Below are 144,179 nucleotides of genomic sequence, written 5' to 3' on the forward strand. Positions count from 1 at the left end.
TCATATCCAGTAGGTGGCAGCATTTTCTTCTACATAAAACCTCACTGGGATAATTTCAATAAGCAAGTCTAATGTAAATAAATGATAACATAAATGTATAGTCACAAATTACATTTGCTTGTATTTCCCTCCCGTGCAACCTAATCTAATAAAGCCTACCAAAGGATATCAGCCAAGGCTGGAACAAGGGGTAGGCAAGCTAGGCACCCGCCTAGGGTACTGTAACTATTAATAGGAGAAGGGGTGCTGGCACAATTTCCTACAACCTCATGCCCTCGGAGACAATTTTTTCTAATAAAAGCTGTAACTATATTGCATAGAGAGCACTTCCCTGTATATCTCCTTCCTAACTCCCACTATGGATATAGTTGTATTCAGGGGCAGACATAGACAATTTAGGGACCCTGTGAAAATAACAGAATGGGGGCTCCTTTCTGCCAGCATACCCGCATCTTCTCATATTTAAAATAAATAATGACTTTATAAAATATTTGTTGCTGTTATCTTTCTAGAAAACGGACAGATTTATTGAAGTGACTGGGAGAAGGCTGAAATACTGTGAGCTGCCACTACAAGTGCGTGGACGATTCACGGTATGAGCAGTAAAGGAAATGATAGAGAAGCAGCGTTCGGCCCCTTCAAAATAGCCCATCGGCAGGGGTGCCGAGAATTAGACCCTGACCGATCACATGTTAGTATAGGCCATCATTTTTATGGGACTGGAAAACCCCTTTAAATAGGAAGGGCACAGGGCAATAGTATTCCACCCACAGAACACTAGACGGAAAGCCCCAACCAAGATGGCAGCGCAACAGAAGCAACTATAGAAAGTACCAGAATAAAACGTTGTAGCATAGATTAAAAAAAAAAGCCAACCGATCACATATTGATGGCCTATACTGAGGATAGGCCATCAATTTTATGGGACTGGAAAACCCCTTTAATGATATATTTAAAAAAAATGATATGAATAATAATAAGCTAGACAGTAGGTGGAGTAATCCTTGGGGATTTGCAGGGGGAGCAGGAGCTTCATGTCAATCTTTGATTGAATACATTGAGTCGATTCCTCATCAAAATGAGTTCTGCATTAGTTGAGGCGTGTTGTGCCAGCCATAGTGGTTCCATATAATGCCAACCGCATTCTCCAAACATTGCCAGTTACAGTGTGCCCCTCATATAGTGGTCTTAAAGCAGTAGTCTATGTTTCTACAGTTCCCTTATAGTGAACTGTCCACATTGGACTGGAAGGGAAAGTAATGGCGGTCATGAAAGTATTCATGGTGTTGCTATTTAGATGCAGAGCCTGCATATAATTTTGCTTAAAACATCTATAAATTGCTCAAGAAAAGTTTAGTTAGTGGGTGCTAAGAGTGCCCACTATACAGTCCCACATAGAGGTATTTGGTAGGCTGTATACTGTACCCCCATCTAGCTGAAAAAAATGAGTATGCAGGACATGGTAAGCCCTGTCTGATTGTTGCTCTTAGCCAATCAGCACTGGCACATTGGGGGCTTTAGATTGGGCGCTGCAAGTGCCCACTACTAGTTTAGAAGACTTCTCCATTAAGACTTCTCCATTATTTACTAAACATAACAAAAATAACAGAGCACTAGGATCTCTAGTTAATCATGTTATTAAGAAGGGTGGGGCTAAGATTTACAAAAAAAATTACAGATGTAGCAGAGTTGAGCTTGTAACCCCTTGTTTTCATGATGCACAAAAGAAGCAGGTGAATGACAAATTCAGCACTGCTATGTATGTAGCCAGTAGTATAATACATTTACATTATAACTGCCTGATAAAAAATGTAACTCATTTGCACAGATAAAGAATATAGCAATAAATAATAACCTAAAGTAACAAAATGGAAAATGGGCCTGAAAAAACACACATTTATTAATGATATCCCTCAATTCCACTAGCCATGAGATAGACATCTAGCCCCTTTTTTTAAATGCTGACATAGTATCTGCCATCACTACCTTTTGGGGAAGGGCATTCCATAGCCTACCACTCTAACTGTAAAGAACCCTTTTCTATATTTATGTCTGAAACGTCTTTCTTCCACACGCAATGGGTGTCCCCCGGTCCTTTGTAGAGTCCTTGGATCGAACAGATCATGTGCTACTTCTCTGTATTGACCACACATATACTTATAAATATTAATAAGATCACCTCTAAGGCCTCATGCACACAAACTTATTTTTTTCCTCCCGTAAATACTGGCCTAAATACGGGTCCTTTGTCACGCGTATTCAACCCGTATTCCACCAGTATTTACAGACCCGTGCCCATAAATTACGGGGGTTTTTACGTTCGTGTGCATGAGGCCTAAGGAGTCTTTTTTCCAAACTGAACAAACCCATTTTTCTGGCCTTTTATTGTAAGAGAGGCTTCCCACCCCATTTAATAATCTAGTCGCCCATCTTTTAACCCTCTCCAGCTCTCCAGCTCACCTATATCATTTTTATAATGTTGAGCCAAAAACGGAATCTTATATTCGAGATGCGAACTTACAATGGATTTATAAAGGGGTAATATTACATTGTTATCATGAGTTTTTATATTTTTATACACCATAAAATCCTATTTGCTTTTGCAGCTGCTGCTTGACATTGAGTGCTGCTGCTGCTTAGCTTATTTGTTACCAGAATACCAAGGTCTCTTGTTCTGTTATCCCCAGTTTTATTCCATTTAATGTATATTCAGTAATACTATTACTGCAGCCTAGATGCATTACTTTATCAACATTAAATTTAATCTGCCACCTTCTTGCCCATGCTGCCAGCTTATCTAGGTCTTTCTGTAATGTTTTACAATCAGGCTGAGTTTTTAATATCCTACAAAGTTTTGTATTATCAGCAAAAACTGACACTTTACTCTCAAAGCCATCCACAAGGTTATTAATAAAAAAGAATACAAAAATGCCAGTTAACAGGTAAACATAGCAATGTGCCAACTAACCTTTGCCCAGCAAATGCAGGTTGGTAAATGATGCGTCATGGTACATGACTAATAGCTAAAAAAAAAAAAAAAAGGGATTTATATGTTTAAAAGCGATTCTCTAGTTTTATGTAAATAATGCTCAATTATTGTATAATCAAACGGTTCTGAAACTTCCTAATATAATTAAAATTTTAACACCTCACCATTTTTAAGATCTCTGCTTGCTTTCAGTGAATGTGACATCTTTGTTTACATCTAGAGACTGATGTCCCATGGGCATCTGATGAGAGTTTCCAGTTTATACAATCCTCTGTGAGATATATACATAAGCAACACAAATCCGTCTCCTACCCTCATAGTTTGTATCATTTTAGGAAAAATCTATCAGCCTGATCACTACTGATCTTCTGAGTTTTTGAGGAGTTATATTGCTCAAACTTGGAATAAGTGTTACAGGAGGAAATAGTAGGAAGGACCTTAAAGGTGTCCCATGCATGGACACAATGACAATGCACCTGAGGGTGGCTAAGTAAGTACACCAGGGGTTAAGCTCTCAGGTTAGGGCAGGGTGCCCTGTCATTGGTGGAGTACTGTAGCTGGCAGCAGCGTCTGCTCACCCTCCCTGCAATGCAGCGACATCCTCACTGCAGCTCATAGATCCTACTGGAAAGCTACAGGGAATTACAAGCTGGGAAGACCCCTTGACATCACTATGGGGGGAGCACTGTCCCAAAGAAAGAAGGCTCAGCCTGAGACGCCGCAGCAACCCAAGCCCTGCAGTGGGTAAGTAACAGCCTATATTCTCCTATATTCTTCTACATCATGAACTTCACCGGCGGCACACAGCTATATGCAGAGTCATGGACTTCTGTACAAGTGCGTATAATCAGGATATGAAGTATCTCTACACAGTCATATTACAATACTTTTGTTATATTTCAGAATATATATATTTGTAGTCCTTTACGGGGAGCTTATTGACATTGGTTACTGCAGCAACCCCATAACCCCAGCACCGAGACAATTAGGGTTAATCTCATGGTACACCAAGTATATCAATAGAACTATACTTATAGCTTGCGGGAAGAAGTTGGAGTACAAGTTCGGTGTAGTTGACACCGTGGTGGGAGTCACTTGAATATATTGGACAGTAATGTTTTAAGGAAGTATTCCACCCAAAAACATCAACTTCTCATAAAAGTGTGATCGGTGGATAATCTTCAATGATCACGCACAGAATATTTATCATTGAACTGATAGTGTGGTCCATATGGTGCTAAGGATAGGGTTACCGGTAATTCTATGGATAACGTGATAAAACATTGGATTATCACTGCACCAATGACTAACTCAGCTCTGCTGCTTTTGTATCCGCGTTGTTTTGAAATGCTTATAAACATAAGAATTACAGGTTGGACCTTCCATGGCATTATCATTGTTGGAGGGGATGTAAATATTGGTTATGTGAACGCCACTCTCCGCATGAGTATTTTTCACTTGCTTTTCCATGTTTTATTTACAATATGAAGATGGAGTCACTTCTCGGAGGGTAAAGGAGTATGGCAGGAATTTGACACAATGAGCTGAAGTGGCTACTTTCAGTCATACGTTATATATAAGCGTTATTTTGGGATCTGTGTAACTGTAGCTGCCTTTGAGGTCGTACAATGATACATTATAATCTGCAGTGAGGAACTACCACAGTAAACTAACAAAATATACAATCCCGTCTCTGATAAGTCAGGTGCCCCTAGGGGGTTTCTCCAGTCATGGCACCATCACAGGACTCCAGGACTCCAGCCTTTGAAATCGTTACATCTGGTATAAGGGAAGTTGCATTAGTTTTATCAGTTTCCTTTTTGGATTTTAATAATATATGAGATAACGTCATGGCGGTTTTCTGGACGTTTTATCCACAGACTTAAAGGGTAACTAAACTTTCAACAAACTTTTGACATGTCATAGTGACATGTCAGAAGTTTTAATCGGTGGGGGTCCAAGCACTGAGACCCCCACCAATCGCTAAAACGAAGCGCCAGAAGCGCTCGTTTGACCCCTGAGGCGCTTGGTTTCTGATCGGCTTCTCTCAGAAAGCCGATGTAACAGTGTACAGACTCAATAGAAAGTCTATGTATGACCTGTACGCTATTACATCGGCTTTCCAAAAAAAGCCGATCAGAAACGAAGCGGCTCAGCACTCACCTGAGCGCTTCTGCCGCTTCATTTTAGCGATTGGTGGGGGTCTCAGTGCTCGGACCCCCACTGATCAAAACTTCTGACATGTCACTATGACGTCACAAGTTTGTTGAAAGTTTAGTTACACTTTAAAGGGGTATTCCAACCTACAGCATTTTCACCTATCCACTGGATAGGTGTTTAATGCTAGATCGGTGGGAGTCTGACCGCTGGACTTCAGTCCCCCGTTCCTGCCAACCCAAGATGGCTAGGAGGAGTTTGAATGGAGCGGAGGCAGGGCATGTGCGGTGTATCTCCAAGTCTATTGGATTCCAGGAAGCATCCGAGCGCAGCGTTCGGACCCCCACCAATCTAGCATTTATCCCCTATCCACTGGATAGGTAAAAAATGCTGCAGGCCGGAATACTCCTTGAGAGGTTTTCTCTGTTTTGGACAAACTCTACTTGTTTTAAGGCTCCCGTGACAATAAGCAGATCACAACGTAAAGAAATGCAAGTGGTGGATCCAGCGTGATGACAAGTATAGTGGTTAAAAAGGAAGCTCCGTTCCAAATTTTATTCCATAAATGTATTAAAATAAAAAAGATATATTCCAGGTACAAAAGGTGGTTGTAGATATAGGCGGTGCCTACGCGTTTAGGACGACTGCAGCATCCTTACTCATGGCTTGTTTTTGATCACAACGTGTCCCCCTGCTGGGACCCCAGCAAACAGATGTAATCTGTTGAGAAACCTGGCAGTAAGTGTTCAATTTCCCTGCAGCGCCACCAAAGGGAAAATTAAGCATTACACAATGTGCATTCAAGTCAAGTGAGTTGTTTGGGTAATACAGGACAGGGCAGGTCCTCCAGGGAGAGAGACGCTCTTTGTAACTGCTCTCCACTCTGGTCAACAAAAGTTTAGGATCCGGAACAAAGGTCAGGGGGACTATTACTATTACAATAGACAGGGGGGCTATAGAGGGGGCTATTACTTCAAATCTCCCTAATAGGGTATATGAAAATGGGTTTTCTAACTGGACATTCCCTTTAATTAGCAACTGAGTTAAAGAGGAAACGCAGCACTAGATAATCTTTTGATATTGACACATCAGAAAATACCCGTAGGGTCGATTAGCCCGGACCCTGGGCAAATCCCTAATTGAAGGTGCTGAATCACTCTGTCACACCCGCACACAATATTCATGTCTGATTTCAGTAGCATGAGAATTTTGTCAAAATTTCAAGTCACGGAAACCCAGCAAACACTGTAGGCGAACATTCTGGTTTACATCCAGCGGCTGAATGCCTGTTCTTATCATGTTTAACTGACACAGATGCAGGGCTCGTAACTGTGTATTAGGGCACTCTATATTCACATGGGCCGATACGGTGCAACAAAGAGCTTTACCATTACCACGGCTGAACAGAAACGAATCCACGTCTTAATAAATGTGGTTTTGAAGTGGTACATGATTGGTGGAGCTCTCTGCAGCAACATACTGCCTCATAGAGTTGTAGAAGGGCGCCTTTCTTATTTCGGGGCAAAGATTCAATTCAACGTCCTAGCCCTGCATCTTTATTTTGGGGGTGATGAACCTTCTTCATTTTGGGGTATGATCACAACACCTCTTAGAATCTCGCTGATGCCACTGCTAAAAAGTAGGCAAGCATGTGCCCAGTGTGACTATACCCTCAGATATCTCTGTTGTAAGAAGCCATGCACCGAAGTCAGTTGCACATGAATAGAACAGGTTATCATCCTCTTGATCCAAACACTGAATGTTTCCATTCAATGACAGCAAGAAGAAATCTTGAAAATGCAGAGAAATTGAAACACAAAGTATATTAGAAAGATTCAGAAAATGTTGCCAATCCATTGCTGGGTCATGACTTTGACCTTTCTCCTCCTGGCAGAGGAAATATTGCCTGTATGAATCGAATGGCCTTCTACTAAATGTGAGTGACACTGCTGGATATCTACAAGAGCGTGGAGATTCTGGTTGTCACCCACTGCCCGCATCTCCTGTTACTTAGCAACATCCTGAACATATTCAGGGGCCTCTGTGTATCAACCAGCACTGCTAAAATATTATTAATGAACAGAATCTGAAGATATTCTCAGGACAGTTACAATTATTACAATAGGCAACACTGGACCCCCCCCCCCCTTAAACCCTACTTATAATGAAGTGGGGGTCATTTGAGGGGATCTTTTATGACAGATTAATTCTTAGTGCTGCATAAATTCTTAAATAATAAGATATTCAGGTCATACCACATGACTGATTTCAATCGGAACTATTAGGGTATGTTCACACGCTAAAGTAAAAACGGCTGTAACGGCCCCTGATTTTCAGCCGTTTATAAAGCATCAAACGTTTTTTGATGCGGTTTTTTTAGCCGTTTTGGGAGCTGTTTTCTATTGACACAATGAGAAACAGCTCCAAAAACGTCTCAAAAGGTGACACGCACTTCTTTTTAAGGGACTCACACTGAGTTTTTTGACAAGTTTTTTTTTATGCGGAAACCGCGCCAAAAAGCTCGTCAAAAATGGCCCGAAAATGCCTCCCGTTGATTTCAATGGGAGGCGGGGGCGGTTTTCTCCCGCGAGCGGTAAAACCGGCTCGCGGGAGAAAGAAGCGACATGCCCTATCTTCGGGCGTTTCTGCCTCTGACCTCCCATTGACTTCAATGGGAGGCAGAGAAAGAGTATTTTGCGGCGTTTTATGCCCGCAGCGCCCAATGGCTGCGGGCGAAAAACGCAGCAAAAATCGGCGTGTAGGGAGAGGAAAATCTGCCTCAAACTTCCAAACTGAATTTTGAGGCAGAAATTCTGCCTGCAAAATACTCTGTGTGAACATAGCCTAAAAGTCCCGTCTCAACGAAACGCTATTTTTCCCATTGAAATCATTAGGCAGATGTTTGGATGCGTTCAGCTTCCGTTTTTTTCAGGCATTTTTCGAGGCGTTTGAAAAACGTATGAAAACACAGAGTGTGAACATAGCTTTAAGGGCGGATTCAGACGAACGTGAGCGTTTAGCGCGCGCACAAAACGTCCTGTGTCCTGTTCATATGGATGCGCGGCTGCGTGCTTTTCGCGCAGCCGCCATCATTATGACACTCCGTTTGGATGTTTGTAAACAGAACAGCACGTGGTGCTTTTCTGTTTACATTCATTCTTTTACTGCTGTAGCGCGAATAACGCTTGTCCAACGGAAGTCCTTCTTCTGGGGCATGCGTGATTTTCACGCACCCGTTGACTTCAATGGGTGCGTGATGCGCGAAAAACGCCTAAATATAGAACATGTCGTGCATTTTACGCAGCGGACTCACGCTGCGCAAAACTCACGGACTGTCTGCACTGCCCCATAGACTTGTTTAAGTCCGTGCGACCCGCGTGAATACCACGTGGGCTGCACGGACGAAAATCACGTTCGTCTGAATCCGCCCTAAGGCCAATGATCTAATAAAATCCCTGAGAATGTACAATGACCTTCACTTGTTCCATGTCAAATAATTTCCTCCCTCCGCTGTGCGCGGACAATTATTTGCCCTATTACATGACACTTCTTTTCCTATATGCGAGGACTGAAGCTGCTGGAGTCCAACAAAAGATGCAAAGCATTCCTATTCATACAGGTCGGGGCTGTGGTTTAACCCTTTATTACCCATTGATTGAGACAAACGTTCTCCGGGGGAAAAAAATCCTGAACCGTTCTCCTAGGTCAAGTTCTTACAAATTCTATTCAGACATTTCTTAAATTTATCAACTTATGGAAAAGCTGGGTGACCATGAATGTCGTTGTCATCACAGCTGCCACCAGGGTAGTCACACAGCTTTCTGAGACTGCTCGACATCAACTGGCCAAGTTATTCACTGCTACAATAGCAGGGAATATATCACTTCATTACTAGACAGATTTTCCTATCAGAAGTCTGGGAAAGAAATGTGACAACCAATATGTTTACCATTCCAACTATATCCAGGTAGACCACCCAGCTTCTCCAGGCTCCTGAACAGCAACTAGACGTACATATATTAAGTAATAGAAGATCTTGGGATGTATCGCTGCACATCTAAGTAGATTTGCCATTCAGGACTCTGAAAAAGCTGGACAACAACCCCTGTGGGATCTGTAATGGTGGCTGTATTAGTTGTCACCCAGTTGAATAGAGTTTATAACTCAAGCAGTCAATATACAATATGGGTGTCTTCTTATGTGGCACAAGGACCCCTGGGCCCCCTCAGGCACCAGATCCTGGATGCAACTGCTACCTCTGCAACCTGTATAGCAAAACACCGGTGCGTAGCAAGACTAGCTAAAAAAAACAAACCCGTAGGCTATAAAGTAAAAATTTACAAAACGTCATACCCTCTCCAGTAGAAAACAAAATATATTTCCAAGGGGGTAAACCTAATAGTCTACTCTCTAGAATTATTGATAATAAAAACAGGAAATCCCGTATTGATATTATCATGCAGCGTAAGGATAGGTTTGTCCGGGAACAAAAATCCATTAGAGAGGTTTTCAAAAATGACTTTTCACAATTTTATAGTAATAAGGGAGGTGAATATATTGAGGTTTGCCGATTATAATTTATCCCCACCAAAAATTATTAGAGAAGCAAGGGATGTACTAGATGCCCCACTAACGTTGGATGAAATTAAACTGGCAATTAAGCTGCTGCCGAGCCATAAAGTTCCCAGAACTGACGGTATTCCGCAAGAGGTCTATCTAAGATACCAAGAATCCCTACTTCCATTCATGCTACAGGTTTTTAATGATTCACAGAAACTGAGTATTCTCGCTAAATCCCAGAATGAAGCTATTATAAGTTTAATCTCGAAACAGGAAAAGGATCCGTCGTTAGTTGAGTCTTATAGGCCTACGTATCTCTTTACTAAATGCCGATTGTAAAATTCTGGCGAATATTCTAGCTATAAGACTTGAGAGATTTCTAAGAGAAATAGTGGCAGCGGATCAAATGGGATCTATGCCACAGGGTTCGACTATCAATAATCAAAATAATTCCTTTACTGACATCCAGATTGGCCTAATGGATAAGAAGGGAAAAGCCCTTGTGGCCTTAGACGCTACAAAGGCTTTTGACTGCACAAACTGGTCATTCCTGTGGTTGGAGATGAAGGCCTTTGGTTTTGGGGATACTTTTATAGAAAGGATTAAACTATAATACTCCAAGCCAAACGCCCAAGTCCTGGTGAATAACCACGCTACGGACAATTTTGGTGTTGAGCGGGGTATGAGACAGGGGTGCCCTTTATCACCGCTACTTTTTGCTATGTTTATCGAGGCTCTGGCTATTGCAGTGAGAGGTGATGATAGAATAACTGGATTTGGTCCGGGTGGTAGCAAGAATAAAATATCCTCGTATGCGGATGACATTATACTTTTTCTGCATAATGTATCTACGTCTTACCCAGTTATCATGGAGATAATAAACAAATTTGGTGGGTTCTCTGATTTGACAATAAATTGGCGCAAGTCTTATCTGCTGTCACTAGATAACACAATCCATGAGGTTGGTAGTGGGTATTACCCATTCTAATTCTTTTAAATATCTTGGTATTGTTATTTCTGGTAGGGTTGAAGAATTTTTGGAACTTAACCTCTCCCCTACCCTTTTATGGCTACGGACTAGGTTGAGGAATGGTTTTTCCCTGTAGAATCGGACTGCATTAATTAAAATGATTATTTTGCCTAAAATCCTTTATTGTCTTATTAACCCCTTAAGGCGGAATTCACACGACAGGGATTCCCGGCCGGGTGCCGGCCGTTCATAAATCGGCCGGCACCCGGCTGCATTAGGAATAATAGACCCCTAATGGGGCTATTCACACGACCGATTTTTTGATGGCCGGGAAAACCGCCCGTCAAAAAATAGGACATGCTCTATTTTCAGCCGGGTGCCCGGCCGCCCGGCTCCCATAGAAGTCTATGAGGCCGGGTAATACACGGCCATCACCGGAATGTGTCCCGAGTGATGGCCGGGTCTACCGTCGCTCGCGCTCTATCTCCTCCTCACAGCGCAGAGTGCATGTGAGGAGGAGGATCTTTTATTGCTCGCTGTAGGAGTCGGAATCCCCAATCCCCGGCTGGGGATTGGGGATTCCGCTACAGGAGAAGTGCGTGACTGCACTGTCCATATATGGACACAGCGAAGTCACGCACTTCTGCAGCGGAATCCCCGACTCTATGGCCGGGGATGCCGCTACAGGAGAAGTGAGTGACTACACTGTCCATATATGGACACAGCGAAGTCACGCACTTCTGCAGCGGAATCCCCGACTCTATGGCCGGGGATGCCGCTACAGGAGAAGTGAGTGACTACACTGTCCATATATGGACACAGCGAAGTCACGCACTTCTGCAGCGGATTCCCCGACTCTATGGCCGGGGATGCCGCTACAGGAGAAGTGAGTGACTACACTGTCCATATATGGACACAGCGAAGTCACGCACTTCTGCAGCGGAATCCCCGACTCTATGGCCGGGAATGCCGCTACAGGAGAAGTGAGTGACTACACTGTCCATATATGGACACAGCGAAGTCACGCACTTCTGCAGCGGAATCCCTGACTCTATGGCCGGGGATGCCGCTACAGTAGAAGTGAGTGACTACACTGTCCATATATGGACACAGCGAAGTCACGCACTTCTGCAGCGGAATCCCCGACTCTATGGCCGGGGATGCCGCTACAGGAGAAGTGAGTGACTACACTGTCCATATATGGACACAGCGAAGTGACTCACTTCTGCAGCGAAATCCCCGACTCTATGGCCGGGGATTCAGCTACAGGAGAAGTGAGTGACTACACTGTCCATATATGGACACAGTGACGTCACTCACTTCTAAAGCGGAATTCCCGACCTGTGGCAGGGAATTCCTCTTCAGGAGAAGTCAGTGACTACACTGTCCATATATGGACATTGAAGTCAGTGACTTCTCCTGGAAAGGGGGGGGGGGATGGGTGCAACCTACAGGGGACTGTGTGGCATCACCTACAGGGGGCAGGGTGGGTGGCATCACCTACAGGGGGCAGGGTGGGTGGCATCACCTACAGGGAGCTGGGTGGCATCACCTACAGGGGGCAGGGTGGCATCACCTACAGGGGGCAGGGTGGCATCACCTACAGGGGGCAGGGTGGGTGGCATTACCTACAGGGGGCAGGGTGGCATCGCCTACAGGGGGCAGGGTGGCATCGCCTACAGGGGGCTGTGTGGCATCACCTATAGGGGGCTGTGTGGTATCACCTACAGGGGGCTGTGTGGCATCGCCTACAGGTGGCTGTGTGGCATCTCCTACAGGGGGCTTGGTGGCATCACCTACAGGGGGCTTGGTGGCATCACCTACAGGGGGCTTGGTGGCATTACCTACAGGGGGCTTGGTGGCATTACCTACAGGGGACTTGGTGGCATTACCTACAGGGGGCTGGGTAGCATTACCTACAGGGAGCTGGGTGGCATCGCCTGCAGGGGGCTGTGTGGCATCGCCTGCAGGGGGCTGTGTGGCATCGCCTGCAGAGGGCTGTGTGGCATCGCCTGCAGGGGGATGTGTGGCATCGCCTACAGGGGGCTGTGTGGCATCACCTACAGGGGGCTGTGTGGCATCACCTACAGGGGGCTGTGTGGCATCACCTACAGGGGGCTGTGTGGCATTACCTACAGGGGGCTGGGTGGCATTACCTACCAGGGGGGCTGTGGCATTATCTACAAAGGGCTGTGTGTGGCAACAAATTTTAAATGAAATTCATCCGATTTTAAAACGGACAGGGAAAAAAACCGATTCAAATCGGGTCCAAATCGGCCGGTAAAAACGGCAACTCGGCCCGGAACAGAATCGGAACGGATGCAAAACGGATGCAAACCGGCCGGGAAAATCGGCCAAAAACGGCCGATTTTCCCGGCCGACACTCGGACCCTGTCGTGTGAATGAGGCCTAAGGACGCAGCCTTGTTTTGGCATTAAGGCTCAGAGCCCATTTTTGAAATCTGATATATTTCACTTTATGTGGTAATAACGTCAGAATGCTTAAACCTATCCAAGCGATTCTGAAATTGTTTTCTCGTGACACATTGGGCTTTATGTTAGTGGTAAAATTTGTTCGATATATTCAGTGTATATTTGTGAAAAAATGCAAAATTTTGAGAAAATTTTGAAAAAATAGCATTTTTCTGAATTTAAATCCATCTGCTTGGAAAACAGATGGTTATAACCCCAAAATAGTTACTAGTTCACATTTCCCATATGTCTACTTTAGATTGGCATCGTTTTTTTATTTGTTTTTTTATTTTTCTTGGTTGTTACAAGACTTAGAACATAAACAGCAATTTCTCATATTTTTAAGAAAATTTCAAAAGCCTTTTTTTCAAGGTACCAGTTCCGAAGTGGCTTTGAGGGGCCTATGTATTAGAAATCCCCATAAAACACCCCATTTTAAAACTAGACCCCTCAAAGTATTCAAAACAGCATTTAGAAAGTTTTTTTTAACCCTTTAGGCATTTCACAGGTATTAAAGCAACGTGGAGGGGAAATTTGTAAATTTCATTTTTCTTGCTGAATTTTAATTTTATTCCATTTTTTTTCTGTAACACAGAAGGTTTTACCAGAGAAACACTACTAAATATGTATTGTCCAGATTCTGCAGTTTTTAGAAATGTCCCACATGTGGCTCTAGTGTGCTCGTGGACTAAAACACAAGCCCCAGAAGCAAAGAAGCACCTAGTGCATTTTGGGGCCTCTTTTTTATTAGAATATATTTAGGCAGCATGCCAGGTTTGAAGAGGTGTTGAGGTGCCAAAACAGTAGGAATCCCCCAAAAGTGACCCCATTTTGGAAACTACACCCCTCAAGGAATTCATGTATGGATGTTGTTACCATTTTGACCCCACAGTTTTTTCACAGCACGTATTTGAATTGGGCTGTGAAATTTAGAAAATTAAATTTTTTCCAATAAGATGTCATTTTTTATAAAATTTCTTATTTTCACAAGAAATAAAATATCCCATTTTATTGCCCAATTTGTCCTCAATGCAGCAATACCCCACTTGTGGTGATAAACTGCCGTTTGGGCTCATGGGAGGGCTCAGAAGGAAAGGAGCGCTATGTGTTTGTTGGAGTCAAGATTTTGCTGGATTGGTTTTCGGGTGCCATGTCGCATTTGCAGAGCCCCAGAGGTATAAAAGCAATGGAAACCCACCAGAAGTGACCCCATTTTGGAAACAACACCCCTCAATGAATTGATTTATGGTTGTTGTTACCATTTTGACTGCACAATTTTTTCACAGCACGTATTTGAATTGGCCTGTGAAATTAAAAATTTTTATTTTTTTCCAATAAGATGTAATTTTTGAGCAAAATTTCTTACTTTCACAGGGAACAAAATACCCCATTTTGTTGCCTAATTTGTCCTGAGTGCGGCAATACCCCATTTGTGGTGATAAACTGCTGTTTGGGCCCATGGAAGGGCTCAGAAGGAAAGGAGCGCTATGTGTTTGTTGGAGTCCAGATTTTGCTGGATTGGTTTTCGGGTGCCATGTCGCATTTGCAGAGCCCCAGAGGTATCAAAGCAATAGAAACCAACCACAAGTGACCCCATTTTGGAAACTACACCTCTCAAGGAATTGATTTATGGTTGTTGTTGTTGTTGTTGTTACCATTTTGACCGCACAGTTTTTTCACAGCACGTATTTGAATTGGGCTGTGAAATTTAAAAAAAATATTTTTTTCCAATATGGTATCATTTTTTATCAAAATTTCTTATTTTCACAAGGAATAAAATACCCCATTTTGTTGCCCGATTTGTCCTAAGTGCGGCAGTACCCCATTTGTGGTGATAAACTGCAGTTTGGGCCCATGGGAGGGCTCAGAAGGAAAGGACCACCATTTGGCCTACTGGAGCTTTTCTGGTGCTAAGTCATGTATGCAGAAGCCCCATTTTAAAAAGTACACCCCTTAAGACATTAATCTAGAGGTGTAGTTAGCATTTTGACCCCGCAGCTATTGTGTAAAAAGTAATGCGCTGCAGATGGTGCAGTGTGAGATTTGTAATTTTCTATATATCTATGCCATTTCAGTTTCCAATGTGCCCAGAATGCGCCACCGGAGATATACACCCCATAAACTGTAATGTGGGTTCTCCTGGGTACGGCAATACCCTACATGTGGCTGTTATCAGCTGCCTGGGCACACAGCAGGGCTCAGAAGAGAAAGATGAGGGGGATAAGCTGCGCGGAGTGCGTCAGGGTAGTGTTGCCCTGGTACGATGCGTGTGGCCTCGCTTCCAGAAGTACTGGGTGCCCCCCTTCCTGGTCCCTAAAGATTGGGTTCTTGATAATGATGTGCACGGCCAGCTTCTTATACCAAACCGCATGGTTCTGTAGGGCTTCAGGGCTTGATCTGACAAGTCCACCCTTCCCATGTACCTATTCTAGTCCAGGATGCAGTCTGGTTTGGGGGTCTCTGTTACTGGTACCTCGTACAGGTACATGGGTACTGGTGTAGGCATGTATTATTGTCAATACAAGGACTTCTCCAGGTAACCCTGGTCTAGCAGTGGGTGCACCAAATCCCACACAATTTTTGCATTAACTCCCAGTAAGGGGGGAATTCTGGGGGCTGAATACTGGTGTCCTTCCCTTCATATATCCTAAATTTGTAAGTATACCCTGATGCATTCTCGCACAGCTTATACATCTTCACACCATACCTTGCCCTCTTACTCGGCAGGTACTGGCGGAATTGAAGCTTCCCTTTAAAATGTACCAGGGACTCACCAACAGAAATACACTTCTCAGGGGTGTATGCTTGGGAAAACCGGGCACTGAAAATGTCTAATAGGGGTCTCCGTTTATACAAACGGTCAAAACTGGGGTCATCTCGGGGTGGGCACGACTCATTATCAGTATAATGTAAGAAGCGAAGTATTGCCTAATTTTTTTTTTTTAAGGTTTCAGTTCAGTTCTGAAGTTGCTTTAGGGGGCCTATATATTAAACACCCCCATCAAACACCCCATTTTAGAAACTAGACCCCTCAAAGTATTCACAACAGCATTTCGAAAGTTTATTAACCCTTTAGGTGTTTCACAGGAATTTAGAGCAAGGTAGAGGTGAAATTGACATATGTCTTTTTTTTTTTGTCAGAAAATCCTTTTTACTCCATTTTTTCCTGTAAAACAGAAGGTTTTACCAGAGAAACGCAACTTAGAACTTATTGCCCAGATTCTGGAGTTTTGAGAAATATCCCACATGTGGCCCTAGTGCGGTAATGGACTGAAGCAGCGGCCTCAGAAGCAAAGGAGCACCTAGAGGATTTTGAGGCCTCCTTTTTATTAGGCACCATGTCCGGTTTGAAGAGGTCTTGTGGTGCCAAAACAGTGGAAACCCCCCAAAATTGACCCTATTTTGGAAACTAGACCCCTTGGGGAATTCATTGTAGTTTTCTTGGGGTGCATGCGGCTTGTTTGATCAGTTTTTATTCTATTTTTAGGTGGCGTGGTGACTAAAAAACAGCAATTCTACTATTGTTTTTTTATTCTATTTTTTTTACAGCGTTCACCGTGCGCTATAAATGACATATTCACTTTATTCTGCGGGGCGATACGATTACGGCGATACCGGATGTTTATATTTTTTTTTATGTCTTATGGCGTTTGCACAATAAAATAATTATTGTAAACAATCATTTACTTTTTGTGTTACCTTATTCTAAGAGGCAGAACTTTTTTATTTTTCAATCAATAAAGCCGTGCGAGGACTTATTTTTTGCGTAACGAACTGTAGTTTCGATCATTACCATTTTTCGGTACATGCGACTTTTTGATCTCTTTTTATTTCATTTTTTGGGAGGTGAAGTGACAAAAAAAATTGTAATTCTGGTATGGTTTATTGTTATTTTCTTATATGGCGTTCACGGCGCAGGATAAATAACAAAATAATTTTGTAGTTCAGGCCGTTACGGACGCGGCGATACCAATTATGTATAGTTTATTTGTTTATGTATCTATTTTTATTAATAATAAAGGACTGATAAGGGAAAAAGGGGGATTTTTACTTTTATTACTTTTAAATCTTTTATTTTCTTATTTTTACACAACTTTTTTAACTTTTTTTTTTTTTACTTTATTACTTTGTCCCACTAGGGGACATGAGGGCAGGAGGCCCTGATCGCTATTCTAATACACTGCACTACATGCGTAGTGCAGTGTATTAGAGCTGTCAGCTACTCACTGACAGCAAGCATAGTGGGTCCTGACTTTGTCAGGACCCACTAGGCTTCCGTCGATGGCATAGCCGGACGCCATTGTTAGGTGTCTGGTTGCCATAGTCACCATCGCCTACCGCTATCGTGTAGCGGGCTGTCGGAGGTGGTTTAACCCCTAAAAAGCCGCGATCGCTATTGAACGTGGCTTTTAAGGGGTTAATCAGCGGGGGCACAGTGATCGGTCTCCGCTGTAGGAGCTGCGGCAGCTGCTGTACGAGACAGCAGCTGTCACAGCTCCTGTATGTGTCGGGAAGACGGCCGAAATGGCCGTTACTCCCGTGACGTACTATTAGGTCATGGAGCCCGAACTATACAGCTGCCATGACCTAATAGTACGTCTAGGAGCGGGAAGGGGTTAACTATCCTGTAATGATCCCAAACGCATGGTTTGAGTTACTTAATTCCATGATATCGGTTTTCTTTTGGGATGGTTAAAGACCCAGAATTAACTGCTGGACTTTACAGTTACCTCGGGAATGGGGAAGAATGGAAACACCTCATTTTATTTTATATTTTCTCTATTCTCAAATCTAATATTTGGTTGTCTGGAGAAATATCACTTTCAATGTATATTTGGTTGGCCAAAGGGGGGATATGCCGATATTTATGAACTGCTTGACTCTGGATCATTGCAGGTTTGTGAGTTCTCAAGTGGAAGAATGTTGCACAGGGTTTGGGTAACGCTTAAGAAGAAGTATAAGGTGAAATGTACAACTTTTTCTCCTCTACGGCACAATAAGTATCTTAACCTCTTAAGGACGCAGCCTAGTTTTGGCCTTAAGGCTCAGAGCCCATTTTTCAAATCTGACATATTTCACTTTATGTGGTAATAACGTCGGAATGCTTAAACCTACCCAAGCGATTCTGAGATTGTTTTCTCGTGACACATTGGGCTTCATGTTCGTGGTAAAATTTGGTCGATATATTCAGTGTTTATTGGTGAAAAATTGCAAAATTTTGAGAAAATGTTGAAAAAATTGCATTTTTCAGAATTGAAATCACTGGCGTAGCTATAGGGGTCGCAGCGGTCGCAATTGCGACCGGGCCCCGAAGCCAGGGGGGCCCACGGCCCCCCCGCACCACATCAATAAAAAGTTACTATAGTAACTCGGGCCGCGGGCCCCTGTTACTATAGTAACATACTTTACTTACCTTCCTGGTTCCGGATCGCAGCGGAGGTCCTGACGTCAAGCGCTGTGCGCAGCGCATGACGTCACAGCGCTATGCCGCCGCGCACAGCATCGAGACTACAGAACTCCCGCCGCGGCCGAAGAGGAAGGTAAGCTTAGCCCTGACTGGCGGGGTCTGACTCCGGGACCCGCCAATCAGCTGTTTTGAAGGGGCCGCAGCACTCGTACGAGAGCTGCTCCCCTTCATTCCTGTCACTTCATTCCGGTCACACTGTGAATCGGTGTCGGCGATTCACAGTGTGAGCGAGTAGTGAAATGAAGGGGAAGCAGCTCTCGTACGAGTGCTGCGGCCCCTTCAAAACAGCTGATTTGCGGGTCCCGGGCGACACATCAGCTATTGATGGCCTATCCTGTGGATAGGCCATCAATGTTTAGGGACTGCACAACCCCTAAGCCTACGATGTAGCAGGCTTAGGGGGCCCATGAGACAGGATCACAGATTGTGTGATCCTGTCTGCTGGGCCCTGTATCTAAGCCAATCACATGGTAGGCTTAGATACATGGCCCATACGTGATCCTGTCTGCTGGGCCCTGTATCTAAGCCTACCACACTGTAGGTTTAGATACAGGGCCCCAGCACACAGTAATCTTATACTGTATAAGATTACGGTCTGCTGGACCCTGTATCTAAGCCTACCTTGTGGTAGGCTTAGATACAGGGTCCCACAGACAGTATCACACATGGGCCCTGTATCTAAGCCTTAGGGTATGTGCACACACACTAATTACGTCCGTAATTGACGGACGTATTTCGGCCGCAAGTACCGGACCGAACACAGTGCAGGGAGCCGGGCTCCTAGGATCATAGTTATGTACGATGCTAGGAGTCCCTGGCTCGCTGCAGGACAACTGTCCCGTAGTGTAATCATGTTTTCAGTACGGGACAGTTGTCCGGCAGCGAGGCAGGGACTCCTAGCATCGTACATAACTATGATGCTAGGAGCCCGGCTCCCTGTACTGTGTTCGGTCCGGGACTTGCGGCCGAAATACGTCGTCAATTACGGATGTAATTAGTGTGTGTGCACATACCCTAACACATGTGTTACTAATCATTTTTTGTGTGTTTTCTTACAGGTTCGGTCGTTGGACTACGGCGGATTCCAGGACTACTTCGATGACAGCTTTTTTTTTATTAATAAAATGGTTAATGAGGGTTGTGTGGGTTTTTTTTTTATTTCAATAAAATATTTTTTCTTTGTCTTTGTGTTTTTTTTTTTAAACTATATTACTACCGCCTTAGTAATGGCCGCCGGCTCATTGACAGCATCCATTGCTAAGACGGGGCTTAGTGTTAGCGGATGCAGAGGCTAACACTAACCCCCTTTATTACCCCGGTACCCACCGCCACCAGGGGTGCTGGGAAGAGCCGGGTACGATCCAGTACCTGACCATCTGTAGTGATGGTCGGCTACAGGGGTGGTGGCAGGCTGGTATTATCAGGAGGGGAAAGGCCAAAAACAGTGGTCCTTCCCATCCTGGTAATGCTGCCTGCTGCTGCTTTATTGTATCTGGCTGGTTATGAAAATGGGGGGGACCCCACGTCATTTAAAAAAAAAAATAATAATTGGAAAGAACGATGTCGGGTCCCCCCCAATTTTCATAACCAGCCAGATACAACACAGCAGCAGCAGGCAGCATTACAAGGGTGGGAAGGGCCACTGTTTTTGGCCTTCCCCAGCCTAATACTACCAGCCTGCGGCCACCCCGGTGCCTGCCCGTCACTACAGATGGTCGGGTACTGGTTTGTACCCGGCTCTTCCCAGTACCCCTGGTGGCGGTGGGTACCGGGGTAATAATTGGGGTTAGTGTTTGCCTCTGCACCGGCTAACATTAAGCCCCGCCTTAGTAATGGAGGTTGTTAATGAGCCAGCGGCCATTATTAAGGCGGTGATAATAAAGTTTAAAAAGATACAAGCACATAGAAAAAATATTTTATTGAAATAAAAAAACACAACCCTCATTAACCATTTTATTGAGAATAAAAAAAACGCCGTCATTGAAGTCCTCGTATCCGAAGTCCAACAACCGAACCTGTAAAAAAAACACAAACACACAAAAATAATCAGTAACACATAAAGAAGCAAAATTATTATTCTTACCTATCCTGGGTCCAGCGCTGGATCCGCAATGTCAGCGAGCTGGGCCCTGTATCTAATCCTATCATGTGTGATACAGTCTGCTGAGCTGTGTATCTAATCCAATCATGTATGATACTGTCTGCTGGGCCCTATATCTAATCCGATCATGTGTGATACTGTCTGCTGAGCCACTGTATCTAATCCTATCATGTGTGATACTGTCTTCTGAGCCACTGTATCTAATCCTATCATGTGTGGTACTGTCTGCTGAGCCACTGTATCTAATCCTATCATGTGTGGTACTGTCTGCTGAGCCACTGTATCTAATCCTATCATGTGTGATACTGTCTGCTGAGCCACTGTATCTAATCCTATCATGTGGTACTGTCTGCTGAGCCACTGTATCTAATCCTATCATGTGTGATACTGTCTGCTGAGCTGTGTATCTAATCCTATCATGTGTGATACTGCCTTCTGAGCCACTGTATCTAATCCTATCATGTGTGATACTGTCTGCTGAGCCACTGTATCTAATCCTATCATGTGTGATACTGTCTGCTGAGCCACTGTATCTAATCCTATCATGTGTGGTACTGTCTGCTGAGCCACTGTATCTAATCCTATCATGTGTGATACTGTCTGCTGAGCCACTGTATCTAATCCTATCATGTGTGGTACTGTCTGCTGAGCCACTGTATCTAATCCTATCATGTGTGGTACTGTCTGCTGAGCCACTGTATCTAATCCTATCATGTGTGATACTGTCTGCTGGGCCACTGTATCTAATCCCATCATGTGTGATACTGTCTGCTGAGCTGTGTATCTAATCCTATCATGTGTGATACTGCCTTCTGAGCCACTGTATCTAAGCCTATCATGTGTGATACTGTCTGCTCAGCCACTGTATCTAATCCTATCCATAGTTTATAGGGTCGTAGTGCTATAGATATGCTATGCTGTCTCATATACACACTTTTTTTTGGGGCGGACACATATGTATTGGGGCTATTTCTCCTGACATTTTAAGCCCTGAGGGTATGTTCACACGGCAGCGTCTGTTACGGCTGAAATTACTGTGCTGTTTTCAGGAGAAAACAGCACCGTAATTTCAGCCGTAATGGCATGTGCAGGCGTCTTTTGCTGCGTCCATTACGGAAGTAATTGAAGCTGGTTTTCCATGGAGTCCATGGAAAACGGCTCCATTTACGTCTGAAGAAGTGACAGGCACTTTTTTACGCGCCGCCTTTTGACAGCGGCGCGTAAAAAAAAATGACCGTCGGCACAGAACATCGTTAGACCCATTCAAATGAATGGGCAGATGTTTGCCGACGCTTTTGAGCCGCATTTTCGGACGTAATTCAATGCTAAAACGCCCGAATTACGTCCATAAATAGTGTGTGTGAACCCAGCCTTAGTGACGCCCCGGCTGCTAGTGCTGCATTGTTGGGTCACTTAGGCCATGAGAAGTTTGCGGGGGGGGGGGGGCCCAGTAAGAATTTTTGCATCGGGGCCCATGAGCCTCTAGCTACGCCCCTGATTGAAATGCATCTGCTTGTAAAACAGACGGTTATACCACCCAAAATAGTTACTAGTTCACATTTCCCATATGTCTACTTTAGATTGGCATCGTTTTTTGAACATTCTTTTATTTTTCTTGGACGTTACAAGGCTTAGAACATAAATAGCAATTTCTCATATTTTTAAGAAAATTTCAAAAGCCTTTTTATAAGGTACCTCTTGAGTTCTGAAGTGGCTTTGAGGGGCCTATGTATTAGAAACGCTGATAAAACACCCCATTTTAAAAACTAGACCCCTCAAAGTATTCAAAACAGCATTTAGAAAGTTTTTTAACCCTTCAGGCATTTCACAGGAATTAAAGCAAAGTGGAGGTGAAATTTGCAAATTTCATTTTTCTTGCTGAATTTCAATTTTATTCATTTTTTTTCTGTAACACAGAAGGTTTTACCAGAGAAACACTACAAAATATGTATTGTCCAGATTCTGCAGTTTTTAGAAATGTCCCACATGTGGCTCTAGTGTTCTCGTGGACTAAAACACAAGCCCCAGAAGCAAAGAAGCACCTAGTACATTTTGAGTCCTCTTTTTTATTAGAATATATTTTAGGCAGCATGCCAGGTTTGAAGAGGTGTTGAGGTGCCAAAACAGTAGGAATCCCCCAAAAGTGACCCCATTTTGGAAACTACACCCCTTAAGGAATTCATTTATGGTTGTTGTTACCATTTTGACCGCACAGTTTTTTCACAGCACGTATTTGAATTGGGCTGTGAAATGAAAAAAATTTCATTTTTTCCAATAAAATGTCATTTGTGATCAAAATTTCTTATTTTCACAGGGAACAAAATACCCCATTTTGTTCCCCAATTTGTCCTTAGTGTGGCAATACCCCATTTGTGGTGATAAACTGCCGTTTGGGCCCATGGGAGGGCTCAGAAGGAAAGGAGCGCTATATGTTTGTTGGAGTCCAGATATTGCTGGATTGGTTTTCGGGTGCCATGTCGCATTTGCAGAGCCTCAGAGTTATCAAACCAATGGAAACCCAACAAAAGTGACCCCATTTTGGAAACTACACCCCTCAAGGAATTCATGTATGGTTGTTGTTAGCATTTTGACTACACAGTTTTTTCACAGCACCTATTTCAATTGGGCTGTGACCTTAAAAAATTACATTTTTTCCAATAAGATGTAATTTTTTATCAAAATTTCTTATTTTCACAGGGAACAAAATACTCAATTTTGTTGCCCAATTTCTCCTGAGTGCAGCAATACCGCATTTGTGGCAATAAACTGCCGTTTGGGCCCATGGGAGGGCTCAGAAGGAAAGCAGCGCTGTGTGTTCTTTGGAGTCCAGATTTTGCTGGATTGGTTTTCGGGTGCCATGTCGCATTTGCAGAGCCCCAGAGGTATCAAAGCAATAGAAACCAACCACAAATGACCCCATTTTGGAAACTACACCCCTCAAGGAATTCATTTATGGGTGTTGTGACCATTTTGACACCATAGTTTTTTCAAAGAACTTATTTGAATTGGGCTGGGAATGAAAACAAAAGTTGTAGTTTTGGCTGAAAATTTCTTATTTTCACAAGAAACAAAATACCCCATTCTGTTGCGCAATTTGTTCTGAGTGCCGCAATACCCCATTTGTGGCGATAAACTGCCGTTTGGGCCAATGGGAGGGCTCAGAAGGAAAGGACCACCATTTGGTCTACTGGGGATTTTCTAGTGCGAAGTCATGTATGCAGAAGCACCTGAGGTACCAGTACAGTTGAAACCCGCAAGAAGTGACCCCGTTTTAATAACTACACCCTTAAGGCGTTCATCTAGAGGTGTAGTGAGCATTTTGACCGGACACATACACCCCATAAACTGTAATGTGGGTTCTCCCGGGTATGGCAATACCCTACATGTGGCTGTTATCAGCTGCCTGGGCACACAGCAGGGCTCAGAGGGGAAAGACGAGGGGGGATAAGCTGTGCGGAGTGCATCAGGGTAAGTAAAATTGGGGTAAATTATAATCCAAGGGATGTATGATCAATTTTAAAACTGACTTTCATACAGAGCTCTGGTTATTCGGGACACGTGTCACATTGATATATTGTGTCATCCCTTATAGCAGACTTTGCACCTCTTTTGACTTTTTCCCTTCTTGCCAGTTTGGGGAACTTCTCCTGGAAAGTGTTGCCGCCTTGGTACGATGCGTGTGGCCCCGCTTCCAGAAGTACTGGGTGCCCCCCCTTCTTGGTCCCTAAAGATTAGGTTCTTGATAATCACCTCTTGAAATTCCAGGAAAGTTCCCGTCTGGCCTGCACATCGACGTAGCACGTACGCATTGTACAAAGCCATCTGTATGATGTGCCCGGCCAGCTTCTTATACCACACCGCATGGCGCTGTAGGGCTTCAGGGCTTGATCTTACAAGTCCACCCCTCCCCATGTACCTATTGTAGTCCAGGATGCAGTCTGGTTTGGGGGTGGCCTTTCCTTCATATATCCTAAACCTGTAGGTATACCCTGATGCACTCTCACAGCTTATACATCTTCACGCCATACCTTGCCCTCTTACCCGGCAGGTACTCACGGAATTGAACCCTCCCTTTAAAATGTACCAGGGACTCATCAATAGATGAAATACACTTCTCGGGGTGAATGCTTGGGAAAACCGGGCACTGGAACGGTCTAATAGGGGTCTCTGTTTATACAAACGGTCAAAACTGGGGTCATCTCGGGGTGGGCACGGCTCATTATCAGTATAATGTAAGAAGCAAAGTATTGCCTCATTTATTTATTTTTTTAGGTTACAGTTCAGTTCTGAAGTTGCTTTGAGGGGCCCATATATTAGAAACCCCTATCAAATACCACATTTTAGAAACTAGACCCCTCAAAGTATTCACAACAGCATTTAGAAAGTTTATGAACCCTTTAGGTGTTTCACAGAAATTTAGAGCAATGTAGAGATATACATTTTTTTTTTGTCATAAAATCCTCTTTATACCATTTTTTTTATAACACAAAAGGATTTATCAGAGAAACGCAACTCAATACTTATTGCCCAGATTCTGCAGTTTTGAGAAATATCCCAAATGTGGCCCTCGGGCGGTAATGGACTGAAGCACCGGCCTCCGAAGCAAAGGAGCACCTAGTGGATTTTGAGGCCTCTTTGTTATTAGGCACCATGTCCGGTTTGAAGAGGTCTTGTGGTGCCAAAACATTGGGAACCCCCCAAAAGTGACCCCAATTTGGAAACTAGACCCCTTGAGGAATCCATTGTAGTTTTCTTGGGGTGCATGTGGCTTTTTGATCAGTTTTTATTCTATTTTTAGGTGGCGTGGTGACTAATAAACAGCAATTCTACTATTGTTTTTGTATTCTTTTTTTTTTACTGCGTGCACCGTGCGCTATAAATGACATATTCACTTTGTTCTACGGGGCGAAACGATTACGGCGATCCCAGATGTTTATAGGTTTTTTTAATGTCATGGCGTTTGCACAATAAAATACGTTTTGTAAACAATCATTCACTTTTTGTGTTACCTTATTCTAAGAGCCAGCACTTTTTTATTTTTCCATCAATAAAGCCGTGCGAGGACTTATTTTTTGCGTAACGAACTGCAGTTTCGATCAGTACCATTTTTCGGTACATGCGACTTTTTGATCTCTTTTTATTCCATTTTTTGGGAGGTGAAGGGACCAAACAATTGTGATTCTGGTACGGTTTATTATTATTTTCTTTTACGGCGTTCACCGTGCGGGATAAATAACGAAATAATTTTGTAGTTCAGGCCATTACGGACGCGGCGATACCAATTATGTATAGTTTATTTGTTTGTTTATATATTTTTATTAATAATAAAGGACTGATAAGGTAAAAAGGGGGATTTTTACTTTTAATACTTTTAAAACTTTTATTTTCTTATTTTTACACATCTTTTTTAAACTTTTTTTTTACTGTATTACTTTGTCCCACTAGGGGACATGAGGGCAGGAGGCCCTGATCGCTATTCTAATACACTGCACAACATGCGTAGTGCAGTGTATTAGAACTGTCAGCTACTCACTGACAGCAAGCATAGTGGGTCCTGACGTTGTCAGGACCCACTAGGCTTCCGTCTATGGCATAGCCGGACGCCATTGTTTGGTGTCCGGTTGCCATAGTCACCATCGCCGGCCGCTATCGCGTAGCAGGCCGGCGATGGCAGCTTAACCCCTAAAAAGCCGCGATCTCTATAGAACGCGGCTTTTAAGGGGTTAATCAGCGGGGACACAGGGATCGGTCCCCACTGTAGGAGCTGTGACAGCTGCTGAACAAGATAGCAGCTGTCACAGCTCCTGTATGCGTCGGGAGGACGGCCGAAACGGCCGTTACTCCCGAGACGTACTATTAGGTCATGGAGCGCGAACGATACAGCTGCCATGACCTAATAGTACGTCCAGGAGCGGGAAGGGGTTAAAGAAGTCAGGGAACTGACGACACCTGCCTTTTGAGTTAAAAAAGGCATCACTAAATCATCACATGTATTGGATAACGGTAAAATCATCAGTTTTAATCACTTAACCCGTTAGTGACCGCCAATACGCCTTTTCACGGTGGCCCCTAATGGGCTTTATTCCAATACATACACCTTTTTGCGGCGCTGCATCATAAGAAATAAACAGAGCAGGGAGCCGTTAAATTTCCCTGCTCTCAGCTTCCAGAGGTAGCTTAGGCCTGGGAGCAGCCCTGCCCAAGCGGGCGAGATTGATATCAGTATCGATCTCACCCGTTTAACCCCGCAGATGCGGCACTCAATAGCTCCCTCTCTCACCCCACTGGCATCCTACAATAAGATCGCAGGGTGTCGGTGTCTTCTATGGCAGCCGGAGGCCTAATAATGTTAATTATAAAAAAAAAATGAAAAACCCACTTTTTCCCTTACAAAATGCTTTATTATTAATTATTATCCGTAACGACTCCAACTATAAAGTTAATATATTATTTAACCTGTTCGGCGAATGCCGTAAAAACGCCGTAACAAATCAAATGCAAGAATTGCTGTTTTCTGTGACTCCTGCCTTAAAAAAAATGTAATAAAAAGTGATCAGAAAGTCACATCTACTCCAAAATGGCACCAATAAAAACTACAAGCTGTCCTGCAAAAAAAAAAACAAGCCCTCATACAGCTGCATTGGCAGAAAAATAAAAAAGTTATGGCTCTTCAAAAACAAATATTTTTTTAAAAAAAAGTGTTTTTACTGTGTAAAAGTAGTAAAACATAAAAAAATCGACATAAATTTGGTATGGTTACAATCGTAACGACCCGCTGAATAAAATTAGTGTGTTATTTATACCACACGGTAAATTTAGAACGCAAAAAAGAGTGGCGAAATTGTTGTTTTTTTCTACACCCCCCCCCCGAAAAAAGTTAATAAATGTTAATCAATAAATTATATGAGCCCCAAAATGGTGCTATTTAAAATTACAACTTGTACCGCAAAAAACAAGTCCTTATACAGCTATGCCAACGCAAAAAGAAGAAAGTTATTGCTCTTTGAGACGATGGAAAAACTTAAAAAAATGGCTAGGTCATTAACCCCTTAACCCCTTAACGCTCAGCGGCGTAATAATCCGTCGCGGGAAGTGTAACGTTCGCGCTCAGCGACGGACTATTACGTCGCGGGAGTAACGGCCATTTCAGCCGTCCTCCCGACACATACAGGAGCTGTGACAGCTGCTGTCTTGTTCAGCAGCTGTCACAGCTCCTACAGCAGGGACCGATCGCTGTGTCCCTGCTAATTAACCCCTTAAAAACCGTGTTCAATAGTGATAACGGCTTTTTAGGGGTTAAGCTACAATCGCCGGCCTGCTACACGATAGCGGCTGGCGATGGTGACTATGGCAACCGGACACCAAACAATGGCGTCCGGCTATGCCATCGACGGAAGCCTATTGGGTCCTGACGAAGTCAGGACCCACTATGCTTGCTGTCAGTGAGTAGCTGACAGCTCTAATACACTGCACTATGCATGTAGTGCAGTGTATTAGAATAGCGATCAGGGCCTCCTGCCCTAAAGTCCCCTAGTGGGACAAAGTAATAAAGTAAAAAAAAGATGTGTAAAAATAAGAAAATAAAAGTTTTAAAAGTAATTAAAGTAAAAATCCCCTTTTTTCCCTTATCAGTCCTTCATTATTAATAAAAATATATAAACAAACAAATAAACTATACATAATTGGTATCGCCGCATCCGTAACGGCCTGAAATACAAAATTATTTCGTTATTTATCCCGCACGGTGAACGCCGTAAAAGAAAATAATAATAAACCGTACCAGAATCACAATTGTTTGGTCACTTCACCTCCCAAAAAATGGAATAAAAAGAGATCAAAAAGTCGCATGTACCTAAAAATGGTACTGATTGAAACTACAGTTCGTTACACAAAAAATAAGTCCTCGCACGGCTTTATTGATGGAAAAATAAAAACGTTATGGCTCTTAGAATAAGGCAACACAAAAAGTGAATGATTGTTTACAAAACGTATTTTATTGTGCAAACTCCATAAGACATAAAAAAAAACTATAAACATCCGGTATCGCCGTAATCGTATCGCCCCGCAGAATAAAGTCAATGTGTCATTTATAGCGCACGGTGCACGCTGTAAAAAAAATAAAATAAAAAAACAATAGTAGAATTGCTGTTTTTTAGTCACCACGCCTCTTAAAAACAGAATAAAAACTGATCATGCGTGCACCCCATGAAAACTGCAATGAATTCCTCAAGGGGTCTAGTTTCCAAAATGGGGTCACTTTTGGGGGGTTTCCACTGTTTTGGCACCACAAGACCTCTTCAAACCGGACATGGTGCCTAATAAAAAGGAGGGCTCAAAATCCACTAGGTGTGGTATAAGAAGCTGGCCGGGCACATCATACCGATGGCTTTGTACAATGTGTACATGCTACATCGATGTACAGGCCAGACAGGAACTTTCATGGAATTTCAAGAGGTGATTATCAAGAATCTAATCTTTAGGGACCAAGAAGGGGGACACCCAGTACTTCTGGAAGCGGGGCCACACACATCGTACCAGGGCAACACTTTCCAGGAGAAGTTCCCCAAACTGGCAAGAAGGGAAAAAGTCAATAGAGGTGCAAAGTCTGCTATAAGAGGGGGATAAGGGAGTACACAATATACCAATGTGACGCGTGTCCCGAAAAACCAGAGCTCTGCATGAAAGAGTGTTTTAACATTTATCATACATCCCTTGGTTTATAATTTACCCCAGTTTTACTTACCCTGATGCACTCCGCACAGCTTATCCCCCTCATCTTTCCCTTCTGAGCCCTGCTGCGTGCCCAGGCAGCTGATAACAGCCACATTGAGGGTATTGTCGTACCCGTGAGAACCAATATTACAGTTTATGGGGTGTATGTCTCCGGTCAAAATGCTCACTACACCTCTAGATGAATGCCTTAAGGGTGTAGTTTTTTAAACGGGGTCACTTCCTTCGAGTTTCAACTGTACTGGTACCTCAGGTGCTTCTGCATACATGACTTCGCACCAAAAAATCCCCAGTAGGCCAAATGGTGGTCCTTTCGTTCTGAGCCCTCCCATGGGCCCAAACCGCAGTTTATCACCACAAATGGGGTATTGCGGCACTCAGGACAAATTGCGCAACAGAATGGGGTATTTTATTTCTTGTGAAAATAAGAAATGTTCAGCCAAAACTACATATTATTGGAAAATATTAATTTTTGTTTTAATTCCCAGCCCAATTCAAATAAGTTCTGTGAAAAAATTATGGGGTCAAAATGGTCACAACACCCATAAATGAATTCCTTGAGGGGTGTAGTTTCCAAAATGGGGTCACTTCTGGTGGGTTTCCATTGCTTTGATACCTCTGGGGCTCTGCAAATGCGACATGGCACCCGAAAACCAATCCAGAAAAATCTGGACTCCAAAGAACAAATAGCGCTCCTTTCCTTCTGAGCCCTCCCATGGGCCCAAACGGCAGTTTATCAACACAAATGGGGTATTGCCGCACTAAGGACAAATTGGGCAACAAAATGGGGTATTTTGTTCCCTGTGAAAATAAGAAATATTGATAAAAAATTACATCTTATTGGAAAAAATGAAATTTTTTTCATTTCACAGCCCAATTCAAATAGGTGCTGTGAAAACACTGTGCGGTCAAAATGGTAACACCAACCATAAATTAATTCCTTGAGGGGTGTAGTTTCCAAAATGGGGTCACTTCTGGTGGGTTTCCATTGCTTTGATACCTCTGGGGCTTTTCAAATGCGACATGGCACCCGAAAACCAATCCAGCAAAATCTGGACTACAAAGATCAAATAGCGCTCCTTTCCTTCTGAGCCCTCCCATGGGCCCAAACGGCAGTTTATCAACACAAATGGGGTACTGCCGCACTTAGGACAAATTGGGCAACAAAATGAGGTATTTTGTTCCTTGTGAAAATAAGAAATATTGATAAAAAATTACATCTTATTGGAAAAAATTAAATTTTTTTCATTTCACAGCCCAATTCAAATACGTGCTGTGAAAAAACTGTGCGGTCAAAATGGTAACAACAACCATAAATTAATTCCTTGAGGGGTGCAGTTTCCAAAATAGGGTCACTTTTGGGGGATTCCTCCTGTTTTGGCACCTCAACACCTCTTCAAACCTGACATGCTGCCTAAAATATATTCTAATAAAAAAGAGGACTCAAAATGCACTAGGTGCTTCTTTGCTTCTGGGGCTTCTGTTTTAGTCCACGAGCGCACTAGAGCCACATGTGGGACATTTCTAAAAATTGCAGAATCTGGACAATACATATTTAGTAGTGTTTCTCTGGTAAAAGCTTCTGTGTTACAGAAAAAAAATTGAATAAAATTGAAATACAGCAAGAAAAATGAAATTTGCAAATTTCACCTCCACTTTGCTTTAATTCTTGTGAAATGCCTGAAGGGTTAAAAAACTTTCTAAATGCTGTTTTGAATTCTTTGAGGGGTCTAGTTTTTAAAATGGGGTGTTTTATGGGGGTTTCTAATACATAGGCCCCTCAAAGCCACTTCAGAACTGAAGAGGTACCTTAAAAAAAAAGCTTTTGAAATTTTCTTAAAAATATGAGAAATTGCGGTTTATGTTCTAAGCCTTGTAACGTCCAAGAAAAATAAAAGAATGTTCAAAACACGCTGCCAATCTAAAGTAGACATATGGGAAATGTGAACTACTAACTATTTTGGGTGGTATAACCGTCTGTTTTACAAGCAGATGCATTTAAATTCTGAAAAATTCAATTTTTTCAACATTTTCTCTAAATTTTGCAATTTTTCCCCAATAAACACTGAATATATCGACCAAATTTTACCACGAACATGAAGCCCAATGTGTCACGAGAAAACAGTCTCAGAATCGCTTGGATAGGTTTAAGCATTCCGACGTTATTACCACATAAAGTGAAATATGTCAGATTTGAAAAATGGGCTCTGAGCCTTAAGGCCAAAACTAGGCTGCGTCCTTAAGGGGTTAAGGCCTAAAATAGGCTGGCCACTAAGGGGTTAAATGGCTTTTATGCACTGAATGACAATATGGAGTCACTCAATGTGAATAATTTGTATTTTTTTTATTGTTTGGAAAACACAAAAACTAGAAAGGGTTGTTTAGGGAAAATTTATAAAAAAAATCTTTGGACTGTCACCTTAAACAGTGACTTGCTTGAGGATAAAAGATTTAAATGGTCTAGGGATTTAGGCACTATCGCTAAGGGCCTGTTTACATCACCGTTCGCTTTCCGCTCCGGGGTTCCATCTGAGGTTTCTGTCGGGTGAACCCCGCAACGGAAAGTGAAAGTGAAACCACAGCTTCCGTTTCAGTCACCACTGATATCAATGGTGACGGAAACATCGCTAATGGTTTCCGTTCGTCACCATTCCAGCAGGTTTCCGGTTTTCCGACGGAATCAATAGCGCAGTCGACTCCGCTATTGATTCGGAAACCTCAGACGGAACCCCGGAACGGAAAGCGAACGGTGATGTGAACAGGCCCTAAGACACAATGGGAGGAAATTTGGACTACTCTAGCTAGTTCTAGGCTAAGCTCTTCATATAATTTGGTACAATACTAAATATTACACAGGATATATTATACGCCTAACTTTCTGTATAAAATCGGTAAACGTGACTCCTCAATCTGTCTTAATGTGGAGAACAAGACGTAGACCTAGTTCACCTCTTGTGGCGCTGTCCAAAACTATTCCGTTTTTGGCAAAAAGTTATAGAACATATTGATTCAATTTATGATCTTCCTGTGCAATTGTCCGTTAACAATTGTGTGTTGGGCCTGTGGGAATCTGCCCCGGGTACATGGCAGACCACTATGTTTATCAACTCTTTATTATATATCACAAAATATTGCTTTGCCAAAAATTGGTTGGCCAAAAATTCTCCAAAAGTGGCAATATGGAAGAAATTATTTGATGAGATGATCTCTTTTGAAACATGTAGCTTCAGGAAGAATCAGCGTAGGGAAAATAATGTATCTCTATGAGTGTTGGGAAAACTAAAATGTTAACCCCCTACTTTACTTTTTCTTTTTTATACTCTTTCCTCTCTTTCTATTTTCCATCTCGTCATGCTCTTTTGGGGGTTAAAGGATATATAACTAGAATTTGATATCTTATTGTTTCCTCTACAGATAATGTCTGAAAATCAGTTTGGTAATAGCGATTTTGCACATATATTAGATATTATGTAACTTTTCTAATTGTCGGCGCTTATAGCCGACATTGTTTGAAACATATTGTATAATGTGGTTTTGTATTTATGAAAAAGTAAATAAAAAAATGACAAAACAAAAGCTACAAATGTAAAAATTACAAACTGTAGCACAAAATGACAGCGCAACAATAGCAGTATCCAAATAATCGCACCGAATAATACCACGATACAAACCCTAAATAACAAGTCAGTAACATATAAATCAGTGCCCCGGTGCCAGTTGATTGCTCCAAGTCTTATAGACTTGTAGTTAGTTGATAGAAAAATGTATGTTCTTATCAAAGAGATTCAAGGAGTCATCTGAATAGAGATGCGCTTCTTTTATTCTTATCGATAAGGAGACATGATGGCAAAATGTCTGCATCTATTCTGAATGACACCGTTTTTATACATATTCTGAGAATAAGGGTATGTTCACATTAGTCAAAAACGTCTGAAAATACAGAGCTGTTTTCAAGAGAAATCAGCTCCTGATTTTCAGACGTTTTTTGTGGCACTTGCGATTTTCGCAGCGTTTTTTTACGGACGTTTTTTTTTCAATAGATTCTATGGAAAACGGCTCCAAAAACGTCCCAAGACGTGTCCTGCACTTCTTTTTCGTGGCCGTTTCTTTACGCGTAAAAAAACGCCGCAAAAAACGCTCCGTCGGAACAGAACGCTGTTTTCCCATTGAAATCAATGGGCAGATGTTTGGAGGCGTTCTGCTTCCGATTTTTCGGGCATTTTTCAGGCATTTATGGCCCGAAAAACGGCCGAAAATAGGCCGTGTGAACATACCCTAACATGTCTGGACTAGTTCTTGATACATTTTGCTTCATATATCACAATTGACATCTAATTAAACTAATTAGAAGTTAAACCTCTGTCTGGAAATTCTAATCTCCCTTTTTAGGAATTCAGCTACTTCCTCATATATAATATCAGTTATCTTAACAATAAAACATATTAGACATTTTGTTAGTCAAGGCTTTTACAGATAAGCTTGCATGCACATTTTTAGTCTTCATTAGATAAAGTAATCATGAATTTAAAACTTTCCTAACATTAGTCCTTCTATTAATCGCCCTGAGGAAGGAGTGGAGGCCTCAGGACATTCGTCAAGATGTTAGGTCGGGTTCCCACGTTGCGTAAACGCTGCGGAATTTCCGCAATTAAATTCTGTGTGGAAATTCCGCAGCATTTACAGTAGCATCAAAGTGGATGAGATTCAGAAAATCTCATGCCCATGCTGCGGAAAAAAACCGTAGTGTAAAAATTAATAAATTGACCTGCTTTGCGGAATTTAAATCCGCAGCATGTCAATTTATGATGCGTTTTTGTTGATTTTCTGTTGTAGGTTTTCCCCATTGAAATCAATCAGCATGCAAAACGCACAACAAAAAGTCAAGTGCTGCGACTTTTGCGGCGTATTCACATCGATTACGCCACAAAAATCGCAACTACGGAAAAATTTAAAAAAACAGACTTACCTAGAAGTCTGTGTTTCTATGGGGATGTAAAACCTGCAACAAACAGCCAAGTGTTGCATCAAAATGGCCGCATCGCTTCTCAGACTGGGTCTAAGACACTCCCTCTATTCATGGATTGGACGGAACTGTTCACGTGAGCAGCTCTGGCCAATCTGAGAACAGTGGGAGTGTCTCAGACTCGTATTCTAAGAAGCACTGCAGCCATTATGGGACAGCACATAGGGAACCCTAAAAGAACGGACTCAAATATTATTACTCCACATACACCATCATATTTAAAAGTTTGTCTCGAGACCGGAGGTTGTCATTAAGGGTTACAGTACACGCTGGACTGGTGTTGTTTGCACAGCGACTTTACATGTGTCACCGCGCCCTGAGCAGGATGTGCACCTGTCCCTGCACCTTGTGTGTTTTGCTATTGACAGTTGCTGACAGTCCCAGGCCACTGGGTGTGGCCGCTCTCCTGGTGAGGCGTTCCCACACATTCACTTATTACAGAATACATTTATTTACAAGGTGTATGGGCTATCGAATAATCCACAAACACGTCCGGCAAGTCCTGAACCTCCCATACACACATATCTGCTATTGAGAAGGAGTGGAGTTCCTATGTGAATGATGGGGATTACAGTCTGAGATCCTGGCTGCTCTTCCTCATTATAGTATTTGCATGGAATCAGCTGTTTTATAAAAGTGGACTTACAGTATTTAATGGGGTTGTCCGGGAACGAGACATTTTTTCATACTGATGACCTATCCACAGTATATGATCGGTGGGTGTCCAACACCCGGACTCCGCACCGATCAGCTTCTCTAGCTGCCTCCGGGCACCGGATGTCCATGCCGGAAGCAGATGGCTCCAGTCACAGAATAACGGCCAAGCTGCAGCTCTGTTCATATTCAAGTGAAGCCATTTGCTTCCGGCTCTGCATACTGCATAACATCCAGCGCCAGGAGGCAGCCGGAGCAGCTAATCGGTGCGGGGTCCGGGTGTCGGACCCCCACCGATCATATACTGATGACCTATCCTGTAGATAGGTCATCAGTTGTTGGTGCCTGGACAACCCCTTTAAGCGTCCCTTTACTCTGCATCACCTACACGAGATCGGCTTTGTCCGTCTGATCCCCCTTTAGTAAATTTTCACACGTACATAGATCATCAGGCGCTGCACACTACAATGTATCATAACCTCCTCAGATGCATTGCATTTTCATCAAGACTGTGCATTTCCAAGTGTGTGAAATGTAACATGAGATTTCTACATTCCTATAGTCCTCAGTTTCATTGCTATGCTGAGAAAACACTAAGGCCAGGTCCAGACATGGTGGATATGGCTGTGGATTTGCGGTGCGGAATCTGCAAGCAATTTACAGTAGAATACAAGTGGATGGGGTAATCAAAACCCCCTCCACTTGTAGCGGAAAGAAATCTGCATGAAAATCAGAGCATGCTGCAGATTTTGAAATCCATTCTTCTGCGGAAAAGCTGCAGATTTTTACAGTGGAGTTCACCCTTTGCAATGCATTAGGTAATATCCGCTGCAAAATCTGCATGTAACACATGCAGATATTGCCACAAAGTCATCACAAATTAGCCGTGCATTTGGGGCAAAATTCTCTGTGGAAATCATCCACAACTTCTGGCCTGGCCTAAGGGTAAATCCGCACAGGTCGAAAAGGTTGTGGATTTAACCGTTGATTTGTGCAGGTAAAATCTATACCGGATTACAGTACCAGGCAAGTGGAATTTGACCTGCAGTGCAGATTTTAAAATCCTCAGCATGTCAATTCTGTTGTGGCTTTTGCACAGAAATGGGAAAGCAAAAATTATGCAATGAAATCCACACGCAATCTAGTTTTGCGGATTTTGCTGCAGATTACCTTCAGATCTGCAGCTGCAGATTACCTTCAGATCTGCAGCTGCGGATTACATGCAGCTTCGCAGCAAAATTCACTGCTGCGGATTTTAAATGACGGAAAATTAAAATTCAGATTCTGCGAGGGCAAATCCACACTGTTTGCCGCAGCGAACAGCAAATCTGCAACAAAATCCATATCAAAATCTGCAAGATTTTGTGCGGATTGGTTTTACGGATTTCCCTGCTGATTCCTGCGAATTAAATATTCTGCAGAAAATCTGACGTGGATTTAGCCTAAGGCTGGGTTCACACGACCTATTTTCAGACGTAAACGAGGCATATTATGCCTCGTTTTACGTCTAAAAATAGGGCTACAATACGTCGGCAAACATTTGCCCATTCATTTGAATGGGTTTGCCGACGTACTGTGCAGACGACTTGTCATTTACGCGTCGTCGTTTGACAGCTGTCAAACGACGACGCGTAAAAATACAGCCTCGTCAAAAGAAGTGCAGGACACTTCTTTGGACGTTTTTGGAGCTGTTTTCTCATAGACTCCAATGAAAACAGCTCCAAAAATGGAGGTAAAAAACGGCGTGAAAACGGCGCGAAAAACGCAGCGAAAAATGCGAGTTGCTCAAAAAACGTCTGAAAATCAGGGGCTGTTTTCCCTTGAAAACAGCTCTGTATTTTCAGACGTTTTTGGTCACTACGTGTGCACATACCCTTAGGGTCCATGCACATGGCATTACCATATGCATGGACCCTCTACAGTGGCACCACTGAGTACCTACACATTTTTCACCAGCACTGTGTTCTCCATTTGAAGCAATGCTTTTAGGTGAAAATACATCTGTACTACAACATGCAATACTATATGCAGGGTCGGCCTTAGGGGTGTGGGTCCTGTGCACTCACACGGGGCACATCAGCTGCATAAAAGGATGACACAGATGGCTTGGCTATTAATTGTATAGTCATTTTATTTGGCCATTTGGACATAAAGCACGGTTGTAAGATACCAGCTCTATACTGTATATAAATGTATCTGGTCACTGTATATCGGTATAATTTAAGACCAGACCGGGACTAAAAAGCAGCCTTCGCACACAAACTTCATCAGCCCACAAACAAAATTGCCCTGCCCCCTCCGCACCGCAGAAAAATAGCGGCAAGTAATGCGCGCTACAGAAAAGTTTGCTTAACTTGGTCACACTCCTTGCCACTCTATTAAATATGTACCCACATCAGAAAATAAATGTTTAACACAGAAACACAAAATCCCATGGTCAGGGCCCGGCATACACTGGCTCTTTCAGTCTGGGACAAGTGTACACTACCGCTACAGAAAGACTAATATAACCAATAATACCGCCATACTGTGACCATATAGTGATCAGATACCAGGTCTACACAGCACTCTACAGAGTATTATCATGGTGCAGACCATACAGTGACCATACGGTGGTCAGATACCAGGTCTACACAGCACTCTGCAGAGTATTATCATGGTGCAGACCATACAGTGACCATATAGTGGTCAGATACCAGGTCTACACGGCACTCTGCAGAGTATTATCATAGTCCAGACCATACAGTGACCATACTGTGGTCAGATACCAGGTCTACACAGCACTCTGCAGAGTATTATCATGGTACAGACCATACAGTGACCATACAGTGGTCAGATACCAGGTCTACACAGCACTCTGCAGAGTATTATCATAGTGCAGACCATACAGTGACCATACGGTGGTCAGATACCAGGTCTACACAGCACTCTGCAGAGTATTATCATGGTGCAGACCATACAGTGACCATATAGTGGTCAGATACTAGGTCTGCACATCACTCTGCAGAGTATTATCATGGTGCAGACCATACGGTGGTCAGATACCAGGTCTACACAACACTCTGCAGAGTATTATCACGCCGCAGACCATATAGTGACCATACTGTGGTCAGATACCAGGTCTACACATCACTCTGCAGAATATTATCATGGTGCAGATCATACAGTGACAATATTATGGTCAGATACCAGGTCTACACATCACTCTGCAGAGTATTACCATCATGGTGCAGACAATACAGTGACCATATAGTGGTCAGATACCAGGTCTACACATCACTCTGCAGAGTATTATCATGGGGCAGACCATAAAGTGACCATACTGTGGTCAGATACCAGCTCTACACAGCACTCTGCAGAGTATTATCATAGTGCAGACCATACACTGACCATACTGTGGTCAGATACTAGGTCTACACAGCACTCTGCAGAGTATTATCATGGTGCAGACCATACAGTGAGCATACTGTGGTCAGATACCAGATCTACACAGCACTCTGCAGAGTATTATCATGGTGCAGACCATACAGTGACCAAACGGTGGTCAGATACCAGGTCTACACAGCACTCTGCAGAGTATTATCATAGTGCAGACCATACAGTGACCATACTGTGGTCAGATACCAGGTCTACACAGCACTCTGCAGAGTATTATCATGGTGCTGACCATACAGTGAGCATACTGTGGTCAGATACCAAATCTACACAGCACTCTGCAGAGTATTATCATGGTGCAGACCATACAGTGACCATACTGTGGTCAGATACCAGGTCTACACAGCACTCTGCAGAGTATTATCATGGTGCAGACCATACAGTGACCATACCGTGGTCAGATACCAGGTCTACACAGCACTCTGCAGAGTATTATCATGGTGCAGACCATACAGTGAGCATACTGTGGTCAGATACCAGGTCTACACAGCACTCTGCAGAGTATTATCATGGTGCAGACCATACAGTGAGCATACTGTGGTCAGATACCATATCTACACAGCACTCTGCAGAGTATTATCATGGTGCAGACCATACAGTGACCATACTGTGGTCAGATACCAGGTCTACACAGCACTCTGCAGAGTATTATCATGGTGCAGACCATACAGTGACCATACTGTGGTCAGATACCAGGTCTACACAGCACTCTGCAGAGTATTATCATGGTGCAGACCATACAGTGAGCATACCGTGGTCAGATACCAGATCTACACAGCACTCTGCAGAGTATTATCATGGTGCAGCCCATACAGTGACCATACTGTGGTCAGATACCAGGTCTACACAGCACTCTGCAGAGTATTATCATGGTGCAGACCATACAGTGACCATACAGTGGTCAGATACCAGGTCTACACAGCACTCTGCATAGTATTATCACGCCGCAGAAGAATCCTCTGTTATTCTTTCATTCTGTACTCCGGCACAGGCAGCGTGATGCAGTATCATCATCACGCCGCCTGTTCCGGAACACTTACGTCTTGTGCATGGCCCTGGTGACTTGTAGGTTGGGCAGATTAACAGTCTGGACCTGGCATGTGTGGCACTGTTACTAAGGAACTGTATAGCGCGTTTTTTAGTGTATGGTGGTGGTGGTGGCGGCGGCACTGCATAGTATTTTTATTTAGGCAACTGGCGTTTAAGTGTTATGTGACCAATGAATGGCACTGTTATTTGAGTACCATAATGCATTGCTCTTATAATTATAGTATAGTTATTTTTACACTATATAAATTTTCTTACAGAATCCAAATCACCTCCATATAAAAATAGGAAGGCACACAGAAGTATAATAAAATTCTATGGGCTATGGATCCATAATAAAGGTCAGAGTAGCAGTCAGACAGTGATTGAGGGCCAAGCAACTAATGACATGATAAACAACAATATACCGCCCACCTATAGCTCTCATCAGATTTATTTTGGCCCACTTCATAATATCTCTAGCCCCAATCCAGTCACCCCATGCTTTCCTTGTACAGACCATACGTAACACTTTGCAATCATTGCGCTTTAGTGGCATTGATTCACAACGAATGCTTTCCAATGGGATAGGGTGTCATGTCACATTACAGGGCCACTGTCATCATGCAGCGATATAGCATGTGATTAGCCTGCAGCTATAAAACAGTTAAAATGGCAAAATGATGCAAGAAATTCCCAATGCTGGGAAATGTGACTAATCAGAAAAGAATAGATGGTCCTTTATGGTACACTGGCTGAGTGCCAGTCACTTGTGATAAAAGCGGAATACGGATCACTTGTAGTCAATACTACTTCTCACCACTAGATGGTGTATTACACATTGTGATTTCTATTTGCGTGTCCTCCCCAAAAAATATTCATTGGAATTGTTTCATTTAACTGGACAATATAGTGTGCATGAACAAGAGTGAAGGCGGTCTGGAGCATCTGTGATCTTCTTGTAGAATTGTTGCCCTGTCTTTTTCTGAGGTTTTTATATGATCTTGTACATTTGCTTGTACTTATGAGGCAAATAAACCATGTCACCAACTTTAGATGTTGTTCCACATCCCTAAACTTGCACTGGTCCTCCACCAGACTCCACTGTTGGTTATGGACATGGTTGAAAGGCAAGGGTGAAAACAAGATTTTTAAATGGGGTTTTCTAAGGCCTTATTCACACTACCGTGGGGTCGAACCTTTATGTCCCTTTTTTTAGTTTTCCCACTTTAGAAGTTTGTTTTTTTAAGGATATCAATGCTTTGTGATTTTATTAGTGGCCAGGCTCTCAGGAGTGAGGTAAAACTTTTAAAGACCTGAGATTTCATGGGCTGTGTGCATACAACGTTACCATGCAAATTTTGGCTAGGGGTAAATTATGTCCCAACGGATAGAAATAACTTGAGCGAGGCTTAAAGGGAATGTGTCGCTAGAAATTATTATTATTTTTTTTTTTTTCAGTTAAACAGTTAGTGTATAAGTGATTAAACATTGTTTTAATTTTTTACATTTTTTCACAAGTCAGGAAATATTATAAATTTGATTCTAATTTATAACATTTCCCTGTGCTGGTCACTAGAGGGAGCAATTCCCAAAATTGCAGCATTGCAATGTGGTAAAGCAACCTCATTGCTTTATGCTGCAAATTTGGTGTAGACACACACGCTCTAGTGTCCTCACACAATCTCCCCTCCCTTATTCTGACTAGTGCAAGGAGAAGGAGGTAGTTGAATCTTCTAATCCTCCTACACTGTGCATTCGCTCAGAAAATGGCAGCACACAGTGTAGGAGGATTCGATACAGTGGTAATCAGACAGTATAACACGAACATAATACACACATCACATACACAAACATAACTTACCTGTTCCTGCCGCCGCTGCTGCCTCCATATGTCCGGAAGCCGCAACCGGAAGTAGTCATCTTACTATCCGGCCGCGGCTTCCGGTCCACATGAAAATGGCTGCGGATGTCGCTCTGCCGAAGACCTTCCTTTTGGACTGTGTGGGAGCGGCGCATTCGCCGTTCCCACACAGACAGCGTACACTATAGTGAATGGAACAGCTCCCATTCGCATTCTCTATGGGGATGTATGTGCCGTATTCCATCTCTGTATGTGTCGTTAATCGACACATACAGAGATGAAAAAAATGGCAGCCCCCATAGAGAAGTAAAAGAAAGAAAAAAGTAAAACACAAAAACACAAATAAATAACATTTATTTTAATAACATACTAAAAGCAAATTTATATATAAAAAAAAAAATTTTTGCGACACCTTTCCTTTAATTGGGTTTTATAACGTGGGTTGCCACGAGGGTCGGCCACAGCTTTATTTATATATTTATTTATTTTTCCTTGTTTTAATAATAAACCAATTGTAAAAGATATTCAACATGTATACACATAACAATTTATACCTGAATGCCAGCCCGCATATGGAAGGGCATGTAGGTCAGACCTTTTTCCAAACATGGTCAACCGAAAAAGGGTCTCCTCCATACCATCCTGAAACCCTGACAAAAATATGTATAAACCTATATCGGTTAAGTGCATCCCGTCCCGTAGTAACAAGCACCTATTGTCACCCTCCAGCTGCCTGTTCCTGATAACCATGGCTGGCCTTAGATACGTTCGACCAGTGCGATCGCATAGGGCGCCAGCCTCCACACTGCAAGAGGGGCGCCAGCGGGTGTGTGTATCCCCGCGCCGTTGCAACTACCAGCGGGTCAGGTGCCACTCGCTATATGCACCCAGGGCCGGCCTTAGGCAGTCGCTTTTCCGCCCGGGCGCTTCTTCACTTAGTGGCCGTCGCTACTGCTGTAGCAGCCATAGTGGCTGCTAGCGGCGACACCGGGCATGAGGCTGCTATAGCGGTAGCGACGGCACTATAGCAGAGCAGGGAGGTCGCTCCCTGCTCTGCTATCTACTAACGCCACTGTAGCTCCCTGAAGGAGCAGAATCCCAGTGTGGCCGTCAGGGAGCTACAGTGGTCTATCTATAATGGAAGGGGGGGGGGGGGTTTGCTATCTACAAGGGGGCTGTGGGCTGTGTGGCACTACCTACTGAAAAGGACAACTGTGCAGGAGCACACAAAATACCCAGCTTTCCCGGCTCTCAAATAAATGTGTGGAAATAAACTAAGATATAACTTTTATTTAATCTAGCTAAAATGATTAATCCTTTACTTAGACTAAATAAAAGTTATATCTTAGTTTATTTCCGCACATTTATTTGATAGCTGGGAAAGCTGGATATTTTGTGTGCTCCTGCACAGTTGTCCTTTTTTGAATGTCCATTGCCCGCCAGCTATCAGGGTCATTTCGTAGTCCTTGCACTCCCTACCAGGGGTCTGTGCGGCACTCCCTACCAGGAGGCTGTGCGGCACTCCATAGCAGGAGCTGTGGGGCGCACTCTACAGGGGGCTGTGTGGCACTCCCTACAGAGAGCTGTGCGGTGCACTCTACAGGGGGCTGTGTGGCGCTATCTACAAGGGGGCTGTGTGGCGATCTTTACAGGGGGCTGTGTGGCTCTCTTTACAGGGGGCTGTGTGGTGCTACCTACAAGGGGGCGGTCTGGTGCTATCTACAGGGGGGCTGTCTGGCACTACCTACAAGGGGGTTGTCTGGCGCTACCCACAAGGGGGCTGTGTGGCGCTACCCACAAGGGGGCTGTGTGGCGCTACCCACAAGGGGGCTGTGTGGCGCTACTTACAGGGGGAATTTGTGAGTGGGGGGCTGATGGTAATTTAACTGTGAGTGGGGGGCTGATGGTCATTACTGTGAGTGGGCGGCTGTAATAGGGGGCAGTAAATTCCTGCGGCGCTCGTTTGGAGCTTTTTTTTTCCTGCGTCCTTTGCTTTCACTTCAACAGCTTAAGAAAAAACACAAAAAAAGGTCAAACAACGCTGTCAGTTCCTGAAGGAATTTTGAGGCAGATTTTTTTTGCCTTACAAAAAACGTGTGTGAACAGACTCTACGAGTGTAGTGCTTGTTCTTAACCGTTTTCTGTCTTTCTCTAAATCATTTTGGTAGGGGGGCCCTGAGGAAATTTTATTTTTCCAGTGCTGCCTCGAGTCCGAAAAGGTTGGGAAACTCTGTACTAGGCGACAGGATCCCGTCATGGCGCAGCTCCGTTCGTCGTGGGAACGGGGCCTAGGTGAGTACAATTTTTGTTTTTGTTTGGGGGCACTGTCTACAAGGGGGAGGTGGGGGACTGTATGGCACGATCTACAAAAAGGAGGTGGGGTATATGGCACTATCTACAGGGAGGCTATATATCAAAATCTACAGGCGGCACTATACTGTCTGGGGGCCACTAAGTGGACATTATACTGTGTAGGGGTACTACAGGTGGCATAATACTGTGGGCACTATTAGAGGACAAAATACTGTATCCTTGAAGGGGTTATAATATATTATTAAATATTATTATTATAATGTATGGGGGTATTATAATTTTTTTATGGGGAATTTTTTTTTAATGATGGGATGGGCGCCGAAAGATCATTTCGCACAGGGCGCCATCTATCCTAGGGCCGGCCCTGCTGATAACCACACCACCACTGGCCCTGACATACCTTGAGACTTTAGTATTCAGAAGGCGCCTGCCCCTTTCAATTGCATTCATATCCCGGGCCCCCTGCCATACCGCCCAAGGAATCACTTCTGACGACCAGGACTAACTCGGGGAAAAGGACGTAAACCTTTCCAGATCAGATTGAATTAGAGCGATTAGCTCCCCCAAACGAACCGAACATAGATTGTTACCCCCGACATGGATCACCAGCACAGTGGGAATTACGCGATGCCTACTGATCGCAACAACTTCGGGCAATACCTCCAACCATCGCAGGCCCCGAAGACCCTGCCAGTGAATATCGGCCCCCATTAGACCCAGCTAAAGACATCCTGGTCGTATGGCCGCTCTTTCCATTCTGCCCAGAAAACAAAAGAATGCCCAAAGATCCATATCGCAGGACGTGAACCTGAAATAACGAACAAAAGTTAATGCAAAGCAAAATCAGGGCGCATCTATCCAGCAAAGCAATCAGAACGCCATCAACCGATGCGGCGCACTTCGTCGTCACATAAACACAGCCCGCTGGCGGTCATAGCTGCACCAATGCGGAAGTAGTGGGTTCCAAAATCCCTAGGATGGAAACCAGCGCGGGCTAAGGCTGATTTAAAAACTGACGAAAGTTGGAACCTAGTAAGGGGTTTTCCATCTATATGTGTCAAAAATTGGGAACCAGACGAACGGACGCGTAGACATTGGCATACATCCTCGACTGGACAGACGGGCCGCAACGAAACCCAACAACCCTTGCCAAATATATCTGTTTTGGATCTGCGTATATATATATATATATATATATATATATATATATATATATATATCCTATAAATGAGGTCAATTAACACAGCATTGTTATGAAAAAATACAAAATATACTTTATTAGTAAACATATATTAGACAAAACAGATTTAAAAATGAAGCATACAATGCAACGTCGTGGTGTCCTACAAGGCAGGAAACATATGGGCATACAAAGAGTATATAAATGTAGGCTACAAAGAAGTGGCATCAAATACATGCAGCAAAGGTAATGGGCAGATGTGCCCGTGCATGAGTTTGGAACTGGCTCAAGAAAAATTTATGAAATAATAATTAAAAAATTGTATGGACGTTTGTACAATGTAGAGAACCTCAAAAAGAGGATAATGAATTGAAGAAAGATTAGCCAGACCTATGTAATTGATGGTATAAGCAGGGTTACATACCCATATTGTTGCTCCTGCACCGTAGAGACACCAACGCGACGCGCGTTTCGGCGAAATGCCTTAGTCCGCGGAACTGCGTATGTGGAATTGAACACCAGAGTGAACACTGCGACATCATCAAATAACAATCCCCCAGGGACACGCTCATGGCTATTAATTCGGAAATATGCAAAGCTCAGAAAAAGGCTAAAACGAAGGACGTTGTAAACAGGAAAACTTCAAATGGGGAAGAACATACCTCCGTGAGAACCTTCAACAATTTTAGGAGGACGGGAAACAAAACTGGTCGTCTAGCTTCGCACCTGACTGCAGATTTTTTCCACCCCTTTAATGCCTGGACTACGAAAAAGTATTTAGTGAGGTCCGGCCAGCAGCGCAACTTAAAGAAAAAGGCCAGACCCGTAAGACGACATTTGACGCACAAACCGGAAACGCCACTGGGACAACAAGAGGGACAGGTATTCCAAGACATAAGGGAGAAGGGGATGTTCGTCGAGCCCTATCACACGGACCCTCACAGCTTCCAGCCATTCATGCCACGCTTTACCATATGCTGCCCAGGTGGACGGGGCAAGAGATGACCTCACGAGGGGGAGCAGCTGAGATCGAGCATCCTCCACAACGCATCCGGGCAGCTGGCCCCTTCCGTATCCGCCTGTGGGCAAAGCGAACAAAATACCTGCCAATTAAAGCGTGAAAGAGCATCAGCTATTTTATTTTGAACACCCGGAATATGGCAAGCTCTGAACTGGATGTTGTGTTGGAGGCAGGGGCGTAACTAGGAAAGACTGGGCCCCATAGCAAACTTTTGACTGGGGCCCCCCCTCCCCTGGGTGTCACACAACCCCCCCGCCCCATTTTTTTTACAGCCCCCCCTTGTAGATAACGCCATACAGCCCCCCTGTAGATAACGCCATACAGCCCCCCCTGTAGATAGCGCCATACAGCCCCCCCTGTAGGTAACGTCATACATCCCCCCTGTAGGTAACGCCATACAGCCCCCCCTGTAGATAACGCCATACAGCCCCCACTGTAGATAGCGCCATACATCCCCCTGTAGGTAACGCCATACAGCCCCCCCTGTAGGTAACGCCATACAGCCCCCCCTGTAGGTAACGCCATACAGCCCCCCCCTGTAGATAGCGCCATACAGCCCCCTCTGTAGATAGCGCCATACAGCCCCCTCTGTAGATAACGCCATACAGCCCCCTTTGTAGATAACGCCATACAGACCCCTTTTTTAGATATCTATAGAGGGGGCTGTATGGCGTTATTTACAGGGGGGGGCTGTATGGCGCTATCTACAGGTGGGCTGTATGGCGTTACCTACAGGGGGGCTGTATGGCGCTATCTACAGGGGCGGCTGTATGGCGTTCCCTACATGGGGGGGGGCGACTGTATGGCATTATCTACAGGGGGGACTGTATGGCGTTATCTACAGAGGGGGCTGTATGGCGCTAACGCCATACAATCCCCACTGTAGAGAACGCCATACAGCCCCCACTGTAGGGAACGCCATATAACCCCCCCCCCCTGTAGGGAACGCCATACAGCCCCCCCCTGTAGGGAACGCCATACAGCCCCCCCTGTAGGGAACGCCATACAGCCCCCCCCTGTAGGGAACGCCATACAGCCCCCCCTGTAGGGAACGCCATGCAGCCCCCCCCTGTAGGGAACGCCATACAACCCCCCCTGTAGGGAACGCCATACAGCCCCCCTGTAGGGAACGCCATACGGCCCCCCGTAGGGAACGCCATGCAGCCCCCCCCTGTAGGGAACGCCATACAGCCCCCCCCCGTAGGGAACGCCATACAGCCCCCCCTGTAGGGAACGCCATACAGCCCCCCCCCTGTAGGGAATGCCATACAGCCCCCCCCCCTGTAGGGAACGCCATAGAGCCCCCCCCCCCTGTAGGGAAAGCCATACATGTGTGATCGCTGGCAGCGATAGGGAGAACGGGGGACCGAAAGTCCCCCGAAGTTCTCCATGACTAACCTCTGACTTCCGGCGTCTGCGCAGCTCAATAAAAATAAAAGGAGCGCTGGTCACGCATGCGCACAAGCGCGACCGGCGCTCCATTCATTTCTACAGAGCTGCCGACACAGACCCCGGAAGTCCGAGGTTTGTGATGGAGAACTTCAGGGGACTTTCAGTCCCCCGTTCTCCCTATCAATGCCAGCGATCACACATGTATCCCCCTATCCTGTGGATAGGGGATACATGTCTTTTGTTTAATGGCAGTGCGGGGAGATACCTCCCTGCTCCTCCGTAGTGTTCAGTGGCGTCGCGCTGTAGCAGCCATAGCGGCTGCTTGCGGAGCCTCCGGCCATGGTGGGGGCCCGTGCCGGCGGGCGACACGGGCCCCCTCAATCCGCGGGCCCCGTAGCAACCGCTACGGCGGTAGTTACGCCACTGGTTGGAGGCATCTTAACACCAGACGTCTAATCAGGATAACTACCGCCACTGAGGAAGAAGTTAAATGGTTAACAGCATGCACAACACTGGAGTTATCTGACCAAAACACTACTGACGAATTAGACAATTCCTCCCCCCAAAGCTCGATGGCAACTATAATGGGAAACAGTTCAAGGAGCATCAAATTGATGCACCATCCGCGCTGGCACCAAGAGTGCGGCCAAGGGGCAGCGCAGCATGAAGAGCCCAGAACAGCTTCAAAACCCGCACTGCCAGCCGCGTCCGTGAAAATCTGTATCTCATAGTTAGGGGCCGGGGGTGACCTCCAACACGTACGCCCATTGTAATCAGACATAAATGTTAGCCAAACATGAAGGTCGCTCCTGAGGGCCGATGTAATGCGAACGTAGTGTAAAGGTGAATGAGCGCCAGTCGTGGCTAGGGAAAAACGACGCAAGAAAATATGGCCCATAGGCATGACTCTACTGGCGAATACCAACAAGCCAAAAAGCGATTGAACCGGGCAGAGCTGTAACTTTTTGCAGTTATGGCGGATGACAAAAAAGAATGCAGTTTTAGCACTTTGTCAACCGGTAAGCGAAAAAACATTTCTATCAAAATTTCGGGGCCCACGGTTTTGTCCTCAGAAAGGGGAATGCCAAAACGAAAGGCTAACCTCCGAAAAGAATCGAGTAAAAATTGGCAATGTACAGAGGAGGCGGGTTTGACAAAAAGAAAGTCATCCAAATAGTGCGACGTAGAGGAATAACCCGTTAATTGCCTTAAAACCCATTCAAAGAATGAACTAAAAACAGGAAATGGAACACCCCATAGGAAGGCACATGTCATAATTAAATTGGCCCCCCACCTGACAACCGAGCAGGTGGTAGCAGTCGGGGTGTACAGGTTATAAACGGAAAGTAGAATCTGTATCTGATTTGGCCCTAAGGGCTCCGCGGCTCGCCCGGCAAACTAAGTCCACTACCCTATCGAAGAAAAACGACGAGACAGCAGATAGGTCTTTATCTATCCCGTCGTTGACGGAACTGTCTTTTGGGTAAGACAAGTGGTGGATTAAGCGAAATTTACAGGGCTCTTTTTTTGGAACAACACCTAGGGGGGAAACGCGCAGGTTAGTGAACGGTAAACACAAAAATGGCCGGCCATTCAGCCCAGCTCCAATTCCTTGTTTAACTTCTCTTCAATTATGGACGGAAACTCCTTGGCCAATTTTAAATTGTCCGAAAAAGTAGGAGAGGGTTTATAAACAAAGGGGATAAAGAAACCGAATGAAAAGCCCCTTCTAAGCAGGGCCGCTTCCCCCACGGTCTAGCCAGGTCAACATCTCTAAAACGCGTACCGGGGTCCTCGAACTTACCCGTATTGTAGGAATGGGGGGCTGCGGCGGCACGTCGGTTACAACGGACAGCTGGGTGGGCCCCGTCGCAGGAAGAGTACTCCTGCTTAAATTTGCAGGGCCCGTAAAATTTGCAGTGGCCTTCGTTGAAGACCCAGTTCGCCTATTATTGGGGCCCCTGACCCCGGCGTGAGGACCACCAAGCACAGGTGGGGAGGGGGCCGCTGGCTGAAAGGGGCGCTGCAACATCATAAGACGCAGCCAAACATCTGTCGTCTTGGTTTCGCATCCTACTTTGGGCTTCTGCAACATATGCCTGTGCAACTCCTCGTCGTACAAGCTGTACCCCCGTGGGGCTTATACACGCTAAAAATTGTGTCAAGATATACAAAGAGCTGAAAAGACTTGCCAGGGAATTTTCGGGACACTTCACAACCTAACACCGCAAAAGCTTGCAACCAATTATTAAAGGTTTTCGCCACCCTAAGCTTAGTAGGAACACCTCTTTCAAAACGCTCCTTGTCGATCGTCGCCGAATCCACTGACACCAAGGACCAAATATCAATGTAATCGTTCCTTGCTATTTTTTACTTGGTGTCGTCGGACAGTTGAGTGCCGAGGGGGGCCATACCGCAAAGATATGTATCCCTGGGAGAGAACGAGTAGCCGAGGAAGTGCATGCTTCCACTATGATTTTTCCATCCTCCGCCTGCGAGGCTGGCGCGGCTGAAACCGGTGGGGGGCCCGCCAACAGGGATTGCAAAACATTTAACAAATCTGAGTTAAAAGTACCCCCAAACCCCAAGCCTGAAGACAGTCAGACTCACCGTGTCCGGATGACGATGCATGAACCAGAGCCATCGAGGGTGGAGGAGGAGGTACAGGTGCTGAAGCTTCCCCTGGGACCTCCGTAATGATCTTGTTGAGCGACGACGATGGGAGGAGTGGTTGCTATGGCAACGTCTGTCATGGCTGTCTCGTGGACTGCCGTGGTGAGACGAACCAGTGCGTGAGCTCGCTGACATGGAACTCGAAGGTGAAGGCAACCTCCTAGATCGCGTGCGTCGTTAACTTGATCTGTGAGCGGAATGGCGCCTGGAGGAGCGCCGAGAACGGGAACGACCTGTACGATTAGTGTCCCTTGAGCTGACAGAGGAGGCACGCTCGATGTTTTCAACAAAGCACCTAAGCGGGGCCCAAACCTGCTGGTATAACTAGTGGAGCATCGGGAAGGGGTGGCCTCACCATGGGTGTCTCCTGTTCACATTGGAAGAAGTCTTTGCCGCTGTCCCTTAATGAGAACTCCCCTCCATTGTCCAGCGGGGGAGGGGAGGTCTCGTGCCAGTTTCCGGTGGATGAAGCTTTGGGGCGGTGATGCGGTGCCCTGCCCATTGCTCCACTTTCCGCTGCATTAGCCCTAAAGGCTGGTGGTAGGGGAGCCCCCCTTGGTAAATCTACAGTGGTGGCAGCGGTGACAGCCACGTGTGGTGGCTTGTAGGGCAGTGCTCCTCACCACCGCTGGGCGAGGTCTCGCGAGACCCAGGCCAGTGGTAGACGCTATGCCGGGTGAAGGAGGGATAAAATCCTCGTTAGCTCCGACCACCACCTCTCGTGAGACTTGAGGCGGGACCGGAGGCCGGGATACATTCTGCGCCTGCGCCCCTTGTCTGGCCGATGCGAAGTGGGCTCTAATCTCTGTTGATGGAGAAAGACGCACTGGCTGCCTGGAGCAGCGAGAAGAATGCAGTGCAGAGAGTGTGCTGGATAGTGAGGACGCCGGTGCCACAGTCTCGTCGAGGAGAGACTGCAGCCAGACAGAGCCCTCATCCTGGAGGCGGAGACGGATAATGTCCTCAAGCTCCTGCCGGTTCATTGCAATTAACAGGTAAGTGTACTCACACTGTAATGTCTCACAAGTAATGGCCAAAAGAGGAAGATGAATTCCTACACTTTCCTTATAAACCCAGAAAGGGAGGGGTAAGACCGCCCATGTCCACCTAAAAACGCCATGCAAGAGCAGAACCTATGGTTCTATAGGCCACCAGATTAGAAGGGTAAACAAGCCGTCCCATAGCCAACTAAAACTAAATTAACCCGGGCCTGAAATTACAAACATTAGTCCTGGAATATACCAGACCCATGAACGTTTACTACACTATTGTGATATAAAGCAGAGCCAGACCAGTGTCTATACTGATATTAGGTGGAATATATGGACTCTTGATCCCTCACCCTTAATAACGTGATGGCATCAATCACATTGGAATTTGGGGGTCAGATGTCTGGAATTGGCTTAGTTTACGACATATCCATTCCCATCTGAGTACTCTTTGCATTTATCCATTCATCAATCTCAGGAGGTATGCAAAAATTCAGGTTGACTTCTTGTATGAGGAATGCTTGGAATTCCTCCTGAGCTAGAATATTCTAGTAAAGATATTAGGGTAGATTTACTAAGACTTGCGCAATGCCAAGCTTTGTACCAATTTATAAAACCTGTGTAGTGCAGATTGTTAGTAAATCAGTCGCTCTCCATACAACTGCATCATCCTCGTACCATTTTTCCATATAATTTAGAACTTGCACACACGTGTAAGTGGCACATTGGCTTCATAATGTTCAGTCCGAACACCATATTTCTCAATGCAATTATTTTCCCTTCACCATTTAATGTTGTCTGATTTAGAAATCTCAGCTCCTTGTATTATACGGACTGCACAGATTTTAAAAAGTTTCCATGTAATATTTATTTTTCCCTGTGGTGGCGCTGCAGAGGAATCAAACACTTGCTGCCAGGTTCCCCACAGGTTAAAGCTGATTACTTGGATCCCAGCCACATCACAACCTGTGATGAGTTTATTCCTGGGGAGCCGTCTAATAAAAAGGAATTGTAAAAAAGTGAACATTCCCTTTTATTTTTATACCATAATAAAATTGCAGTACCACTTATAACCACTTAAAATTGCAGTGGCATCATAAATAAAACGCTTCCCATTCCATATTGTATCCTACAGTAATTATATATATATATATGTTGTAGATATTAGAATGTTATAATAGTTCACAGGGACAGTTTGTTATTGATCTGTTATATTGAAGCTTATCAGGTTTTAATCCTTAATGACAGGGCCTGAAAGGGCCTAAATAACCAGCCACATTTTTTTTGTTTTTGCCTCTTCGCATTTTAGTAGCCATAACTTTTTTGTTCATTGTCATGGCTAAATAAAGCCTTGTTTTATGCGGGAAAAATAGTTTTTTTTTGTGGCACAGTTTGGGGGTACAAATAAATTATTGTATAATTTAAATAATTTGTTTGAAAAGTGAATATATAAAAAAAAATAGATTTTTGGAATTTTTTTTGTTTATACTATTCACGGTTTATACCAAATAACCTGTTACATTAATTCCTCAGGTTATTACGTTTGTGTAGAATACATAAAATGTGTAGATTTTTTTAAATGTTATATATGCACAATAAAATTTATTTTATACCAAATAATCACTTTATTTTGCAGACTTTATTATTATTTTGTTTGTACTAATTCTTTTATAAAAAAATTTTTAAACCCATGAAGGGATGATTACTACTTTGCAACTTTATTTTAGAAATCTTATGGGAAACGCTAAAACGTTCCAACGTAGAAATGTCGCAATACAAAAATTTTTATAAATTCTAACTTTTGGCCAGTTTGACCCGCTCTTGGTCACTTTAAAAAGGTGGGCAGAGCTTAGTGGAAGGGGCTCAATGCATTTACTATCATTTACACTAGTAACTGCTGTAAATTGTAGCGGAAATCTACGCCAGCACCAGGCTGGCATAGATTTCATTCAGTGTCACACGGACAGCCGAAGATGCAACAAATATATTAAGAGCTGTGTGCCCATAAAAATATATATATATTTTTTTTTATTCAGATTGGTGCAGTCTTAATACATCTCCCCCATAATGTATTAACATACTCCTGCATTCCAGTACATTATACTCTGTGTCACTATAAGGGTATGTTCACACGTAGTCAACAAAAACGTTTGAAAATCCAGAGCTGTTTTCAAGGGAAAACAGACCCTGCTTTTCAGAAGTTTTTTTACCAACTCGCATTTTTCGCGGCGTTTTCACGCCGTTTTCGCGGCGTTTTTTACGTCCGTTTTTGGAGCTGTTTTCATTGGAGTCTATGAGAAAACAGCTTCAAAAACGTCCAAAGAAGTGTCCTGCACTTCTTTTGCCGAGGCTGTATTTTTACGCGTCGTCGTTTGACAGCTGTCAAACGACGATGCGTAAATAACAGGTCGTCTGCACAGTACGTCGGCAAACCCATTCAAATGAATGGGCAGATGTTTGCCGACGTATTTGAGACGTATTTCCAGACGTAAAACGAGGCAAAATACGCCTCGTATACGTCTGAAATTTGGCCGTGTGAACATACCCTAAGGCTGGGTTCACACGACCTATTTTCAGACGTAAACGAGGCGTATTATGCCTCGTTTTACGTCTGAAAATAGGGCTACAATACGTCGGCAAACATCTGCCCATTCATTTGAATGGGTTTGCCGACGTACTGTGCAGACGACCTGTTATTTACGCGTCGTCGTTTGACAGCTGTCAAACGACGACGCGTAAAAATACAGCCTCGTCAAAAGAAGTGCAGGACAATTCTTTGGACGTTTTTGAAGCTGTTTTCTCATAGACTCCAATGAAAACAGCTCCAAAAACGGACGTAAAAAACGCCGCGAAAACGGCGCGAAAAACGCCGCGAAAAATGCGAGTTGGTCAAAAAACGTCTGAAAAGCAGGGTCTGTTTTCCCTTGAAAACAGCTCTGGATTTTCAGACGTTTTTGGTCACTACGTGTGCACATACCCTAAAAGGGTATGTTCACACGGCGGGGGTCCGTAACGGCTGAAATTACGGGGATGTTTCAGCCTGAAAACATCCCCGTAATTTCAGCCGTACCGGCATGTGCAGGCGCTTGAACGCCGCGTCAATTACGGCCGTAATTAGCGCTGCTATTCATTGGAGTCAATGAATAGCGGCTCCAATTACGGCCAAAGAAGTGACAGGTCACTTCTTCTACGAGGGCGTCTATTTACGCGCCGTCATTTGACAGCGGCGCGTAAATATACGCCTCGTGTGAACAGACAAACGTCTGCCCATTGCTTTCAATGGGCAGATGTTTGTCAGCGCTATTGAGGCGCTATTTTCAGACGTAATTCGGGGCAAAAACGCCCGATTTACGTCCGTAAATAGGCCGTGTGAACATACCCTAAGGGTATGTTCACACGTAGTCAACAAAAATGTCTGAAAATCCAGAGCTGTTTTCAAGGGAAAACAGACCCTGCTTTTCAGACGTTTTTTTACCAACTTGCATTTTTCGCGGCGTTTTTCGCGCCGTTTTCGCGGCGTTTTTTACGTCCGTTTTTGGAGCTGTTTTCATTGGAGTCTATGAGAAAACAGCTCCAAAAACGTCCAAAGAAGTGTCCTGCACTTCTTTTGACGAGGCTGTATTTTTACGCGTCGTCGTTTGACAGCTGTCAAACGACGATGCGTAAATAACAGGTCGTCTGCACAGTACGTCGGCAAACCCATTCAAATGAATGGGCAGATGTTTGCCGACGTATTGGAGCCGTATTTTCAGACGTAAAACGAGGCATAATACGCCTCGTATACGTCTGAAATTTGGCCGTGTGAACATACCCTCAGGCTCTGTTCACACGGAGTATTTTGACAAGCTTTTTGGCGCGGAAATCGTACCGCAAAACTCATCAAAAACCGGCCGAAAATGCCTCCCATCGATTTCAATGGGAGGCGGGGGCGGTTTTCGCCCGCGAGCGGTAAAACCGCCTCGCGGGAGAAAGAAGGGACGTGCCCTATCTTTGCGCGGTTACGTCTCTGACCTCCCATTGACATCAATGGGAGACAGAGAAAGCTGATTTCGCTCAGTTTTTTGCCCGTAGCACTCATTGGGCACGAGCGAAAACCGCAGCGAAAAACACTGCGAAAATCGTGGCAAACGCCGTGCAGGAAGGTCAAAATCTGCCTCAAAATCCCAAACAGAATTTTGAGGCAGGAATTCCTGCAAAAAACTCTGTGTGAACATTAGGGTATGTTCACACGGCCTATTTTCGCCCGTTTTTTGGGCCGTAAACGCCCGAAAAACGGCCGAAAAATCTGAAGCGTTTTTCGATGCGTTTTTTTTAAGCGCAAAAAAACGGCCGCGAAAAAGAAGTGTAGGACACTTCTTGGGACCTTTTCGGAGCCGTTTTCCATAGGCTCTATTGAAAAAAGCTCCAAAAACGGCCGTAAAAAACGCAGCGAAAATCGCGAGTGGCACAAAAAACTTCTGAAAATCAGGAGCCGTTTTCTCTTGAAAACAGCTCCGTATTTTGAGACGATTTTGACTCTGCGTGTGAACAACGGATCCACATAACATCAAATATTATTACTCCATATACACCATCATATTTAAAAGTTTGTCCCGAGACCGGAGGTTGGCATTACGGGTTAGGGTATGTTCACACAACCTATTTTCAGACGTAATTCAGGCGTTTTACGCCTCTAATTACGCCTGAAAAGACAGCTCCATTACGTCTGCAAACATCTGCCTATTGCTTGCAATGGGTTTTACGATGTTCTGTTCAGACGGCGCGTAAAAATACTCCCACGTCAAAGAAGTGCATGTCACTTCTTTGTACGTTTTTGGAGCTGTTTTTCATTGACTCCATTGAAAAACAGCTCCAATTACGTCCGTAATGGACACCGCGAAAAATGCGAGTACTTGCAATTACGTCTGAAATTCAGGAGCTGTTTCAGATCCTGCTGTTAGGGCAACATTAAGGGTCATGCACACGACCGTAGCCACGTGCACAGCCGTGATTTTCAGGTCGAACGGTCACGGAGTGTCACCCACGGGCCGCCCGCAAATCGCGGGCCGTGCAAATGGCCGCATGCATTCATTTCTATGAGCCTGGACCGCAAAACGCGACCATAATAAGACATGAACGTTCTTTTTGCGGTCCAGGCTCCTGGGCCATGCACAGACCGTGGATACCACGGTCGTGTGCATGGGCCCATAGAAATTAATGGGGCCGCAATTCACCCGCAGATTGCGGGTGAATTACGGCCGCAAAAATACGTTTGTGTGCATGGGGCCTTAGGGTCCATTCACATGTTGCGATTGAAGTGCAGTTCAAACTGTAACTAAAAATTTGGTGCGTTTTTCGATGCGGATGCAGTGCATTTTTTTTATGCGGATCTAACCGCACTTGAACCACAACATGTGACTGGACCGTTAGGCCTTATTCACACGAACGTGTATTACGTGATTTCCACGCGCGTTGCACGGACTTATGTAAGTCAATGGGGCCGTTCTGACAGGTCATGATTTTCACGCAGCGTATGTCCGCTGCATAAAACTCACGACATGTCCTATACTTGCCCATGTTTCGCGCAGCACGCACCCATTGAAGTCAATGGGTGCGTGCAAATCGCGCTCGGCACACGGAAGCACTTCCGGGGGCCGCGCGTGATTCGCGCTACAGTAGTAAAAAAAAATTATGAAAATAGAAAAGCGCCATCTAAGGGGTTAAACGGCTGCGATCGGAGTTAACTTTAATTGCAACCATTAGAGCAGGAGCTCAGCTGTCAGCAAACAGCCGAGCCCCTGCTCCTCCCGACATACGACACCTGTGCCAGGCTTATTCCGATATGCCGTAAAAAGGCTATTGCATCAGAAAAAGTCCCTTAGTGACTGCCGTGAAAAGGCATATTGGCGGTTACTAGGGGATTAAGGGCAATGGTTTCTGTGAATATTTTCTGACCTGATGAAGACGCCGGTACGGCGTTGAAACGCGTAGTCTGTATTAATAAATGGACCTCTAATACAATTCTTCATTTTGCCCTGCTGATGTTAGCAGCGCTATTTTCTGGTTCCCCATTTTTTCGTTTTCTTATCTAACAAGATAGTAGCTCTGTCAAGTGAGGTCTAAAACATCCCATAGCTCAGCTTCCTGGACCGGCGTAACATGAGCAGAATGCATATTTGGGTTATTTGCAGTCACAACTGGATTTTTAGTTTCCCACCAGAGGAAATTATTCTGAGAACCAAACTTTATCTATACAGAACATGTGCACATCCATCTTTGTTTTCATTGTACACACAGGACCACTGGCGTAGCTATAGGGGTCGCAGCGGTCGCAATTGCGACCGGGCCCCGAAGCCAGGGGGGCCCACAGCCCCCCGCACCACATCAATAAAAAGTTACTATAGTAACTCGGGCCGCGGGCCCCTGTTACTATAGTAACAGACTTTACTTACCTTCTTGGTTCTGGATCGCAGCGGAGGTCCTGACGTCAAGCGCTGTGCGCAGCGCATGACGTCAGAGCACTATGCGCCGCGCACAGCATCGAGACGACAGAACTACCGCCGCGGCTGAAGAGGAAGGTAAGATTAGTAGCCCTGACTGGCGAGGTCCGACTCCCGGGACCCGCCAATCAGCTGTTTTGAAGGGGCCGCAGCACTCGTACGAGAGCTGCTCCCCTTCATTCCGTCACACTGTGAGGGCTTATTCAGACGAACGTTGCATTTTTGCGCGCGCAAAAAATGCGGCGTTTTGCGCGCAAAAAAAAACTAGACAGCTCCGTGTGTCATCCGTTTATGATGCGCGGCTGCGTGATTTTCGCGCAGCCGCCATCATAGAGATGAGTCTAGTAGACGTCAGTCACTGTCCAGGGTGCTGAAAGAGTTAACTGATCGGCAGTTAACTCTTTCAGCACCCTCGACAGTGAATGCCGATCACAATATCGAGAAACCTGTTAAAAAAAAAGAAAAAGTTCGTACTTACCGAGAACTTCCCTCCCGGCCGTTGCCTTGGTGACGCGTCCTTGGTGAAGCGCCTCTCTTGACATCTGGCCCCACCTCCCTGGATGACGCCGCAGTCCATGTGACCGCTGCAGCCTGTGCTTGGCCTGTGATTGGCTGGAGCTGTCACTTGGACTGAATTGTCATCCCGGGAGGTCAGACTGGAGGAAGAAGCCGGGAGTTATCGGTAAGTCAGAACTTCTTTTTTTTTTTACACGTTCATGTATATTGGGATCGGAAGTCACTGTCCAGGGTGGTGAAACAGTTTAACTCTTTCAGCACCCTGGACAGTGACTATCTCCTGACGTCGCGTACCGGAAGTTTTTTTGCCGGGTCCGGCTAAAACGAGTTCGGCCGAACCCGGTAAAGTTCGGTTCGGTTGTCCGGGTTCGCTCATCTCAAAGACACTACATTTGGATGTTTGTAAACAGAAAAGCACGTAGTGCTTTTCTGTTTACATTCATCCTTTTGACAGCTGGTGCGCGAAACAGGCAGTTCGCACGGAAGTGCTTCCGTGCGACCTGCGTGGTTTTCACGCACCCATTGACTTCAATGGGTGCGTGATGCGCGAAATACGCAGAGATATTGACCATGTCGCGCTTTTTGCGCAGCGGACAAACGCTGCGCAAAAAGCACGGACTGTCTGTACTGCCCCATAGACTTGTATTGGTCTGTGCGTGGCGCGTGAAAACCACGCGGCCCTCACGGACCCAATACACATTCGTGTGAATCCACCCTTAATCGGTGTCGGCGATTCACAGTGTGAGCGAGTAGTGAAATGAAGGGAAGCAGCTCTCGTACGAGTGCTGCGGCCCCTTCAAAACAGCTGATTTGCGGGTCCCGGGAGACACATCAGCTATTGATGGCCTATCCTGAGGATAGGCCATCAATGTTTAGTGACTGCACAACCCCTAAGCCTACGATGTAGCAGGCTTAGGGGGCCCCTGAGACAGGATCACAGATTGTGTGATCCTGTCTGCTGGGCCCTGTATCTAAGCCAATCACATGGTAGGCTTAGATACATGGCCCATGCGTGATCCTGTCTGCTGGGCCCTGCATATAAGCCAATCACATGGTAGGTTTAGATACAGGGCCCCAGCACACAGTAATCTTATACTGTATAAGATTACTGTCTGCTGGACCCTGTATCTAAGCCTACCTTGTGGTAGGCTTAGATACAGGGTCCCACAGACAGTATCACACATGGGCCCTGTATCTAAGCCTAACACATGTGTTACTAATCGTTTTTCTTGTGTGTTTTCTTACAGGTTCGGTCGTTGGACTACGGCAGATTCCAGGACTACTTCGATGACGGCTTTTTTTTTTATTATCAATAAAATGGTTAATGAGGGTTGTGTTTTTTTTTTTTTTATTTCAATAAAATATTTTTTCTGTCTTTGTGTTTTTTTTAAAATTATATTACTACCGCCTTAGTAATGGCCGCCGGCTGATTGACAGCATCCATTGCTAAGGCGGGGCTTAGTGTTAGCCGATGCAGAGGCTAACACTAACCCCCTTTATTACCCCGGTACCCACCGCCACCAGGGGTGCTGGGAAGAGCCGGGTACGATCCAGTACCTTTCCATCTGTAGTGATGGTCGGCCACTGGGGTGGCCGCAGGCTGGTATTATCAGGAGGGGAAAGGCCAGATACAGCGGCCCTTCCCACCCTGGTAATGCTAGGCTGCTGCTGTGGGGTCCCCACTAATTTTCATAAACAGCCAGATACAACACAGCAGCAGCAGGCAGCATTACCAGGGTGGGAAGGGCCACTGTTTTTGGCCTTCTCCAGCCTAATATTACCAGCCTGTGGCCGCCCCGGTGCCTGCCCGTCACTACAGATGGTCGGGTACTGGTTTGTACCCGGCTCTTCCCAGTACCCCTGGTGGCGGTGGGTACCGGGGTAATTATGGGGGTTAGTGTTGGCCTCTGCACCTGCTAACATTAAGCCCCACCTTAGTAATGGAGGTTGCCAATCAGCCAGCGGCCAATACTAAGGCGGTGATAATAAAGTTTAAAAAGATACAAGCACATAGAAAAAATATTTTATTGAAATAAAAAAACACAACCCTCATTAACCATTTTATTGAGAATAAACAAAACGCTGTCAAAAAACACAAACGCACAAAAATAATCAGTAACACATAAAGAAGCAAAATTATTATTCTTACCTTTCCTGGGTCCAGCGCTGGAGCCGCAATGTCAGCGAGCTGAGCCCTGTATCTAATCCAATCATGTGTGATACTGTCTGCTGGGCCCTATATCTAATCCTATCATGTGTGATACTGTCTGCTGAGCCACTGTATCTAATCCTATCATGTGTGATACTGTCTGCTGAGCCACTGTATCTAATCCTATCATGTGTGATACTGTCTGCTGAGCCACTGTATCTAATCCTATCATGTGTGATACTGTCTGCTCAGCCACTGTATCTAATCCTATCATGTGTGATACCGTCTGCAAAGCCACTGTATCTAATCCTATCATGTGTGATACTGTCTGCTGAGCCACTGTATCTAATCCTATCCATAGTTTATAGGGCTATAGATATGCTATACTGTCTCCTATACACACATTTTTTTTTGGGCAGACACATATGTATTGGGGCTATTTCCCCTGACATTTTAGGACCTGAGGGTATTTTCACATGGCAGCGTCCATTACGGCTGAAATTACGGTGCTGTTTTCAGGAGAAAACAGCACCGTAATTTCAGCCGTAAAGGCATGTGCAGGCGTCTTTCGCTGCGTCCATTACGGACGTAATTGGAGCTGTTTTTCCATGGAGTTCATGGAAAACGGCTCCATTTACGTCTGAAGAAGTGACAGGCACTTCTTTGACGCGGGCATCTTTTTTATGCGCCGCCTTTTGACAGCGGCGCGTAAAAAAAATGACCGTCGGCACAGAACATCGTAAGACCCATTCAAATGAATGGGCAGATGTTTGCTAACGCTTTTGAGCCGCATTTTCGGACGTAATTCAATGCTAAAACGCCCGAATTATATCCGTAAATAGGGTGTGTGAACCCAGCCTTAGTAACGCCCCGGCTGCTAGTGCTGCATTGTTGGGTCACTTAGGAGACCCAGCGATGCAGCTGAAAGCTGCGGACCGTCGGCCATGAGGAGTTTGTGGGGGGGGCCCCAATAAGAACTTTTGCATCGGGGCCCATGAGCCTTTAGCTACGCCCCTGCACAGGACATATCCTCTATAAGATCTAATAGATTATTTGGGACTCATCTCATAAGAAACAGACCCAGTGATAGGCTCCAAATGGGGTTGTCTTCTGCTGGACCTGTGGGGCTCATTATTAGGTCAGAGCCAGGGTCCACCGGAGGATCCTCTGACAGGCCAGTCTCGCCCTGTCCACGTCTTTGGTGGAACTGCAACCACCGGGGTTTTCTTACCATTAACATTATTGGCATATAGATACCAACTAACTTCTGATTGGTGGGTGTCTAGAGTGATGCTGCAGTGGAAACAAGCTGAACTGCATTTACTGAGCACTACACCTTTTTTTTATCTCAGCAGTTGGAAGCCCCTCTGAGAAGTTCAGGAAAAAAAATACTTACATTTTTTCTGCCACCACTAGGGTGCGCTCACTGCATATGAATTTATTATTGAGTTCAATGAGAGCTGCAAAATCCTGATGCAGTGAGCTCCCCCTAGTGGCAGCTGCAGGAAGACCAAATGTTATCATATTACACTATGGATGGTGGTTTGGGAGCTCAAAAACAGACAGACAGGTGAGCCCTAATCTACCCACCACTCAGTCCCTGCCTACTTGAAACGACCCGCCCTAGGCGACGGGGTACAACTGGGCGACGGTCCCAACACTCAATAGGTGCACGACAGACAAACAGACAAGGGTACAAAGAAGCCAGGGAAATGGGGAAGTTGCCCACGGGAACACCGTGAGCAACAAGCGAAGTGAACGAGCCGAGTCAAACCAGGAGATGAGCGAGGCACAAAAACGCAGAGCAGAAGAGTGGTCAGTAAAGCCAAGGTCAATCACAAGCAGAGGATAAGTAGTTCAAGAAGCTGCAGCAGGGCCAGGAAACCAACAGAGAAGAATCACAAGCAAAGGAGGAACAGGAAAGGCAGGTATAAATAGACAGAGGGCGGGAGCTAGCTCCGTCTGGCCAGGATGTGATAGGCTCTCCCACTCCTAAGCCTGCCATCCTGAGTGGTGGAAGATGGAGTCAGTCTCACAGACATAGGAGCAGGTGCAGACTGATTACCTATGGGCGTATACACAGAAGTTGTGTCTGGCAAATCCTTTACAGCTCTGTTCACAAAGAGGTTTTTTTGCAGGCAGAAAAAAACCGCCTCAGAATTCCTTCAGGAATTTTGAGGAAGATTTTGACTTGCCTGCACTTTTTTGCGGCGTTTTTCACCCGCAACCATTGAAGCTAATATAAGGAACGTGAGCAAAAAACGCTGCGAAAACCGCTCGAAAACTAGCGCTGCAGGTTTTCTCTGCCTCCCATTGATTTCAATGGGAGGTCAGAGGCGGAACCACGGCAAGAAAGGACAATGCGCTTTTTTTCCCGCAAGCATCTATAAGCCGCCAGGGAAAGAAAAACACCTCTGCCTACAATTGAAATCAATGGGGGGAGATTTCCGCCTTTTTTTGGCGTGAGTGTGAACAGGGCCTAAGGGTGCGTTTAGATTAGATGTATTTTCGATGCGGTTCGAACCTCAACTGCATCATGACAATGGACCCATAGGCCCTGTTCACAGAGTTTTTTTACAGGCAGAAAAATCTGCCTCAAAATTCCTTCAGGAATTTTGCAGCAGATTTTGACCAGCCTGCAAATTCTTGCCACAATATAAGCCCATGGTCATTCAGCGCCGAAGGCAAAAAACACCTTCTCTGACCCCCATTGATTTCAATGGGAGGTCAGAGGTGGAATCGAGGCAAGAAAGATCATGCCGCTTTTTTTTTACAGCGAGCGGCTAAGAATCGCTGCAGAAAAAAATGCCTCCACCACCCATTGAAATCAGTGGGAGGCAGTTTCGGAAGTTTTTTGCAGCTGTTTCCGACGCAGTTTCCGCGTCAAAATAAGCGTTTAAAAAACTCTGTGTGAACTGGGCCTTCGACTTCTGGACCTATTTATTACATACAATTAAATTATAGGTACATTTTCCTGCCCGAGACCACCAACCCCTGTACCATCCTAAACCTCCAGACATTAGATATTAACCCATAACCTCCATATATAATGTATTTCAGTATTAACCACTTCTTCACCTTAGACCACCAGAGGTATTAACCACTAGACCACCAGGAGTATAAAATAAATACTACCACTAACCCCAATACACCCCGTGTAAAAGCGTACGGCGTCATTTATGTAGAAAATTAGTCTATATAATGGGGAGCATTTTGTGGTCTCCACTATGGGCACCAACGCACTGCGTTTACCCCTGTGATGGTATATCCTATTGAGGCCATTCAGGCCATAGCGCTATAGACCAAGAAACAAGGGACTGACCAGGGGGCTTACACCATAGACGTCCCTCAGCTTAACAATGAAACTTTACCACCCTCCACTCCACGGCCTCGGGCCCTCACATTCCCAGGACCCCCCCTCAATATTTCTCATTGTGTTCCAATTTAGATGGAACGGAAATAACAAAAACTCCTCCAAAGAAAAGAACAAAAAGCACACAATGTATGGGCGCTGCAGATCTGACAGAGCCACAGCTGGGTGCACTTCCCCTGCCAGTGCCCAGGAGCTGTGTGGGCAGGAAGCGCTGTCTGAACAGCTGCAACATACACTTTACTTTGCAGGTTTCCCATCACTTTTTTTTTTTGTTCTGCTAATTCCCCTACAATTTGGGACTAAACCATTCAACTCTAAGGGAAGGGGTGGAAACTGCCCTGAATTTATTGAATCTACTATATTAGCTCAGTGGGTGTTGAATTCCCCTCTGTTTAATAGTACATACCGCAGAGGGGGTGGATGTTGTGCAGCAATTGTATTTTTTATATACGTTCACATTATGGGTTAATTCTGCTGGGTACATTTTTGTATACAGAGTGACTGATACATTTTAGGTTTGATGCAGGAAGGAAACCTGTTGAGTGGTTACAATAGCAATAATAAGGCTTAAAAAAAAAAAAAAAGTAAATGCCACCGATATAGGGCAAGGATGGCACGTGCATTGGTTATATTGAGCGAGAGAGAAATCTACTGGGCATGGGACCTGCAGTACACATTGCGGATATGTGTGGGCTTTGATCCTCCCTGCTATGTGCAGTAGTACATTCTGCGAGGGGGAGGGAGAGGAGAGACATGCCAGACAGCTGATTCCCAGCTCCACAGTCAGATCAGGGGATAGGCATCCTCCATGCAAGATCACAGAGGATAGAATTCTCATAAGACGGGGGCAGCGCAGGATCTGGTGTATCTAGCATGAACCCCCAGCTGTGAGCAGCGCTGCCAGGACAGGGGTGCATTGCTTCAGTGTTGTATCCGGACCTAAGCTGCCAGCTATAGGATGGCATTCAGTCCTTGGCAGATGCTGTCACCAGTCCAGTGGGCAAAATGGACATGGTCTGCGGTGAGAGGTGCTGGAGGGGAGACGGCGGAGGATGAGGAGGAACAGGATTCCTGGTGAGTAATATCCACAACCCAACATGTATACAATGTCGCTACGTAGCAGTGAATTGTACAGATGTAGCAGAGCTCACGATGATATCGCAATCTGTGGTTTCACGTACGAAACCCACTCTTATATTAATCACGAGGCAGCCGCAAATAGTTAAATGACAAATTCAGCTCTGCTACATCTGTTTATACTGCATGATATAGAGATACTGAGTAAAAGACAAGTCTGGTATCTTGGCACTTGGCATGGTTATAGTAAAAGTAGCCGATGATGATTCTAATATATATATATATATATATATTTACCCATTATTATTTATTATGAATGTGTTAACACCGGCTATTCTGGTTGTCCATTATAATCTGTTTTTGTAGGTCCAAAATAACTTACTAGCGCCTCGCACTCAAAAACTTGCCTGTATGTCCATTTTTTCACATAAAGAAATGGATGTGAGGGGTTTTCTGATTTGGTCTGGTGGAGAGTGGGGGGCTGCGGCTGCAGGGAGCCCCCATGATCATCTTTTATTTCGGTAGGTGCTACAATGTGGTGGAGCTGCAGGAGGAATGAAGTGGGTTTTATGGACGCCTGTAGCCCTCTAGACCTAGGAGCAGGAGGGCTACAGGCGTCCGCAGATAGTTAAGGGAGGAAACCAGGTCAGGGAACTCTCCTCTATAAGCTCGGCATGAAGGGATTTTTGGAGAATATAGAAAAAGCCGCCTATTAAAAGATCCATACCAGAAAAAAACATAATAATATAAAGTATATATTCATTCTGCCCTTGAACCATACTGCAGAATACCCACAGCCACATGTCAACAATCAGCGTCGGACTGGGGTCCCTTAGGCCCACCGGAGGGAATGATACTGAGGGCCTACCCACCGACTCTACAGAATATGTGCACGTCCACTTGTTGTTATCATTGTACACATATGACATATCGTCAAGTGGCAAGCGCTGGGCTCACAAGAACTCTCCAGATGGGGTTGTCTTCTGCTGGAACTTTTGGGACCCATTTTTGTCAGTCTGGGCTCACCGGAGGATCCTCTGGTGGGCCAGTCTGACCCTGTCAACAATACAGCTGCAGGTGAAGATCGTCCATATGAGGTCATGTGATCTTATTTTCTATGGCTGCTCAATGACGCCATATTGCTGACCTAAACCTACGGTGGTTTTGTTTACATGTGGTTGTGGGGTCTCCCATCTGCACATCATCGATGAGCCAGAGAAGAAATCCACTGCAAAAAGACTGATCAGATAAAGATATAATACTGTACTCCCCCTATGATCGCTGAGCAGGGGTGGGACAGGCGCTTTGGGTGCTACCCACAGTCCCTAAAGTTCAGCAGGATAGTCGTCAGATGGACAATCGTTCAGTCCACAGCCCCCAGTAGCATACATGCTTGGCGGTAGATAGAAATGTACAGGCACGTGCCCCCGGTGCCATCACACATAGCGCCGTTAGCTGCCGCCTACTCTTCCTGCCCATCATTCTGGCCCTGTTCCTGAGACGGCTTTAATCCAATCTGGACAAGTTCAATGGTAACTAAATAAATGCAATGATCACACTTAACGCATCGCATTCGTTTCCTTAGAGGATTGCATTTGTACACGATTTTTTTTTTTTTTTTTTTTTTTAAATCTTTTTGAAAAATCACAAATGACATGCACCCCCCTATAGGGTTATATTAAAGTCGCATACAATATTATGTGAGTGCTATTTTGCATGATCTCACGTGGCAATTTTAATCCTTTGTACTTAAGATATAACGCCCCACCGCTTTAGCGCAGAAAATTGCATGTCGTAGTGAAGCCCCAGCCTATAGGATATATGAAAAGGGATTATCTATAGCGAATAACCCCCTTAATATAGTCTCAATAATACATTGCATAGGTGCTCTATTAATAGCCTATAATACAAGTGGATGAGCACAGTCCGATATGTTCTATATATGGCGGCCGATATGAATGTGTAGATGAGTTTCCATATGTCTGATCGCTTCAGAAAATGCTGATATTCTTGGTGATTGCGGTGTTGAGATGGCACCACGATATTGCGGATTTCTAACCACACAGTTGGGGCCCATCGTAAAAATGGCACAATCCATTCAATAAATATGGTGTGGATTTCAAGATCTAAATTTCCTGTATACAATATCATTTTAATGCCGTAGTAAGATCTAGGTCTGGTGTATATAGTATAGGGTACCCCAGTCTCTTCAGTGCATATTCGTTACCGTTACATACAAGGGCGCACATACCATGGAGGCAGACAATTCGGCTTCTATGTGCCATTGCCAAGATGGGGCCCAGCGCTGGTTGGCGTGGCAAGAACCTGTGCAGGACCCTCCATTGTCCGCAACCAAGAGGGTGAAAAATTAGACCATGGGAAAAGAAAGGAGAGGAAACAAACACACGGCCTTTCTGTTCTGGGTCGCAAAACCCAACGCCATGATGAGGGGCCCGTTTTGATCTTTGCTATGGAACCAGTTTATACCCCTGCTTACATTTATATATTATTGCAGTGCATTTCCCAGTATGAGGCACGCCGCTGATCTCCATTATTATTCTCAGAATGTCACCATCACTGCTGCATAGAGAGAGAATTTGTAGCACTTGCAGAAAGGCTGAAGAAAATAGGAAGGAAATGTCAGTAACCGCTAACGGCTCCATTGTAAACCCTTAAAGCTCCGGAGCTGCAGTATTGTGGGTGAAATATTTCCACATTTGTTTTGCAGGTAGAAGTTATGAATGAAATGTGTCACCTGCACGTGTGTCTACAAAGGGTTCCCTATGTTTATAAATAAAGTTAGTTGAATTGAGCTCCCTGTTTGTATTTACGAATTTTGAATAAATTACCTTTAGTAATTTTGGCCCCAAGAGCCGATCACAAGGATCGAGGCGATCAGGTTTGTGAGCACATACAGCGATCAGTACAACAAACTTTATTGATAAAATTCCAGGATCCCTAATCTAGGAACTATAAGAGGTAGGACCAATGCAATGAATAAAACAGACAGGGGAGGGGAATATTTCTTTTAAAGTCTGCATATGGTCTGTTATATTCATGACCATATTATGACCCCATACAACCTCCAAGTTGTGTGAAGCTGTAATACATCAACCATGTAAGTCTTTGGGGCCTTGCTGCATATATGTATCCTCCGGGAGCATTGCTTTTAGCAGAAAATGTCTCTGTGATACGGTGCCGTATGGTGACACGATATGGCGGCACATTACAAAGCCGAAGGGTCTTCATGTGCCGCCATTATGACTTCTGGACACAGCTCTAACGTGTGCATGAGGCAAGGAGCAATTCAGGCAAAGCCCAAATCTCAGATGCCTATTAAAGTCCTTATTGGTGGATGACTAAAGGAGTTTAAAGGGCTTTTCCTCTGGATAGGCCATCAATAGCTAATATCTCGGAGTCTGACTCCCGGGACCCCCGCCGATCAGCTTTTTTGAAGGGGTGCAGCGCTCATACGAGGGCTGCTTCCCCTTCATTTCTACTTGCTCACTGTGAATCATCGACACGGAAGTAGCGGCGATTCACAGTATTGCAGCCTTCTTCAATTCACTTCAGTGGGAGAAGAAAGCTGCAATACCTGTGAATCGTCGCTACATCCGTGTCGATGATTCACAGTGAGTAAGTAGAAATGAAGTGGAAGCAGCGCTCGTACGAGTACTGCACCCCCTTCAAAGCAGCTGATCGGCGGGGGTCCCGGGAGTCAGACCCTGAGAGATTAGCTATTGATGGCCTATTCTGTGGATAGGCCGTCAATTTTTATGGACTGGAAAACCCCTTTAACTGACCCCTGGAATCATCTGACTGACCCCTGAAGGCTACAATATTTAGTCCAGCCCTGTAGTAGAGGAATATAAGGGAATTGCTGTATGTGCATGTAACGCTATCATGGTGCAGAATGACCCACTTGTTGTTTCAGGCTCTTCTGGCTGTGAGATCGCGGTTAATTGGCCGGAATTAAGTTTTTTTCCAACAATGTGGGTTTGTGTCAGTCATAGCTACTGCCGTTCACATGATGTATGTCATTTTGCACTAAGGGTTAATTAGGGGTGATCTATGTTCCACAAATCCATATCCAACACACAAATCTGTAGACAATGTGAACAAGACAAGTGAAATGTATCGGTTTCAGAGAGGCTCTCTGCTTGCTTTCAGTGAACAGACTGTCAGTAATGGGTTTTGGAATATAGTCTGTTACAAGGAGGTCCTTAATAGGAGATATTGTGGAGCGTTACTTGTGGTATGTGTAAGTAATAATACACACGCGGCTAAGGAGGACCTACCAAGGAGAAATGCCTTCATAGACTTCACTGGCGGCCCCTCAGATCTCCTCTTGGGGGCCACTTGGAAAGAATTAGCACATTACTAAGCAGTGGATTGTATAGGCCAGCCATGGTGCATTATGGGGGCTTCAGATGTGGCCATTGACTCCCTCAGAGGGTGGCATCATGTTCAGCCAGGCCCGGGGGTAGGCACACACACAGGGCTCGTTTCTTCTGTCATATTTGTGGTCCACATTCCCCTCCATATGCTTTTATTTTCTGCCAAGATCTGCTCTTGTTTTTGGCAAAATGTATAGAGAAGAAAAACCGACCACAACTATGTGTACTGGAGAGCTCCTAACATGGAGAAGGAACTGTATCCTATGCTGCTGCCTAATCCTGGGGCCCCGGCTGCACACGTGTGGGGTGCGTGAGGCCTCCGGTTAGACATGGTTCTGCATTAGTTTACTTAAAGGGATTGTCCAGTCTTATGTAAATAAAGACCAATTGTATAATGAAAAAGATCATAACTTTTTCATATACTTTTGTGTATCAATTCTTCACCTTTTCAAGATCCCTGCGTACTGACAGTGAATGGAAACAAGCTTGTTTACATCCAGAGGCCGAAAACTGCTAGTGCATCTGAATGCTTTCTACTACAACTGTATACAATCCTCTATGGGATAAATACATCAACAAAACAAATCTCTTTCCTATCCTAATTTTGCTACAATGTATCAGTGCTTCAAAATATATCAGTCTGGAGCACAACTTGTTCAGAATTGGATACATTGTAGCAAACAGTTGAGTGAGCATGACGAGACCAGGATGGGTTTTTAGCCTCCGGAGGTAAACAAGAATGTTTCCATTCACTGACAGCAGACATTTTAAAAAGGGTTAGGGTTAAAAGAATGACGTATATTTTTTGACAGATTTTTTTTCCATAATGTCATGATGTAATGGAGACTGGTGACACTTGTGGTTCCATGTCAGTCTCCTGGGGCGCGTGGGGTCATTGGTTGTGTAGTCACCTGCTGATACCCGTGCAGGGTCAGGGCAAACAGCTGCAATACCAGGGCTCGGAGGACGGCATCAGCCATGGATGGGTTCACATATCCTGCTAATAGACATTGCTTTAATACACGATACCTGGGAGAATCCTCAATGATGTGCTGTATATTGTCCAGATATAAATCTTTTATGTGCTTGGCCTGGATTGTGGGTTATTCCTTACTGTGCTGTATTACTAGACCATATGGTTATCATGTAACTGCCAGCTACACTCCGAGGACCTGAGGGCAAAAAGAAAAAAATGTAAAAAGATGATGATTCTTTCTTTCTTTCTTATATATGTCTCCGTGCAAACTGGGCGATTATGCACCTAACTTTCTGCACCTAACTTTCTCCGACTCCTGAATGGCAAACCTCCCTAGTTAGGCGTTAAAACATTTGCACTGCTGCATTACTATGCAGATTTTTTTATTTAGGAAAACTGGGTGATAGTGGGAATTTTAATGGCGACCATATTGGCTGTCACCCAGATTTTTCAGACATATGTAAAAAAAACAAAGGAGTAGAATTTCAAAGGATATATAAGAAAATGCGATTCCTTTTTGAGTCATTTCTTAGTACTACTTTTTCTTGGGAAGCCACTATAGCTCCCACTGAAGTTGTAACCTTGCTTTCTTATGGTCCTGAAGGGCAAATTGACTTAGAAATGCATAGTTTCCTTTCAGGTGTCTGGGAAAGCTGGATCACAACCCTTTCAGCTGCGTCATGCAGTTTTTTTTCACTGTAACTTAAAGACGAAATTGTTGCTTATGTAACTTTGGTCTCCGTCATTCCTAAGTTACATGTGTTTCTGGGAAAACTGGATAAACGTTACTATGACATTGTCATTTAATCTCTGACACGGGTCACCCAGCTTTCCTAGAGTGCTGAATGGCAAATCTGCAGCCCCGTTTTTGTACCTCTGCATAATTAGGCAGATTTACTGCTCAGGACCGGGTGGTAGCCCCTGTGTAAACTGTTGTCACCCAACTTTCCCCGAATCATATAGCTAACAAAATGTTGAATAGACATTTTAACAACTTGACAGAAGAGGAGGACTCAAGCCCTTGTCCGGTTTACAAACCCCAGTTTCATATACCCCATTATTGAATTCTCAGTTAATAGAGGGAGGTCCTCTGTTCAGGATCCTCTTGGGCAGAGTGGAGAGCGGTTACGAAGAGCGTCTCTGGCGGACCTGTCTGTACTGTATTGCACTGTGTAATACTTAATTTCCCCTGTGGTGGTGCTGCAGAAAAACGAAACACTTCCAGGTTTTCCCACCGATTACAGCTGATCGCTGGGATCCCAGCATGGGGACACTTTGTGACCAGCCTATTATCAAGGGACCCTTCTAGGGATTGTCCAATGTGGAGAACCCCTTAAAATGTACCGGATACTCCGGACTGTGAACCCATAGCTGCTTTTAGGGCACAACTCAGATGGCTCATTAGACAAAATATGTTTATTTCTTAAGGAACAACGACAAGAATCTAACAGAACTGGTTTACTGTCTTCCGCAGCTCAGACTCCGAGGGAAACTTTGACACGCCTGAAGCCGATACTCCGATCCCGTCACCTGTCAAAGAGCAAACTCAAGGTAATGGCCATGTGGGTGTCATTTTGATATACAGCCTGATTTTACAAGTTCTCTGACCTTCTACTCCGGCTTGGTGCTAGTCAAAGCAAATACTGGGATGGGGGCGCACTACTGTGTACTGACTCCTGGACACCCCTCTGCTTTTCCTGTATGTATGGGCATTGTTCAGATGGAGTGTTTGAGCCCCCATGCTGATTCTGCTGTGTTCGGATTAGAAAAAAGAATCCAAATTTTTTATCCCCCCCAGAAACATTGCCACGTCCATGGGCTGTATCTGGTTTTGCAGCTCTGCTCAGACGCTCGGTTAGGCAACCAAAAACACTAGTCAGTCAGTCAGATTTTAGACATAGCATAGCTCCCTTCGGAATCCGTGATAGTTTGTGTATCACTTCCTTGCCATTTTCAAGATTTCTGATTGCCATCAGTGAATAAGAATATTAGTTTTTACATTAAGTCCTCATGCACACTTCCGTTGGGCGTTGTACGGCCGCTAATAACTGTTCCGTGAATCACGGACCACACACGGATAGCTTCCGTGTACAGTCCGTTGTTTCACGGACCAAATCGATGAAAAGGCTGTGACTGTTCTGTCTAAAATGGTCAGGAGTAGGACCTGTCCTATTTTTGACGGAACGACCGCACGGTTCCGTTAAAACAACAGAAGTGTGCATGGCCCCATTGAAATGTATGTGTGAGGGTGCGATCTGTTAAAAAAACGGATAGCACCCTGACAAACATAACTGAAGTGGGCATGAGGCCTGACTGGATGAAAACTAGTACATTGGTAAAATGTTTCACAGATGCTGGTTTGCTATAATTGTTTCCAATCTAGACAATCTTCTGATACATTTTACCTACACTGATACATTGTAGCAAACGAATAGGACAAAAGTCATTTGTTTTGCTGTATTTTGACAAGAACATTGTCTGGACTGGAGACAACTGTAGCAAGCCCTGAGCTATGAAAAGTGTTTAAGGTGTGTACAGATTTTTAGCCTCTGGATGTAAACAAGAATGTTTCCATTCACTGAATGCAAGCTGAGTTTTGGGAATGGTGAGGAATTTAAATATAAAGTATATTAGAAAGTTGTAGAACTTTTCGTTGTAGAAAGAGGGATTGTCTCATTATGACAACCCCTGTCTATATGCCTAAAGGCCCTATTAGACAGAGGGATTATTGTCCGAATTTTCATATAATCATTCAAATGCAAGAGATAATGGCCACGTGTAATAGCGTGCTGCAATCAAACGACGAATAAGTTCCGTGGAACTGGTTGAAAGATTATCCATATCAGCTCGTCTAATCAGAAATCTTCCAGTTGTTAGCTGTTGTCCTTTTGCCCTCCACCTCCGCTCAATAATCTGTGTGTGTAACTGCTGTATGGGCGAACGCAGTTACAACTGAACGGCGAAAATCTGCACCAAGAAACTATATTCTGTACTGTTCCCCACCCCATGGATAAGGGTATGGTCACACGCAGTAGCAAAATACGTCTGAAATTACGGAGCTGTTTTCGCCTGAAAACAGCTCCTGATTTTCAGACGTTTTTGTCACTACTCGCGTTTTTCGCTGCGTATTTTACGGACGTTATTGGAGCTGTTTTTCAATGTAGTCAATGAAAAACTGCTCCAAAAACGTTCAAAGAAGTGACATGCACTTCTTTGATGCGAGCGTCTTTTTACGCGTCATCTTTTGTAAGCGACACGTAAAATTACACCTCGTGGGAACAGAACATAGTAAAACCCATTGAAAACAATGGGCAGATGTTTGTAGGCGTAATTTCAGGCGTAAAACGCCCGAATCACGTCTGAAAATAGGCCGTGTGAACATACCCTGACAGTAAAGCCAGGTTCCCACATAGCTTAAACGCTGTAGAATTTTTGCAACAGAATTCTGTGTGGAAATTCCGCAGCATTTACAGTAACGGCATAGTGGATGAGATTTTGAAAATCTCATGCCCACACTGCGGAAAAAGAACGTTCATAAATTGACCTGCGGTGCAGAATTTAAGTCCGCAGCATGTCAATTTATACTGCGTTTTCGTTGCTTTTCTGTTGCAGGTTTTCCCTATTGAATTCAATGGGGATGTAAAACGCACAACAAGTAGCCAAGTGTTGCGACTTTTGCGGTAGAATCGCAAGGGATTTCACCGCAGAAATCAAGTCTGGAAAAAAAACTCATACTTACTCAGAAGTTTCTGTTCCTGTGTCCAGCAAAGCATCCGGGGATGATGTTTTATCCCATGTGACTGCTGCAACCAATCAGGCTGCAGCGATCACATGAGATGAAACGTCATCCTAGGAGGCCGGGCTTCAGGACAACAGAGGGACATGTCGTCATGATTACGGCCGGGGTAAGTATGAATTTTTTTCTCTCTTTCTCTAGCACTTTTTTCCCACAGTGGAAATTCCGCCTGAAAAACTACAATGTGGTGGTGCGTTTTATCGGACAGCATGTGCTGTGGGTTCTATCATATCTGTAGCACTACGACACTATAGCTATGGGTGCTGTCGCCATTTTTTTATATCTGCTATGGATAGGATTAGATACACTGGCTCAGCAGACAGTATCACACATGATAGGATTAGATACAGTGGCTCAGCAGACAGTATCACACATGATTGGATTAGATATAGGGCCAGCTCGCTGACATTGCGGCTCCAGCGCTGGACCCAGGAAAGATAAGTGTAATAATTGCTTTACTTATTTATGTGTTACTAATATTTTTTGGTGTGTTTTGTGTTTTTTTTACAGGTTCGGTTGTTGGACTACATCGAATTCGAGGACTACTTCGATGACGGCGTTTTTTTGTGTGGTGAGGGTTGTGTGGTGTTTTTTTATTTCAATAAAATATTTTTTCTATGCCCTTGTATTTTTTTAAATTTCATTACTACCACCTTAGTAATGGCCGCTGGCTGATTGACACGTCCATTACTAAGGCGGGGATTAGTGTTAGCCAGTGCAGAGACTAACACTAACACTCATTATTACCTCGATACCCAGGAGTATTTGGAAGAGCTGTATGTGATCTAGTACCCGACCATCTGTAGTAATGGTCGGCTACTGGGGCGGGCGCAGGCTGGTATTATTGGGCTGGGAAAGCCCAAAAACGGTGGGCCTTCCCACCCGGGTAATACGAGCCTGCTGCTGCTGTGTTGTATCTAGCTGGTTATGAAAAGTGGGGGGACCCCACATTGTTTTTTCTATTTTTAAACTGTGGGGTCCACCCACTTTTCATAACCAGCCAGATACAACATAGCAGAAGCAGGCTAGCATTACCAGGGTGGGAAGGGCCACTGTTTTTGGGCTTTCTCAGCCTAGTAATACCAGCCTGCGGCCGCCCCAGTACCCGACCATCACTACAGATGGTCGGGTACTGGCTCGTACTGGGCTCTTCCCGGTACCCCTGGTGGCGGTGGGTACTGGGGTAATAATAGGGGTTAGTGTTAGCCTTTTCACCGGCTAACAATAAGCCCTGCTTTAGTAATGGACACTGTCAATCAGCCAGTGGCCATTACTAAGGTGGTAGTAATAAAGTTTAAAAAACAATACAAAACCATTAAAAATATATTTTTTATTGAAATAAAAAAAAAACACACAGCTCTTATTAACCATTTTATTGGAAAAAAATAAAAGTCATCAGTAGTCCTTGAATCCGACATAGTCCAACATCCGGACCTGTAAAAAAAACACAAACCCAAAAAAAAAAAACATTCGTAACATGTGTTCGGCTTAGATATAGGGTCCATGTGTGATACTGTCTGTTGGACCCTGTATCTAAGCCTACCACGTGTTAGGCTTAGATACAGGGCCTAATTGTACAGTAATCTTATACAGTATAAGATTATTGCCTGCTGGTACATGAATCTATGCCTACCATGTGATAGGCTTAGATATAGGGCCCAGCACACAGGATCACACCTGGGGATCCAGGGCACCGGGACAAAAATCCAGGGCTTGGGCCCAGAAAGCCTGGTGCAAGTGACGCCACTGCTTAAGGGTACTTTTAAACTGCCAGATTCGGGTCATGAAAACAAGCGCTGATTAATGAGACAGCTTGTTTATCGGCGCTCATTTGCTTCTTTCACAAGGAGCAATGATCGGTTATGTATGGGGACAGGCGATCATTACTATGATTGTTCATCCCCATTCATTTTCAATATGTTACACCATGCAAGTAGAAAGAAAATAGCCGCACTCACCCGGTCTGACGTAGAAAATTCTTTAATGCTTGTAAAAAGGTGTGGGGGGAAGACGAAGACAGTGTCAGACCGGGTGAGTGCGGCTTTTTTCTCTCTACTTGCATTGTGTTACATATGGTCTTACCTACGGAACCCAGCACCTCCCTAGACTTATACCGCAGCCCCTGTTGCGCCTCCGTAGGCAGTGAACTGCTGAATGTCCAGAGGGCTACTGGTCCCAGCAGTGCTGACTGATTCTCTTGTACTTAAGCACATTTTCAATATGTCGGCAGCACATCTCTGTTTACACAAGGAGATGTGCTGCCAACTAACGACCATTTTATTGGCCACGTAAATGATCAGATCAGCTGATAAACGGGCGTTTGCTCATTCATCGGCTGATCGTTTCCCTGTTTATAATGTCCAATAATCAGGAAAGAACATTCATATGAACGCTCGCTTGCTGATCAATAGCCCCTGTAAAAGGGCCTTAAGGTTGGGGAGCGTGGTCAATGGAGCACCAGAGCTGGCGCATCTAGATTGAGCTCCGTGGGTAACTACTTCCATCTAGCTTAATCCACACTAGGAGAAGCTGCTTTTGCCCTCCGAAGTGGATGCCAGACTCTGCCGTTCTCCATCCTTGCTTTAGACATCTGTTTCACACGATTTAGGGGAAATTACGGCTTAGGGACGTCCTGAAACCGGTGACTAAATTTCCGGTCACATTCACCCGGACTGGAGTACCGATCGAAGGAGACGCGGCATACAGGAGGAAAGTGAAGCTGCTTTTGCCAACAACCCTGATCTGCCTCATCCCCTGCTCCGGAGAACTGCCTGAAGTTGCTGCAGCGATAGGGGACACAGTGGCCTAGCTCCAGGGGGAAGCCGGGGACTACATTTTCAGGGTGCCTCCCACCCGGCCGGAAGTGCGGTTTGCCTGAGACTAGGTAGGCAGTGGAAGAACACAACCCAAATACTTCCACTGTTAACAAGTGACCTTATTGACAAGTCAGCTCCCTCCACCACAGTTTACTCCACATTGCAGCTACAGCGGCCATTTTAAACCAACTTGTACTGGCAGTTACTACTATTATTCTAGGACCGGACTGAGTACAATTAATTTTTGACGACAGTCAGTCATATTCATTAAATGTTATAGCACCTCAGTACTGATAACTGTGAGAAAGGAAACAGACCCTACTAAGCCTCAAAACAGCGGCACGTATTTTATACAAATTTTGCAGGTGAATGACGCAGGCATAACACTACCTTAACAGGGATTCTTTATATCTCATCAAGTTATGATACTAATCTTGTAAAACGCTCAGACGAGAGAATTTAAACATTAAATCTTATTGGAAATTGACTACTGAGAAACGAGAAGTTTTTCTCTTTTGTAAAGGAAACTTCCTTGATCCTAGCATTATACAGGAATATAATACCTGTTTTTAAATTGCAGTCGGATATACTGTAATTTACCAATGCCGGCACTCCCCAAAAAATAAATTCTGTCTCCTAATCTGCTAAATATTTCAACACAGACAGGACCGAACTACAATATTAGAAGATGTCAACTATATTCAGAAGTAATACATAACGTGTAGTAACATAGGAACTTTAAATGCCCTAATTACATCATACACTTCTTACAGCAAGTTTTATAAGAAATAGTTCATAATGGGCAATCCCACAAAAAACTCAAATGAAGAATAAGTAAAAAAACTGTAAAACCCCTAAAAAAAGGCAAAGACACAGAAGTCACCAGTAAAAGATTGACCTTTGGGGAAAATCAAAGCTCGAGTTCAAGAGTGGATCCTAAGAAAGATAAATCGAAGGATTCTTAGGCAATTTCAAATTGGGCAGACAGTGAAGAAGACCAAGCAATGCAAGATTCTCTAGATCTCAAAGAATATATAAAAGCTCTTCCTACAACAGACTGTATCAGGAGCTTATTTAAAGAATTCACCCAGATGGTAAAAGAAGAAATCTCAGAAATGAGGAACGACGTTAAAGAAGCCAATACCAGAATTCAATCCCTAGAAGACACCTGCACCCAAGTGATCTCTCATGCCGAAAGAATGTGAGAGATACTCATTGACAAGCAAAAATAAATGTACCCTCAAAGACTACATAGAGATGATCTAGAAGAAACAACCTAAGAATAAGAGGCATACCTGAAGTAGTTACTGATCAAGAAATTCCTAACGTAACTCTCAAATATTCAACGAACTCATCGGGAAAGAAGAAAGCCATGATTCAGGCATCGAAAGAGCTTGGAGTCTTCAGGCCCAAATCTATCGGTCCAGAAAAACAAGAGAGACATCCTATGTTGCTTGCAAAGCTTTAAAATCAAAGAAGAAATATTACTGAAAGCAAGATACGCTAAGAGAATTGAATATGAAGAAAGTGAAGTTCTTATCTATCAGGACCTCTCCAAACTCACTTAGGAACTGAGATGCCAACTACAACCTTTGAATAAAACCCTGAGCGAGAAATATCCCATGTTGGTGGATGTTCCCCTATGGTCTTGCAATAACCTTACACAACAAAACATTGACAATTAAAACACCAGATGACCTGGACATTGCCCTAAACAAATTGGATTTATGCCATCTTCAAATACCAGATTGGCCCAGAGGAGCAACTCAACTTTCCTCAACTTCCAAAACAGGACAATTGGGAACAACTACCCTAAAGAAAACGAAAAAGCTGAAAAGGACAGAACTAGAAGGTGGAAAAGCTCCAAAAAGATAAGAAACGATAGCTGGGAAACTACGACTTCATACCTTTTTAATTATTAAATGTTTGTACATTATCTGTTTGCGATTAGAATAAAACATTAGACTTGCTGGGAGAACATAGTTCTCCAAAATCGAAATGATCTACCATGTAACATAATATCCTTTTCAAGCTTAGATCCCATCCCCCTGGGAAATTTAATGTATGTCAAACTCCGGTGGAGATTGGAAAAAATTCCTTTAGCTGTCCACCGGCATCATATTCTGTTAGACATAAATATGTCAAAAAATGTCTGTTTGCCTTTGTCAAACCACTTTCAATCGTTTTCAGATTTGCCTTATTTTTGTATCTACACACTTATCTCTAATGAACACAAAAATTAGGACTGATTTTGTTCTTTACCTAAATAATGGCTGAACTAAAAATAGCCACAAACATTGTCAAAGGCATCAAAGTCCCCAATAAGAGACTTCAAATACTTCAGTTTTTAGAAAAGGAAGGAGGAGACGTTGCATTTCTACAGGAAACCCATTTAAAAAAAAACAACTAAAAACTACACACCATTAACATAACATAAGGCTTACACAAAGTGGTATAATTCATCTACACCTCTTAACGACCGCCATATAGTGTTTTTACAGCAGCCGTTAAGGGTAGTTCTTCTGATTTCAATAGCAATCTCAGTGCTTTTAGAGGCAGGAGTCTACTTCTCTCATCCCACTAGCACCCCACGATACAATCGCGGGGTGCCGATGGTCTGTGTGGCCTAACAAAAGCCCCCAGGTCTCCCTCTAGTGATTGCTTGTTAGGCCATGCCAGAGGCATGGCCTAAAAGATGCCTGTCCGTTTTACACGGACAGGCAATAATACACTGCAATACAGAAGTGATACAGTGTATTATAAAAGTGATCAAAAGATCCCATAGTGAAGTCCCCTAGAGGGACTAAAAAACTGTTTAATAACGTTTTAAATAAATAAATACAATTTAAAACACATTTTCCCCTTACAAAATACTTTATTATGAAAAAAGTTACACATATTTGGTATCGCCCCATAACAACCCCAACTATAAAACTATTACGTTATTTAACCCGCACGGTGAACGCCGTAAAAAATAAAATGAAAAAACAATGCCAGAATTGCTGTTTTCTATTCACCCTGCCTTCAAAAATAATTTATTAAAAAGTGATCAAAAAATTGCATGTACTCCAAAATGCTACCAATAAAAACTACAAGTCATCCCGCAAAAAAAAAAACAACCCTCATACAGCTACATCGGTGGAAAAATTCAAAAGTTATTGCTCTTAAAATATGGCGACGCAAAAAAACTTAATTTTGAAAAGAACAACTTTTTACTGTCTAAAAGTAGCAAAACATAAAAAACCTATATAAATGTGGTATCGCCACAATCCTAAGAACCCGCTGTATAATTTTATTATGTTATTTATATCACATGGTAAACCGCATAAATTTAAGACGCAAAAAAAGATGGCAAAATTTCAGGTTTTTTCCACTACCCCACCAAAAAAAGTTCATAAAAACGTAATCAATAAATTATACGTATCCCAAATAGTGTTATTAAAAAATACAACATGTCCCGCAAAAAAAAAAAGTCCTGATGGAAAAAAAATAAAAAAGTTATAGCTCTTTCAATGCGTTATGGAAAAACTTGCTTGGTCGTTAAGGTTTAAAATACCTTCGGTATTAAGGGGTTAAAAGATCTAGGGGGTTTCTTTTACTATTAACAAGAGTTTCATTCACTTACAAAGATGTAGTTATTGATACTGAAGGCAGATATGTTTTTCTGAAGGGAATTATCTTCAATAGAATATTTTGCACATTTACAAACTTATATACTCCCAATATTAATCAGGAGAAATTTTTCAAGCAAATATTACAAAACTGGAGTAGTTCAAGGAGGGGGAATTAATTCTAGGTGGTGACTTCAATACACCACTTCATCCCTCATTAGACCCTTCCACTAATAGTTCATCAATCTCAGACAAGAAATTTAAATCTATAAAAAAAGCTCTTCTGAGAGGCTCATTTATTTGATGCATGGAGAATCTGTACTTTTCCACCAGAGATTATTCAACCGCTCATAAAAAGTATTCTAGAATGGGCTATTTGCTAATTTCTCATTCCCTTATCAATGCTATAACACAGGTGAAGTATGCTTCAATTACACAGCCGGATCATGCCCCGCTTACGCTAATACTTTCAATCTCCAAGACACAAAACGTTATTTTAATTGGAAGCAGAACGACCGCTCACTCGGAAAAAACGGAGACAAAACCTGCTTGCACTCCCGTGTACAAGACTATTTCTTAGATAACGTTCCTGATAATAATTGTAATTCGAATATAGCGGTAATCAGAGGTTTTCTACTTGAATTAGGCACAAGGGTAAAAAACAGAAAAAAATCACAAACTATTTGGAACAAATAAAGATTTTGGAATTAAAATCTAAGAAATCATTATGTATAAAATCAGAAAAATAATTATTCAAACTCAGAACAGAGCTGAAAGATTTATTTAAAGGAAGGGTGTCGTGGAAAAAAAATTTTTTAGATCAATTTGCTTTTAGTGTTTTATTAAAAAATGTTTTATTTGTGTGTTTGTGTTTTACTTTTTTTTAATTTCAAACTTTTTCTTGTCTATGGGGGCTGCCATTTTTTTTTTTTCATCTCTGTATGTGTCGATTAACACAGACATAGACATAGAATACGGCACACACATCCCCATAGAGAATGCGAACGGGAGCCGTTCCATTCACTATGCTGTACGCCGTCTGTGTGGGAACGGCGAATGCGCCGCTCCCACACAGTCCAAATGGAAGGTCTTCGGCCGAGCGACATCTGGCGCCATTTTCTTGTGGACCTGAAGCCGCGGCCGGACAGTAAGATGACTACTTCTGGTCGCGGCTTCCGGACATGTGTTCTGATGCAAGCACTAGGAGCAGATGGAGCGGACGGACCGGAGGGAGTGGCGGCGGCAGGAGCAGGTAAGTTATGTCTGTGTTTGTTCATGTTTTACTGTGTGATTAGCACTGTATGTAAGCCTACTACACTGTGTATTCGCTCAAAAAATGGCGACACACAGTGTAGGAGGTTTGAACGTTCAATCCCCTCCTTTATCCTGGCACTAGCCGGGATAAAGGAGGGGGGATTGTTGGAGGACGCTAGAGCGAGTGTGTCTTCTCAAATTTTGCAGCATAAAGCAATGTGGTTGCTTTGCCAATGCTGCAATTTTGGGAATTGCTCCCTCTAGTGACCAGCACAGGGAAATGTTATAAATTAGAATCTAATTTATAATATTTCCTGACTCGTGAAAAAATTAGAACAATGTTTAATCATTTATACACTAACTGTTTAAATAAAAAATAAAAAATTTCTAGCGACACATTCCCTTTAAACTAAAAAATAACAATTCTTTACTTTGCAAAATGCAAAATGTACATGAATGCAGATAAATGTGGAAAGAAATTAGCCAATCTAATTAAAAAACAACACTCCAATACCTTTTATATCCAAAATAAGACCAAAGAAATAAACTTATTTACGCAACGGAAGACATAGACAAGGAATTCTGTTCCTTTTACTCCGAGCTGTATAACTTGGCAAACAATGATCAAACATTGACTATTAAAACTACAGCCGTAAATATACTAGACAAAATATCACTTCCGTGCATCTCATTAGCTCAAATGTTGACTTTACTCTTCTCAAAACAAGAGCGAGACAATGCTATTAATACTAGCCCCAAAGGCAAAAGTTTTGGACCTGAAGGGTTTTCCATGTCATACTGGAAACTCTGTCTCCCTTTCTAACACAATACTTCAACACCATAGACTTTTATATAACCCCCTTCCGTAAAGAGTCCTTAACCGCACACATCACCTTAATTCCTAAAGAAGGAAAAGACCCCACTATTTGTGGAAATTACAGACCCATCTTTTTAATAAACAATGACGTTAAATTATTCGCAAAAATAATAGCCAACAGAATCAAAAATTTCTTACCAAACATAATTAACTTGGAACAAGTGGGTTTTACACCAGGTAGAGAGGCCAAAGATCATACAGTTTAAATCTTGAACATAATTCAAGTCGCACAGATTAAAATTTCCCCCTAGTGCTACTCACCACCGATGCTGAAAAGGGCTTTTGATAGAGTAGACTGTCCACGAGTCGGCAAGCGCTGGCCCCAGCCTCCTCCTCAGGAGACACCAGCGCTCGCGTCCACTCCCCTCTGCCGGTTCCCATAGGGTGCGCGCGCGGGCCTCATGGACGAACTTTTGACCCGTGAGTACCCTGGACTATAAGAGGGGTCCAGCCCCCTAGTTCTATGCCTGAGCGTTGTTGTGTTCCCTATAGTTTGTCTATGTGATGGCCTCCTAGTGTGTTCCAATTCCAGTCCCTGCCCCTGTACCGATACTGGTTTCCAGTTCCTCTTCCTAGCAATCCATACCTTCCTGGTCTAGCACGGAGCTGTTCCAAAGTCGTGCTGCGCTACATCCACGTATGACCTGCTTGACCTTGCCTGACGTCCGCCTGCTACCTAAGTCCCAGCCGAGCCTGCCCTGCTGCTGTCTGAGCTGCCACAGGTACCTGTAGAACTATAGACAATCACCTGGTCCCTGTTGGCCAGCTGCCTTACCGCCAAGGCGGTACGGCCCAGTGGGTCCACAGACCCTTCGTGACAAAGCCTTACTACAGGATTTTTAAATATATGGCGAAATCTCAAACTTTAAAATAAACGCAACTAAATATAGACTCCAAAACATGGAAGGAAATTACAAAAATATTTCCCTTAAAAATAATTGTGCACATATCACCTACTTAGGAACAAAGATTAGCAATTCTTCTAAAGATCTCTTCGAGTTGAATTATAAACCAATACTGATTAAAACAGAAGCAGACTTAGAAAAATGGAATACATTGCCTCTGACGTTTTTTTTATAAGTTCTTTTATTTTAATTTTTAACCGTAGGCATACGATAATACAGTGCAAACATGGGAATGCACAGACATCGGCACGCAGGCCAACAGAAAGTAGCATTGTGAAAATAGTGTCGATCAACTGAGGAAATGTACAAGAAAACTTGCCAGTTACAAACCATTAACAGTGGACATTTGCGTAATACAAGAAGAACAATAATATAAGAAGGAAGTAGAGAAAGACAGAATGGGATATAGTAAGACAAGGAAGTGGGGGGGGGGGGGGTATGAGACCAACATAGAGATCAAGACCAGAATGAGTGGAGTTAAGAGGCAACAATGGCCCTAAACGCCGGTGAAGCCTGAAATCGAATTCAATGGTACCAGATTGTGATAAATTTAGCATGGGTTCCTCTCATAGATACAGGAGATCATGAGAATGGAGGATCTTACTGCATTTTACCAACCCACATGGCAATCGACGGAGGATGAGATTGTCTCCACAACGCAGGAATGCATGCTCTAGCTGCATTTACTAGATGGCGAACCCCAGAATGCCTGTACGTAGATAACGGAACGTCATACAGATGGAGCAGGAAGAAGGCTGGTGAACATGGGACACACTGTTACTTTTGTATTGCAGTGTATTACTGCCTGTCCGTTTAAAACAGACAGGCATCTGCTAGGACATGTGGCATGACCTCGCAGGCATTCGCTACAGGCAGACCTGGGGGCCTTTATTAGGCCCCTGGCTGCCATTGGAGACACAGACACTCGGCGATCTTATCGCTGGGTGTCGGTGGAGGAGAGAGGGAGCTCCCTCCCTCTCTCCAAAACCACTCAGATGCGGTGCACGCTATTGTGCACCGCATCTGAAGGGTTAAACGGGTGAGATCGATACTTATATCGATCTCACACGTTCGAGCAGCTGAGAGCAGGGAGATTTGACAGCTCCCTGCTCCGTTTATCCTGATGCAGCGCCGTAAAAAGGCTTCTGCATCAGAATAAAGCCCATTAGTGGCCGCTGTTAAAAGGCGTATTGGCGGTCACGAACGGGTTAAACAACGGTGACAAACGGAAACCATTTGCACCGGATCAGTCACTATTGAATTTAATGGTGATTCAAACGGAAACCTATTGTTTTAGTTTGGATTCCATTCATGGTTTCCCCTGACGGAAAGCTCAGATGGAACCCATGAACGGAGTCCCAACGCAGATGTGAACGAAGCCTTAAATAGATGGAAAGTAGTCTCCCTAATCTTACGATTAACGATTGGACATTCAACATAATCACGGAGTTGATTTAAGGTTTTCTCTCCTGACGTTTTCGTCTTAAATACCGTAAACGTATTCACTAGTTTTATTTTTCTAGAACTGTACCCAAAAAGATGGTTTCGAAACGTCATCAACTTTTACTAATTCAGAAACGCCCTCATTCATAACAAATTGGGAAAAAGAACTTGGTAAAACGTTTACTGGGGAACAGACTGACTGACTGATTCTTGAAATGTTCTCGTTCTCGCTCTAGCTCCACAAAGATTCAAAAACTAAACTATAAATTAGTGGCACGTTGGTATAAGACACCAGAACTCTTGAATAGAAATGATCCCAACCAAAATCCAATATGCTGGCGCTGTAAGAAAGAAACGGGGACCATGTCACATATCTGGTTTAATTGTAATTTTATCAAACCATTCTGGAATAAGATAGAATTGATAATAAACAAGGTTCTCCAATACAAATTCACTTTGACGGTAGATCTCACAATTCTTAACCTTGATCTGTCTTTTCAGATTATAAACCATAAATCAATCATTCCATATCTTTTAAGCGCTGTAACACTTTTAATTGCTCGAAACAGGTGGGAGGCGGATACACAAGCTGTCTCCGAGTGGAATGACGAAATTTGTTTACTACAGTCTTTGGACAAATCTAATTGGTCAATAGAACATAATTTAGACAATTATTATACAATTTGGGACGGATAGATTAAAGAGAACCTTTCACCTGTCCTTACATGTGCAGCTGACTGCAGAATGGAAAAGACAGGGCTGTACAAACCCTGTCTTACGATAATTTTTTTTACTATCTTTTTTCCCCCGTTATTTAGATATCGGTACCATTATATTTGTCGCCCGATATTTAAAAAAAAAACCTGAACTGTCGATGGGGCGTGTAATTGCCAAGGGGGCGTGTTACAACCCTGTGACACTGTCCAATCAGCTATGGACAGTGCCACAGCAAGAGTCAGAGATGCGAGAGCGTGTGTGCTGCCACCACGGAACAGAAGAGAAGAAGAATGTGAGTTCTTCTTCTTCTGTTCCATGGCGGCCAAAGTATATTTTGCAGCGGCATCAGGCTGTGCGCACGCGCACACGCTCTCACTCACTCTTCAGCTCTCCCGGCAGACAAGCTGAACAAGACTGTGTGATCTCTCGCGAGAGATCACACAGTCTTGTCGTTCTTGTCTGCCGACAGATGAACAGTGAGTGAGAGTGTGCGCGCACGCGCCCAGCTTCTATCCCGCTGCCGAAGATACTTTGGCCGCCATGGAACAGAAGAAGAAGAATTCACCTTCTTCTCCTCTTCTGTTCCGTTGTGGTCGTGTATCTCAAAGCATGCACACGCTCTCGCTCACCTCTCTCCAGCTCTTGCTGTGGCACTGTCCGTAGCTGATTGGACAGTGTCACAGTGATGTTACACGCCCCCTTGCCAATTAGACGCCCCATTGACGGTTCAGGGGGTTATATAAATATCGGGCTCCAAATATAACGGCACCGATATCTAAATAACGGAGAAAGATAGGATTTTTTTTTTTATAGTGAGACAGGGTTTGTGCAGACCTGCCTATTACATGCTGCACATGTATGGGGAGGTGAAAGGTTCTCTTTAACGCACACAAATCTGATATTCTTACTAACCTTCTGTGATTGGTGAGGTGTCCGCCTCCTCTCAAATTCATAACTTTAGAATATTTTATGTCATTTTACAAATATCGTATAATTCTTTAAGCTTTTACAGAATTGGTCATGTCCTTCTACAACTCAAATTTACAGCAGGAGCGACAATTGTTAGTTTTACCTTTTACTTTTTATTGTTCTTGGTATCTGTATACTTTGTAATTCCTAACCCACTTTCCTTCCTTTCTGTACTCTCCACCCCCATCCATTCCCCACTCTCTATGTTTAAACAAGTTAAAGAATATAAATCTATATATATTTATATTTTAAAAAAAAGGGGCCTTAAAGAGGCTCTGTCATCACATTATAAGTGCCCTATCTCCTATATAAGGAGATCGGCGCTATAATGTAGGTGACAGCAGTGCTTTTTATTTAAAAAACGATCTATTTTTACCACTTTATTAGCAATTTTGGTTTATGCTAATGAGTTGCTTAATGCCCAAGTGGGTGTATTTTTACTTTCGACCAAGTGGGCGTTGTACAGAGGAGTGTATGACGCTGACCAATCAGCATCATGCACGCCTCTCCATTCATTTACACAGCAGCATCGCGTTCTTACTAGAACGATGTGCAGCTACATACACAGACGTTAATCAAGTGTCCTGATAATGAATACACATGACCTCCAGCCAGGACCTCAATCCTGACACTTCTGAATCTTTACTGTGAGATTTCCAGCAAGGGAAGCAAAATCTCGTTTACGCGTGGTTTACTGGAATCTCACAGAAAAGATTCAGAAGTGTCAGGATTCTGAATACACATGATGTCCAGGCTGGAGGTCATGTATATTCATTATCAGGACACTTGATTAACGTTAATGTCTGTGTATGTGGCTGCACATTGTGTTCTAGTAAGAACACGATGCTGCTGTGTAAATGAATGGAGAGGAGTGCATGATGCTGATTGGTCAGCATCATACACTCCTCTGTACAACGCCCACTTGGTTGAAAGTAAAAATACGCCCACTTGGGCATTAAGACACTCATTAGCATAAACCAAAATCGCTAATAAAGTGGTAAAAATAGATAGTTTTTTTAAATAAAAAGCATTATTGTCGCCTACATTACAGCCCCGATCTCCTTATGTAGGAGATAGGGCACTTATAATGTGGTGACAGAGCCTCTTTAAGTGTCAGCTATGTAGAATTTAGATCAGATAAGCCTAAGCTACAAGTTGTTTAGATGTTGCACAGCGAGCAGAAATGCATCATAGTCCTGAAAAATTTCAAATCCAACACCTTGAACATCGTTGTCCACTATGGATAATTCTTTAGTGTGGATGCAGAGGTGGCACATGGATATATGCCACCTTATTCTGCTGCTTGTAATGGGCACAATTCCAATAATGGACATATATTAGAGAATTGCTATGTAGACAATTCCTGCCGTTAATAGCTTTGGTTCACCGAATAGATGTCAATGGAAGCTGACACTATTGTACTAAAATTGTAGGCGACATGGTGCCATTCACTTCTACATTGAACAAGTTGGCGTGGATATTGTAGTACCAGATATTGCAACTGACGTTTCTATGGAAGTCAGACCTAATAAGGGTTAACACTGTGTATCTCTAGCTGTGTTTAGGTTTAAGATAGTCATTCCTGTCTCTTATAGAAAGGCTCCACAGGCGTAACTGGAAGTTCCTGGGCCCCTTAGCAGAATATGTAACAGGGCCACCCACCTACCATGCACACCTCGTTTTACGTCTGGAAATACGTCTCAAATACGTCGGCAAACATCTGCCCATTCATTTGAATGGGTTTGCCGACGTACTGTGCAGACGACCTGTTATTTACACATCGTCGTTTGACAGCTGTCAAACGACGACGCGTAAAAATACAGCCTCGGCAAAAGAAGTGCAGGACACTTCTTTGGACGTTTTTGAAGCTGTTTTCTCATAGACTCCAATGAAAACAGCTCCAAAAACGGACGTAAAAAACGCTGTGAAAACGGCGTGAAAACGCCGCGAAAAATGCGAGTTGGTAAAAAAACTTCTGAAAAGCAGGGTCTGTTTTCCCTTGAAAACAGCTCTGGATTTTCAGACGTTTTTGTTGACTACGTGTGAACATACCCTTATAGTATTAGTTTCGATTTATGTGGCAGAGGAGCCAATGGGCCCCTTCAGGCAGTAGGGCCTGGGTGCGACTGCAGCAAATATTAAAGGAGTTGTACAGAATTAGAACATAACTGCTTTCTTCCAGCGCCACACATGTCCATGGGTGGTCTCCGGTATTACAGCTCGGCTCCATTAAAGTGAATGGGGCTGAACTGCAATGCCAGACAAAACCTATGGACCGTTGTGGCGCTGTTTCTGGAAGAAAGCAGCCACGTTTTTCTAATCCCGGACGACCCCTTTAAAGCACTGACTATATGATAAAGGCTTCTACTAATATAATAGTGCAGAGTATCTCTATGCAGTAGCGCCCACATACTCGTCTGCTCTGTACTCCTCACAAGCCTGTGACTTCACGTTTTTATGCTCCATTCCCCATATCGTGTGACTGAGCAGCTCAGCTCCAGAATATAAAAGATTTCACGCTTCCTGACAGCTTGTTTTCCTTGGTTTATGATTCAGATGTACACTATGTGGGCGAATGACTCGCGAGATCCCAGCAAACTAAATATATCCAGCATTCTGCACAATGACTCCGAGCTTTGAAATTCAGATGTACAAATATATAATATCATCTGCCATTTATTCTAACATGTCTTTATAACTTCACATATTGTTCCACATAACAGCCTTTAACTCTATATAACCTCTCCCTATATCTCCTCCAATTACTCCATATAACCTCTCCCTATATCTCCTCCTATTACTCCATATAACACCTCCCTATATCTCCTCCTAGTACTCCATATAACCTCTCCCTATATCTCCTCCTATTACTCCATATAACACCTCCCTATATCTCCTCCTATTACTCCATATAACCTCTCCCTATATCTCCTCCTATTACTCCATATAACACCTCCCTATATCTCCTCCTATTACTCCATATAACCTCTCCCTATATCTCCTCCTATTACTCCATATAACCTCTCCCTATATCTCCTCCTATTACTCCATATAACCTCTCCCTATATCGCCTCCTATTACTCCATATAAACTCTCCCTATATCTCCTCCTATTACTCCATATAACCTCTCCCTATATCTCCTCCTATTACTCCATATAATCTCTCCCTATATCTCCTCCTATTACTCCACATAACCTCTCCCTATATCTCCTCCTAGTACTCCATATAACCTCTCCCTATATCTCCTCCAATTACTCCATATAACCTCTCCCTATATCTCCTCCTATTACTCCATATAACACCTCCCTATATCTCCTCCTATTACTCCATATAACCTCTCCCTATATCTCCTCCTATTACTCCATATAAACTCTCCCTATAACCTCCTCCTATTACTCCATATAACCTCTCCCTATATCTCCTCCTATTACTCCATATAACCTCTCCCTATATCTCCTCATATTACTCCATATATCTCCTCCTATTACTCCATATAACACCTCCCTATATCTCCTCCTATTACTCCATATAAACTCTCCCTATATCTCCTCCTATTACTTCATATAACCTCTCCCTATATCTCCTCCTATTACTCCATATAAACTCTCCCTATATCTCCTCCTATTACTCCATATAACCTCTCCCTATATCTCCTCCTAGTACTCCATATAACATCTCCCTATATCTCCTCCTATTACTCTATATAACCTCTCCCTATATCTCCTCCTAGTACTCCATATAACATCTCCCTATATCTCCTCCTATTACTCTATATAACCTCTCCCTATATCTCCTCCTATTACTCCATCTAACCTCTTCCTATATTTCCTCTCATTACTCCATATAACATCTCCCTATATCTCCTCCTATTACTCCATATAAACTCTCCCTATATCTCCTCCTATTACTCCATATAACCTCTTCCTATATCTCCTCCTATTACTCCATATAAACTCTCCCTATATCTCCTCCTTTTACTCCATATAACATCTCCTATACCTCCTCCTATTACTCCATATAACATCTCCCTATATCTCCTCCTATTACTCCATATAACCTCTCCCTATATCTCCTCCTAGTACTCCATATAACCTCTCCCTATATCTCCTCCTATTACTCCATATAACCTCTTCCTATATCTCCTCCTATTACTCCATATAACATCTCCCTATATCTCCTCCTAGTACTCCATATAACCTCTCCCTATATCTCCTCCTATTACTCCATATAACATCTCCCTATATCTCCTCCTATTACTCCATATAAACTCTCCCTATATCTCCTCCTATTACTCCATATAATATCTCCCTATATCTCCTCCTATTATTCCATATAACCTCTCCCTATATCTCCTCCTATTACTCCATATAACCTCTCCCTATATCTCCTCCTATTACTCCACATAACCTCTCCCTATATCTCCTCCTAGTACTCCATATAACCTCTCCCTATATCTCCTCCTATTACTCCACATAACCTCTCCCTATATCTCCTCCTATTACTCCACATAACCTCTCCCTATATCTCCTCCTAGTACTCCATATAACCTCTCCCTATATCTCCTCCTAGTACTCCATATAACCTCTCCCTATATCTCCTCCTATTACTCCATATAAACTCTCCCTATATCTCCTCCTATTACTCCATATAAACTCTCCCTATATCTCCTCCTATTACTTCATATAACCTCTCCCTATATCTCCTCCTATTACTCCATATAAACTCTCCCTATATCTCCTCCTATTACTTCATATAACCTCTCCCTATATCTCCTCCTAGTACTCCATATAACCTCTCCCTATATCTCCTCCTAGTACTCCATATAACCTCTCCCTATATCTCCTCCTATTACTCCATATAAACTCTCCCTATATCTCCTCCTATTACTCCATATAAACTCTCCCTATATCTCCTCCTATTACTCCATATAATCTCTCCCTATATCTCCTCCTATTACTCCACATAACCTCTCCCTATATCTCCTCCTAGTACTCCATATAACCTCTCCCTATATCTCCTCCTATTACTCCATATAACCTCTCCCTATATCTCCTCTTATTACTCCATATAACCTCTCCCTATATCTCCTTCTATTACTCCATATAACCTCCTCCTATTACTCCATATAACCTTGCCCTATATCTCCTTTTATAACTCCATATAACCTGTTCCTATATCTCCTCCTTTTACTGCATACGTTTGTTCCTTTGTAGTCTGGGCCTATTTCTGTCTTTGTTTATATAGAATATTCCGTGTGTCCTCAGACTACATAACAACCGGCACTGGAAATAAATGTCAGGAACATACTTCACTCGAGGGATTCCTGGCATTTTTCTATCGCTGCCTCACAATGCATCTGACTGTTTAACTCCTCGTCGGACAGATTTGTGTATTTTCTCTATAGAATTTATATTCGATGCCCCTCACTGTATGATCGCAAACCTCCCAACCGTCCTGGATTCAGCGAGGCAGTCCCTTATTCCAGGCATTGTCCCGTGCGGCCGGTTGTATGTCCCGGTTTCAACTGTATCTGCATCCTCCGAATGCAGATACAGTTGAATCTAATGCTGAAGCAGGGAACCATCAGCTCCCTGCTCCAGCATTCAACTATAGTCCCGGGCCAGAGCAGTGCAAGCTCTCTGGCCGGAGACTCCTGTCTTGGAATGCCCTTGACGTCACTGTCCATATTTGGACAGTGATGTCAGCAGCTCCTCCAGGAGCGGAATTCCCGGCCAGAGCGTTGCCAATGTTCTGGCTCGGGATTCTGATATCTTAAAGCCCCTAACATCACTATCCAAATATGGACCGTGACGTCAGGGGCACCTTCTGGAGCGGAATCCTCGTCCAGAGCGTTTTCCGACGCTCTGGCCGGGGATTGCCTACCTGGGGAAGCCCCTGGCGTCACTGTCCATATGTGGACCGTGTCCTCAGGGGCTCTTCCTGAAGCGGAATACCTGCCCGAGGATTCCGCTTCTTGAGGAGCCCCTCACATCCCTATCCATGTATGGACAGTCACGTGCGGGGCTGCTCCTGGAGAGGAATCCCCCGCCAGAGTGTTGCCGACGCTCTGGCCGATGACACCCCTCCTGGAGAAGCCCCTGGCATCACTATCCATGTATGGATAGTGACGTCAGTGGCTGATCCTAGAGCAGAATCCCCAGCCACAGCGGGGCCGATGCTCTGGCTGGGGATTCCGCTCCTAGAGGGAGCCCCAATGGAGCTATCTGCAGGGAGTGATAGCCTTATCTACAGGCAGGGTGGAGCTATCTTCAAGGGGGTGTGGCATTATCTACATGGGCACTGTGGCACTATATGGGCACCATCTACATTGGCACTGTGAGCACTGGCACTTTATATGTGGGCACTGACACTTTATATGTGGGCATTGTTGCACTATGTGGGCACTGGTGGTATGTGGGTACTGGCACCAACTATTTGGCCACTATCTACAGTGGGCACTGTGGCACTATTCACAAGGCATTGTGGCACTATGGGGCATTATACTGTGTGGGTGCATCTATGGGGGCATTATACTGTATGGGGGCATTATACTGTACAGGGACAGCTATTTGGCATTATACTGTGGGGGGGTTCTATGGGGGCATTATACTGTGGGGAGGCATTATCGGAGCATGAAACTGTGTGGGCTGAACTGGGTGTGTATGAGCGGGGTTAAAAGGAAACAAATTGCTGCTACGTGCGCCGCATTGGTTTTCCCTCTTTGCAATACTTGAAAGTTGGGTGGTTCCTGTACTAATTTATAGTGACTGACCGTACCAGGCCTCATGAAAAAGTATTTGTTGCATATAGACCAATCAGTGCTCATCTTTAATTTTCTGAACTGAAAAAAATATTCATGATCTGATCTTTGTGAGCAATGAGCATTACTTAAAGGGGAACTCCACCTTTCTTCCTCTGACAAGTCATATGGACATCAGAAGATAACATCTGTGGAGGTCAAGAAATGTCTGTGGCATTTAAAAAAAGCACCGTATCATATATTTTCGTTCATTAACACTTCTGTTTTAACACTTTAGCTCATGAAACCTCTATAGATTTTACTTTCTGACATGTCTGACAATAATTAATGAGGTTGTCCGCTTTGCAAAATCCCTTTTTGTTAAACGGGTCCCAAAACTGGGACGACCTGGAATCCTCTGTAATGTGTGAGGGAACCAGTTAGCAAGTGTTCAATTTCCCTGCAGCACCACTGCAGGAGAAATTAAGTATTACACAATTCCCTTTTACATGAGAGTGAGAGATGCTCTTTGTAGCTATTCTCCACTCTAGTTAATAGATTTAGGACCTGGAAATTGCCCTCATTTTAACTTCCCAATAGGGAATTTGAAATATATTTTCTAAACCAGACAACTCTTTTTATGTAATCCAGCACTGTAGATATTCCCCCGTTTATTAGACTGCCATTCCAAAATGTATTTATTTTTTTCCTTTAGAAAGCCACAGTCATGTCAATTAAATTTGTTTGGGAGTAAAAATGAGCACAATCGATTTTCTACATTACATTTCCGCACTTGTTTGTTGCATTAAAGATTCTGGATGATTTGAGGTCAGGAGACCAATTCATAAAGGAAGTATGAACAATGTAAGTAGCGTCTTAAACAAAAAGACATGGGAGGGACAAGGGGAAATCCTCACCAGTGAGGACAAAGCCGTTAATCCCAGTCCCAACCACAACTTTCTACACCCCCCCCCCCCCTCACCATTATGAGAAAAGAGGTTTCTGTGAAGCGGCAATAACTTTCCCACAATGTGTATAGGTCACATTAGGATGACTGTGATGGGACTTTAGAGGAGCTTGTAATTTAGGAGGCAGTACTTTTATTTAGTGTGAGGTTTTTTTACACACTCATATAGTAAAATTGGCTTCCTCCAGCTGTTGTACGTAATGACTGCCCATGAAGAGGATTGCCAACTCCGTTTGGTTCAGCCACCTCTTACCCATGGACATAATAAACCTGTGCATGGTTCCCTCTCTCCACCAATGTTACTAAACAAAAAAGGTTGTAACTAGTAGGAAGGTCAAGACGCCTCTGTCTTCTATGAGGTTTGTAAAGAAGCGGGGACGTAACTATAGGGGGTGCAGTGGTAGCCCTGGTGCCTGAGGGGATCCTAAGGTCCCTCTGCCATATAAGAAGACACCAGTGTTATAAATGACACATGGTAGGTGGGAGACCCTGTTACAGATTTTTTTTATTGGGGCCCTGGAGCTTCAAGTTATACCTCTGGGAAGGAGGCATGATAAACAAGTGCCAAGGCCTTCTGTCCTAGAACGGGAGAGGTTGTGGAGTAAACCAGCACCAGAAAAAGGGGCCCAATTTTTCTTATGGAGCTCCTCTCTTCTTTGTGCACCTTTTAAGAATATATTGAGTGGTGGGTTTTGCTTGCATGGCAAATACTTGGTTTTACCTGGGACTTCAGGATTAAGGGTATTTAAAACCGGCTTCATATTTAATTGCTGTAATTATAGTTTTTACATATAATAATCCAATTTTTTGGCTTAACTTGAAAGCAACATATTTGTAATATAATTACAGACTAATGCTCCCTGGAGTCATTCGGACATAATGCTTGTGTTGTGTGTTTGGAAGGAGAAGAGTTATTTTAATATATTACAGATATTGGAGGAAAATCTCCATAGGAAACATGAATTATGATGCAAGTCCCTATTTTTATCCTTTTTATGGCCCTATTTAGGATAATTACTTCTTTCAGATGCTTCAAACACTGAAGGTCCTCATACATGGGTTAATGTGCTGATACCTGAGATGATAGATCTCTTTCAGAAACATCTGGTGTCTTGTCACTAGGCAGATGCCCAGCCGTATTCTTGTGACTTTATGAATATTATTTCTCTCGAATATCCTGTCTTCTATTTTGGCCTTCTCGATTATGCATTCGTGATTTTTGGGATATTCTTCAGGGTTTTTTTAAGCTCCTCCTGACCTTCTTTTGCCTTCAACTCTCCTACACATAGCTGTTCGTTCCAGCAAGCTAGGTCTTCTACTTCAGTCTGGACATTTCAATTTTAAGGGGAATAGTAGGCTTGATTTGGTCAAGAGCAGAAACATTAAAGGGGCTGTCGACTTTGGAATCTGATCACCGAACCTCATGCTACTGGAACCCCCAGTAATTAGCAATCTGCGGGGGAAGCCACGAGCAAATTTTGTATTCCTCTACAACGCCACAACTGGTTAAATTATGCATTACCCAGTTCTGAATTCAATTAATAGGAGGTCATGTAATGCATGGATGTGCTGGGTCATTCAAAGCAAGAGATGCTCTTTTGTAGCTGCTCTCCTATCCGGGCCCATTGTATAAGGATCCTAAACAGTAGACACTAATCTGATAGTATAGAATTTCACAATATTGTGTTTTAAAAAGGGGTGTCCTGAACTAGACAACCAACAACAAATTGCCAATGGGCAAGAGACCCTATTTCCCAACTACCATAAATGTAAAATAAATTATTTATTGTGCTATATATAGCAAAAAGACAGACCACACATAGAGATTAAAATTGTCACTGCTCGGTGGCGGACAAAAGTGTAAGGGGTTACTGCATGTGCAGCGGTGTAAAACACCTAACGACCGATATGAGGACCGCTATTTCTGGCAGTCAATTGGTTAAATTTGTCCAACAGTAAGTCCGGCATAAAGCAGGAATTAAAATATAAGAGCCCCCCCCGACCAACATGTTTTGCTACTGCTGTAGCGTCCTCCGGGGTAAACGGGGCTAATGGCGGCGCGCCGAGAAAACTCTTCCTCTTGTAAACATTTCCGATGACGTACATCGGAGGTGTGTCAGTGCGGCTGACCAGTCGGAAGAGGTAGAAGAGGAACGACCCCCAGAAAGACAACCACTTTAGGAATCGAAGCCTCTGAATTTTAGGCTTCAAATCCTTTTTTTTGTCAGCATTGGGGGCAAGTTGATCTTCCCAAATACGATTCTGAGGTTTGTTTCCTCTTAATACATCACCATAAATATTGTATTTTTTCTTTTTAATGTTTTTTTTTTTCTCTTTTTATGTTGTAGGTTTAACAGAAACAAAGAAAGAAGTCACAAAACTCTTATCTGAATTATCTCTTAATGATAACAATAATATATTCAGTAATGGAACCTCCGAACTAGACCTTGAAACCAAGGTGGACAGAATTACAAGTACACCTGATGTTTGGTGCGATGGTGCTACCATTAAGGCATCAAGCAGTACAGTCCAAGAATCCAGTCCAGAGAATACTATGGTGCAGCAATCAGAAGATCCATCTGTAGTTAAATGTCTTTTTCCAAGTGACAACGATACTAAGCCTCAAAAAAAAATGGTAGATGGAGATCGTTTGGAAGATCATGAACAATTCCGTAATAATAATGGCCTACAGAAAGAGAATGGCTTAACAGCAGATTCCTCTGAGAGAGATGTTGACCAAGACTCCTTAATGGAATCATCTGAAAATGTCAAAAAAGATCTACCAGTGAAAGTTCATAAATCTGTCTGTAAACTCCCATCCAAGATAACAAAAGAGAATGTTCAGAAGACAACAGCCAAGAATGGAGATACCACCACAAACCTGGAGGATGTCCCTCTTTCCAAATCTTCCTATAACTTTGACCCCAGCCAATGGGATGACCCCAACTTCAATCCATTTGGGGGAAATTCCGCCTTGCCTCCTTCTCCTACTATCACTAAGGCACCAACTGGATTCAATAAAGACTTCGATGATAATTCCTTTGATCATCATACGCCAAGCAAGACACTTTCCAGCTCTGAAACAGATCTTTCCCAGGAACCAAAACCAAGGAAAGAAACTGGAAGTGCCAGATCATCTCCAAAGTTGGGAAGATCCCGTCTAATCACGTATGTTTCATAAGAATTGTATCTTGTAATGCCTCCTTTCCCCGATATGACCTAACTAGAGTAATTATACTAAAATATATAGAGATTGTTTGTCAATTGGTAGACTGCAGATGAGTACTATTACCTCCGACACATTGTTAAAGATTGTTTGTATCTATAGATACATATGTTGGTATCGAGCATCTCTTATTTCCAACCTAATTTTGTTCAGTGGAGTATTTTAAGGTTTTCAAGGAACAATTTCGAGAAAAATATTGAATTCAGTTATTTCAATAATAAGTACTTAATCTAATAAATTTGAATAGGTGATCCAATATTTCAGTAGCCTTATTTTCTTAAATAGCCCAGTAAAGGAACATTATAACCTTGAACAAACTGATATTAATTGTTCACATTGTAGAACTATTTCAATTCCATCTCTAGTTCCTATATGTTTTGGAATAGAACAAATTGCATTTTTCATGGTTTTTCATGCAGATGTACTCTCTCCTCCTTCCTTCATATAACCCCTCTATAACACCATATATATTTTATAACTCCTCCTTCTATTACTTATGGCATATCATGGAAAATCTTCCATTTGCTCTTCACATGTTCTCTTCCTATGCATTTTTCTCCCTGTAACTGTCCTAATATTTATACTTAAAATGTTCTCGGTCAGTAGAGGCAGCCATGTTGAAGGTTGACCATTTAAGATGAGACACATTGTTAGAAATGGTGCGAACAGCATAGGGCACTAAGGAGAATTGGTTAGTTGAATGGTTTGTGGAAAGTTGCTCAGCATGCAAAATTGTTGCCTCCATTTTATTTTCTACGGGTGCATTTTAAGGTCACCTGGTTATAAATCCCATTGCTCGATAGACCATATATCTCCTTTATACAAACATCTCCTCTATTAATATGTCTACTAATAATACCGCCTCTATTCATATCTACCGAACGGGTGATTGCTATGTCACCCTTCTTCAGTCTCTACTGGTTCAACTGTCCTCTCCTCTCTTTTCTTTCCTTATTTGCCTCAGGACTTCTGAGCAAGTGAAATTTCTCTGTTTTCTGTTGTAAGTATTATCTGTATCATGTGATGAGATTGGAGTATTTTTTTTAGACTCGTATACAAAGCATGTTCCGCGTAGACATGGACCAGAGAAGAGCGTAGAAGAAGGTAATATGTTGTCAGAGCAATTGTTGGTAGATGTTGTATGAAGTAGGAGAAGGAATTACAAGGTGAGGTTATATGGAATAATCGAAGGAGTAATTGGGAGACTTTTGGAATTATAGGAAGAGTTACAAGTCATATGGAAAGATAGGTAAATTAATAGGTAGAGGTTATATGGTTTAATAGGAGAAGCTAAAATGGAGTGTTATAGGTAGGGGATATTCTGAGTAGTCGGAGTTGTATGGAGTAAAAGAAAGAGTAATGGGAAGTGTTATAGGTAAAGGTTATACGAACAGATAAGAGGAGGTATATGGAGAGATAATATGAAGACGTGTAATAATAGGAAGCGGTATAGTGCTAGGTCAGGTTGAGCAAGTGGACGGTGTCTAACAGTGGCTCAGCAGATAAGGGTCGCCAGACCGTCCTTCCACCATATTGACGTGGCAGGCCGAGATTACTTTACACTCAAATTTTGGAATCTTTATCGTAATTTGCCTTGTTCCATGCATTTAGTCTCCCTGATATGTGTATGTAGCGGGTACACCCATCATGCAAGACTAGGGACCCTGCAGAATTGTTTACTACCTGTGTGATCTAGTCCTCCCTGTTCAACTCCAGCCATAAATGACTTATGTATAGTCATTCTACTAATACATAATGGAATTGTTTGTATATGGTCTCAATACCTTACAAGAAGTATTAAATAGGATATATTCTCTGTGACTGGCCCCGTGAAGTCGTTATAGGGGAAAAGATCAGCTCTATTTCCCCTTTTCTGATCAAAGACAATCTCTGAATAGTCACAGCATGCCAAGCAGCTTCCTGTGCCAGCCCCCTAAACCACATCAACTCCTTCTACTGGCAGACCGCACAAATGTTGAAGTGGAGAACAGATTAGCATGCGGACCAGACTGTTTTGCATGGTCGGCTGCTCTCATTAGTGAGGTAACGAGCTTGATTAGCATTCTTATTGTAAAAGGAACAAAGTTTGCTGATCTTTTTTACATTTATTATATTATTTATAATATTAAATTTGTCATGACACTGTTATGTCTCAGAATTTGAAGCCTGTGGCTGAACATCTAATGCACAACAGTGCCACCTATTGATTAAAAGATCAGCAGCCCAAGAGAGGTGTCAATAGCAATGTTACAGTAAATTCCCAGGTAAAGGGGTATTCTCATCTTATAATTAATGGCATATCGCCTGGAAATGCCATCACTATGATCAGTGGGGATCTATCCTCTGGGAACCCAACCGATCCTGAGAACGAAGGGGCCACATCGCTGATTTAGCGATGCCTCCCCTTCTCATTTTTCCCTACACTTTTGCTCACTGGCCACCCACTGTGCATTAAATTTCAACACAGCCCCATTTAAGTGAATAGGGCCGGCTGCAGTTACCTGCTCAGTAAGGTGGCCGGGAGCACCGCTGTGCAGGAAAAAAACAGTGCAGGTGACGCTGTGGTCCCTTTATTGTCGGTATCAGTGGGGATTCCAGACGTCGGATCCACATCGATCATAAAGTGATGGCTTATCCTAGGGCAGCGCTAGGGAAACTTTGAGAGGTGAAGATCTACTCTTGTAACTTGGGAGGGTCTTGATCTACTTGGTACCAAATTGTCCTAAACCATGATTTTTTTTATGTAAATTAATATTTTTTATTTCTCAAATAAGATGTTTTTATTTGTATTATTCATTTTATTGAAATGTGCCTGGTAACTTGATAAGTTGTGGGGGGTTTTTTATATTTCTTTTCTTCTTCTAAAAATTTTACTTTTTATAAAAATTTAAAAAAAAACAATTAGAAAATAAGTAAAAAAAGTAATAATAATTAAATGGCCAGAAAATACCCAAAATTTCTGGTACGGTGAAGAATGTCTCCACTACACTTCTATAAGCAGGTGACTTGCTCCGTATTTGACAGATACTAGCACAAACTTTTCTCAAGTAAATCAGGTTAAAATATGGTAACTTGTTTTAAAATCTAGAAAAGTTTAAACTTTTCACCATTTTTCGGAACCTTCCATCACTCTGCAATGTAAATGTAGCTGGGAGAATCGCCCTTGCTGCCTATGACATTTCAGAAACCCCCCCTCCCACCCCCCTGTAAGCTCATATGATTAAAATGCCAGGCATTCCAGCTATTTGTTTTGTGTATTGACCTTCTATAGGGTTTAAAAGGGGACAAAACCATATCAACAATGGTGATCCCAATTCTGTGGATATATGGGAACTATCTACCAGAATGTTGTTTTCAGTTAAAGGGAATTTCCAGGCTTGAGTAACTTTCCAGTATTCTTTTCAAGATCTATGTTTGCTATACTTAAAGGCTATGTTCACATTTGAAATATTTTTTTTAAAATATAAAATATATATATATAATCACAAAAAAAGGCGACAGCACACTGCAAAAACCAATGTCACCTAAGCCGCTAAATATAAATAAATATGCATTACTACTAAATATACTTACAATAGGGGGGTTCTTCGCGCACATTTTGATCAAATTGTGTGTGCCCACCTGCCACAACAAGGCAAGCTCTATAGGTGGGTGCAACTTCCTAAATAAATTTTCTTAAAATATTTTTTACTTTTTGAGATACAGCTGCTTTGTATCCTGTATACAGAGCAGCTGTATCTTGCCCTGGATCCTATATCCGTCAGGTCAGCAGGTCCTGCGTGTCTCTGACGTCAGAAGTCATGGGTTTGAGTCATCCTATTGGTCACATCCTCCTCAATGTCCGCTCATTCATTCTTTGTTTCTGCTTCAATAGCGGCACCTGTTTAATCAGTGCCCGCTCACTGCCTGCCCCAATGGTATCTACAATGATTGGGATTACATATATTTAGGGATGATGGGGATTACATTAGATATGAGGTGCGGTCACGTGATTCTGTGGGCAGGATAAACTAAAGAGGAAGGGAGAACTAGTGGGGAGGGCCAATAGACACACAGAGGGGGCAGAATAGTTAGTGAAGAACCGCCCTGTGTCGTTACATAGGTTAGTGAGGTATCGATACAGGACTGTGTGTATTCTAACTCTCGTGCACGAGCCTGTGTGGAGAGAAAAAACGAAAAAGACACCAATGTAAATCAGACCTCCCAGCATGGCAGAGGTAGGGTGAATAGGAAGGAAAGTCTTCAGATTTAATACAGACTATATATTAAGAACGTTATTCAGTATTTACATAGAGCATTAGTTCAAAAAGTTTGTGTCCCTGGAAAACCCCTTTAAGGTGCCCCAAATTGCATCAAAATTTTGATGCAAAAAAGTAGACTGTAGAGGTGGTATAAAGTAGAGGTGGCATAAACTTAGACAAAACTGTCTAAAGGTGCGTCAAATTTATCCTCCAGCATGAACATCTGTGATGAATTTGGCACATCTAAGCTGTCTGAATGTAAGGCCGTATTGGTAAATCTACCCCTACATGTCTTTCTAGTGCAAGTTCCTTCTACATTTGTGAGGAAAATTTTGTGTCTACTTTTGTGGGTATTCATGCCAACTTTGACTGATTCTTTCTTTTCAAATGTCCTTATTTGTAGACCTCTGGCCACTAAGGCCTTAAAAATATTTCACTTCCAGCAACGTGAGATGTTTGAAGGTTTGGCTGTGTCTTGTAGACCTTTCTATACTGTTGGTTCAGTCGGTAGATCTCCTTTATGCGGTCCCCTAGCAGTAACGTAATGCACATATGTTATGGACCGGCCTGTATTGGTACAACGCATGGAGGACTGCATGCCGTTTATCAGGAGTTGGACAATTGTCAAATCATGATCGTGGACTGGAAGTCCATAGGTCCAGATAAAGTATTAAGGAGGCACCCAGAAGAAAAAAAATGGCCATAACCCTGGTGCTGGTTGAGGTCACCACACTAATGTTCCTGTCCTGCGCCACTGCTGGACAATCCCGGGGACCCCTAGAAATTGTCATGGGTTGGAAGGGTTAGTGCTCATTCAAGTTCACTTTCCTGCTGGTGTTAAAGAAAAGGGTAATATGAACCATGGGCCAGTTCCTTCTTGTTCGCTGATCTTGTGGTGTCTGTAGAGAAGGGCGAGTATTTCACATTCAGACTATTAGTTGAGCGAGGAGTAACATGAGCTGAAGGTCCCTTCTCCATAGGAGTTATATTGGCTGACACTATGATTCATAAGCCCTTATGGCCAGCTGTGTTATCCATTGCGTTATCTTTTCTTGTGTTTTTGTAGATCTTTTATATGTAATCTTTATTTCCATAGGGGCTGACTTGTAGCCAGTCGCTCTTTAGTTTTTCTCAAAGTAAAGCTGTACATGAATTTGTAGACTTCCATGTACTGCTTTTGGGGAACGCATAAAGAAGTAAAGCTATGGAGTATCTAGTGGATTGCTTATCTCTCACAGATAACGAATTCCACAAACCAACTGCACCTAATCTTCTAAACTTCTTCAGTGAAGCCTTTAAGCCGTTAAAAGTGAAAGTTCTTTTGGAAATCCAAATCTTGATTGGCGTATCGTAAATCCTTGTCTTTTGAAGGCTTTTCCTTTATACTTCCTCGGATCTATGAATCTCTCAGAAGTTTCCCTTTCGGCATTTACAGAATTTTTTTTTACATTTACTCCGTTATTATACATGTTTGAAATGTGGATTATATATCCTTCTGCCTCTATAATCTCTTGTCATAGCGAATGATTTTGTTAAGCTTTCTAGCTGCTGCCTGACATTGAGCTGTATTCCTTAGTGGATAGTTAATTGAGAATAACCCAGATGTTGAAAGGTCTATTATTTTGCTGCTTTCTCACCTTTCCCATGTGGCTCCTACTGTTTAATTGCTGCAACGACTTTAAAGAGCAGCTAAATATTGAGCTTGAACATGGAGAAAATATGAGGCAGCCGTACAACAAGTGTTTAAAGATGAATAGAGCAGCACTGGAGATTTGGTAGATAAACCGGAAAGTACCTTGCAGGGAATGCATGAGCTTTAAAGCTGAACAGCATGAAATTGTTTTCATTGAACCCTGGGTGGGCAATAAAACATTTCCATGCTGAATAAAGATGTTTTTTTTTTTTGTGCTGCCCCTATTGCCCTATGTACTATTTCGTAACCATCTTGTATTACTTCCCATACTGGTTATCCAAAATCTCTTGGATAAATCTTCCATTGTTTTCCCAGTAGTACTGAACCTTTATCTCCAAGCATGGCAGGATGTCTATCAGTACATGCATGGGCATTGTTGGGTCAACCTGTTTGCCTAATGTTTCCTCAAGACTCTGTATAGTCTGTGACCAAGGCCACAATTATTTTTCCTTTGTCAAGAGACTAAATTCTGATTATTTTTTTTTCTAGGAACAGTTGTAAAGTGCAGAGTTATGAAGGCTCAAGTTTGGTGTTAGATGTTTGTACTCAGGTGGGTCATCTTGGTAATATTTATGAATTATCATCACTCAAGCCAAGACACTTACTCTTTGACATTATATGTCTACATAGTGCACGTTCTTCTATTTGTGGGGAAGCCCTTTAAGGGGTTGCCCAGGATTAGAAAAACATGGCTGTGTTCTCAGAAAAACAGCGCCACACTGGTCCTGTACTGTAATCATGTTTTTCAGTATGGGACAGTTTTCCACAGCGAGGCCTTGACACCTAGCGTCATAGACAACTGTGATGCTAGGAGCCCGGCTCCCTGTGGTGTGTTCGGTCCGGAAAATGCGGCCGACGTACAGACCGTATATCACGGACCAAACACGCTCGTTTGTGGGGCTCCTTAGATGGTCAATATCAATGGCAATATCTAAGCTGTAAGAAAGAGGGGAAGTCCCTTTGTCATCCCATCGCCCCCTCTGTGACATGATCGCAGGTTGCCGATGGTTGTGATGGCTGCCTGGGGACCTAATGAAGGCCCCCAAGTCTGCCATCTCTGTGCTCCTAATAGGATCAAATGATCGCATGTTCAAGTCCCCTATGGGACTAAAAAAAAAAATTATATATTTTTTTTTTTTTTAGTTCTGTACAGAATAAATAAATATTAAAATAAAAAAATCACTTTTCCCATTTTCCCCCTATAGTAATGTAAAAAATAAACACCATGTGTATCATCCCTTCTTCAAAAAGTCTGAAGTATTGTAATTTACAGCATTATTTAACCAGCACAATTAACGCCCTAAAAAAAAAATAAAAAAATAAGGCCAGAATTCCTGTTTTTTCGTTACCTTAGGTCGCCCAAAAGATGGAATAAAAAGTGATCAAAATGTTGTATGTACCCAAAAAATGGTACCAATAAAAATTACAGCTGGCCCTGCAAAACGCAACCCCTCAGGCCACTCTATTGACGGAAAAATAAAAAAGTTATGGCTCTCAGAATATGTCAACACAAGACAAATTGTTTTTTTCGTTGTAAGAGAAAGAAGAACCTTTTTAAATTTGGTATTACCGTATTCGTGTTGACCCACATAATAAAGTTACAATTTTGTTTTTAACATCAAGGTGAATGCTGTAAAAATAAAACCCAAAGAACAATGAAGGAAGCAGTTTTTTTTTTCTAATTCCACCCCACAAAGAATTTTTTATTGGTTTCCTATTACATTATATGGTACATTAAATGTTGCCATTCAAGACGGTAACTCCTCTTACAAAAAACAAACCTTCCCACAGCTATGTCGACAAAAAAAAAAAAAGTTATGGCTTTTGGAAGATCGGGTTGAAAAACTAAAATGAAGAACCCAAAAATTAGACCCTATGGCCTATATGGGACTCGTGGAGAGAACAGTCCAGTCTTGATTAATCCCATCCCATTTGGTATTAGGTGACGAGAACCTATGTAGGACTCCCCTATCCAGAGAACTGCATTGTTAGCATATGGAGTAAGAGATGAACTTGGGTATACTGGTTACCAGAAAGTTAATCTGCGGTACTCAATGCCAGGCTGAAGCTGCAAAAGCAAATCACATTTTTGAGTGGATAAAAATATGTGATTAAAAACCTGTGATTTAGGTATAATATTGTCCCTGTAATTCAATTGTATACTGACATTTTACTTTTGTCCACAGCAAGAAGATGGTTCTCCCAGCATTGAGAAGAGAGAAGGTCATGCTACGGACGAGGAGAAGTTGGCATCTGTTCCAGCACCCAAGCAGACTGGCACTGGGGTCAAAAGTCAACAAGAGGAGGAACAGGAGTTTTTTGAGTGCCCCAATGACTCCACGTCAGGTATTTATAGTAGTGTATGAGGTGTAGTTGTATTAGTGCTGTGTCTGCCCATACGTAACAGATACTTCACTCTTTACTTCCAGGATTAGAAAAGCAATCGTCTCTGGAGTTGTCTGAACCTTCACCTCAAGTGAGTATCTATAAAAGTGGGATTAAAAATAAACTTCTAGGAGCAGGAATTATGGCTCACTTGGTTTATAGTAAAAACTGCATTTTTTTTTTCTTCAAGCCACAGACTGTTGTGCTTCTATACAGTGCAAATGACGCTGCTGCTGTAGAAGCATATATTAACCTCATATCATTTACCTCAAAGACATAGAAGGGGCATAAATACATAATGCTAGGAAGTTGTATGTTTTGTACTGCCCCCTGGTGGACATTTAGTTTTGCAGTTGATTTTTATTTTTAAATTTTTTTTGTCAACCTTCGGCCATTTTACACTTTACATATAGAATTATTTTACAAAAAAAACAAAGTCATTTTGTAAATACATTGCATTACTTATGTTGTACTGATCCGGAGTTGCATCCTGTTTTTTAGTCCAGTGCTGCATTCACAATTGCGCAGTGTTCTGAGCTTTAAATCTCCCAATATTTCTGACTGACTAAATCAATCCTGTGGCACGGTCTGTGCAATATTCCGATCATGTCACAATAGTGTGTGTGTGTGTGTGTGTGTGTGTGTATTTACAGTCTATACTCTATTGTGATGATGTCACTGTAGTGCATTGTGTAATAGTGTGTGTGTGTGTGTGTGTGTGTGTGTACACGTACTTGCAATCTATGCTGTACAGTGATGATGTGACAGTAGTATGTGTTTATATTTATTTGCTGCACTCAATTGTCATCGTGTTACAAAAGTATCTGTGTGTATTTACAATCTGCTCTGTTATGATGATGTCACAATAGTGTGTGTGTGTGTGTGTGTGTGTTTATAGGCTGCGTTCAGTTGTCATAATGTCACTATTGTGTGCGCATTTACATTGTACTTTCTTTTGTGATGATGTCCGTAGTGTATTTATTCACTTCACTCTATAGTAATTATGTCACAATAGTGTGTGTGTGTGTATATATTTACAATTCGTGCTCGTGTCGTGATGTCATTGTTTAGTGTGTGTATATATATATATATATATATATATATATATATTAGCTGCATTCTATTTTGATTATGTCGTAATATTGTGTGTGAATTTGCAGTGTGCTCTATTATGATGTCACAGTAGTGTGTTTCTACTTAAAAGCTGCATTCTGCTGTGATCATGTCATAATACTGTGTTTCTGTGTGTTTACAGTCTCTACTCTATTGTGATGTCAGTAGTGTGTCTATTTGTATTTACAGTTTTATGACAGTCACTGTAGATTGCATTATATTTATAGGCTGTATTCAATTGTGATGTCATAAGTGTGTGTGTGTGTGTTTAGTCTTTGCTCTTGTGTATGTATTTATAGGCCGCATTCTATTGTGATCATGTCACAATAGTGTGTGTGTTTACAGTAAAACACTTTCTTATATGCACCTTGTTTTGGTTTTTACCTCCTGATCCTCCAATTGCTGTGGGAATGTACATATTGCACTTGCCCCGGGACATAGGCATAGATAGAGGTGAAGTGGCCCCATTGCAAAGTCTCCTCTTCTGGTTACAATACCACACCTTTAGGAACAGTTATTTCTTAATGGTTTTCCGCACCGGCTAATAGAGGAGGGTCCAAAGCGAGAGAGGCCCTCCCCCCACTATGACATCTATATCTCTTTTAATTCTTCTTGTTTTTCCAGGATTTATATTGTGCTGTTATCCCATGAACTTACAGTAGGTGGCAGCAGTTACGGGTTTTTTGTTGCCACTGGGTGAACTCTGCCTTGTGTAGCTTCAATGTGTTACGTGCAGATTTTAACCCTTTGCAAAGGGTGAAATCCACAGTGAAAGTCCACGCCAAATCTATAATTAAATACGTAAAATCCGAAGCGTGCCCTAAAATTCACATGGATTTTTTCCCACAATGCGTGAATGCGGTTTATGTATCGTACGGTAATGCTGATTTTCAGTGAGGGAGAGACTAAAAGTATAAAGAAAAAAAGCTATGTAAAGCAGTAACAAATGAATGCAGGGAAGATAAGAGGTAAAGCACCAATATACCTTTATATACGTATATTAACCCCCTCCCACCCGTTATGTCCATATGCCATAGTAGGACATATAGACAGGGGCTATACAAACTGCACAACTACTTTAATCAGCTTTGGGCTGGGAAGTTCCATAGGCAGCAATGAGCATGAACAATATTTGCAACAGTGGGAACATAACCTACGGGGTGCCAGGGAGGTGCCAACAAGCCACTGTGTTGGCCAGGGAAGTGCCAACAAGCCACTGTGTTGGCCAGGAAGGTGCCAACAAGCCACTGTGTTGGCCAGGAAGGTGCCAACAAGCCACTGTGTTGGCCAGGGAGGTGCCAACAAGCCACTGTGTTGGCCAGGGAGGTGCCAACAAGCCACTGTGTTGGCCAGGGAGGTGCCAACAAGCCACTGTGTTGGCCAGGGAGGTGCCAACAAGCCACTGTGTTGGCCAGGGAGGTGCCAACAAGCCACTGTGTTGGCCAGGGAGGTGCCAACAAGCCACTGTGTTGGCCAGGGAGGTGCCAACAAGCCACTTTGTTGGCCAGGAAGGTGCCAACAAGCCACTGTGTTGGCCAGGGAGGTGCCAACAAGCCACTGTGTTGGCCAGGGAGGTGCCAACAAGCCACTGTGTTGGCCAGGGAGGTGCCAACAAGCCACTGTGTTGGCCAGGGAGGTGCCAACAAGCCACTGTGTTGGCCAGGGAGGTGCCAACAAGCCACTGTGTTGGCCAGGGAGGTGCCAACAAGCCACTGTGTTGGCCAGGGTATTTAGATGCAGGGTTTGCCCCGGGTGCTTCTGTCCCTTTTTAATGATAAACATCATATAATATCCAAACTCCAGGCGGATCAGGGGAAAATCTCATGTACAGTGGGTTGCAGAGAATCAGAAAGGTGACCAGTCCTGTTTATGTCTCTGGATAGCTGCTCTGTCAGATTGTATATATACTGTATGATTCTTAGGTTTGCAGATTAGGACAGATTAGAAGACTCAGCATCTCAGGGATACGTTTAAACAGGATGATCGCGTCAAGGTCGTCAGAGGACATCGCTCATCCCGCAGTCTGTCACCGTCATGTGGTTTAATAATGATGGTACTAAGTCGTCTTTCTGCATTACTGATATTTTGGGTTTTACTCCACTCTTTGTTTTATCTTTTTTAATTTCAAATGAATCAAAATTGAATAAATGTTCTGTTTTATAGCAGAAATCAATGGCCTCCAACGTGCGCCTCATAAAAACCACATAGATGATGCAGATGTCTCCGGCTAGGTTCATTCATGGGGGTAGCCCAGGTGATTGATAACACTATAACTATGACGTTTTTGTTATTTAAAGAAACAGTCCATGGAAAAGTTCCTACAATGTGGATAATGCGTCACGTCACACTTGTAGTATACTGTGTGTGTGAGTTTTCTATTTAGTCCCAGCCTCTTAAACAATCACATGAAAAAAAGTGTAAACCTAGCCTTGAAGGGGTTGTATGAGGTAAACAAAAATCATGGCTGCTTTTTTGCAGAAACAGCGCCACTCTTGTGCAAAGGCTGTGTCTGGTATTGCACATATTTAATACCAGACACAGCCCATGGACAAGAGTGGCGCTGTTTCTGCAAAAAAGCAGCCATGATTTTTTAAAAATATTTACATCTAGAGACTGAAATAACATTGAGGCTTTATACTTCTCACATCTGAGGGTTTGTTGTCGTATATCCAGTCTAGACAGTCCTATGTGAGGATGGACTCCAGGAGAGAGTTTTTAAAAAAAATCTTTGCTTGCTGTCAGTGAAAGGAAACAAGAGTATAAATATCCCTTCACACCTAATACAGAGAGTTTGTTCTAATTGTATCCAGTCTAGAGTATCGTTTTTAAACTCCAGTAAGATACATTTGACCTGGACTGATATATTTTATCAAATCAAACCGGATAGAAAGTTGTATTGTTGATATATTTAGCTCAGGGATTTGTTAAGGCTAGATATTCTTAGTATTAGGTCTGTATGGGTTTAAACCTCTTGTTGTTCACTGACAGAAAGCAGTGATCTTGAAAATGGTGAAGAATTAAAACACAAAGTAGATTACAACATTGCAGAATGTTTGATTATACAATAATAAAGCTTTAATGACATAAAACTGGAAATCCCAAGTCTTGATAACAAGAGGGATTGAACCAGGGGTTTTGTGTCTCTGCAGTGCAGCAGCTCGCTCAGTTTAGGGAGTCAAAATCCCCTGGACGCCTTCTACCTGAGTGACCGAGCTGCGGTGCTAACTCTCATCCGAGAGGAGGTAACTTCCACCTAGGAACGCATGGACCCATTTCTGTTATCATTCAGCGCTCCCCATTTCTGTTATCATTCAGCGCTCCCCATTTCTGTTATCATTCAGCGCTCCCCATTTCTGTTATCATTCAGCGCTCCCCATTTCTGTTATCATTCAGCGCTCATCTTTACACTCTATAGAGTCATCATTCCTCTCATCCATCAGAATGTGGCTACATCAATAATATGGAGATAGTCGTGTCCTGGCCGAACGCTTTTTTATGACCTTGGTTTTAAACTACAGCATATTCATCACAGAGCATGCTCTCTGGTGATAAATCTTTCTTGGGGTAGAGACCAGCGCACCACTGGTATAGGGTGCCGGTATTGATAAATCTCCCCCTGTGTTTTTGTATTAGAAAAAGTCCAAGAGTTTTTTCCCCATAAACAGTAGCACTTTTATTCATAGGCTGTGTCTGGTCTGCTGCTCGGCCTCAATCACTTGAATACCGAATACAGACATGGATATCTTTTCACATGAACCACTATGGCCCATGTGTATCTAAATAATCTATAGGTCGTACCAAGAAAAAAGGGCATAAAATAAGGTTCATTGGTAGAAATTTCAACTTGAATGTTGTGATCATAAATTAAATTCACCACGGCCCGGTAGCAGAGGAGCCCTGTGGGTCTTTGGTCTCCAGAACCTGAGTGGTTCACCTCTGTCAACTTTACCCTAGTTGCCGAGCAGAATTGCTGGCCGTAGGAAAACAGTATAGGGGTTTGGCCTCAATTGTGGTTTCACCAATTTTGACCTACCAGTAAGGTGACATCACACAGAACTACTGAGCATGTGCACTATGTTATGAGGCTGAAGAATGTAGTGAGCGTGCTTAGTCCACATTGCTACCCCTCTGTATGGGCAAACATAGTAGGGAACTATCTTAGTGACATGTACCCAAAAGATGGTGGGTCTATATGCCCTTCGGGTCTGCATGCAGCAGAACATGCTTCACAAGATGTATGTTTCCTGTCCTATAGGTTATGATTAGTAAAACCTCTCCTCGTTTACATTATATTAAGAGAAAAGCTGTAAAGCGGCTCTTTAATATAATTATTATAAAAAGTATTTTATTAAAAAAAAAAAATTACATCAAGTTTGTAAAAGAAAGTAGTAGTAGTAGTAGTTTGTCATTGGTCATTACATGTATTATGTTGTCTGTGGACATGCACTTACCATGCTTCTTCTAGGTATATGCCTGGAGTATTTATTAACCATCATAATGTCCAAGTTTTTATGTGACCAAAATGGCAATTCCATCCAAAAGTTGATGCAGATCAAAAGTTGTGAATATTGTCCAGGTGCCAGGTGCCTCCATGGGGGCTAAAATGTGGGTTCTATTTTGTAGGGTGGAGAGAAGTGAGTTTTTGGGATGGGGGGGGTCTAAATGTCATCTATCTATCTATACCTTATATGTGGAATTGCTGTTTAGTTCAGTATATGGTGGTTGTGTGTGTGTGTGTGTGTGTGTATATATATATATATATATATATATATCTGACATGGTGATAATACTCCGATCTCTCTGTCAAAAGATCATTATGAAGGAGATTGAAGTCAAGGACTGGCAGGTGAAGTATGATCGGAGCCATACAGAGGTGCTGGAGATGAGGTAATGTCATGGTCCACATATTTCTGTATTATGGGATGTGACCGGTGATCTAAGTCATTGTTCTTATCTGTATCCTTGTGTTTTGCAGGAAAATCGTTGCTGAATACGAGAAAACGATTGCACAGATGATTGGTGAGTTATTTAATGAATATAACCTGTCCTTATAGAACAAAAGTGTAACCAGGATACCTGTGTGGGTCTACTTTATCATACGGTGGTCACTCCCTCACCTTGATGTGACTTTGATACTGAAAGGAGGCAATAATGGTGGCGATAACTGGAGACCCTAAAGATACAGCCACCAATACTGCCTCCTTTCGACATCTAAACATGTGACCGCACAGTCATACAGAGACAGGACATAGAAATCTGTGTTGCCGGTATGATACTCCATCTCTATATGACTGTGCGCAAATGTGTGGCCACGTGACACAGGTCCTAATAACCGTGTCCCTCACTTGAGGAAATTCTATATATAACGTTACTCATGATAAAACCTCTAGTACTAATGACTGTTCAGTAACCGGCACCAGCTCTGACGTGGCTCGGCACCAGCTATGACCTGTCCTCAATATGCTCCACTTTTGTAAGGCAAAATTTTCTTATTAGACATTAATAAATATGCTTCTTTACTACAACAAACCGAACACACCCCAGCACCCCCTACCACACTTTTTTAAATGACAAAATTCAGGAGCCTATTAGTTGCCTTCAGGAGCCTCCAAAAATGTCTAAACTGTTTGTTAAAATTGTAAACTTCAATATTTGGTAATAATTATCAAACATTTCTTTCACCGCCATGTTTTGATTGATTTAGGGACTAGATTGTGGGATGCCATGGTAGGAACACCACCAAATACATGTCCGGTACAGTATACAGTCCCTCTCAGACTATGGATCTTGGAGCTGTATATCTTGTCACCCACTAGCTAGAGCCTTTATGGACTAAATAGTAACATGAGATATATCACTCGACATGAGACTTGAGATCTGTCTGCAAAAAAGGTCTTCTTGTTGTGGTAGTAATACTTGCTGCAAAATAACCCAAGTGTAACTTTTCATCTAGCGGGGCCTAATTGTACTTTGTAGCTAGCTTGCTTTGGAAGTATTTTGTTCTATTTCTAAAACATCTTCTATTGTACCACTTTTTTGAGTAGAAGATGAGCAGAGGAGCAAGATGACTTCCCAAAAGAGTCTACAACAGGTCTCCCTAGAGAAGGAACAAGCCCTTGCTGACCTGAACTCAGTGGAGAGATCCCTGTCTGACCTCTTCAGGAGATACGAGAACCTTAAGGGTGTCCTAGAAGGATTCAAGAAGGTGAAGCGGCTTTTATTTTATGACATTCAGCTTAGTTATTATACCGTTTGACTTTAGTTTTTAATAAAGGTTGTATCATTTTACTTCTCCAGAATGAAGAGGCTCTGAAGAAATGTGCACAAGATTACTTGGCTAGAGTGAAACAAGAAGAGCAGAGGTATCAGGCCCTGAAGGTCCACGCAGAGGAGAAACTGAACAAGTGAGTGATCCTACAACCCTGTATTTGCCTTACAACTAAATACCAAGTACTGGATGTCATAATTATAGTAAACATCTGTGTGCCATCCATGGATCTTGAACCATGTCATGATGTGAAGCCATGTAAGGGCAGGATAAGCTCTGTTCAACTAGAGCTTTTCTCTACAGCTTATGATATTCCATCATTTTGACAGAAAAACCTAGAGACAAATTCTGGTAATGTCCCTATTAATTTTATTGGGGTTTTTCTGATGTCAAATGCCATAAGTTGGCATCATTTAGCCCCCGTTCCATCAAGTGTCCCGTTTTTTTTATTTTTAGATGGCCAAATTAGTGTAGGCTGCTACCCTCTTCTACCCGACACTGAGGTTAATTCTGTAACAAAGTAGATGGAACAGACATCCATTGTCTTCCGTTAGGATCTGTTAAAAATGAGTGAGATGTAGCCAATATCTGGTCATAGGCTGTAAGATATCTCAACAAAAGCAATGGTCAGTGGGATATCAGCTCGGTTTTAGATTCTTCTCTCGACGCTTCTTTTTTTTAATGTGTTGGACCGTCTATGCCCACCTTTCAGGGTTTGTCCTGCCACCCCCCATCCCCGACAATCTTGTGGGAAAGAAGAATCGGGCATGCTGGATTTCAACATACATGATACTTTGCTCTCAGGGGAGAGAATCTGATGCCAGAGGTGTCTGGTATCGGCTTATTCCCCTCTCCCTATTGAGAACACATGCACGCTCAGCCAAATGTGCATGTGTATGGGGGGTCGGGAGGAATAGCTGTCAAATGAGCATTTGGTCAACAGCTATCTAATGAGTATGGCCACCTTAAGGGCGCATTCAGACAAGCGTGTATCACGTTCGTGTGACGGCGTTAAATCAACGGCCGTCACATGGAATCATGTTTTTCAATGAGGCCGTTCACCCGACCGTTGTTTCAACGGAGCGTGTGAAGGTGTCCATGAAAAATAGGACATGTTCTATCTTATTGCATGTCATGCATCCCTCCATAGACTCTAGTCTATGGAGGATCCGTGACAACACGTCCCGCACGGGTGCACCTCGGACGTTAAAAACGCCAGTTTTTTACGTCCGAGGTTGCCGACGCTCGTCTGAATGTAAGTGTCTAATGTAGATAATGGGTGGTGTCTCTTTATTACATAATGGTTTAGTGTTCCCATCTGTAAGACCCTAATAAGTGTTTTCGTGCAGCTACTTGTTTCTTTGATCCTTTGTATCTCGATCATTTTAAGATTTTGCAGTAATCCAGAGGTAATTTAGATTGTCTGCTTTTTCTTTCAGAGCCAATGAGGAAATTGCACAGGTTCGCACCAAGGCCAATGCAGAGAGCGCAGCTTTGACAGCAGGACTAAGGAAAGAACAAATGAAAGTAGACTCGCTGGAGGGAGCGTTGCAACAGAAGGTGCTCCGTTTATATCTGACGTGCACTTGAAGTATTTATTGAGACCTACCTACCTTATTAAATGTAGATCACTACATACAACTATACCTACTCCCTAATGGCAGTTGTGTGTGTATATGTGGGGACATCATTGTATTTGGTGATTTGGACCCACACAAGAGCTCTGGGATAACATTGCACTGTAGGGGACATGTCATGAGAATCTCTTAGTAGTACAGCCTCAGGCTTTGGGCCTGTAACCTAAAGTGAAATGGGAATATATTCATAATTCATCAAATGGAGCTACTAGGGTCCTTTACCATAATAGGGCCAATAATTATTTGACACTAATCCCTCAAATGCACGTTTCCAATGTGCTCTGTATACTATAGGCCCTTAACCTTTTGGATTACCAGATGGTGTAGTTCAATATTACATTTCTAGCTACAGAATGGCAGGGCATGTTGTTTTATAACAGAATATTATAAAACTGTATACAGAATCATAAATTGATATACATTTTTTTATGGTATTGAGGTTTGATAACGATCCAAAAGACTTCGCTTGTATAAATTAGGACCTACTGGGGATCATCTGATCCCCACAATCTGGCATCTGGAGCCCCTGCCGATCAGCTGCAGATGACCCATGTTACCACGTTACCCCAGCTCACACAATCACATACATACAGTGTTTCTGTATGTGAAGTTGTTGCAGTCTAATATCAAGTACCCTCGACCATTGCTATGCTCGTTTTGCTACCATGGTGCTTTGCAGCAGAGACCATCTTCACACATTCGCTAGTCTTGGTGGGTCTTCCTTGCTGTTGTGTGAGAAAAAGGAACTAATTCGCACTCTAAGCTAGATATTGGCTGTTGTTTTTCCATTTCTGGCGTCCAGATTGTACAATGTGACATCTATACATAGGAGAGCAGACACTTGAACGTAAATTTTTTACTATTTTCCAGAACCAAGAAATAGAAGAGCTGACAAAGATCTGTGATGAACTAATCTTCAAGATGGGAAAGAGTGACTGATGTCCCTCCCACCGCCTCGCAATAACCTTTCTCACCCACTACCTGTCGCATGGCTCCCAAACAGCATGAGCCCTGTAACTTTAAGGGACCATGGACTCTTCCTCCTATGAGATGTGTACTGATTGCTCTTGGCTTATGATTCCAGCAGGATGAGCATCCTCGGTGTATATTTCTTAAGTAACAGATGGACCCTCCTTGTTCTAGTGATGATCCTGTTGCCCATGTACCAGGCTTTTTCTACTGTTGTCGTATGTTGCCATCAGTATGATTTGGTTCTGCTAGGACTGTACTTGTCAAGTACCCAGGTACACTTGCTGTGCGGTCCTAGCATGGATCCCATTCGATGCCCCTGTTATGAGCACTAACTGATGTCGATCTGATGGGGACTAGGATTTTATTAGCCTCTTAAGAAGCAGAGTTAACATTACATAGGCTTCTGTTATGCAGTAAATCCTATCTGCATTTCTATTAAGAGCCCTATAGTATAAATTTAACACCCCAGAGTCCTGGTAATGGCCTATTTTATATATATATATATATATATATATATATATATGCACACCTACAGAGGCATTGACCGTCTGTTACGGGCAGGAGTCCATGCTTAGCCATTTTTTTTTATCCATCAGTCATGAAGGGGTTAATGTAAATTTAGCCATCACTGTATGCGTTTCACCGTCAGATGCATCGGCTGAATGGCTCTTAAGAGGATTGGGAAGGATTTGGCTGTGCATACAATGATGATTATATAATATTGGCTGGTCCAATAGTCAACTTGAAAAGAACATATAACGTTTGGATTTCAAGATTTGGCAAAAAGATGGAGCAGTGGGAGGAGGTCCCTTGAACCAACTGAAGGCCCCCTTACTACTATCCCACCTACTTGACTGAACTAGAAAGTACTGAATCTAGGAATGGGTTTTCCAATGTACAATTTAGTTTCTCGGTCTACTGTATCCAACACCAGAGAAAGAAGGGATGATGTTTAGGCTAATAGGGTCAGAATGGGCTTAGTGTGTAGCTAATAGGATTGGCTGCAGCTTACGTCCAGTTAGATGTTGCATACAGTAGATACCTACACAGCCACGTGTTTGTGCTTCCCAGATGTATTGGCAGCACTGTCTGTGCCAATGCAGGCAAATACAGTAATTATTAGGGGCGGTTCAGAGGTAGAAGACCCCTCTAAAAGCCAAGTAGTTATAAAGTCGAAGATATTTTTGCACAAAACAAGGTCAATTGTGTCATGGCCTCCATGAGTATTAAAATCTTTAATTTTTTTCTTTATTCTAGAGTAAGGCTTGATATTCTCTCCCTTCCCTTTACACCAATCACACCATCAGAGGGATCTATATAGAATACTGATATCATCTGACCCATCCTTCATGAAAAGAAGATTCCTTCTGTTAGGTTTTCTAGGAATTAGAAGGTAGTATCTATTTATACAGAGTGAAGAGTAGATCAGGACATCATCTTCATGAAGACCCTTTAGTTGGACCCTAGTTAAAGGGATGTCTCATGAAGACCTCTCCTTCTGAGGTTGAAGTCGGACCAGCAATCCGCTGAGGGCAAGGGTCCAGTTTTAGAAACAATCAGCTGTTATCATATGCTGTTCTCCTTATTTTACCCCTATTGTTTTATAGAAGGGACTCAAGTTGGAGACATATGGAAAGTTGGTCTAGTCTTCATGAGACAATCCCCGTTACGTAGGATTTTGAATTAGGATATCAGGCCTTCCTCACTATATATTAATTTTATTCCCATGGTTCCTCTTTAATTTTCTATTTCTCTGAAACTTCTAAGTGCCCATGACTTTTCATACCCTTTCAATAGTGTTCAAACACAACTCTATTTTGAGAAAATAGCAACTTTATCTTTGTAGCTTAGACAATAGCTTACAGTTGTAACTACTACAGCATATCAAAGGGGTTGTCTGGGATTAGAAAGTGTCTGTTTGGTTTTCTTCCCAGTGCTACTCACGTCCATAAAATGTGTCTAATATTGCTGGTCATCCCTTTACAAATGCAATACCAGGCACATCCTGTGGACAAGGCTGGCGCTGTTTCCTGCAAAAAAACAAGGAGACCCCTTTTTCTAGTCCTGGACAGCTCCTTTAACCTCCCCTTCCCCTTCACCAGCCTTACTTCAAGAGTGACCGTGACCTTTAAGGGTCATTCATTTTCTGCTGCTATCCTTGTTTGCAAAAGTAAATATATATTACAGGATATATTTTTCCAGATGTGGAAGCCAAATAATCGTTTGCTTTTTGCGAGCTCCAGGTCAAGCCTGTTCTGAAATAAAACAATCTGGCTTCATAAAAGTATATATTTAACCGCAGTATATTTTATATACAGCAAATCTTTTTTATATGTTCAGAAAATTGACTATTCTCACACAGACAAGAAGAAGCATTGACTAATATATGAAGACATATATATTTTTCCTTGTTTGTTGTGTATGTATAAATGGTGTTTCAGATCTGACTACGTGTCTTATTTTTCGGTGTTAAAAATCTTAAAAACTGTCAAGATGTTTATGTACTGGGGAAGATCGACCTAGAAAATTGCACCAAAAACGTCAGCTAGGTGACGTACACCTCCTTCAACGCTTTAAAAAAAAAGACGGAGTGGTAAACTGCATCAAATTTAGTAACAACTTAGAACATTTTTTTTCTGAAAAATACTGATGTAAAGTACGCCTTTCATGAGGTGGCATAAGGAAAAGAAATGTCTATCATGTCCAGAAAATGTCACCACGTTATTATGTTACATGCACCATTTTAATAAAAAATAAAAAAAATTCAACTTGCACCTGTCAACACTATGGATAAAGCTCCCCCATTGTAGCTGTTGGGGTATGCTGAGACTTGCAGTGACTCAAGTCTAACACTGGTCCTACAACTGTAGTAGCTTGACCCTTCCGCCACAAGGTACCACAAACCCCAGTCTAAAAATAACTAGAACAAGTGCACAACACCCTTAAATAAATCTCCTCTAAAAACATAAAAATTCATCTGTGACTGCAGTAACTCCCAAAATCTTACCCTCCCCGGTCACACTCAGAGGAGTCCAGGAAGCTGTGATATGGGGAGCTGTTTGGTGGGGTCCCCACATAGTGCATGTGGGCTGTATTATGGCTCCGTACAAGTTCAAATTTCTACAAAGACGTAATATAGCATTGATAGAAGTCTGAGGAGCGCTTCAGTGTTCCTCTGTATGCTTCTGATTTAATGCACAGATTTTTTCCCCCTTTGGATTTATATGGCACCTGCGAAAGAAAATCATGGCATGTTCCATCAGATGCCTAATTCAGAACTATTCTCTTAAAGAATCGTAATATGGTGCTGTATGGAGGCACGACATAGCAACACATGGCGTGCCTGAGGTCCTGTACTAGAGAAACATTGGAAGTCTGTGTCTGCTGTCCCTGTGACAACGAGGGAACACCAACTCTGAAGGTTCAAAAGAAGTCTAGTTTTGACCCGTGACCCTCGAGAGCTTTTGTTTTGTTAGGAAAAAAATGTATGGGTGCCTACAGTCTTCTCATCATGTCACAGGAACAGCTAGACAAGGCGAGGAGTCGATCTCAACATACAGCACCCCATATCTAACCTTCCTGGATATTGGGGGTTAACGGTATATTTTGGGCATTTTGAGTAAAGTCATTGTTTGTAATGTTTTGGAAGCGATGAGATCTTTGGGACAGGTTATAACGCTGTGTCCATTTACATACCATATAGCAACCTCCATGGCAATATGGACATATGTGTAAACAGATCATCTCAGCTCTAGATTCCAGAGCTTAAAACGTAATGTAAATGACAAAGGTGAAACAATCTCAGTGCGCTGATAAAATACGGAAAACCAATCTGTAAAATATTAAATTGGGGACATAATAATTAATACAGTCAAGGGACATCTTTCTTCAGGGGTGGAGACTCTGCCCCTCTGAGCTCACAGATGGCTGCAGCTCCGTCCTTCTCTTAGCACTGGTATTAATCGTGTCATGGTCAGATGTCTAATCCTATAACAAGACATTAACACCAGGATTCTGACTTCCAGCTCCTCTTCTACCGGTAGAACGTCCTGCTACAGCCAACGGACACCATGAAGGCCCTATTCCTCCTCACCCTGGTCCTCTCGCTACCTCTGGGCAGTAAGTGTAGTCTTTTTTCTTTACAGGTTTTTGGGGGAATCTTCCAAGTTCTAAACAGGCAGTACCATATCCACAATGACATTTCTGTAGTCACCAAGTAACAGTTTTTTTTTTGTAAACGAACGCCTGGATATATTCGAATGAATATTCTATGACTCTCCATGGAAGCCTTGACAATGCTTTTATTTATTTTTGCTGAAGGAGATACAGGAGTTCCAGATGGATTTGTCATTTAACGGTCTTGATAATGTGTTCCCATAGGAAACCACAGATTGTAATATCACTGTGTGCTAAATGACAAACTCAGCTCTACTACATCGGTAAGGTGACCATTGACTAAATTGTGACATATATCTAAGTTGAAAACGAGATTGTTTCTTGCTGGTGATACAGTTTTTAGATCTGCTTAAAAACGAACCAGTTGATGTTGGACAAGTCCCAATTCGGACATTGGGAATGATAACATGTTCCCATGGGGAAATAATTCCAATGCTGTAAAATTTCCCAATGAGTAATTTATATTGGAAAACATATGGTTAACCATTAGATGGTATCGTAGTCGGTTGAGGGGGGATCAATTGTACCGGACAAAAAAATATAAACTGTTTTCCTCCACATACAGTACGCACTGCCGATCACTTATAAAGTGCCATTTTCTGTCGTGCCACTAGGGGGAGCTGTAAACCAGACAAAATTGGAAACTAACTGATTTTTACTATTCTATATACTTATAATGTATTCTTGTCACATAAGGTATTTGCATTATATATCCAAAATTGAGGGGGTTAATCTTCTTTTAAGGAAATATGCATGTTATTCATTAATGCCCCCGTGGGCAACTACTATGTATAGCAGTTCTGGAACTGTTGGTGTAGATCCTGCCTTGTACACAACCGCCTAGACAGTCATTATCTATGTCTTTATAACATTGTGGACAAAGCGATATTTTTGGAGAAAAATCGTGAAAAATGTTTACATATAGGAACAGTGATTTCTGTAGCTACTCATCAGTGGTTATCAAATGAAATTGCAAGCTACCTGAGAACCATCAGCACTATTTTATTCATGGGGTAGTGCTTTTTTTCTTGCTCCTGGTCGCCCCCTGCAGAGTAAGGTATTTATTAGGACCTGTCAAGAGAAATGATGGTATTGCTCTGAGCACATTTGTGCCTCAGGTTGGTTCAGCTAGGTAGAATATAATTATCCAAGCAACACTAGCTACTGTAATACTGCCCCCTATCAAGAAGAACATAAAAATAATGTCTCTATAACCCCTTACACACAGATGTGGCCTATTTTGGACGTTCAGAAAGCAGCATTTTCTTTTTCATCACCGCACAACTTTTTTTAATTTTCCGTCAACGTATCGGTATGAGGGCTTGTTTTTGTAGCACCATTTTGGGATACATATATATTGAATTTAATTATAATTTTTTAGTTATGGTATGGTAAAAAAAATCTGCTATAGTGTTTTGTAAATAGTTTTTTGCACTGTTCAACTTTAGATTACATGGGTTAATTATATTCTGTGGCTTGTTACAATTACAGCGATACAAAAATGTTGAATTTTTTATGTTTTATTACTTTTGCACAATAAAAGCATTTTTTAGGTAAAATGCTAAATCGACATTTTCGTTTTTTTGTCAATTTAGGCCTCATTGCACACGACCGTAGTGGTGTGCACGGCCCGTGACTTGCAGCTTGGACAGCCGCGGAGTGTCACCCGCGGGCTGTCCGCAAATCACGGGCCCTGCACATGGCCGAGTACATTCATTTTAATGAGCCTGGACTGCAAAATGCGGCCGTAATAAGACATGTGCTATCTTTTTGCGGTCCAGGCTCCCGGGCAATGCACAGACCGTGAAATCCACGTTCGTGTGCATGGGCCCATAGAAATGAATGGGGCCGCAATTCACCTGCAGATTTGCGGGTGAGTTGCGGCCGCAAAAATAAGTTCATGTGCATGGGACCTTAGCGTTTTGCTTGCAGGATGCGTTGCAGTTTTCATTAGCAACATTTTGAGTGGTTAAATGGCCGGGATTTGGGCTATCTCTGATCTCGGCCGTTGCCGTGGGATTTCAGCTGTACATTACAGCTCACTCCTGCGGTTGATGGTGCGGGTACAGCATCCCCAGGCCATGCATTTACGACACTGTGCGGTAAGATGCCATGTTGTAAATGTATGCCACTGTGCAGGAAGGGGTTGTCCTCTTTTGTTAAAATGGTTCTCTTAAAATAAACTGATCAAAATGGTTTCCTGCTGCTGAGATCCTCAGCGATCAACTGGAATTTGCAGGGGAAAATTACAGCAAGTGTGTAATTCCCCTGCAGTGCCACCACAGGGGAAATCATGCACTGCATGACGCTAAGTAAAATCAAAGAGCTGCCTGTGTAATGCATGGGCGTGCCAAGTCCTCCAGGCGGAGACTCTCTTGTTAGCTACTCTCTACGCGAGCTAATTGATAGAGATCCCAAAGAAGGACGCCCCTCTATTAACTTAGAATGCCAGTTTTAAAATGCAGATTATTTTAAAGGAATTTCCACTGCAGAATGCAGCGCTGTGGTAAAATAAAAAAACGACCGTAATTATCCCCTCCCTCTTTTCTGCGCGTAGTCCTACCTCCCAAGATAACGTAGCAGGCCATGTGATGCTGCAGCCTGTGATTGGCTACAGCGGTCACATGGGATGAAACTTCATCCCAGGAGGCCGGACTGCAGGAAGAAGGAGAGCGTTATGGGTAAGACCTCATGCACACAGCCGTGGCCGCGATTGCAGACACGACTGGCCGCATTTTCGGGCCTTGCCGTGACCAAGTATGGGAGCACGGCCCGTAAAATCCGAAAAGTAGGAGACGCTACATAATTCCCGGCACGGTTCTACGGTACGGACACCATAGGAACCTGGCCTAAAAGGTTTAGTTATAAGAATTGAGAAGAAGTCACAGGTAGACCTCTATGGCAGGCCAATGACTTATGGCGGGCTGTATAACCAGTGAAAAGACTCCAAAGCAGGAAAATGCTGTATGGTTAAAATAGTTGTTTTTCCATGTTCCTTCTGTAAAGGTAAAACCTTGAGATGTCACAGCTGTGTGGCGTCCAGTGAGGAGGAATGCTACAGGCAGGGTACCCACGTGTGCCCACAATATGCAGAGGTCTGCTCCACCATCACCGCACCAAGTAAGTCAAATCTCTCCCTGTAAAGATAACACGTATTCAGTAAGGAAACATGGAAGCTCATAATGGCATAGAAATAACCTAAATATGCATGATGGGACCACCTTCCACCTACTTTGGTTTCAGAAGGAGCAAATGTGTCAAGCAGATCTCTCATGTTCTCTAAAATCCAAAATGTATTAGACAAATATTGTGCAGGATTAGAAAAACATGTCGGCTTGCTTCCAGAAACAGCGCCACCACAGGTTAAGTCTGGTATTGCAGCTTAACTCAATTTAAGTGAGTAAGGCTGAGCCGCAATACCACAAACAACCTGTGGACAGTTGTGGCATTGTTTTTGGAAGGAAGCAGCCATGTTTTCAGTTTAACACAATCTTTAGTTGACAATGTTATCTTCTGTGCAGAGCTGTTTTTTATAGAAAATGGGACTGTCGCTCACCATTTTTAGACATATATATATTTACAACACAGATTCATATGTACATTTTACCCAAATGTTAATGCCTGAATACTGCCAGTCAATGCCAAAAAATGCTTCCGTACACTGCCCACCCAATACTGTCATTCAGTGCCCAAATAATACTGCCAAACAATGCCTAAATAGTGAAGGGGTTAATAGTAAGTCCCTAGTAGTTCAGGACAGTGAGGATTTGCAAACTCCTGTTTTAAGTTGTTCCTGGGGGCCCAGTCAATAGTCCAGTTTGTCACCCCCTAAAACCGACCCTGTGGAAACGGCTTTCTCAGAATTGTTCCAGCCACGGAATATTGTGGTTCTTTTACTTTCTGTTATTGACACATGTTGTACAAAGTGTCTTTATCTTAGAAATTCCATACATTCCTAACGCTTGGAGCCACTTCATTTTATTTTTAGACACATCATGAGATGTAGAAAGCTCTGCTGATAATGGACTATGTGTAGGCAATGTTCTTACTTTGATGAGCCTTCTGGTGGAGAACGTCACTAGTCAGTCCAGAATATCTTAGGAACCTTCTTTCATTAAATTCAGTGTTCTTGTAAATAGTTGTCATCTTTATGTCCATACATCTGTAACAGACTATGGCTGGTCATGCGGCCTACTATGGCATTGAGAGGGACTGTCAGCCATGAGGGACACCAATTCAAAACAATGGATGCCAGGGTGGGATATCTATCGATTTCAGTGGGTGCTATAGTGTCAGTGCTGGAAAAATTTGTATACGCGCTGTGGTTGCCCTATTGCAATCACTGATCGAGGACATTTCCATCATTTTCTGGTAGAAGGACTTATGAAATTAACAAGAGATTGTCCAGGGGACAAGAGAATGGGCCCATAGCATCTCATGAGGATTGGGGCTTCACATTCCTTCCTAGGAGTAGTCATATTCCTATAGTCAAAGGCTATGAACACCTTTGAAAACAATATAAATATATATATATATATATATATATATATATATACACATATATATATAAATGTATATCAGCGTGGTGCAACTTTGTAATTACATTTTATTAGAAATTATTTTTACTTTTTGAGATACAGCTGCTTTGTATCCTGTATATAGAGCAGCTGTATCTTCGCTGAGACCTGAATCCGTCAGGTCAGCAGGACTGACAGGTTCAGTGACAGCGGGTCAGAATCCACCTATGATCGATCACATCTAAGTTATGAACTTAGATGTGATCGGTAACAGCTCGATACTGCATGTCAGAGACACGCAAGACCCGCTGTCACTGAACCCGTCAGTCGCGCTGACCTGATGGATTCAGGTCTCAGCGCAAAATACAGCTGCTCTGTATACAGGATACAAAGCAGCTGTATCTGAAAAAGTAAAAATGATTTCTAATAAAATGTAATTATTTTTTATTTATTTTTTTAAAGGCGTACCTAGCCTTTAAGACGAAGCTTTCTCAATGGTCTTAAAACCTGAGGTTTCTGTGTTTGGTGAAGTATACCGCACACACTAGATCATCGAAAAGTGCCCTAAAAGATCTTCGTAAACTTTGAATATGTGCCCCGGAAATGTCCAGGTCTGTAAACTATTGGTTTCTTAGAAAAGATGTCTTCAGATGTATTCCTAGTCTGGGGTCACATTCCAGGAAACCTGTGGAGAACACTGTATGTTATCTTATTATGTATTGACACCCTTGGTTAGAATATATCAACTTGCCACCTTTGACTTTGAATTTGACATAGACCATTCCTTTGCAGTGCCCAGAATAATGTATATTATGTAATAAAACGTGTCATCTGTTTGCAGACAGTATCATCAAGTCCTGCTCCTACAAGTCATTCTGCGACCACGTTCGGCAGAGTGGGAATGGTGCTACAATCGAATGCTGTTACTCAGATGACTGTAATGGACCACCCAAAGGCAGCAGCGCAGGCCTGAAAAATTCTGCCAGTTGCCCTGCATTGCCCCCAGTCCTCTTTTTCTCAGGATTACTGCTCATGAGAGCCCTGTGATTCAATATGAAAATAAGTGTGAAGCCACGTAATGTACACCTGCTAAATGTTCAGAACTACACCATGCCTTGTGGAACAACACTGGGGATGAGTTACAATCCAAAGCATCATATATATATATATATATATATATATATATATATATATATATATATATATATATATATAATATCTCATGATGTACCTGTATATTGAATCACTTAAGGAATACAGTCCACTGCGTAAGTATATTGAGTATGACTATACAGATGTAGCAGAGTTGAATTTGTCATTGAACTTTTTGATGTTGAATTGCTCGTGCATCATTATAAGACAATGCTGTCCTGCAATCCTAGGTAAAACACAGAGATAACACATTGTGATATCGTAATGAGTTAGGGCAAATGACAAACTCAGCTCAGCTACATCTGAACACGTAAAGTTGCAGCACATTACTCATTCGGATTTAAATATGTGATACCCTCCCCAGAAATTTCTTATTATGTAATGAGCTTAGCCATGTGTATACCCTAGAGCCCAGTGAGCCGAGGATGCTGCCCGGGTCAGTACAGAGTACCAGGGTTTCCTCTGTGTCTTCCTCCTGTCAGCTGAGGGTCAGCAGAGCTTTTAGCCTGTTACTTGCTGCTTGTTGCTTACAGTCATCTATGATGTATGATCATGTGTAGTGCTATGTATGCATAATATGTAACTAGACTGACTTATAAAATACGTAAATGCCGGAGATTTTTTAATTTACGTTTTTATGTTCATAAAAATACTGAAGATATAGAGGAAGCCTGCTGAGTATGGCTGCTCCCTGTATCCGACTAATAAACATATCACATTGTGGACTGCTGCCGAGAATCTTATTACTCTGAGAATGCCAATGGATTCTAGAAACTGCTATACATCTCTACAGACATATACTAGGGGGCGCTCTATAGGCCAAACAAAATTGTTGGGTCCACCCCTAGCCTAATATTGGCACACTATAGGGGTTTTCTTGTGCTATGGAGGCCCATGGTGCTGCCGGAGGGGAACAGGGTTTGGACACAATGTTACCCTGTTCTGATTCTGGACAATAGTTTCTATCAGTTTGCACAGTGAAGCTAAGCCCCATTCTACCGGACCCATCAAGATGGCATATGGCACTTACAAACATAGTGCGCCGTACAATCATGCTTGTATGTACCTCTTATATTGACAATGAGCAGAGTGCTGCTACGCACTAGTCCCGTATAATGGAATGACACTTGTTTGGGGTTATTTTGGGTCTTAGGCTTCATGCACACGACTGTGCCCGTAATTACGACCCGGAATTACAGGCATGGACGGCCAACCGTATTTACGGGCCGTGCTCCCATTCTAAAGTATGGCAGCACGGTCCGTAAAATAAAAAAATAGGATATGTCTTATTTGTTTCTGAAAGTTTCTATGGTACGGACACCTTCCCGTAAATATACCGGAAGGCGTCCGTCGGCCATAGAAAAGAATGGGTCCGTAATTACGCACGATTTTACAGTTGTGTGCCTGGGGACTTGGTCTCAAAACCTGGGCACTGATATTAGCACACCTAACACCAGGAACTTTGTTACTACTATATCTGGCGGTATTATTTTTTAAGCTGTTTAGTTCTGTGTTGGAGGCTCCACTATTTTTTTCGCTAAAACGATGGACACCATAATGGAAACCCAATAGAACCTATTACAACCAATGGGTTCCATCAGACGTCTTTGGTATTCGTCACTGCTGTTATTTTTGATGTTCTGTTTCTATGACGGAGCAGGACAATGGAAATAGATGTGACTTGCTCTCTAGATATCACTATTATTAGATCAACATATACAGTTTTATCAATCCACTGGTCACCCGGGATATTATTACTACTCCACTATTACTAAGGGTATTATTTATTACTCACTATTTAATATGGATAATATTATTAATCTAATAAATCAGCAGGAATAATATTATTAACCCTCTGGTTAACAGGGATATATTTACTTTTCCACTATAACTAGAGGTGTTATTTACTACTAAGTTATAATATGGATAGTATAATTTACATATTAGATCCCCACTAGACACCAGGGATATTACTATTGCTAACCTGCTAGACACCATGGTTTTTTTATGAACCCAACAGACATCATAGATTTTATTAACCCACTAGAAACCACATTTATTGATAATAAACCCCTTATTATTAACTTATTATTGTTATCTACAAATGGAGTACAGTAGTGAATGTTCCCAGACAAAGCCGGCCACACGAATGTTCCCAGACGAGGCCGGCCACACGAATGTTCCCAGACGAGGCCGGCCACACGAACGTTCCCAGACGAGGCCGGCCACACGAACGTTCCCAGACGAGGCCGGCCACACGAACGTTCCCAGACGAGGCCGGCCACACGAATGTTCCCAGACGAGGCCGGCCACTAAAATTTCTCCAAGGCAAAGCAACAACTCATCCAGATAAAAAACATCAGAAGAACAACCAAAGAACTGTAGGTCTCTCAAGCATCAGCTAAGGTTTGTACGCATGCATGATCTCTATGGACAGAAGTCAAAAGGGATCCAGGCCCCATTATTTTATGTGTAAATCAAACCCAGCATTCCGCAATAAGAGAATCCTATCTGCAGTCATGCATGGTGGTGGCAGTGTGATGGTGTGGAGATATTCTGCTGGCTTATGACCTGAACAACTTGCTATAATTGAAAAAAACAATGAATTCAGCACTAATCCAGGTAAATAAATGTGCTACTTAGAGGGAAAATTCCAGCTCAAGCCAGAGGTTACTATGGGAATTCTTATTTTTAATAATGATGCCAGATGCCACCACTGTCTCTCTTAGAGATGTACTTCGTGAAAACTGCAAAACTTTTTAGCCCTGTGTATTCTGCTGTTGTCACTAAATTTCTTGTAGGCAGTTTAGAGCACTGTTATAATGTGGGCAATGATAGGATGTAGTGGGAATGATTTCATATGAGCTGGAGTTTCCCTTTACATTACTGTCTCCAGGCACTAGATTAGTATAATATATTCTTATAATCTAAACTATTGTGCTTTGTACTGGTATTACACTCAACACAAATAAGATAAAGGCTATTCTTAACTATAATGATAATAAAGAGGACCTCTCTAACCCTTTTCTTAGAACTCTGTGATGTGCCGTTCCTCTGTTATTCATCCTGGAAATTTCAGAATAAATTGAAAACTGGGTGTTACCATTCCCCTTGTCCATACGGCATGTACCTATACAGTCTGACATGGCCAGCACTTATTGGACACTGTCAGAGTGTGTAGGGGCATACCCCATTGACAAGGAGAATGGTAATACCCCGTTTTCTGTCTATCTATCTATCCAGCATTGGACTGGCCCACCGGAGGACCGGGGTATCCTCCCGTGGGCCCAGGCAGCGAGCTGCTTTTATCCGGCAGCAGAGCAGAGAGACATTGTCTCCCTGCCTTGCTGCTTACTCTTGTAGGCAGGGCCGCCTGGCACATAACATTTGTGGGCTGGGCGGCACCGGGGGGACCCTGTGCTAGCGACCGCCACATTCAATTGTATCTGCATCCTCAGGACGCAGATACTATTGAATGCTATAGGCTGCAGGCCACGTTAGGTCTGCAGCCTATAAGGTGATAGAAAGAATCCCTGCGCAGGCAGGCGTTATGACATCACTGCATCACCCTGGCCTATGCCGGGGTCCCGTCTCGGCGTCCCGAGGTTGTGGAGCCGCTCTGTCCATCGCGGGAATGGGGCCAGGTAAGTAAAAAAAAATGTTTGTGTTTGCGGGGCTGTGTAGCACTATGTACAAGGGGGGTGTCTGTGTCGCACTATGTACAAGGGGGGTCTGTGTGACACATTCTACAGTGGGGGGCTGTGTGGCACTGTCTACAGTGGGGGGCTGGGTGGCACTATTTAAAAGAGGGGGGGCTATGTGTGGCACTATCTACAAGAGGGGGGCTGTGTGTGGCACTATCTACAAGAGGGGGGCTGTGTGTGGCACTATCTACAAGAGGGGGGCTGTGTGGCACTATCTACAAGAAGAGGGGTTGTGTGCCACTATAAACAGGAGGGGGGCGCTGTGTGTGGCACTATCTACAGGGAGTTGTTTGTGGCACTATTATTATTGTGGGGCATAAAGGGGGTACTATTTTAGTGTGTGGCACCATGAGGCATAATTTCCATCCGTGACACTATAAATGGTGAGGTTTTTGTAGAGTGTGGGGAGGTGCTAGAAAAGCAAGAAGCCAAAGATGCTTGTGTTTCAAATTCGGCATAAGCGATTCATAGTTGGGAGAAGGCGTCAGGGCAATCTAGGCCAGGTGAAGAAGAAAAGGAAAAGTGAGCAACTCCAATGTGAGAAGACGTCACCGGTGAGTCACTGGATTTCACGCTATTGTATTAAAGGAGTTTTCCCATCTTAGACATTTATGACATATCCACAGAAAATGCCAAAAATGTCTGATAGATACGGGTCCCAGCTTCGGGATCTGCACCTACATCTAGAACTGGTCGCAGAATCCAGGCGAAGACCAGTGAACCAGGATCACACGTGCGTGCAGCTCTCTCTCTATTCTGTTGTATAGTTGTTATGGAAAAAGACGAGCAGCTCTTGCTTGGCTGTTTCTGTAACTCCCATTGAACAGAATGGAGGGATCTGTGCGCAGGCGTGACCCTCTCTCCACTGGTGTCCGTCTGGATTCTGCTGCCAGTTCTAGATGTAGGTGCAGGTCACAGAGCTGGGACTTGCATCTATCAATCATTTTTGGCATTTCCTGTGCATATACCATAAATGTCTAAGATAAGAAAACTCCTTTTAGTTATATGGTCTGCAGAGCGCTTGTGTAGGACTGGTGCCTACCACTATATGGTCACTATGTGGTGGTAATATTGGTCTTTGGTTAACTACACGCGCTTTACTACACAATTAAGAGTGGTTGCATTCTTTCTATATAGCTGAAGGGTAGGCCCCAAGAATTATTTCCCCTGGTGGGCCCAAAGTTCCAGTCCGACTATCTATCTATCTATCTATCTATCTATCTATCTATCTATCTATCTATCTATCTATCTATCTATCTATCTATCTATCTATCTATCTATCTCTCTCTCATATCTATCTATCTATCTATCTATCTATCTATCTATCTATCTATCTATCTATCTATCTATCTATCTATCTATCTATCTATCTATCTATCTATCTATCTATCTATCTATCTCTCTCTCTCTCATATCTATCTATCTATCTATCTATCTATCTATCTATCTATCTATCTATCTATCTATCTATCTATCTATCTATCTATCTATCTATCTAGCTATCTATCATAAAATCTCTATAAATCTCGTTATCTTATATTCTATAGTCACACCATGTTATCTGAAAATTAAAAAAACATATCCCCTTCCCCCTGCTTGTATTGGTGATGTGGCCAGGACAGACATGATTACGGTAACACATAAAAAAAAATATTGCAAAAAAGAAACAAAATATTGAAATTTTATTTTCAGACTTCTCAAATAAAAAAAAACACCACCACAATCCACATCTGTTGTAATTTTTTTTTTCAGTTTCATGTTCTCTATATAAAAAGAGGAACCTTCTCTTATTATCAGAGATTTGAATTAACCTCTAATGGGCAGATGAAAGGTTCTGTCTGTTAAGATCACATTTCCTGTCACATTCATACATGTAATCTAAGCACACGTGGGGCTCATGTTATAGGCGTTAGATACACAGCTAACACTCCAGTCAAAACTGATACGCTTCTTAATAAATCTGTTGCATCTTACCGCTGGCCAAGCACCACAATTGTGGCGCAACGACCGCAAGCGTACGAGCAGCACGCAACGTCATCAGTATTGCGTCACACACAACATCCTGACGCTGGCCAGCGTCAGTAAATTGCATCAGTCGCGGCCGGTAGTGAGACCCTGAGGGGACCTGTATGGGAGAAGAGAAGCGGGGATGTAAGTCAACTTTATTTACTTTTTATTGTCACATAGGGGGGTAGTCAGAGGGGGGGGTTAGTCCAATCTGGGGGGCAAGGTATGGGGCCCAATATGGGCCTCTACCTTACTACACCCTACAGAGTCAAATCTGCTTGAATTTCCGCCAGTGTTCTGGTGTAAATTCTTATAAATTTGTTGTGGTCGTGGTGACCCTGCCCCCTTTTTGTAAGCCACTCCCCTTGTCAAAAAGTTCTGAGGGTGGCGTAAAAGACCCAGAAGTCACTTTTCTTTTACGCAAATTGCAACTTTTGGGCCTTATTAAGACTTTTCTATGCAAGAAAAGGCTCATAAATTCCCCCCCACGCCATAGAAAAGTTGATAAATTCCCCCCTATGTGTTATACCTGGTGCAGGTCCTTGAATTTTTGTTGCACAGCAGCTAATTATTTATGCCCAGCCCACTGTTTCCCACGTTAGGCTCTGTTTGGCGTTGTCTATGATCAAACAATTCATGTTTTTGCAGTATCTACATAATTCGAACTCTATATTTATGTGTAGATTTATAGTTATTGTTATCATTTCTCGTAGATACCTTTTATTTTTTACTGGATCGCCTGGATATTCCGCCACTATACGAACGTCACCTATATGTGTGCGGCACCTGATCTCATAAAGGGCATAACAAATAGTTACTGTCCAGGCAATAGCTGAGCATTTCCTGCTATATGTACCTGCCTTTGCCTTCTTCACATTGATCAACAAGGTTACAAGATAAGCAGTAGCTATAAGAGACTAGTCTGGGGACATGACCTGGGGATTCCCTGCGCAAAGTCCATACCTCCGTGACTGGCATTTAAAGGCGAAAAACACAAAATTCCTTATACTCCGCCTGTACCTGTCAAATTGGATAGCGACAGAGTGGGTTCACTTACTATCCTAAAGTTAGTTTATGACACATTGAAACGTAAAGCGGAGCAGAACTTTAAATAAAGCCATATTTACGACTATGTGGCATGGGGAGGGCAGAGACTACTACTGGGTAACGCACAGATATAGTGAGCATAATAGAAGATCTGATCTCCACACATACCCACAGTTTAGACACATACTAATGATGTGATTTCAATATTATCCACACATCAGGGAATTCCCTTTAAAATACATGTCCAGACTGAGGGAGAAGTTGGGGTTATATACAAGCCATGTGGATTATTATGCTCATTTTAAAGGGGGTTTCCATCACCTTTGGCTCTTTTTACTTTCAATTCCTTTCCCAGAACTGATGATAGTTTGGACTTTGGACTTATGCTGGGAAATACACTATTTATCAAATTCACCAGGACTTTATCCTTGGTTCTCGGAAATGACATACCGCATTAAATAAAATCTGCCTCCGGATTAAACACCTTCTAAACTAAGCAAACAGCAGTGTTACCAGGTGATGGACGACCGACAAAACACTAGTCTAGTCAGCATCGGACTGGGGTTCCTTGTGCCCTCCAGAGGATATGATTTTGAAGGCACACCCTCCGTCTATATAGAACATGTCTACTTTTTGTTTCCTCATAGTCCTTGATTTTACCATTGTACACACAGGATGTATCATCAATAAGGTCTAATAGGTCATTTGTGAATCAACTCATGAGAAATAGACCCTAGTGGCAAGTGATTGCTCCAAAGTCACCTCCAAATGGGGTTGTTTTCTGCTGGACTTTTAAAGCCCATTATTGTGTTAGAGCCGGGGCCCACCGGAGAATCCTTTGCTTCTCTGGTGGGCCAATACGATCCTGACTATAGTTAGGACTGTGTACTGATGAAATCCAGCATCCATTTAGCAAAGGTACACAACATGTAGCAATGAATCTACTATACAGGTAAAGTGGAAGTTTACCCATAAGCCAGTTTACCCAGGAGGCTGTACTCCGACACATGGAGTCCCCAGCAGGGACCCATAAAGACTTGGTGAGGCACCTTCTGTCAAAGATACTCTCTCCTGGAAGTAATACTTCTAGAGGAGAATACATCTGTAATATGGTATTTGATGGAGCATGACATGATTGGAAGATGCCACAGGATGTGACAGATATATACCTCCATACCTGTCTACGTATGGAATTCGAGATATACAGAGGTACAGTATTGTCCCATAGAAGCCTATGTGTATACTATTACAACTCAGAGTTTGTATGGAGGTGTAATACAACCATGTGCATGAGGCCATAGTGAACTTTTACTTAACCCATTGAGTATCCAGACAGTTTTGGCCTTCAGTAAATACAAAGATGGGACAGCACTCCAAAGCAGGTAATACTGTATACTTGTGATTTTTTTTTAATTCAAACCCTGTGTCATAGAAACACTGCAAGAAACTGCTGCCTAAACTTCTAGTCAAATGGCCACTAACGTGTCAACAAACTTTGCATAATTCAATAGTAAAGTGTGCACATGAGAAACTTTGTAATATATCTTACTAGAGAAAAATGCCTTAGTCTTCACTTATCAGGCTCCCCCCCCCCCCCATCTAAATGTTCACCCACTCACTGAGGGATCAGGTTACAGCTGCCAATAAAACTCCATGGAGAGGGGAAGGAGGAAGCAGAAGCAGAGTGAGAGAGGCAGAGAGACATAGACACTGCAGCAGCTTCTAGTAAGTGTTATATTTCACCCTAGTGCTGGATTCACAGCTACACTGCTCATTACTGCTGTATAATCTCCTCCATGCTGCTGCTGTTTCTGAGGGTGTGCTACAAATAGGGGACATAGGGGAGCAGGTTGTTCTCTATATAAGACACAATCGAGTTAGGCCCAGCCATCAGTCCACCCTCGCTCAGGGAGAATTGATATTTAGAAATAGAGCCTGCAGAGGGGAAAACTGGTATAAAAAACTGGTATAACTGTTTTATTTTTACTGCTTTGACAATTTGTGAGGCCTTTATTTTACTTTATTAGAGCAACATTTTATGGCACACGTTAGTGTTGAATTTGTTCAAATTTGTAATATAAGGGAGGAGGCAAAAAAACAATATTGCCTCATTTTTTCAATTTTTTTTTTTTTGTATTTTGAAATATGTTAGCAAATACATAGATACCAGTATATTACCCTGTGTATGGTTAAACACACAGACAGTTGCTAGGGCTTTCATAAGTATGCCAGAGGAACTGGCTATAATAAAAAAGATAACTGGTAGGTTTCTTCAAAGAACCCCCGGGCTCTGCCTGTTATACTTTAGGGCGGTTCCACCACAAACATAGACAGATCAAATTTTGATGCATTTTTTTGTTGCTAAATCCTGTACAATATTTAAAAACACACATTTCATCTCAATCTTTTGCCTCAATTTTGAGAAAATCGCTAAAACAAAACCGGTATGTGTGAATCCTCCATTAAAGAGGTTGTGTGGTATTGAAGCTTAGCCCCATTCAAGTGAAAAGGGATAAGCTGTAACCAGTGCCGCACCTGCCACGAGGCGAGGTGAGCCGACAGCCTCAGGCGGCGCCACCTACCTGAAAATGGGGGGCGGCATTTGCAGCCAGGGACGGACTGGACCGGGGGGAGGGGGCATGCAGACTTAGCAGACGTGCCGCATGATCGGCACGTCTGTAACACTCCTCCTCTTCCTCTCTGACGCTGTACGCAGCACGCGCCACCAGAGAGGAGCAGGTCTGCAGAAGGAGCAGTCGAGCGAAGAGGAGAAGTGACGAGACGCACGAGGTATGTTCCTGCCTTAACTCGGTCGGCCGAAGCTGCTGGGACCGGGACCCGGGAGTGTACTGCAAGGGGGGTCTGGACATTTGACTGACAGCCAAGGGCTCTATGGGGCTGGAATAATCCACCCCACAGAGCCCTCACATCACTATAATGGAAGGATAAGGGGGTGGGGGGTCTGAGCGTCTGACTTACTGCAGAGGGCTCTATAGGGGGGGGATTCCCGCCCCCCCTTTAGAGCAGTCAATCAGATGCTCAGACCCCCCTAACCTTGCAGTATAGTAACTAGTCAGGGCTCTATGAGGGGGATAATGCCCCCCTATAGAGCCCTCTGCTATCAGTAAAACGCCCAAACCCCCCCTTGCAGTATACTACCGGCCCCCCAGCGTTGGCCGACCCCTTTTAAATTAGTAGGGGCAGGAAGCGGAGTGCAGTATAATCCTTACCCATAAACCTGCCCCCGCTAATTCAAAAGTGATTGGCTGAGGCTGAAGGGTGGGGGATTCTACAAGGGGCGGTCTAAGCATCTTACTGACAGCCGACGGCTCTATAAGGGGGAATAATCCCCCCATAGAGTCCTCACTAGCTACCATACTGCAAGGTTAGCGGGGTCCAAGAGTCTGACTGACTGCTGAGGACTCTAAGGGGAATCCGCCCACTTAGAGCCCATAGCAGTCAGTTAGACCCCCAGACCTGCACCTTGCAGTATAGTAATTAGTGAGGGCTCTACGGGGGGATTATTCAGCCCCATAGAGCCCTCAGCTGACAGTAAGATGCTCAGACAACCCCCCCCCATCACTTAAATTAGTGGGGGCAGGAAGCTGAGCGAAGTATATCTCCCCCCCCCCCACAGCAGTCAGAGTCAGTATCCTCCTTGCAGTATAATCCCCGCATAGCACCCTCAGTAGTTATTATACTGCAAGGGGGGTTCAGTGTGTTTTGTGCAACTTTCTAATTACTTTTTATTAAAAATTATTTTTACTTTTTGAGATACAGCTGCTTTGTATCCTGTGTATAGAGCAGCTGTATATAGCGCTGAATCCTGTATCCGTCAGGTCAGCAGGACTGACGGATTCAGTGTCAGCGTGTCCTGCAGGATCGAGCTGTTACAGATCACATCTAAGTTCATAACTTAGATGTGATCGATAATAGGTGACCTAATGGATTCAGGTCTCAGCGCTAGATACAGCTGCTCTGCATACAGGATACAAAGCAGCTGTATCTCAAAAACTAACAATAATTTTAAATAAAAAGTAATTAAAACTTGCACCCATCGCATTGATAGATTTTTTTTATATATATATATATATATATATATATATATATATAAGTTTTTAAAGGTGTACATACCTTTAAACTGTAACTAAACTTTTATCATGTCATAGTGAAATGTCAGAAGTTTTCATCGGTGGGGGACCGAGCACTGAGACCGACCACCGATCGCTAAAACGAAGCAGCAGAGGTGCCCGGGTGAGCGCTGTGCCGCTTCATTTGTGATCGACTTTCGGCCGAGTGATCGGTGTACGAACTCATAGACTTTCTATTGAGCCTGTACACTGCTCCAAGGAAAGTCAAACAGAATGGAAGCGGCACACCGCTCACCCGAGCACTTCTGCTGCTTCGTTTTAGCGACTAGTGGGAGGTCTCAGTGTTCGGACCCCACTGATCAAAACCTCTGACATGTCAAAAGTTTTTTAAAAAGTTGTTACACTTTAAAGAGAAACTTTCACCTCCCCATAGATGTGCATTTGAGTGCAGCATGTAATAGGGCGAGCTGCACAAAATCTGGGGCACTTTACATTTTTTTTTCCTACCCTCTTTCCCTATTTAGATATCGGTTCTGTAATATTTGGCGCACAATATTTAAATAACCCCATGAACTGTCAATGGGGCGGTAATTGGTAAGGGGGCATCGCTATGACACTGTCCAATCAGCTACGGACAGTGTCAACAGCAAGAGCTGGAGAGAAGAGAGCATGTGCGCGCGCACGCTCTCACTCTTCAGCTCTCGGCAGGCAAGTACAAGACTGTGTGATCTCTCGCGAGAGATCAGTCTTGTCGTCCTTGTCTGCCGAGAGCTAAAGCGTGAGAGCGTGTGTGCGCGCACAGCTCTGATGCCATGGAACAGAAAAAGAAGAATTCACACTCTTTTCCTCTTCTGTTCCGTAGTGGTGGCGGAGCTGCACGCTCACACGCTGTCCTCTTTCCAGCTCTTGCTGTGACACTGTCCGTAGCTGATTGGACAGTGTCACAGCCATAGTAACACGCCCCCTTGCCATTTACCGCCCCATTGACAGTTCAGGGGGCTATTTAAATATCGGGCGCCAAATATTACGGCACCGATATCTAAATAACGAAAGAGGATAGGAAACATTTTTAACGTGCCCCAGAGTTTGTGCAGCCCTGCCCATTAAATGCTGCACACACATGGGCAGGTGAGAAGTTCTCTTTAAGGCCCGATGCACACAACCGTATTTTTTCCCTCGGGTCCTTTGTCACCCGTATTCCACCTGTATTTCCGGACCCGTTTTCTCTGCTATATTGCACTGCACTAATCGGCAGGCCCTTCTCTCTATCCAGCACTGATAGAGAGAAGGGGCTGCTGATCAGTGCTGGATAGAGAGAAGTGGCAGTCCCTTCTCTCTATCCAGCACTGATCGCCAGCCTCTTCTCTCTATCCAGCTCTGATCGGCAGCCTCTTCTCTCTATCAGTGCTGGATAGAGAGAAGGGGCAGCCCTTTCGGGTATAGTTTCCGCAGCGGAACGCAGCGATAGAAAGAAAAAGAAGTTCATACGTACCCCAGCCGTTGTCTTGGTGACTCGTCCCTCTTTTGACATCCAGTCCGACCTCCCTGGATGACGGGGCAGTCCATGTGACCGATGCAGCCTGTGATTGGCTGCAGCGGTGACATGGGATGAAACGTTATCCCAGGAGACCGGACTGTGGGAAGAAGCAGGGAGTTCTGGGTAAGTATGAACTTTTTTTTGTTGCAGGTTTTTACTCACTGTCCAGCGGTAGTCACTGTCCAGGCTGCTGAAAGAGTTACTGCCGATCAGTGCAGCCGCTTCTCTCTATCCTGCACTGATCGTTTAACTCTTTCAGCACCCTGGACAGTGACTATCCCCTGACGTCGCCTAGCAACGCTCCCGTTACGGGTACACACACGTAGCCACAAGTAATTACGGGAGCCCCATAGACTTCTATGGACCTGCCCTTGCCGTAATTACGGCCTGAAATAGGTCATGATCTATATTTTTCAATGGCCCAGGCACCTTCCCGTAAGCAAACGGGAAGGTACCCGTGGCCAATAGAAGTCTATGGGCCCGTAATTACAGGCGTTTTTACTGTTGTGTGCATGGGGCCTAAAGGAAAGGTGTTATAATTTTTTCATTTTTTTTTATTTTATATGTTTTACTTTATGGGCCTATTTTTTCTAATTATTTTAATATGTTCCCTAAAGTAACTATTTATTCATATGTTTGTACATCTGTGTGGGCAGCCATCTTTATTTTTATTTTTCATGCTGCTAATTTTTGTTTTGCAGGTTCCGCTGGACCATTTGGACTACGTTGTAGATTCGTTGGACTACTTTGCTGATTTAAGCTTTTTTTCTTTTTCTTTTTAATAAAATGGTTAAAGTGGATTGTGTGGAGGAGTTGTCATTTCAATAAAATAATTTTTTTATGTCCCTGTTTTTAAATACTTCATTACCGCCTTAGTAATGGCAGCGTCCATTACTAAGAAGGGGCTTAGTGTTAGCCAGTAAAAAGGCTAGCACTAACCCCCTATTATTACCTCAGTACCTACCGCCACCAGGAGTACCGGGAAGAGCCGAGTACGATCCAGTACCCGACCATCTGAAGTGAAGGATACTGGGGTGGCCGCAGGCTAGTACTATCAGGCTAGGAAGGGCCAAAAAACGTGGCCCTTCCCACCCTGGTAATGCTAGGCTGCTGCTGCTTTATTGTATCTGGCTGGTTATGAAAAATGGAGGGGATCTCACGCAATTTTTTTTCAATTATTTATTTTTTAAAAGTTACGTGGGGTTCCTCCTATTTTTCATAACTAGCCAGATACCAGCAGCCTAGCATTACCAGGGTGGGAAGGGCCACGGGTTTTGGCCCTTCCTAGCCTGATAATACCAGACTGCGGCCACCCCAGTACCCTTCACTTCAGATGGTTAGGTACTGGATCGTACTCGGCTCTTCCCAGTATCCCTGACGGCAGTGGGAATCGGGGTAATAATGGGGGTTAGTGCTAGCCTTTTTACTGGCTAATGCTAAGCCCCAGCCTTAGTAATTAAATGCTGTCAATCAGACAGCAGCCATTTCTAAGGCCATAATAAAGTATTAAAAAAACAGACTTAAAAAAATAATAATTATTGAAATCAAAGCTCCCCCATGTAACCCACTTTCACCGTTTTTAAAAAAATAATAGATCATCGAAGTAGTCAAATAAATCTACGACGTAGTCCAAACGGTCCAGCGGAACCTACCAAAAAAAAAGTTAGCAGTATAAAAATTAAAAAAAATTAAATTTGCCACAACAGAAACTAGGGGTCAAGGAAAAATAATTCCTCTTCATGTAACTCTGCTACCTATCAACTGAAAAGTCATCCGCCAGAGGGAAAAATGTTTCCCCATGGTGGAGTACAAGAAAGTCTAATTCCCAGGTGATGCTTTCTTGTACTCCGCCATCAAGAAACGTTTTTCCTCCTGGCGGATGATTTTTCCGTTGACAGGTAGCAGAGTTCTTCCGTAGCGGTGTTAGGGGGGCAAACTCGCCAATTGCCCAGTGCCCCCAGAATGGGCCGCTACTCTTGGACCAGGGCTGTGCGCTTGCCGCCCAGACTAAAATTTGCCAGCCAACCCCTGGCCATTGGCTCCCTGCACCGCCGTTTTCTATTGTAGGCCACAGCCTGGTTTAGGCCTGAGGCCTACAAAAGATTGGGAGAACGCTGATGACGTCAACTGCCCGGCACGATGACATCACTGCATCATGCCGTCCACGCCGGGCCACTGAACTCCGTTAAAAATCATAAGTCAATTAGGTAATAAAAAGGGGGCATAGAAGATGTGTTAAACCATTTTCAGTGATAATGCTGCGTTGTTGATCTATGATACTAAAGTAACACAGTAAGGCCTCATGCACACGACCGTAAAAACTCCCGTTATTACGGGTCGTAATTACGACCCGTAATAACGGGCTCATAGACTTCTATTGGCGACGGGTGCCTTCCCGTTTTCTCACGGGAAGGTGCCCGTGCCGTTGAAAAAGATAGAACATGTCCTATTTCAGGCCGTAATAACGGCACGGACAGTCCATAGAAGTCTATGGAGCTCTCGTAATGACGGGTGGCTACATGTGTGCACCCGTCATTACGGCAGCGTTGCTAAGCGACGTCAGTAAATAGTCACTGTCCAGGGAGCTGAAAGAGTTAACTGATCGGCAGTAACTCTTTCAGCACCCTGGACAGTGACTACCGATCAGTATAAACCTGTAAAAAATAAAAATAAAAGACGTTCATACTTACCGAGAACTTCCTGCTTCCTCCAGTCCGGTCTCCCGCCCGTTGCCTTGGTGACGCGTCCCTCTCGACATCCGGCCCGACGTCCTGGATGACGTTTCAGGCCATGTGACCGCTGCAGCCAATCACAGGTCAATCACAGGCTGCAGCGGTCACATGGACTGCCGCGTCATCCAGGGATGTCGGGCTGGATGTGAAGAGAGGGACGCGTCACCAAGACAATGGCCGGGTAAGTATGAATTTCTTTAACTTTTATTACAGAAAGGGCTGTCCCTTCTCTCTATCCTGCACTAATAGAGAGAAGGGGCTGCCGATTAGTGCAGTGCTATTTTGCCGCCAAAAACGTGCCCGTAAATACGGGTGGAATACGGGTGACACCGGACCCATATTTACGGGCACAGGTTCGTAAATACTGGTGCAAAACGGGTCGAATACGTGTGACACTGGACCCGTATTTACGCCAGTATTTACGGGTGGGAAAAAATACGGTCGTGTGCATGAGGCCTAAGTAGAATTCTTTAAACCTTCTCTATACATTAAACAGCACTTTAACAAATAAACAACAAATGTTTTCCTATTTTAAAAAATTTATATATTGCTTGTTTTATATATTCGTGGTCTTGTGTATCGTCTACCACCTAGACAATGTTGGTTTGTCAAGTATTCTCCGTAAATTATAACAAATAAACAAGATTGATCCGAAGTGTGTTAAAAAATAACTTTTACTTAAATTTCTTAAAACATAAGCGTCTGCGATATGAGCGCATATATTCAAATCATATGTCACAGTTGTGTACAATTGTTCTGTTTTTATCAGTATGCATATACAGCAATATTGGAGACAGCAAAAATAGTCCACCTTTTATGGTTTCCTAATACTTGTGGTTCAAATAATTCGTAAGTTTCAGAGGTTTTCTCATAAGCACTCAGATGCTTTGTTAGTCATGTAGGATATACAGAAGATATATGAGAATTATTTCGGGCAGTTGCCCTCCTACCCCTTAATTTATGGGATGATGGCGTTCCTTTCAGGCGTCTTCTGTGAAATCCTAGATAAAGTTGGACCTCTGAAATAAGGTAATTCTTCTCCCAATTTCTCTCCCTGCTATATAGCTCAACGCGTTTCCTCTGACCCATTGATTCATCAGGGGAGATAGGTCATGAATGCTGCTTAATCCTGTTCCTTGGGAAGCTGCATGAAAATTTAGATATAGCTGTCTTGAAAAAAATGTAGTTTGCTGTCAGCAAAACATGCTTGCAGTGGCAAGAGAATGGCCTCACAGTTTGGAGGCAGAGTATCGGCGTCTGGTCCTGACGCCTGCTGTCACTACCTGGCAGCAAACTACATTTTTTTCAAGACAGCTATATCTAAATTTTCATGCAGCTTCCCAAGGAACAGGATTAAGCAGCATTCATGACCTATCTCCCCTGATGAATCAATGGGTCAGAGGAAACGCGTTGAGCTATATAGCAGGGAGAGAAATTGGGAGAAGAATTACCTTATTTCAGAGGTCCAACTTTATCTAGGATTTCACAGAAGACGCCTGAAAGGAACGCCATCATCCCATAAATTAAGGGGTAGGAGGGCAACTGCCCGAAATAATTCTCATATATCTTCTGTATATCCTACATGACTAACAAAGCATCTGAGTGCTTATGAGAAAACCTCTGAAACTTACGAATTATTTGAACCACAAGTATTAGGAAACCATAAAAGGTGGACTATTTTTGCTGTCTCCAATATTGCTGTATATGCATACTGATAAAAACAGAATAATTGTACACAACTGTGACATATGATTTGAATATATGCGCTCATATCGCAGACGCTTATGTTTTAAGAAATTTAAGTAAAAGTTATTTTTTAACACACTCCGGATCTATTTTATATTGCTTGTTTGTTGTCTAAAGCTAGTAATGACATAAACTCGGATAGATTTGGGGGGCGTCTTTTTATAGTTCGCCTCAGGCAGCAGAGGGGCTAGGTTCACCCCTGGTTTTTAACACCAGGCACAGCCGATGGATAAGAGAACACCCTTAGGCCACATGCAGACAATGCGTATTACGTACAGATTTTTTGTGCGTTTTTTTGTGAATCACTGTGATTCCGCCGCAAATATCGCAACACACACTACTTTGTTGCGGGTTTCAATGGGGTATTGAATTCAATGGGAAAACCTGCAAAAGAAGACCTGCGATTCTGCAGCATTAATTTACATGCTGCGGCTGAAGAAACCGCACCGCATGTCAAATTATGTGCGTTTTTTTCGGCTGCGTTTTTCCACAGTGTGGGGACGAGATTTGTTGAAAGTTCACCCACACTGCTGCTATTGTAATACGCTGCGGATTTTCCGCAATTAATATGTTGCGGAAAGTCCGGAGTGTTTACGCTGTGTGTGTTCGTACCCTGAAATAGAAGGCCTCTGACCACAAAAACGCATTAAAGACGTCACAAACAAAAATACAGTGTATGAAGTGCTTTTTATAATTTACTATAGACTTTAATGTTAGGTTGGGTTCACACAACCTATTTTCAGGCGTAAACGAGGCGTATTATGCCTCGTTTTACGTCTGAAAATAGGGCTACAATACGTCGGCAAACATCTGCCCATTCATTTGAATGGGTTTGCCGACGTACTGTGCAGACGACCTGTAATTTACGCGTCGTCGTTTGACAGCTGTCAAACGACGACGCGTAAATTGACTGCCTCGGCAAAGAAGTGCAGGACACTTCTTTGCAACGTAATTTGAGCCGTTCTTCATTGAACTCAATGAAGAGCAGCTCAAGATTTACGAGCGTCACAGACGCCTCGCATAATGCGAGGAGCTTTTACGTCTGAAACGAGGCAGCTGTTTTCTCTTGAAAACAGTCTGTCTTTTCACACGTAAATGCCTGCTATCGTGTGCACATACCCTTAGGGTATGTGCACACGTAGTGACCAAAAACTTCTGAAAATACGGAGCTGTTTTCCAGACGTTTTTTGAGCAACTCACGTTTTTCGCTGCGTTTTCGCGGCGTTTTTTACGTCCGTTTTCGGAGCTGTTTTCATTGGAGTCTATGAGAAAACGGCTCCAAAAACGTCCAAAGAAGTGTCCTGCATATAATGTATATAAGTGTCCTGCACTTCTTTTGACGAGGCTGTATTTTTACGCGTCGTCGTTTGACAGCTGTCAAACGACGACGCATAAATGACAGGCTGTCTGCACAGTACGTCGGCAAACCCATTCAAATGAATGGGCAGATGTTTGCAGACGTATTGTAGCCCTATTTTCAGACGTAAAACGAGGCATAATACGCCTCGTTTACGTCTGAAAATAGGTCGTGTGAACCCAGCCTAACAGCTGACCGCACAAAAAATACACCACGAAACGTGAATAAAACGCCATGAACAAAACACAGCAATTAGTACAATTTTGTACATAGTTACATAGGTTGAAAAAAGACACAGGTCCATCAAGTCCAACCATTCTAAATCAATTATGTGTCATTCATTGCTAGATTAATTATAATCTTCAATGCCATTTGTCATGACATAAGCATCTAGCCCTTTTTTAAAATGCTCACATAGTATCTGCCATTACTACGTCTTGGGGTAGGGAGATCCATAGTTTGACTACTCTAACTAAAGAATTCTTTCCAATTTTGATGTCT

The 144,179-nt window shown here is 43.2% G+C and overlaps 1 protein-coding gene across 4 annotated transcripts; it reads left to right on the forward strand.

The window, feature by feature from the left end:
- Nucleotides 1–3,612: 3,612 nt before the first annotated feature.
- Nucleotides 3,613–118,339, forward strand: TACC1 (transforming acidic coiled-coil containing protein 1). Of its 4 annotated transcripts, none has more exons than XM_075858813.1 (14): nucleotides 3,613–3,733; nucleotides 71,457–71,533; nucleotides 96,426–97,245; nucleotides 98,268–98,303; nucleotides 103,727–103,787; nucleotides 105,424–105,583; nucleotides 105,667–105,713; nucleotides 109,885–109,977; nucleotides 111,546–111,622; nucleotides 111,711–111,754; nucleotides 112,780–112,940; nucleotides 113,033–113,139; nucleotides 114,443–114,563; nucleotides 115,511–118,339. In XM_075858813.1, the coding sequence occupies exons 1-14, from the start codon at nucleotides 3,663–3,665 to the stop codon at nucleotides 115,577–115,579; spliced, it is 1,944 nt and encodes a 647-aa protein (XP_075714928.1). In that variant the 5' UTR covers nucleotides 3,613–3,662; the 3' UTR covers nucleotides 115,580–118,339. The 4 variants fall into 4 exon arrangements, with proteins under 4 accessions (XP_075714928.1, XP_075714929.1, XP_075714926.1 ...); XM_075858811.1 differs by lacking the exon at nucleotides 3,613–3,733 and adding an exon at nucleotides 64,159–64,606; XM_075858814.1 differs by lacking the exons at nucleotides 3,613–3,733; nucleotides 109,885–109,977 and adding an exon at nucleotides 64,158–64,606.
- The last annotated feature ends 25,840 nt before the right edge of the window (nucleotides 118,340–144,179 follow it).

This window comes from Rhinoderma darwinii, chromosome 3 (genome assembly GCF_050947455.1).
Source record: "Rhinoderma darwinii isolate aRhiDar2 chromosome 3, aRhiDar2.hap1, whole genome shotgun sequence".
NCBI classification, from domain to species: Eukaryota; Metazoa; Chordata; class Amphibia; order Anura; family Rhinodermatidae; genus Rhinoderma; species Rhinoderma darwinii.

Bases quoted from the DNA above. Each gene is read 5' to 3' on its own strand.
- TACC1 (XM_075858811.1), top strand. From the start codon at position 64,491: ATGGCATTCAGTCCTTGGCAGATGCTGTCACCAGTCCAGTGGGCAAAA. The intron at 71,534-96,425 runs GTAATGGCCATG...TTTATGTTGTAG, and splicing joins TGTCAAAGAGCAAACTCAAG to GTTTAACAGAAACAAAGAAA. The intron at 98,304-103,726 runs GTAAGTATTATC...TTTTTTTTCTAG, and splicing joins AAATTTCTCTGTTTTCTGTT to GAACAGTTGTAAAGTGCAGA.